At 43.0% G+C, this 144,179-nt stretch overlaps 4 long non-coding RNA genes and 1 pseudogene across 5 annotated transcripts; all 5 read right to left on the bottom strand.

The window, feature by feature from the left end:
- Window positions 1-24,291: 24,291 nt before the first annotated feature.
- LOC135321195 (uncharacterized) lies at window positions 24,292-26,956 on the bottom strand. Its single transcript, XR_010380763.1, has 3 exons — window positions 26,915-26,956; window positions 26,224-26,364; window positions 24,292-24,436 (listed from the first exon to the last, which is right to left on the bottom strand). It is a non-coding gene; the product is annotated as an uncharacterized LOC135321195 (long non-coding RNA).
- Window positions 26,957-27,023: 67 nt separating this feature from the next.
- On the bottom strand, window positions 27,024-68,464 carry LOC135321194 (uncharacterized). The gene is made up of 3 exons (XR_010380762.1): window positions 68,202-68,464; window positions 67,857-67,911; window positions 27,024-27,100 (listed from the first exon to the last, which is right to left on the bottom strand). It is a non-coding gene; the product is annotated as an uncharacterized LOC135321194 (long non-coding RNA).
- A 16,569-nt stretch (window positions 68,465-85,033) lies between these two features.
- LOC135321193 (uncharacterized) lies at window positions 85,034-114,516 on the bottom strand. The gene is made up of 3 exons (XR_010380761.1): window positions 114,419-114,516; window positions 109,796-110,009; window positions 85,034-85,278 (listed from the first exon to the last, which is right to left on the bottom strand). It is a non-coding gene; the product is annotated as an uncharacterized LOC135321193 (long non-coding RNA).
- A 600-nt stretch (window positions 114,517-115,116) lies between these two features.
- Window positions 115,117-129,412, bottom strand: LOC135321184 (melanocortin-2 receptor accessory protein 2-like; annotated as a pseudogene).
- Window positions 129,413-136,661: 7,249 nt separating this feature from the next.
- Window positions 136,662-140,518, bottom strand: LOC135321113 (uncharacterized). Of its 2 annotated transcripts, none has more exons than XR_010380514.1 (3): window positions 140,420-140,518; window positions 137,107-137,193; window positions 136,662-136,759 (listed from the first exon to the last, which is right to left on the bottom strand). It is a non-coding gene; the product is annotated as an uncharacterized LOC135321113 (long non-coding RNA). The 2 variants fall into 2 exon arrangements; XR_010380515.1 differs by lacking the exon at window positions 140,420-140,518 and adding an exon at window positions 137,343-137,544.
- Between the last annotated feature and the right edge of the window lie 3,661 nt (window positions 140,519-144,179).

Raw genomic sequence — 144,179 nt, 5'->3', positions numbered from 1 at the left:
CTATAGTACTCAAGTCATTATGGTACTGTCATAAGTTTGGATACATATATCTATGAGACACAGTAAAAATTCCAGGGGGGAATCTTACATTTACAGTCAGTTTTCAACAAGGGTGCCAAAAACACTCCATTGAAAGAATAGTCTATTCAACAAATGGTGCAGGGAAAGCTGGGTATCTGCAGGCAAAAGAATGAATTTAGAATCTGAAACCCCCTATTGTATATAACAAATAAAAGTTAATTGAAACTGGATCACAGACAGAAACGTAAAATCTAAACCTATAAATTTTCTAAAAGACGACATAGTATAAATCTTTGTGGTCCTAGCATAGGTTATGGTTTCCTAGATACAATACCAAGAGCAGAAGTGATAAAAAAAAAAAAAAACAAATAAACTGGACTTCATCAAAATTAAAACCAATTGTTACAAAAGAAATCATCAAGAACGTGAAATGAAAGGGGAAGGAGGTAGCTCAAGTGATAGAGTGCATGCCTGGCAAAAAATAAATAAATTAATAAAATAAATGAATAAATCTAATTACCTCCCCTATAAAGAAATTGTCTTAATGTTTAAAAAAAATAAAGTGGAAAGACAATCTGCAGAATAGTAGAAAAAACTTGCAAAGCATATATCTAATAAGAGACTAATATCCAGGATATAAATCAAATGCTTACAACTGACCAATACAAAGAAAATCGACCCAATTTTTAAATTTACCAAGGAATTAAATAGATACAGAAATGGCCAATAAGCATATGAAAAGATGCTCAGCATCACTAGTCAAATCAAAATCAAAATGAGATCTCATTTTACACCCACTAGGATGGTTATAATGAAAACACGGACAATAACAAGTGTCGGTCAGGAGGCAAAAGAATGGGAACCCTCAATATGCAGCCATTGGAAAGGGGCAATTGTGCAGCTTCTTTGGAAAAGCCTGGTGTTTCCTCAAAAGTTTAGTGTTATCATATGGCTCAGCAATTCTACTCCTACATATAGGGTCATCCCTCAGTATCCTCGGGGGATAGGTTTCAGGAACCCACCACCCTGGATTCCATAATCCAAGGATGTTTGAGTCCCTTTACAATCAGCCATCTGGATCCATGAAGTGGAAACTACAGATATGGCGGGCCAACTGTACAGCCAACAGAATGAAAACATATTCTCACAAAAATTTGCACATCAATATTCATAGCAGTATCATTCAGAGTAGCCAAAAGTTACAAACAATATCCATCCATCAATGAATCGGTAAAAAAATTATCAATAATAGTCCCAAAAACTTTTGGTCATTGAATCTTTGACAAAGGAGGTGAGAACATACAATGGAGTAAAGACAGCCTCTTCAGAAAATGGTGTAGGGAAAACTGGACAGCTACATGTAAATCAATGAAGTTAGACTACTCCCTCACAGCACACACAAAAATAAATTCAAAATGGCTTAAAGACTTAAACATGTAGACAAGACACTACAAACCTCTTAGAAGAAAACGTAGGCAAAACATCTGACATGCATCTCAGCAATGTTCTCCTAGAGCAGTCTACTCAAGCAATAGAAATACAAGCAAAAATATACAAGTGGGGTTTAATTAAACTTACAAGCTTTTGCGCAGCAAAGGAAACAGTAAGCAAAACAAAAAGACAACCTATGGAATGGGAGAAAATATTTACAATAAATGAGACTGTCAAGGGGTTAATTCCCAGAATATATAAACAGCTCTTACACTTGATAAGAAAGAAAAATAAACAATTCAATCCAAAAATGGGCAGAAGTGCTAAAGAAACTTTTCTCCAATGAAGACATACAAATGGCCAATAGGCACATGAAAAAATGCTCAATATCATTATCAGAGAAATGCAAATCAAAACTACAATCAAGTATCACCTCACACCAGTCAGAATAGCCATCATTCAGAAGTTCACAAACCATAAATGCTGGAGAGGCTGTGGAGAAAATGGAACACTCCTACACTGTGGTGGGAATGCAGTTTGGTGGAGCCATTGTGGAAAACAGTATGGAGATTCACCAAAAGACAAAAAATTGACTTCCCCTATGACCCAGCAATCCCACTCCTGGGCATATATCCAGAAGTAACCCTAATTCAAAAAGACACCTTCCCCCAAATGTTCACAGCAGCACTATTTACAATAGCCAATATATGGAAACAACCTAAATGTCCACTGACAGATGACTGGATAAGGAGGTTGCAGTATATTTATACCATAAACTACTACTCAGGCATAAAAAATAATAAAATAATGCCATTTGCAGTAACATGAATGGACCTGGAGAATGTCATTCTAAGAGAAGTAAGCCAGAAAGAGAAAGAAATATACCATATGAGATCGCTCACATGTGGGATCTAAAAAAAAATAAAACAACCAACAAACAAAAAGATAAACTTATCTACAGAACAGAACCACAGAGACATAGAAACCAAACTATGGTTACCAGAGGGGAGATGGTGTGGGAAGGGATAACTTGCGAGTTCAGGGTTTGCATATACTGATTATGTATAGAATAAACAGCAAGTTTATACTGTATAGTACAGGGAAATATGTTTAATATCTTATAGTAACTTATGTTGAAAAAGAATATGAAAATGAATACATGTATATTCCTATATAACTGAAGTGTTGTGCTGTAAACAAGAAACTGATGCAACATTATAAACTGACTAGACTTCAATGAAACTATTTTTAAATAGACCAAAAACAAAAAAAAAAAAAAGAAAAAAGATGTTATTAAACCAAAAGAATAAATTACTGTTTCAGGCTACAACATGGATGAACCTTAAAAAAGTATGCTGAAATAAGCCAGACACAAAAGGACAAATACTGCCCTTTTATGTGAAGTGTATCTAAGTGTTCATTGTACTACTCCTGTAAATTTTCTGGAAGTTTGAAGTCTATCAAATTAAAAATAAAGTGTATTATTCATTAAAAACATAAAACGATTCCTCACAGGAAGGCTTTAAATAATAAATGAAGAAATGCATGTAAATCTCCTGGAACAAAACTTTGCATGTCCACAGTCACTGCTGTCACTGCCACTCAGAGGTTTGTACCAGCGCTGATGAGAGCTGCCTCCACTCGCTGCCCTGCAGACAGGTGTGAGGGCCTGAGGTCTGACAGGCAAGGTGACCTGGAACCTGAGTCAGACACAGCCACACCACAGATTCTGTGTTACCCAACTTTCTTATACAAACTGCTACATGTAACGTAAACACGCTAGAGGGATGTATCTTACAACATAGGTAATACAGTCAATGTTTTACAATAAGTATAAATGGAGTAACTGTTGTACACCTGAAACATATCATATTGTAAATCAGCTATACATTTAGAAAAAATAAAAAAATAATGTAAAAATGTTATAACTTTAATATCAGTCCAGTTTTTAAGTAACTACTAAACAGCTTAGAATGTATAAAAGCATTTAAGTGTGATATTTATTTACATATTTATTTACTTTCAGCCTCCTGCTAAAAGAGAATTTAAACAATTTTTTAAACACAGCTTAACAACCATAACAACAAAAAGACAAATGTGACAGTGAAGAGAAAAAGGAGATTCAATACTTAAATGAAACCAGGGGGACGTAAAGTCATAAAAATGGATGCCATGAAGTCAGGGTAAGTGTTAAAGGCCGACTAGAAATTCAGCTGTAAGATTTTTGGCAGCTAAAGCGAAAAGAAAAAGATGAAGGGGCGGGTGGTAGAGCTCAGTGTTAGAGCGTGTGTATAGCATACACGGGGTCTGGGTTCAAGCCCCAGGGCCTCCACTAACAGATAAATACACCTAATTACATACCCCCCCAAAAGAAAAGAGCCCCAAAGAAAAGAAAAAGAGAAATTTGTTTCCTAAAAAATCCTGATATTAAATTTAGATTAAATACTTAAAAAAAAAAAAAAGAAAAATAGAAACAAATGAGTGACACAAGCGATAATGCCCATGAGATAATTCTGCGGTGGCAGCTGGCAGGTCCTCATGTCTCACGTGGCAAAATCTGAAACATCCTTCACACCACCCAGAGTCATCCTCAGCCCACCCCACCCCTCCCCCTGTTAAATGCAGGAGCACAGCCAGGGCCGGGCCTTTGTTCTCTCTGTGTCATCACAGTGAGACAGGATGGAAGGGGGCAGAGCACAGCCATTCAAGGAAGGCCACAGCAATTAACATCAAAATGGTGAAGGATTCAACCCCCAATAGGCCTTGAGGCTCAGGATGAAGAGATTTAAGTTCTAGCAGATCTTGAGCTTCATTATACACCCATTGTAATAGTAACATGGTGAATAACACGCCCCCAGGCACCATGGCAGTCCCAAGGCTAGCCAAAAAAGTCAAATGGTGGGAAATGGCCAACTCCCTGTGAATTCCAGCCCCTTGCCCTTAGGCTGGTCCTTCTACTTATTAGCATATGAAACCACCAAGCCCATGAATACAAGGAACACAGCACCACCTAGGGGTCACACCTCTCTCTCCCGCTTCAGAGAAGGCCCACACTCTGTGGAGTGTGTACCTACTTTTAATCAGAGCATCAAACCCCCACACATCGTGGAATTTCTCTTGCCTTTCAATGAATCTCTCTGAATAAGTCTACCTTTACTCAACAGTGGCTTGCGCTTGAATACTTTCCTGCATGAAGCCAAGTACCCACATCTGGCAGGGCACATCCAAGGAGCTCAACCAAAGCCTGGCACACAGCCCTTCTCATGCCCCACTTATTTTTTCTTGTATTAACAGGACTGGGTTGTGAAGGGAGCTCTAAGGCCCCAGCTAAGGGACAGAAGCAGCCCCAAGGGCTCGAATTGGCGGGCAGCCTCTCCCCCAGCAGGGGCCCTGGGGTCTGCCCGGTTCTCTGTGTTTCTTTGTCGTGCTGAATCCCCAGCCACAGAGCGTTCTCCCTAGGCCTGTCCCCACAAAATCCTTCTCTCCAAAATACAAGCACATCATGTCACAGTCCTCTTGTTCAACCAGGAAATGTTCAGCCCACTATTTCCCTCCCCAGTAAAGTACCTAACTGTCCTCCCTCCCATCCCACCACTTCTTTCTTTGTGACAACTCTGCACTCCCCACCCACCATCCTGAACGCAGGTGCCTTGCTGGCTGGGACCGAGATGTTTCAGTCTTACACAGCCTGCGTCCTTTCACTTTCCCCTTTCTACCTTAAAAAGCCTTTCCTGAGTCTCCCACCCATCTGATTCTGAACTTCACAAAGTGCTGAGTTTACGGTCACTATGTGCATACATCCCAGGTTTTGACTAGGTTTCCTTCACAAGATCCTCATTAAGGAGCTGCATCAAGAAGTTTAAAGAGGCTATTCTTACATCTGAGTGGAGGAGCCAGCATAAAATTTAAATGGCTTTGAAGAGAGAGTTAACCAGGGACAGAGAGGTCGCAGGTCCTAGTCAACAGTGTCATGAGGCAAAATGTTCTTCAAAGGCTCAGAGTGGCTTCTGAACACGGAATCGGCAGGGAGGAGGTGACAGGCAGTGAGTGGAGTGTGTGACAGAGCTTACGCTCCCCCAGCTTGGGAAGAATTGAATTTTTTTCTAGTTTTCCAAACAATTTCTTACTACCTTTTTCTCCTATTGTCACATACCATTTCCTACGAATTAAGAAAATTAATATCATTCATTTGAGCCACTTGGGAGAAGCTACACGATGCCATTCACAGGGCTGGGGCATGACAGCCACACCAGTCTAGGTTGAAAGACCAGTGGGGGTATTTCCATGGTGATCACGGGCATGCAGCAAACTCCCCAGCTTCAATGACCTCATCTCAAAGGTGGGGCCAATAAAACTACCAAGCAAAGTGCGTGATGATTATGGCCAACATCTGTTTACTAGGTAAGTGCCCATGACAGCTGCCGCTTAATGTGGAATGAGTATGACCAACGAGGCCCAGTCTACCTGGTCACACGCGCCCTGCCTTCCTGCCTTTGTGCAGCAGCAGAGCTTGTTTAGCTGAGATGAACGCCCCCAGAGCAGCCCTGACGGGAAAGTTCCAAGCGCTGCACGGCGAGGCCTGTTCCTTTCCTTCTCAGAGCTGACCACAGTTTGCAGTCATCTGTTTTTATGTTTATCCTTTTTGTAACTGCCTCCACCCTGGAGTTTTGCTCAAGCAGCACAGGGCCAGGTATGTCTTGCTCCCTGCTAGATATTCTGGGCTGGGAGACAGCCGAGCACACATCTGTCTCAGGTGCTGAAAGGAGAGGGCAGATGGACCCATGCTGAACTGAGGCCCCTGCACCCAAAATTAAGGTCTGACTTTGGGCAAATTACACAGTCTTCTTTACCCTGAGATTCCTCATCTGTCCATGAAAATAACTGCCCATGGCACACAGATTTACCAAGATAAAAGGAAATCACCAAATTCACAACGTATTCAAGGGGCTACCAGGGGGCTACCAGTGCATCCTCAACAGACAAATGCTGCCTTTACGGCTCTGACACACGCGAAGAGGGACGTCCACACACAGTGAACACTGCTAAGTGCCAGTGTGTTAAGTGCTTCATGTGTGCTATAATAGTCTTTACAACTTACAACAATCCCAGGAACAAACGAATATTATCATGCCCATTTCACAGATTCACCAACAGGTTAGGAGTGGTTACATTGTAGTCCAAGGCCCCATGGTGAGGAAATGGCGATTTAAACCTGAATCTGGGCCCAGGCCTGGGCTTCATCTCTCTCCCATCCACCTGACCACTTGCCTATGAAATCCACCTGTCCAATACACAAGTTTGCAGCCGGCCAGCTCTTGAATGCAATGTTTGCCACCGTTTCTCAATGTTCATTAATTACCATAAAGTGTTCTCAGAAGCCACTACAGAAAAGAAAGGTGGGCTTACGTCCCTGCCCACAAAGAAAAGGAATTCTGCCTTCTCCTGTAATGTGCAGAACACCTTCCCTACACCACCAAATTCTTTTGTAATCTTCCTCCATGTTTATGTTTGCACACGGCTTATTAAATTAGAAGGTACCTGAAGTAATTCCATCTCGGTTGCTTTCCAAGTTTGCAGATTATCCATAATCATTCTGTGACCGAAAATACTACAGTGTGAATGAAAATACTGCAACCATGTCAGTAAACAAAGAATGCTGAAACCAAATCATCAGTGGCTGCCAACACACCCCAGCGAGAACAGGCCTGCAGCCCAGCCTCTACAGCCACTCACAACGGTGCCCTCTGAGCAGACTCAGAATAAGAAAGGACAGGATACTTGCCCTAGATAGCTAGGTGCTTGTCTAAAGAATGAATTCAGTGAGTCAAAATGTTTGCTTCCTCCCATACATGGAAAAGCACTAAATTCTTGAACTTGAGATACCTGGCTTTCTTTAGATAACAAGCAATCTATTATTCTTCCAACAACCTTGTCTTTGTTGTAAAGCTCCTATATATCCTAGCTCCTCCTCAACCACTTTGGAACAGTCCCTCCGAGTGATCTGAGAGGCTGTCATCCCGGCTCGAGTCCTCCCGCCAAATAAAACATAACTCTTAACTTTTAGGCTGCACATGTATTTCAGTCAAAAGTTTTGGACACCAGGAAGGGACCCAGAGCAGACTTCTCTCCAGCTGAACTCTCCGAATTACCGGAGCCTTGGTACCAGCATTGGCACTTTGTGCCCATCTGCCTCCTTGGGGAATCCAGATGAATTTGGGCGAGTCTCTCCTGGTTCAGGGATCTCCCATATTGGTTGATGATCCTGAGTTTTATTTTGCGGTGTATTCAGGTACCTGGCCCTCCAGTTGAAAGAGACTGGGCGGAATTACCCACCAAGTGGAGACATACTGGGTGGGGCCTGTTTGAAAGATAACAGGAAACACCCACCTTGAGGAGACGTCTGAAGTGGGGCTGGTGGAAACATACCAGGAAAATACTCACCCAGTGAAAACGTCCTGAGTGGGTCCAAGTTGAAAGACACTGGGTTCAGGACTGAGTGGTTATGTAAGAGGCTGGTCTAATGTTGTCCTTGATTTGGTTACCTCCATTGAATTTTTTGGAATAAAAGTAAAACTCCTATGAGGAACCTTTCAACTCCAAAAATGGGACCCTCCTCCTGGCTGGTAACAGCTTTCTTGGGTGATGGAGAAACTTACAGGAATGGTAGATGCAAAGACTTCATGCCATAGTGTTGTCCCTGCGGGAAATCTTACCAGCAATTTTATTCTGAATACCCGACCTTACAATGGGGAATAGAACTTTCAAAAAAAAAATAAAAAAAAAAACACAGAACAGAAAAGAAAAAGAAATGACAGATTGCCAGCCTCCAACTAATACACTAGCCTGGTTTATATACGTACAAAACTTACAACATTAATTAGGAATTAGAAAAAAAAAAAAACTCACCCTGAAAGTAACTAACCAGGCCTGATAAAATATTTTTTGGAATTCTGAACTTATAGGAACAAAATCCCATTTAGGGGGAACTTGGATTTCTCTTCCTGTGTCCTTGAAATCTAAACGTTTTATCTTTCTCTGGGTGTTTTATGTGTGTGTATGTATGTATATATGTGTTTCTTTTATTTTAAACGAAACCTTGGACTCTGTCATACAAAAGGTACAAGTATTGTGTACATATTGTGGCCAAGCAAATAAATTGGGATTCTCAAAAATCCTTTGATTGTACCAATTTTCAGATATTTTGCCATCTTAACCGTTGTTTCATCAGCCTGGACCACAAAGGCTTTTAGCTTTTGGAAAGTAAATTTTGAATTTTATTTAAGCAACACCCCCACTCTCATGTGGAAAAGCCTCTTCATCTTATTGGTTTAAAATCACTATATATATATATAATAATAATATATATATTATTATATATATATATATAAATTGATGGCCATATGATGGATCCTTTAATTTGGGAAAACTTTTAAATTGGTGAAAGTTGAAAGAGCTCTCATTATAAACAGCCGTTTTATTGGTACCTATTAAAATCAAGTTTAAAGGTAGGAAAATATATCTAATGTTTAACCTAAGAAATTAGTTAAAAAAAAAAACTGGTTTGAAAAGCTACATTTGTGTTTTTCCTTTCCGATCAATGGTTTTAGAGATGTTAATAAATACTTAGAATAATTAATGTTAATTAGGCTGAATAACTGGAAAAAGGATTGTAAAAATGTCGGAAAAAAAAAAGATAAGGGGCTTATCCCAAATGGATAAATATTTTTATATGGTTATTTTGAATGAGATAAATAAAATGGACATTTTTGGATTTAGATACAAGGTTTTGATTCTACACTATGTAAAGTAAAATAAAAGGCCAAAGAGATCACCTACTGCCCCCTAACATTAAAGTTCAAACAAGTCCGCTTTAGCACAGTTTAAAATATATGTATTTATAGAGCTAAAAAAAATACATAATTATAGACTGAAATACTTGATCAATGATTGGGACAACAGACCTATTAATCAAATTGAAAATTGAGAAGGGCCTAAGCTCTTTGGCTGAAACTTGGGAATCCCAGAGACTTTTCTATATAATTAGATACAATGCACATAAAAAAAAAAAAAAAAAAAAAAGCTTCTGACACTCCTTCTAGAAATAGGAATTACTGATTAAACCTAATATATATAAAAATTAAGGGTACAAGATTTAATAAAATTGAGATAAAATTTGTAAAATTGGTATATTAAATGGACTTTATATAAAACTTTTGCATAATTATATTGTGGGATAGATATATTTCAATGGAAAAACGCTTCCCCTTCTTGGTATTATAAGGCTGGGCACATATCTATCCCTTAGAAAATATTAATTGAACAAAGTAAAGGAAACCAATAGAGTTTCGTGAGCCTTCCAATATAACGTAAAATTAAAAACTAATATTCAGTGGCTAATAGACAATAAAATAAGAGGTTTACCCTGGGTTTAACTTATAACTCAAGGAAAAGAGACCTCACTAAATACCTTATGCAAGCTTTGGAAGACATGCTAAAGTAAATCTTAAAGTTTTAAAACATGGAATTCTTTGTTTACAGCTCTTCTCACTGATACAAAAAAGCCAAATAAGGAGATACAATTGGGCCTATATGACAGAGCAGTTCTCTGGGGAACTGGAAGCGTCTGTCTTTGTCTTGCAGATCAGAAATATAAATACAGCAAACAGTGAACTAGGACTGAGCCTAATTAGCTCAATGAGATAATACTTAAGGCCAAGAAATTTTTGGCATTTTAGAACTCAGAATTCTGACGTGTCCTTCAGCATTTGTCAAGAAATCTTAAATGTCGGTTTCATAAATAGTAAGCCTTAGTGATTTGAGCAAGCAAATTCAGCTTACTCCAACTATTATTATACCTATCTTATAAGTAAGTTTTAAAGTGAACCTATGAGATCTCTAGCTTTTGTCTGTTTATAAGCCTGCGTACACATTATAGATGTGAGATATTTCTACAGCTGAAAAAAAAAATCAAAGTCAAAGATCTCTGCTTAATTGACGTAAAAAAAAATAAGAGCTTACAAATTAAGTATTTTTAAAATAAAAACTGACCAAGTTGACTTTCAGCGTCACGTGAACTGGAAAATATTCAATATTAAGATAATATTTGATATTGTTTAGTTTAAGTATGTTCTAATTAATATAGACATCTTTAAAGTCATCAATATTAAGTACAATACATTTACTGTACCTAGTTTTAATGAAAGTCAAATAAGATCCTGTTATATCTGTTGCAGAATTGTCAAGAAAAAAAAAATAGTAATGTGGTGTAGTAAAATTTTAAGTAAATTAAATGCAAATGAGATGAGAGCTTTGGGTAAATTTTTAAAATATATTTTTAAAATGTATGGTTAAGATAATCTCTAAATGTTTGGTATCTTTAAATTCTAGAGTTGTGCTAAATTAAGTTAAATGATAGGATTTTATTAAATAGCTATGACACTTTCAGATAAAATAAGATTGAAATATGAATTATTTAACATTTAACTTACCCTTACAGAGAAACTAAAGGTGTTTAGAAATATTAATAAATGGTTGGTGCTACCCTGAAATAATCTCTATTATTAAGGGTATAATCTCAGTATCCTAGGAAAGTAAGATAAATGTGTAAAGGAAGATATATGAATGTAATTATATTTTGTTAATAAAAAATAGTGACTTTCTTCTGAAGCTGGTTACTTCTGAATGGAAGAGAAAATAAAGGACACACTAATGTGAGTATAGAAAGCTGTGGAACGCTTGAGGTAGAGGAACCCTGAGGAAAGAGTTTTGTACGTTGTCGGAATTGTCTAAGTTTAGAATCAAGTTGGGCAAAGTAAATGAATCTTAGAAGTAATCTGGTACAAGACTAGATTTGGTTTTCTCTCTGTTAAGATGACAAAATTTTCTAAAAATGTTTATCCACTTTCAGTAACAAATTGTAAAGCTTCTTATACCACATAACTGACCTGTTCTGCTTTTACTTTAACGTATTTTCTTGTTAATGAAAAAGAACTACTTTACAGTGATCTATATGTTTATCTGACCAAGTGTTCTGAAAACCTTTAACAAGCTCCCCAAATATCAATTTCTAATTAAAGTTCTTTTAATCTCCAGTTAAGTTTGGGATGCTACAGAGGGCCCCTGAAACATCCCAAAGAGAGATTTTAAACTAGTAAGTTTCATTTGGCATGCTAAATAACATGGTATTGTCAAATGAATAATAGATCTTCCTAGGTTATATTGTATGAGAAAATATTATTAATATAGATATTCTATAAATTATATGGATTCCCTAAAATTCTGGTATATCTGAAATGTTACCAGTCATAATTCTAGTTATAGTGACCAGCTTTTATATCGATTATAGTGTGACGTTGTTTAACCATGCTTTTAAATCACTTGTCACTTATATACAGTTAATTGTTTCCTTCTGATGATTTTGCAAATTGCTTTCTCTTCAAGGAGATTTATTGATTTCAAATAAATTTCGAACTATAGCACTGAACTAAACTGGGTAAGAAATTTTAAAGGTCTAATGAAAACTCTGAGTAAAAGAATTAGTTACATGGGACTGAGTAAACTGGTGAATATGGTTATAATTTTTGATTTTGTCTGACATACTACTGGCTTTTAACCTGTTTCCCAGACATAAAGAAACTCTTCTCCTTAAGCTAGTTATGATTCACAGAAATTTGATAAGTTATACCTATGTAAGCAGACTTGGAACAGTTATCTTTTCTCTCTATCTGATCCCTTAAGAGACTAAAAACTCTAAGGTCCCCAGTGGGTCTATCAGACAAATGAGGAAGATCATCTCCTAACAGATATAGCAATCTCAAAGTATTTTAAGTATTATAAAGAGAAAAGAATTTACCTAAATCTGTAAGGCAGAAATCCATGACAAGCCCTTGACGAGGCATTCCGGGCCTAAGAAAACCTTATTAACATTCTACCCTGAGACTCCTAATTAAAAGTTCCAACACAGCCAATTTAAAAAAAGCCTATATAATCAAATAATCAGACTTAGCTTGTAAATAAATTAATCTTGATTTGACTATATTTGAGAAAACTGAGGGTAACTTTAGAGAGAAAAAAGATTATATTTTAGTGGATATTAATTTCTAGTTTTGTTGATTGAGGTCTATATTTACTTAGACATTTCCCAGATCATTCCTTGCTGTTATGTCACATTGCTGTAAAGGTTAATTGAATTATGAAAAGAATACTCTAGGTTTGTTTCTGAGGCTCAGTAATCTATCCTTGGTAAAGTTCCAATGACCCATGACCAGCAGCCAGGGAATTATAAATACTGGAACAGGCATGACTTAACTCTCTCCTACCTGAATGGAAGGACCCTTTATCAGGTACTCTTAACAAGACCATACAAACCAAAGCTGAAGGAAATGGACTTTCAGATTCATATCCTATCAGAAACAGCCCCTGCAGTGCACTGGCCTATAGAGCACTGCTCACCTTAAAACAATGCCCAAATGGAGAAAAATCTACCAGGTCAGGATGAGAAGAAGACAACATCTGAAGAAGACTGCAGACCCAAGACACCGAACCAGGCCTGTATGCCAATTACTTTGATAATTTCTCCTACCTTTGATTATGAACTACTCCAACTGTTAAGTTTATGGTAAATTACCTATGTCTAGTACTTCTGTGTTACCTTGGTGGGTTTCCCTACTCCAAGGCTCTAACTAGATAGCCCTCAGAAACGTTACTCTAAAAAGAAATAATAGTTCTGTTTAGGCAACTGTTGATCTTACAAGGTGGGAGACTTCACCTGGCCAATTAATACCTGCTCTGACCCTGACCATAAATATGAAATTTCTCATAAGATCACTCAAACTCAATCAGGAACACAAGGAAAATTTTAACCCAAAAATATAACTTCTCGACTATTAAATTCTTACTCATGACTTTATAAACGTTACTATCTGAATTACTTATATCCTGTCTATATAATAAAATTGTTGTCTGTTACATTTCCCAATGTGTAACTAGGCCTACAAGATTGATGATGGCTAAACATCTTGAAGGAATAGATAAAATTTATAACCCTGTATAAAATAATTGTAATAGTGTGATTCTAGTTATGTTAATGAACAAGGAAGGGTAAACAATTCCTGGATCATAATAGACTAGTAAGACAGGCGATCCAGAGAACTTTTAGTATCAATAGGGTCTGATAAAAAACTAACACCTTGAATGGCAGCTCAGAAGATACTTCACCAGAAGTAGGAATGAGCCATCCTAGCACTGTGGGACAAAATTGGTCATGAAACCTCTCTCAAAATATTGGTCGAATTTAGGACCAAGGGGGAGCACTGTGAATGAAAGTACTACAATGTGAAAGAAAATACTGCAACCACGTCAGTAAACAAAGAATCCTGAAGCCAAGCCATCAGCAGCCGCTGCCACACCCCAGCGAGGACATGCCTGAAACCCAGCCTCTCAGCCACTCATATTGGTGCCCTCTGAGCAGACTCAGAATAAGAAAGGACAGGATACTTGCCCTAGATAGCTAGGTGCTTGTTAAAGTATGAATTCAGTGAGTCCAAATGTTTGCTTCCCCCCATACATAGAAAACCACTAAATTCTTGAACTTGAGATACCTGGCTTTCTTTAGATAACAAGCAATCTTTTATTGTTCCAACTACCTGGTCTTTGTTGTAAAGCTCCTGTATATCCTAGCTCTTCCCATACCTCTTGGGAGCAGTTCCTCAGAGTGATCTGAGAGGCTGTCATCCCGGCTCGAGTCCTCCCGCCAAATGAAACACAACTCTTAATTTTAGGCTGAACGTTTATTTCAATCAAGTCCCAGAATAGACACAACTCATCACTTCTGTAATAGAATACACTGGATCAGGAACCAAAAGCGTGTTCTAGTCCTGAAAAACTACTGGTTCCTCTTTCTTCCTGTCATTATACAGTCCCACCAGAACTCATTACTTTGCTGTCTGCTCATCTGGTAACCAAACTCAGAGAAGAGTCAACTCAGCAGACTGCCCTACTGGGGAGAACAGCCGGCAAAAGCACTGTGGGTTGCCTGCCCTCCCGCACGCTCTGCTGACACCTAGTGTCCTCTGTGGAGACCAGGGCAACAGAGATGTTCCCAACAGCTGCAAAGTCCCACACGTTAAGAAAATCATTTTATTTTATATGATATGTTACGTATATACCCATCTCTGAAAACAGCTTTGCCAGAAGCCCAAATATTCAACATTAATCTGCAAAGGCATATCTGGTCCCTAAGTGAAAACAAGTCTTAAGACGACACTAAGGACTCCAAAGTTCTCTCCACGACCATCAACCAAGCTCCCTGCAGGTCTGCAGCTGCAGGCGGCAACATGTCTGCTTTTAAAGCAAACCCATCCTGCCCTCGGGTGCTACAATGTCCCTCTACGCCCTCCCATCTCAGGGTAAGAGCAGCCGCTACAGAACCTCACAGGGCAGCACTGACAGGACTGGACACAGAGGATCAGAGCTAAACTAAGCCTTCTGATGACACTAGCTTATCACTGTGTCACTTTACAGATGAAGATATATATACAGAGAACTGGGGTGATCTTGCTCAAAGTCACACAGCTAATAAGTGGCAAAGTCTATAACTCTGCTCCTCCCTCCGGCGTGACGCCCCAGCTGGGATGCCCACAGGGTTCTCTCATGCCTGCCTGACCAGTCCTTTCCTGTCACTCATAAAACACCACAGGGTCTGAACCTAGCCTGCCTTTTCAGCATCTTTTACCTCCAGTCTCTCAGGAACAAGGCTGCTCGGGCCACTGTATGACTTCTGGCTTCCCAAACCCTCCGTGCTCAGGCTGGTCTTGCCTGTGCATCCTTCCCCCTGCTCAGAGGCTCTTCCTCACCTGCAGGAGGACGTTTCCACTCTCTGCAGGGACACCCCCTCAGGGAAGCCCTCTTTTCGCCCTCAGCATTGCAGGTGTCCCAGGCCACATCCCGGGCTGTCCCATTAGGACTGCATGTGCCCAGGGGACTAATCAGACTAGCAGCCTCAGAGGCAGGGATTATACCCGGGTCTCCCTGCAAACCTACTGCCCGCCTAACAGTCCCCAGCCAGCAGGTCACCTGGAAGTCACAGCAAGTGCCCCACCCAATCCAGAAATCTCTTCATTTGCCAGCACCGCTGAAGACTGTTTTCCAAACTTTGGTCAGTTTTGCACAAAAAGGCACCTTCCACTGTGAACCGGGAGGGGTTTTGCTTATGCTACTCACCCTTACTGGAAACGTCAAGGGAAACCAAAAGGCCTTTTCTTGACACTTTTTTGATGACACCCTCCAACCCACAATACTCAAATGTTCAAGAGAATTGGGTCCACGTGATTTTGTTTTCCTTACGCTAAGTGGCTCCAAACACTGCAAGGTTCTTTCTCTTTTGAGGGTATTTGTACTAAGTTTATAGGCTTTAATCTGCTTTTGTCTCACTCTTCAGTATCCCTAGCAGTTGCCACTTCTTAATCCCTTCAGCAGCCTCCCTCCCAACATCAAGTCTAGGAAATCAGCTGTGATGAGGGGCCCAGGGGCAGTCACAGAAGATGCAACTAAGGCCCAGAGAGGCGACATAATTTGCCCAAGGTGATCAGCTTCAACCCCTAACAGTGTGTGTCACGTCCCTCTATTTAACTCTTATGCTAAGCAAGTTAACTTTTTGTAGATTATAGTTATAAACAGATGAGGTATCAAAATATACACAAGGACACACATCAAATCTAAGATGTTGATTAACTCCACTATTTTGTTTCTATATATTTTATTTCTCTTAAAAAAATTAAGAACCTCTGCAGTCAATAATGCAAAATGTTACTGGGTTTTAAATCCAGAATATAGAGGTGTTAAGTGTGTCATTGCTCATCCTTATTTGTATGTTCACAAGACAAAATGATTTGAAAGACTCTCTCCCATCCCCCTACTCACTACTGGCTCTCACCAGAGCTCCCAGTCCACACATCTAACAGCCTTTCATTTACCCACAGCTGAACTCATCAGATTTTCCCCAGAACTTCCTCTGCAGGTTTCCCTCATCACAGCACAGCAGGACTATCATTTACCTCATTAATCCACCCAGAAACCTGGGTCTTACTCCATTCTAACTTCACAGACAGCATTCATCCTTTCCTTTTTACCATCGAAACATGTCTTCAATCTGTTCGCTTTAACACACTGACAGTCCCACCGCTCAAGTGGAAGCCACCAACACTGCACTCCTGGACTCACGAGTCTCCCAATTGGCCCTACAGCCGCTCTCCCCTACTTGAGACAAATGGGATTGTGTCACTCCCGCGCTTTTAGGACTCTTTTCAAACCCACTTTTCTTAGAAGAAACTCCCAGTTCTTCACCTGGTGAAGGTCTTTGCCATCAAACTGTCAGCTCAGGGAGGGCAGGACACGCCCTCTCCCCTTGGCCCCACCCTCTGGCACAGCATCAGCATGGGAGGACCTGCTGAGCTACACCAGCCTGTATTCTAAACCTGGTCTTGATTTCTTAGCAAACTGCTTCACTTATCCATACAAATCCAAGGTAGATTAGAAAGATTTTAGATGTTGATCTAGACTATTGATTTGGGGATTTTGCACTAGCAACCTACAAGTACATGTCCTAATGATTCTGTCTTCTAAAAACCACACCCAGATTTAAGTATTACTTGTGGAATGTCTTCGGAGTAAAAGGGACTGTAGTTTTACAGAATTTATATTTTATAACATGAACAACCCGCACAGGGTCACAAATGGAACTGCCTCACAAGTGACAGAAGACAGGTGAGAGGCATATAGCAACAGGTCACAAAGTTGGTAAGAGAAACGTTGATTCTCCAACCCCCGAAAAAATTCCTCAGTGAACTGAAAACTCTGAATTTTGAAAGTAAAATACTATCATATAAAGAAATAAAATAAATAATCCTCTTCATCAGGGTTTCAAGATCTGACTCCAGAATTTTTAGCAGGCTATACTGAATCCTAGCAAAGGAAAATCAGATACACTAGTGGTGAGTAAGTTCCAGGGAAACGGCAGCAATTCCTCCACTTGTAAAAGGACATAACTCACTTGTCAAGGTGAATGTAAACTGCATTCTGGAGAAATTCGGTAGCTCCCAGGCTCTGCTTCTGGGTGGCAAGTACACGGACAGCTTCGAAGCATGCTTCTAACTGATTCACCGGCATTCTTACACTGCAGGGGGAAACGGAGGCCCTCAGTCATGAGCTGAGATATTCCTGTCTTGTCTCATTGCCCGTGCCTCGGGGACTCAGTGCCCTGCAGCAACCCGGCCCCAGGCCAGGACCCGTAGCGTGGCCCAATCAAGCATGGGGTGCACTGTGCTTGAGAAAGCCCATCCCCGATGGGGGCAAGAGGTGCTGGTGGGGTTGTGTGAAGCTATAAATGCTCACAGAATTACACCTACATACAATGAAGTGATACAATTAAGAGTAGCAGGCTATTTAACAAAATTTCAATTGTCAGTGGAAATTTTACCATTCCTTTCCACTTGTCCCCTGCACTCTGATACAGGCTTAGGCTCTCTCACACCTGCAGCTCTGATACAATCGTTGTGAATTAATTTTGCTTTGCTGCAAGTGTCTTCGCTCCCCGTGTCGCTGTGAATGTCGTCTCTTAACAGAGCCAGATGTCTTCCTGGATCTCTCCCTGAATTCCTTGCTCCTGCTTCTCAGATCCTAAGATAAATGGCAAGTGAAGACACATGAGTATAAAAGGCACTGTGGACTTGACTAAAGCCTTCAGTGTCCCCTAGGTGAGTGCTGCCCACCCCTTACCTTCGATTCTCAAGGTTCTGCCCAGGGTGACATCCAGACAGGATAGCGTCCTGGGCCAATTAAATGCTGTGTGGCTTGGGCGCACGGACAGGTGCAGGAGCTGGTTCCGGAGCCGGGCACCTCCCCACCTCTGCTCGTCTCTCTCCCGAAGCCCCGCTTCCAAGCCCCCAGGCTCCCTAATCTTCTGTCCTTCTCTTCTAGTTTACTCCAAGCCCTTTTCCTCTTCCTTTATTCCCTACTTATCCCCAGCTGGAGAGATTTTTCAATCACAGTATCTGAAAAAAATTTCTGCAGCTTAAAAAGAGGTCTCCAGAGGTCAATGCCCATATGCTGGTTCTTGAAGAGAGCCCCAGGTTAGGGAGACCCTCACCAACACTCACAGGGCATCAGACATGTTGCAGGGTCGACCACCCCCAACAAGAGTTTGCTGTGACCCCAAGGCACGCACAGCATCGCTGCTCACAAAAATGTAGTTGGCTCATTTATCCATTATTGAGAAGAAAAATTAAAAATTGTTCATGTTCCTTACTAAAATTATTTATGAGGTGGAAAAAGGAATTGTAATAGAAAAGAAAAAAATTTGACTTAATGTTAGATGTTTTCCTTTGGCTTTAAACCTGTGCCCTGTTTTCTAGGCTTAGACATGCTAGCTCTGCACCTTTTGTAAAAGAAAGTTGCCTTTAGCCTGAAATATCCAGGAGGGCCTATTCTGCGGGCTCTGATCTTTAAGGATGTTAGCTCTTCTACACTTATGTAGAGATGGCAATTTGCAAAATAGAGAATAACCTGTTTTTTGTTTTTTTGGAAGTTTTAAAGGGTCAACGTGATTTGACCCACACGGACAGCTGCAAGAACAAAGGATTCCATGGAAATCAATTCGTACAGCAAGAAATTTGCAACAACCAACCACATCCCCACCCCTGTTTAGTAAAAAAGGAGACTGAATTCTGACTTGGGGAAGAGGGTTCTCCAGGATATCAGTATGCCATCTTCTGGGTCTGCCAGCTTTTCAAATAAAGTCACTATTCCTTGCTCTAACACCTCATCTCCCGATTTACTGGCCTGTCATTCAGGAGGCAGAACTAACTTTGACGTGGTAACTAAATGACTTCATTGGAAGTAGTATGTCTCCACTGTTTCCCCATTTCCAATATGTCACAACCTATAAATTTTATATGCTGTTTAGCAACACAACCAAAAAACCTAACATAGGGAATTGATTCCATGGAAATAAAATTATTTCTACTCCTTCAAATCTTTTTTCTTTTCTATTTTATTTTGTTTTGCTTATTATAAAGAAAATAAAAGTCAAATCTATTTATTTCATGTATTTTTGTTATAGCTGCATATTTTAAATACTAAAAAGATATTTAAATTGCAATAAAAAATTGTTCATATATTAGTGTAAAGATATATAAACAATCAATGTGGATTAGGAAAGGTATGGATATTTACTAAAAATCCACTGCACATCCAGTCTTTTACAAGCATATCATGGAATATAAGCTCTATGATCCAGGGGTCCACCACCCACATTCTCACTGCCGAGTTCCTTAGTAATCAACTACCAAAGCACCAACATAGAACCACGTGATCAGTATTTTAGGTATAAATGAGGGAATTAGCTCATTCAATTCTATAAAAAAAAACCTTAAAATATTTACTGAACTTACAGACAAAGAAAATTGGACACAAAGAAGTACAGTTTCTTCCCCAAGGTCACAAAGCTAATAACTGGTAAACGCAAGATTTGAACTCATCTGCCTGATTCTAAAAACCAGGTGGAAATCCCATTTGACTGTGGAGGGTCCAGCAGCACAGCCTATCACCATATCTTTGTTCAGATCTAGCCTTAGACAGCCTGAGACAGCACCCCATTCCTTTGGAACTCGAGGGCAAGTGATATCAATAAGGATTTTGTATTCAGTAGTTTCTTAGGCCTCATTTATATAAAGTGTCAGCAGGTCAGCAGAAAAACTCTGGGAAATATGAGTGGATCCAGAGCTTTTTGCTGATTAGAAACTCAGTCTACCAGGACATAGTGGCCTTCCCATGAGAGGCCACATGGACATAAACTAAAGGCAGGTGAGCAATGAAAACTAGCAAGACCCTGGAACTCAAGCAAGAAGGACCCCTGCCATCCCCTGCCCAGTTGCCTCTTCGCCCGCATGGAAACGATGGCAGAAGACCCATGTTCTTGTCCAAGTTACAACATCATGGATTCTCAACCATAAAAATTTACGGCTCTATGATCTTAAGTACTTTCCAACTCAAATATGGTTAAACCAATATCTCAGCAGAATGTCTATATCTCCACTTCCTCTCTTCTATTAGGAGAATATTTCTATGGCAACAAAGCAGAAATCCAATTAAAAACACCATGCAAGAAGCCGGGAGAAATTCTGCATAAGAGACTTTGTTCTCACGCTCAGTGAATGGAAACACAGAAAAAGTGTTCCTTCTCCCTCAGCAAGTGGGAGGTAGCCTGATTGTGTGTGTGTGTGTGCGTGTGTGTGTGCGTGTGTGTATAAATGAAATACAATGAATTCTGGGATATTTACAGATATTTTTATCTTACAGTCATTTCATGAGGATGAGACAACCTTTAAAGTAATTTGAATCTAGTGTTTTGAGAGAGTCTCAGGCTCTTATGGTGAAAGAGGGGAAAGGGGAAAGGAAAGGAGGAAAGAGGTAAATGAAGCAAAGGAGTACGAATACTGCTAGGGAAAGGCAAGACATTAATTTTGTTCCTAATTACATCACACACAAATTATGGACTGGCTTCCCTCAAGTCTTGTCAAGCACTTAGTTGCAGAAGAAAGGTGACAGCCCATTTCTTACTGAGCTTGTGATTGTACGTGGCATCTCATAGACACAAATCATTTACCCTGATCAAGCACTCTAGCAGCAGGCCGTAATTCTCCTGTTTTGAGAGACAAGAAAACAGGAGTTCAAAGCGGATATATAACTTGACAAAAGTCAGAGGACCAGTAAACAAGAGAGGATGAATTCAAACTCAGATCTGAATGCAGAGTCTGCTCTTCCCACTCCCAGGACTGGAAAATCCTTAACACACAGGCTGCCTAGCTCCCCTGCAGTGTTCCTGGCCCCAAGCATTTCCCATGTTAATGGTTGCCAGTTCTCACAGTCACAGCGCTCTGTGCAGCCAATGGCCTCCATCGGACCTTGATCATCTACCTGTCACGCCCAACAGGCTTCTCCACAAAGGCAGGAAAGCTGGCTTTCCAGTGCATACAAAGCCATCCCTGGTCTAACCTGGGCTCTTCTGCGGCTTCTCCAGCCTAAAGGCAGCCATGAAACTGCTCAGAGTTTGTACATAAGCCACACTACCTCTCTCCATCTGTCTCCCCAAATATACTACTTAGCTATGACCATTTTGATAATCTTGGAAACAAATTTTTAAAAACAGAAAAGAAAGGATTCTGGAACAAGTAGTTAATACTTACAATTTTAAATGACAATTTACAAAGTGAGTATTTACAAACCGATTCTGCCTTCCTAGGTGTCAGTTTTAACAGTTACAAAATATAATAGCAAAAAAATTCTCACTTACAAAATTAACAAAGACATCAACAATAATCTGGAATAAACTCAAAATTAAAGCCCATGTTCTACATGGAGAAAACTACTGGACTCTACTGAGGAGTAAAGTAAGAGGTGTGAATGTAGAGACATCAACATATTGCATGGAGGAAAGCAGTTTTGTAAAGATGTACGTTCTCCTAAAGATAATTCAAAACTTACTAAAAAATCCCATTAAAACCCTTATCTGTCTTTTTTAACTTGAACAAAGTATTTTAGAATTCTTCAGGAATAATAAATTCATACTAGCCAAGAAAATTTGTGATGGAAGAAAAGAATCAAAAAAAATCACACTTTCAGTTATTAAATAAATTTTTACAATATGTAAGATATAGCGCTGGAGTAAGAAAGTAAAATTGACAGAAATAAACCATGAGCTCAAAAAGAGACTCTAGTGTACATAAGTATATTGTACAGTTGGGATTTCAAATCAAAGAGCAAAGTATGAATTCAATAATTTTCCTGGGACAATCAGAGAATCACTTGGAAAGAACAAATTCTATTCCTGTGCTAATAACCACAAGAAAAATTACAGATAGTGATGTAAATATTAAAATACTAATGCAACTCTTTGCTCAAATTAATTCAACTTCTCCTCACTATAACAAGTACTATTATCATCTCCATCTTAGAGATTAAAAAAACTTACAGAAGAGATTTATATCATTATAAGAAAGTGTTTCTAAGAATAATACCAAAGATAAAACCCAAAAGGAAGACATTTACAATCTTAAAAATATTTTGGGCCACAAAGAAAATAAAAAAAACTACTGAACAAAATGAAAGGCAAGAAATGACAAGAAAAAGCTCTGTGATACATGTTGATGAAGACAAGGGGTTAATGTTCATAACATACAAAGAGCTGTCACAAAGCAACAAGAAGCTCCCTCACTTAAATGTGTACAAAGGACAAAAGGGATCATTCACTTTTAAAAAGTCAGATGGCTAATGAGTGAAAAATGCTCAATACCTCACTGGTCATCAAATACAAACTAAAACAATGAAAAAGCACTTTTGTTCATCATATTGGCAAATATTTATAAACGATATTCTAGCTAGTGTCCATCTGTGAGAGAACAAACTGTGAGTGACATTTTGGAGGACGACATGTCAATGGATATTTAAACTCTGAAAAACGTGTGTACACACAGACTCAACTCAACTTCTAGGAATCATTTCATTTAGAAAAAAAATCAGTTCAAAAGATGTACTCATCAGAGCATTTACACAGCACTGTTTACAATGGTGGGATGAAAAGCTGAAGTGAAATCACATCCAGTGATTGAGAATTGGTTACATAAGTTATTCTACAGCTTTTCATTCCCCACTGGAGAAGCAATTTCTAGAGTCACTTGAAAGGAGCCTGTGATGAATGTAAATGTCACATCCAGGGACTAAATTTCCAGAAGCCTTAACTAAAGGAATACTCATACAAGATCACAGGTATGTTTGTACAAGAGGGATGCCAGTCAAACATCCTTTCTGAAAGTGGAAAATGGAGAAAACTTAAGGGTCCAACATCAAGAAAATGATGCGGTAAATCACGGCAAGATGTGGGCTCTGAAGGGGCCGGTGATTTGGCATTGTCCAGGGCCTTGTCCACATCACTCTCCCACCAAAGGTGTCCTTCCACAAGAGACCACACCTGCACATCAGGAGACCCCTCCTCTCTATCTGAAAGGACCGGGTGAGTCTGGAGTGGGAGGACGTCTATGATATACCCGTGAGTGAATAAAGCGAGCTGCAGAACACATATAGTACGGTCTTATTTTTCAATAAAGCATATATACACACACATATACATAGATTTCTCATATAAGTGTATGTATGTAGGTATGTATGTATTTATGGGTATATATATATGTCATAGGCATAAAGGTCATGAAATATATACACCACATTGTCAACAGCTTTTACACTCAGGAAATAAGGGGAAGGGATTTAGGGGCCTTTCGGTACCACCACAATTCTCTTTTCAGTATTTCAGTTAAGTATAGTTGAATTTAAAGTTTATTTAAGTCCGAAGTAAAATGGACGATGCCTCCACAAGACATAATGCTATACTGGTCATTAAAAATCATGCCAGCGGAGATAGAATATTGCAGAAAAACATGTAATAAGCCGAATGGAAAATGGAGGTCTCCACACAGTAAACAGGCACAGAGTGCTCACTGGTTTTTATGACAGAGGTGATACACACTGACGAAAAGGACAGAAAATAGATGTTAAAGTGTTAATTACTGTCTCTGAGTAGTGGGACAAGGATAACCTCTTTTGCCCCTTTTTTCAGACTTATTATATTAAATACACATTACTTTTCATCTGAAAAAAGCATTTTTAGATGTCTAGTACCATGCATTGGAGAAAATACATGAGTACTTACAGAGACAAATAACTAGGAGACACCGCAGCAGCTTCAAACAATGTAGAATGGGCGATCCTGAATAACAATGCGCAGTAACATAAGGACCCACAAAGTGAGAGCACCTGCTGTAACAGGGCATGGCCCCCTTCTATTTGTCAGTTGTGTCTTCAGGGCTGAGGCAGATCTGAGCACGGCCAGTGTCAGTGCTGGTGTCTGGATGGATGCCACTGGAGGTGAGGGCACCTGCAAGCCGAGAGGAAGAACAGAAATCATCCTCTGCTTTTTCTGTCTTGTTTCTTTGTTACTGTAAAAGAGAGGCATAAATAAGATAAACTAAATCTTCCCTGCTGAAATTTAAGTAATGAAACCGTTTTTAAAGTCTTCACAGCTTATATTCTGCCTATAACTGTCGTTACAACAAAGCATCATATTTATTAAATGTTAATTAACTCAATTAACTCCCTGTTGAAACCTATTAAAGAACATGAAATGCACTACGTGAAAGCACCATGCCTGCAGTGACTACCTCAGCTGTCTTGACGGCAGTGCAGTCAGCCCCCACCATCCCGTGGCCCTGAGCTCCTGATGCTGCAAAGAGAGCACGCTGCCTCCTCAGATGGAGAGGAACTGTGAAAGCATTTTCTGAAGTCAACAGAACTGACAAAACATAACTGACAAATCCCAGGCTTCTTGGAGGATGTCATTTTCTGTTTCTGGCCAACACCCGTCAATGAGCAGAACCACCCCATTCCGAGCCATGAGACTCACGTGGGAAGCAGTTTTGGAGAAATTTCCAGGTATAGAATATAACCAACTATACATAGAACTCTGACAAAGGAAAAGATGAAATACTGTGATTTTGGAAGACACTCAAAATATTCTCCTAAGCCTTAGTAGCTGGAAAGGCTGGGCTTCTCCTCATCCACTTATTTATTTCACATCCAGTGAGAATCTCCCACAAACCCTGTTTCCCTGTGTCTGCTGGGAGCCTCAGGCACACTGTTGCTGTCGATCTTATAAGTCACAGCAATCTTATAAGTCTTATATGTCTCACGCCTGCAACCCTCACACAAGCTCGCCTCCTAGCCTCACTGTCTGAACTTGGCCCCATTTTCTCACCTGTTTTTTGGTATCTGTTCTTCTGTAAGCTGCCTGAAATGCTTTTTGGAACAAGTCAGAAGAATGTGTGGGTAGAGAACTGGACAGATGGACAGGTGAGAGGTGGGCAGACAGACAGAGAGACTCCAAGAAAAGGGGAACAAAGAAAATTTCCTATGCAGAACCCTCTTCTAGTCAGGGAAGAAAACCGCCACGGAGACGTGTGAAGAGGCAGGTGGCTTAGGGCTGTTTCCCTGGATTCCATGAAAAGTCACAACAAGAGATGAGAGGGTAGAACTATAAATAATAAAAGAAAAAAAGCATGCATGCTTGAAAAATATATCTACAATATGTACTTTCTAAAGAATAGATTCAAATCAGCAAGGCCCAATAACACAATTTTTGGGTATTTAGAGAAGTGAGAATCCCACATCCAAACCAGAAGACATCCCTTTGGCGCACTGAGAGTCTACACGGGGTGGTCATAAAGCTGTCTCCTCAAATCCATTCTACCCTGCACTTACGAGGAATGAACAGCTGTGCTCGGGCTGCCCACGTGCGTCATTTACACCCCACAGCACCTCTAAGGTGGAGGGACGCCTAGCGAGACCCGTCTCTGCAGGACAGGAAACAAGTATGGGAGAGGCTAAGCCGACCTACCAGTTCTCCATCTCACAGGACTGGTCACTACAGAGCAGGACTCGATCTCAGACCCATGTTTGTAACCACAGTACTACCGTGCTTTATGTGCTTTTTGTGTGTATAATACATTTGTTTCTGGCATGAAAGGATATTTAATAAATTTTCGGTTGTCTTGTCTATCTCATTAGCTCACAATCAATCTTTATACAGTTGAACTGTACTATTTCAAAAAGAGTACAACGGAAAGAGCAGGGGTCAGAATAAGAGGGGCTGCATTCTTTATCTGGTACCTCATCTCATCCAAGTCCCCAACCAGGGAGAAGGAGCAAATGTTTTCATCTTTTAAAGAGAGGGCTCCAGTGATGGTGACTTACTCAACTCCAAAACCAAGGCTGGGGGTAGGGCACAGGCAGCAACCAGAGCAGTATCACCTGTAGGAAGGAGAAAAGAGCTCACGGGAGGGCTCAGGGGGTCAGCCTTATTTAATTTCAATTGATAAAAAATACCACAGTCTGAAAATACTACCATGCCATGGATTTGCACTTTCTTGACATCTAGCAAGTTTCCACAGCCCACATGTAACATTATCATGTACCAGTGAAAGGAAGAGTGTACAGAGAGGGAAAATCAATGCCACAGGCATGCTGAAAACCAGACTAGATGAAAGGAAGACAAAGGGCATAGTTAAGAGGAGGGGAAAGGCTGGGAAAAAGACATCATCAGAAGGACTCTCAAGAATCATCCAACAATCATATAATTATTCATTCAAGAGAGGGTTACTGAGGTCCTATTTTGTGCAAGATTTTTCACAGGGCAAAGAAAGCGCAGCCTACATGGTGGCAGCAATTGGCAGGGCTCAAATACACTTCTGATCCCGGTAACTTGCACACTTTTACTCAGTATAAAGGCAAAGAAAAAAAGTAAAATAATACTCTATAAACAAAATGCATTGCTGAAAAAAATTAAAGAAGTCCTAAATACCTGGACAGACACACCACGCACATTCCTGGATCAGAAGACAGTGCTCTTGGAGTGGCAGTGCTCCCCAGAGCGATCCATACATACAACGTGGTTTCGATTACAATCCCAGCAGGCTCCTCTGCAAAAACTGACTAGCTGCTACTACAATTCATATGGGAATTCGAGGGTCTCAGTAACCAAAACGTACTTGTAAAAGAAGAACAACATGAGAGGACTTGTAATTCTCAATTTCAAACCTTACAACTGTATCTCCAAGTGATATTTGAGGCCATTTTTAAGTTATTATTGTGTTTATCCTTATTTTCCAAATTCTCTAAAATGAATATATCTTTTACAATAAGAAAAATAAAAAGTAAGGTATCTTTTAAAACATGCACACAGATTCATTCATTGGGAAAAAATATATTTTAATTATAAAGAGGTAAACAAATATCTAGTGAAAAAGGACTACTTAAAAACAAGAGTGCATTTTCATTTTTCATAAATTGAAATCTGAAAGCACAAACACATCAAGATTCTAAGGAGACCGATGCAACATATTAATATTTATTTCCAAAATTCTAATTTAACAATGAAAACTCAAGAAAGGTAAAATCATGTTTGACAGCCAACTGCAAACACATGGAGAGCAAAGTCCTAGAAATCACAGTTCCTTTAACTCTGCTACTACCTCAGTAGGAGAGGAAATTCCTCACTGAGAGGACAGTGGAATCCCATGCATAAGACAGGATACGCAGTACAAACTGCACTAGAATCAGGGGTAATTTTCTTAGACGAACTCTAAGGCTACAACATTGCTGAAAAACTATAAAAACATTGACAGACATATTAAAACACAGTTATATATATTATACAGAAACATATGAAGTCTGCTCCCATGTTGCATAGAAATACAAACATATTTGTTCATTTATGGGCACTGATTACTTTTTCCCAGGTAGAATATTTCAACTAAAACAAATAATCAATAATACAATCCTCTTGTCAAATCTAGTTGATAAGTTACTCTGCTATGTAACCATAATGTGTCTAATATAGTTCTAAAATTAGTGAAAAAATCTTTTTATGGTTCCCTGAACTCTTCTCAAAATTCCAAGCTAAATTTTAAAATAGATCAGAGCAGTATTTCTATATGATCTTTTCCCTCGTGAAATGAACACAGTCTGTTGTCAAAATTCTGTCCTTAAAATGGTTCACGAGCACTGTATCCTAAAAAAAAACTGCTGGACAGCAAGGCACTATCCAGACAATGTGACCAAACCAATGAAACACAAGGAAGACAGTGACCCTATTCTGGAGGGCTTATATATGTGTCAACACAAGGGGTTTTTATTTGATTGGTTTGATTTGTTAGAAAAATAAAATCACTCAAGTACTTTCTTCTTTGAGCATTCTGTAAGTCATGACTGTGTTTTTAGTGTCATGAGCAGGAAAGACTTAAGCATGACTTGATTAGGTCAACTAGCAACAATCATCACTGGAGAGTGAGTAATAAAGAAGTTAACTGATAGCAATGCTTCTGCCTACATGAGACCTAAAATAAACATACACTGACCTCTGCAAGGAAAATGAGGTGATGAGGTCCCCAAAGAGAATACAAACTAAGAAGAAATCAAAAACGGAAACACTTTTTCATTAACGATTCCAGGAAGGAGTGGAGCATGTTGATGAAAAGCACAGATGTTGGGGACAAACATGAGGGTCTGAACTCCCACAGCACTGGGTAGCTGTGACACTGATATGACAGTGAAATTTTCTGTATCTCAGTCTCCTGTCCATACAGTGGGGAAAACAACAGCACCCGTCTCCTAGAACACTCCTAAATTAAGTTATTTTATATATAAAAGTTTAAATAAAATACCTCAGATTTTAAATATTACCCCAAAAGCACAAGGAACAAAGAAAACAGAGATAAATTGGAGTTCATCAAAAGTGAAAACTTTGCTTCAAATGACACAATCCAGAAAGTGATAAAACAACACAGGAGAAAATTTTTTCATATCATTTATCTGATTAGGAATTTGTATCTCCAAAAAAAAAAAAAATCTCCTACAACTAAACAATACAAAGGCAACTCAATTAAAAATTGAATAATGGATCTGAAAAGGTATTTTTCAAGGAAAATATACAAATGGCCAATAAGCACAAAGAAACGATGTTCAATATCATTAGCTATAATTGAAAGCAAGTCAAAACCACTAGGAGAAACTGCTTCACACTCACTACAGCAGTATATACTCAAAAAGAGAATAACAAACAGTAATGAGGCCACAGAGGAAGCGGAGATCCCAGCCCTTGCTGGTGAGGACTTAACACAGCGAGGCCACTTTGGAAAACAGCCTGGAAGGTCCTCAGAGAGTTAAACATTTGGTTTATGAATGACCCAGCCTTTCTGCTCTCTGGGCACACACGTAAGAGAACTGAAAACAAGTGTCCACATAAAAACTCCTACAGGAATGTTCACGGCGCCATTATTCATCACAGACAAAAAGCAGAAACAAACAAAATGCCTATCACCTGATGAATGGGTAAACAGTGGGGCCCAGTTATACAGTGGAATATTATTCAGCAATTGCAAAGCATAGAGTACTGACTCAGGCCACAAGTTTGACAAACATTGAAAACATTACTCAGTGTGAAAGAAGTCAGTCATAATAGACGGTTTCATTTACTTGAAATGACTCGATTTACATGAAAATGTCCAGCACAGGCAAATCCTCATAGAGAGAACAGTGGCTCCTTGGGGCTGGGGGAGGATGGGGAAGATGTGAATAACTGCTTATGTATATGGGGCTTCCTTTTGGGGGATGAAAATGTTCTAAGATTGACTGGAATGCACAATTCTGGGCATAGAGTAAAAACCGCTGTACATTTTAATGAGTGAATTGTATTAAAACTGTTAAGAACAAAAGCACCTAGGGCCAGTAACTTCCCATAGTAAACGCAAATTGCTAATTTTATTACAGGAAGAAGAAACTGCCCTCAGCATGAAAGCAGGAGATCTTCAAATGTGGGTAAACTGAAATTGGATAAGAGCATTTCACTTGAAACACTTGCTGAGTTTACACGAAATATTCAGAAATAGGAAAATCAGTTTGACATCACGAGGAAGCATTCTGCTTCAAATGAAGATCAAGGATTCGGCAAGCCCAGCTGCTAAAAATGACCAGAGAAGAAACCTGGTTCTTAAAACAAGCACCAGAGCCAACAAGGAAATGGTGGTGAGGAAAGCAGGAGGCCGAAAATCTGGAACAGTTAGCTACAAATAATTTCTCCACTGAAAATTCAAATATAAAATGAAAGCGACGCAATGCTGTGTTGACCTCACGTGAATGGGCTTCCTACGGTGCTCGTAACCCCGAATGAGAGACTCAGGAGAATCAGCATGGTTCCTGGGAGCCCCAAGTGACTGCCCACCAGCATGCAGACCACCATCACATCTGCCAGGTTTCAATTGCAGACAAGAGACCAAGTACTGAAAGGCACAGGAAATGTTGACCGGGGGAGAAAAGGCTGCAGTCAGTCCTGGGACAGAGGCCCTGTGAGCAGAGGCCAGAAGGCTGCAGGTGAACTGGAGTTGCCCTGGGGCAGGAAGGGACCACAAGGAAGCAGATCTCAATCCTCTACTCTCTCTCCCTCGGGTAGGAGAGATAAACCTGCATCTTTCTCACCTGGAACTGTGGGTTCTGGCTGGCAGAAATCTTACAGACACGGAATGATTATTCAAGACTGGAAAAAGTCCAGCAATCGATAGGGAGTAGGGAGCCAACTCCACGAGCCTATCAAATGCTCCCATATTTATTGTGTATAATCAAAGGAAATAGTCATTAACAGTTGTGTGATAGTAAGCAGAAACTTGGGAAAAATGGATGAGACAGAGATTACAGAATCCACCATGAGTACAAAGTCTTAGTGTGTCTTTAGGGAAGTCATGGGGTGAGGGGAACAAAATACATTCTTTAGATATGTGAATTTCAAAACAGACCACCAAACCTGCCAGTTCCTTGTTTTGCGGATAACAGACTATCTAACAGCACACAAGCCCAGCTTTTATAGCTGAGGTCCTGGGTCCTTGCTTTGCAATGAGCAGAGTGCTATCTAAAACCTCAACTACGCAAGCAAAGCATTGTCTCTGTTTTTTAAGGCAAGGAGACAGGAGTGAGGATGCACAGGCGCTTGCTTGCAAAGCAGTTACTAAGCATAGTTTTTCTTCTTAAAGTTGACAGGCGGCCTGGGTCTGCTACAATTTGTTAACCCAATCAAGGGCTCCCACATTGAACCATTATGGAGAATATCCTGGGATGACAAATCCTGGTTTTGGGTCTTTTCCTGCCAGCTTCAGCCACTCTAGAAGGGTCTATGCACATCCCTGAATAACGATCCCACAGAACCACCCACACTCATAACTCCTGGTGCTTGAAACTTAATTTTAGCTCTACACAACTTAACTTAGAAAAGTTTCAAAAATAAAAGATATTATATACTTTTTATAGCTCATCATAGGATTGATTTTTCTGATTGCTCTAAGCTGCTTCTACTTGGTAAATCACCTAAATCTGCCGGTGAATTCAATACTTTCCATTGGGCATAACTAGCCAGTTTGAGCACGTTAACTTCAATTGGTCAAATATCGATACACTTAATTGATTTTATTGTTCATCAATTTCAGCCGGGAGGAGAGGGAGTGTCACTCTGTTCCTCAGCCCACCCTCAACTGTTTTCTCATCAGCAACTCAGGCCTCCTGAAAACAAAAAAAAAGCATTTGTTTCCCTTCTTCTACACATTCCACAAACCAAACAGGAAACATCAGCCTGAAGAAAGAATTCAACACAAATGTTAAAACAAAAATCTATAAACCTGAAGTATCTCCATCTCCGAATCATGATACACAATGACATGAGAGTAAGTATGTCAGGCACAAAGCATGCGTCAGCCTAACCACCTGATATATATTCTTCAAAGGAAGGAAGGTTTTCGTATTTTTTATTATCACTCTTTCTTATTGCTTCTGATTAAGCCAAAAAATAGTTTATGAAATTATTTAGCACTGCAATAACAGAATTTTGTTGTATCAATTACAGAAGGCATTCAGAGGGGATAGGAAAACCCACCTCTGTAAAATTCAAAATATCTTCCCCTGTTAAGAACACGTATACAAAATGCAACAGGGAATACAAATTCTTGTGGACAGGAGCAAAAGCCACAGAAAAAAAACAAAGTAATACTATGAGTCAATTCAAAATTCACTGGACAAACATGCTCAATGCATTCAATGAATTTTAAAGGCACACGGCAAGCCATTCACTTAATGATATGCAGGCTAGACGAAGAATTTCCCTCTTTAACACACAGCAGAAATCAATAGGGTGCTCCACCAAACAACGACCAAAGAACAATCAAGTTTTTAACAGTTCTGATAAATCAGCATGTTCTAAAGATTAAAATCCAAAAATTTTAAACATTCATTCACACCACAATGAAACAAGCACTTAAAAAAACCGAAAAACCCCAAAGAAACTAAGCACCTAGATCATGTACATAGATCAATGAGAATTTCTTTTGACGCTGGAAGAAAGAACAGGCTATAGCCTTTTCCTTGAAAAATAAAACTACTTTTAAAGATAAATGTTAAAACACATTTCATCATTCATGTTGCCTTGAAAAATCTGAGGCACTTATATCTGATTAGAAAAGCAATTCTGAGTAATAGTAAGTTACAATTCAGTGCCAGTTTGCTTTAGAATAAAAGAGAAAAGAAAAGCTACTGTTCCTCAAATCCTGCACAGAGTGTGAAGTGCCTCCCGGCCTCTCTCTCCTCCCGTTTTCTAAGCTCATGCTCCCCAACCCTTCTGAAACAAGTATGAGAACCTCTTATTCCCAATATGCCAAATGACAAAAGAACATCAATTTATTTGTGTAAATATATGCCTACACCTTGAACTGGAGGAGAAAGGTATCAGAAGTCTATATGGAACTTATTTCTACCTTCCTGAAATCACACACACAATCGTTCACAGAGACACAAACATATTCCCCCTGGATTACTGGGCACTTCACAAGCTTAGGACTTCCAACTTCTAGAAGATAAATTTGTAGTTAGTTTAACATACAAAACTGTCAGCTTTTGAAAGCCTTGATCATCTGCTAAACCATCCAATTATCAAAGAGACCCAATTAGCCTTCTCTGTAGAATGTAATTTCCCATGATGACAAAACAGACCCTAAGAAGTACTGGATCCAAGTCTCGTGTTTATCACTAGCTATGATCGTTTTTAAGCACATTAACAGATTCAGAAAGGTTTGTCCCAACAACATTTATTCTTCTTGATATAGTATACGTGTTCAAATGCCTATACAGAGACTATGTCCCATGATGGTGTTTAAGAGCTCTTTTGTGTATTACAATATTTATTTTTAAGTGCAGACCAGGAGGGTGGGTGTTACTCAGTTGTAGGCCACCTGCTTAGCATGCAAAATATCCTGGCTTCAGTCCCCAGTACCTCAAAAAAATAAATAAAAATAAGTGCATATTTAAAAATGAGTAAAGATATAAAAAAATGCAGACTAAAAACCACTGCAATCTAGGAGCCACAATTGGAATAAAAAAACAAGTGTTTCTATCAAATATTGACTATATGCCAATCACAGAGACAACCACAAATCACACCTGATAACCATCACGTGTGATTCTCAGCAACACTACTAAGTAGACATGGATGAGAAACCCGGCACTGCGGATGAGGAGACGGGGCTTGGAGGAACCGGGGACGCTGACCGTCCTGCTCCCCGTGACACCGCGTCTGCCCAGGGCAACCGCTGACGGAGCTGCACTGAGGGGACACCCAGCTGTATGGAACGTTGGGGCACTGGGGAGTCCCAGAAAACACAAAAATTGTTCAGTGAAAAACCAGCTCAAATATATTACACTGTGCCACATCCTTTAAACAGGGAACATGACTGAGAATTTTTGATGCCTCTGTGTCCTTTCTGCCATCATTAATATTTGCCCTCTCAGCGTGACCAGTGATGAACTGGACCCCATATGAAGTGCACTCAGATGGAAGATCATTTGAAGCTGTTTTATGAAGTTTGTAGGACTCTGTCTATGCCTCACACAGGCGGTCATCCATCACTTCTCCCCGGTGTGGATGTACCACCTGAAATCGCTCCTTTCTGCTTTTTAAAGTCCCTTCATCTACTCCAGACTTTTCAACAGCAAAGAATCAGCTCAACCACAGACAGTGGACAGCTTCTCACCAAAGGGATTTGAACAGCCCATCGGATTACCTGGAAGCCCTTTTCTTCTATTAAACCCACTTTGAGGTAGTTCATCATTTTCTGATTGGTGGACTTGGCCTCTGACTGGCCTTCTCAGAAAGCTTCCAGCCTCACATCCGGGGATGGGATAGGACCCTGATATTGGGGTAAAAAAGTGCTGAAGGCGGACATCATCCAGTCAGGTCTGCACTGGTAGAAGTGCCACAACGTGCTCAAAAATTATGCAGTCAGCACCCCTGGGCTCCCATGGACTGATTTCACATTAACCAAACGCATGAGACACTGATGCAAGAAAACCAGAAACTTAACTTATTAATGTAACAGAAGACGTGAAACTATGAACCAGACTGAAATATCAGAGTTCAACCATGAGTACATTTTCTCCTCAATGTACCAATCACGGGCAGGCAGTCACATGGCAAGCATGGACAGAAGTAGAGCAGGAAGGGTTTTTAGATTAACTCAATGGACTAAATTTCTGTTATACCAACAGATCTACTGCCTGGAAAATAACCCTAATCACGGTGCACTCTTCATGGACAGTGGCCGAGACACGACTGTGAGCAACTGTGTGACTCTCCTTTCCCTGTCCTTTCTGGGCTAACGGATGCACAGACGTAGAGTGATCAAGGCATGCAGATAGATCTAAACACCCAAAGCCCGTCTCTGTGAGCCGCAAAACCAGACAGCCAGGGTTTAAATACAAGCTCTGCCACTTACTAGCTCTGTGACCTTGGCCAACATACCCTCTGTGTGCCTCAATTTCCACACTGTAAAGCTGGGATAAAAATCAAACCTTCCTTACTCGTTTGTTGAGAAGATTGAAGGATACACTTCTGTAAAACGCTCAGAAAAGAATGTAGCACTTTTATGGTGCTCAACAAATGTCAACTTAATATTACAGTGGTTTACAAGTCTCCCTTCTAATCATCTTCTGTGTTTCCTGGCACGTCAAAGTTCCAAAGAAAATCCTTATTTCTCCTTTTATAAACTCTTGGGGTGCACCCTTCTGTTGATCCCACCACGTCTTTAAACTGAGGGAGGGGATGCCTCCTCCCCACTCCTCTGGGCCATGGAGAGTGCTTCCCCCTTCACACCCCTGACAGCTTGCCCACAGCTAGCCCTCCTCACACTAACAGAGTGAGGTGTGATTCCAGGGAGACAAGCAGGGCATGTGAAACCCTTCCTTTCCCTCCAGGTTTGGCCACCCTTGGGAAGCACCCGGGATGCTCCGCTCCATGGCAGGACAGCCCTGTGCATGATGGGGCAGATCCTCTCAAGGGAAGGCTCGCTGTGGCACAGAGATACCTGGGACAGGGTAAGTCTCTACTTCTGGGACACAGTATCACGACACTCATTTACCCACAGCCCTGAAGTTCATGGAGAACGTGGCTTCATCAGTAACAAAGAAGACATTTAACGCCTGCCTACTCTTTTGTGTCATCTCTCAGTTGGCTGCTGGAGACAACATGTGTATAAGTATTGGATCCCCTTAAGCCCCAACATATATGAAGTAACAAAAAATTCTGTGGCTTAACATTGTTTCAGGGCCACTGTGTAACAGTTCTGACTCTGCTGATGCTAAATTATGGGTATAGGATCTATGGAACCTCCTCAAATATCTTTCATCACAAAACCAGCTTTTCTTATTTTCGTGCTTCTTAGTAGTTGCCAAAGACCGTCAAATGATGGCTTCACACAAAACAGCAGCAAAAGTTTAAGAGCCCTCTTGACATACCCACTGTGGTAAACATTTTACATAACTTCTAATTCTCAGAATTCTACAAAGCAGATACGAGCGTCCCCATCTCACAGACGAGGGGAAGACTCAGAACGAACTGACTCAGGCTCAAGTGGCTCAGTGGCAGCACGTGCAGACAAACCCAAGTCAAAACACTACACCCCTTCTTATATGTACCAAATCATCTCCCACCAATAAGCACACAGCGGCGGGGTCAATACTCAGGGAACTCAATACACTTTTCACCTTTAAGGTGTTCCAGAGGCCGCTTAGAGCTGTTTTATAAAATTCACGCTCACTGGTTTCTAACACTGGAAGAAAAGTCCGATTTTGCCATTGTTTGCGCAGCAAGTCTGAAAAGTTCACAGCGAGATGACAGAATAAAACTAAGATATAAGCAGAATAATTTTTCCAGGCAGACAGACACAATGGACATTGTGGTATTCTGAATCATTAAGCAAAGTAATCAAAATAAAATCACGTTGTTTAAGCCTTCTTTTAAAAACAGGAAAATTAAGACTGTAAGAAGGTGCAACAGTGCCACCTATGGCTAAAAAGACCTTCCAGGTTGCCGGGAAACATCCAACACAAAAATTGCCTGTAGGATGAGAAAAGAGAATCAGGTAACTAAAAGCTTGTGTACCACATACTGCACTTTGCTTCAGGGGAAGGGAGGGGTAGTCAGTATTTAATCTGATATTGCTAATACTCCTGAATATAAACAAAAGACACAGGCTCATGGAAACTCATCTTATAAGAGGAAAGAATCCAGTCCAGCCACTTCATTTTACAGGAGGGGAGACTGAGACCTGGGATCTGTCCTCCTGTCAATCCGGAGCAAAGTTCCCCTAGGCCTCATGTCTTGAACTGTAGCAAAAACCAACAGATCTGTACTAGGCCTATATTCATAAAAGTCACGTCTGTATTTATCCAAAAGCAGATAATCTAAGTATCTTGCAAAATACTTCTCAAAGAGCCAGAAATCATATAAGTTTGTTGAAATACAAAAACATTTATTTACATAGTAAAACAGCATGAGCTTTATTCTCTATTAAAAAGTGACACGTCAAATCAATGTTTTGATATTTTAAACCTGTTAAGAGTGCAGGAAAAAAAATCAAAATTTTCTTTAATCACAAAATTGAGAAGCTTACTCCCTGAAAATGATCAATGTGGATTTTTCTAAATTTAATGGATCTGTTCAGAATCAGACGAATTTAAATGTCTGAGGGGATGGTTACACGGCAACATGAATTCTGAGATGTAACAATACATATTCTGAGTAAATAATCTTCAAGGTCGTCTGCTTAAGGCAATTTAACTAGTCCCTGTCTCATTAGAATGATACAGATTTCATTAAAACTTCATACTGCACACAAAAATAAAGAGAATCCTTGTTACCTTAAACCATATTCATATATATCATATATAAACATATTGAATATGCATCAGAAATAAGCCACATTCTTTAGTATTCAGAGTTGATCCTTCTAAACTATCTGGCGTTGTGACAGCATATTTTTATTAAGCACACCTTGGGTGCTTTGTATACAAGGCATCTAACTCTCACAGTCAGACAACTTAAACCATATTACTCAAATTTCACAAATGAGGAAATGTACTTAAGTCATGAAAACAAATTACATATTCATCATCAGGAAAGAAAAGAGTAAAGATTTTAGTTACAATATTCACTGACAATCTTTTCTTCAATACTAAGACTACATAAAACCAATTCAGTCTTTGTAAGTATATGTTTCAATAAGGGCCACTAGAGAAAAACATGTAACATCATAAGCAATGGTTGGACTTTCAAAGCCCAATTCTCTTTTGCACAATAATTATTTTAAATGTTTTGTTTTAATGCTTACAGGGCACTAAAATAAAAAAATACTAAACTTTTAAGTCATTACCTGAGAATAAATCATTTCTCAAAATGTGCAATTTTAATTTGTGCCACTCTGTCTCACATTCTCACTGGTGTCTCTCCTTTCAAGGCCTCATCAGGCTGAGATCACTAAAATCGGTCATTTATGGACTTAGAGGTGTTCGGGAAAGCACTCAATGGGAGGCTGATTAGAGGAGCAATTAAAAATGCATCCTGTGCAGCCAGGGTTCCAGAACAGAGGTAGCCACCACCAGCTGCGTATGATTTGGGACAAGCTGCTCCATCTGAAAATCCTCAGCTGCAAAAAAGGAGACAATGATACTTACGCTCAAACACCTGCTATGAAATAAAACATGAAGAAAGCATTTTAGCCTTAGGCAGGTGTCCACTAACAGCGAGTTTGGTCATTATGATGATGAGGATGGCTGTTAATAAATTAAGCTAGACCAAAAAGTAGAAATCACCATAAAGGAGAAATATTTTAAGTCAATGAACATTTCCTTTTGGATGGATTGCAGAATAATCTATTGATTTTTTTAATACACCAAGTATTGTCCATTAATTATAGATTTACAGATTCACGGATAAGTCTCCAGAAAAAGAATTAGAGGCCTCTAAACTCTGAATATTAAGAAAGTAAAGTTTAAAAAAAACAGGGGGGAGATTATACCTCATTTGGGAGAGTATGTGCTTAGCATGCATGAGGCCCTCAGTTCAGTCCCCAGTAACTCCATTTAAAAAAATTTTTTAAGAAATGGAGAATTAAAGCAAAATGATGGAGAAATACAGAATTTTTTTAGAGACTCAACTCAGATTTAAGATGTGGAAAAAAACATCCATTTCTCAGAGGAATTCTTGAGAACTATGTAAACTGGGTCTGAGATGTCTAGTCTTTTAACATTATTCAAGAATTCATATTACCAAGTCTTAACACTACCTGATAACCCACAGTGGTGATAGTGCTCGTAACAGCTGCCAACACGGATCGAGTTCCAGCTAGGACTGCTCTGTTCTGACATCTCTGCCCCTGAGGCCTCACCAGGCTGAGAGCACTAAATTCGGTCATTCATGAGCATCACGTGTAAGTCCTACATTTGTGCTTCTCACTCCCCCCTCCCCAGCCCCTCTGAGGGAACCATTGTTATCATGTTCTCCACCCGCAGACAAGGCCACTGAGGCACTGAGACTAAACCCGTTCCAGGTCACATCGGCATTAAAGGACGTCTGTATTTCTGCTGTTTTGCTTTTGACAAAGGAATCTGAGATATCAATTCAAGAGAGACTGTTAAATAATCAAGTCTGTCTGGTCTTCACCTCAAAGAGCAGATACTATAAATTCCTGATGTTGGATGAGGCTGCCGCCACAAACTGACTCAGCTTGAAATTAATATCCAAGATGAAGCAGCGGATACACGTAAATATTCACGAGTGTCAACTCTGCTTACGGGTCTGGGCCCTTCACTGCCTGAACGGGGGTGAATTCCCCACCCGTGTCTGGGAGGGAAGCGTGGCTCTTCCAGGTCGCACCCAGGCTTCAGGGGCTCTTTCCCCCCACAGACTGTCCTCAATGATTTAAAAGCTCTCAATATTTTTACACCATGCAAAACTGAAAGACATTTCTGCAGATGGAGTAATTTCTCAGGCTTAAACCTTTTTTGCCTACACTTAGCAAAGGGGAAAAATGAAACATGACTCTGCAAAGTGTCTGAGCCTCACCACTCACAGGAGTAGAAAGGCCACAGCAGAATATGACTCTTCACATTGCAGGATGAGGCCAAAATAAAGCAGCCCCAACCACAGGCACTCCCAGAGACAGCGCTCAGCAGTCTTCTGCACACTCACGGTTGTGCAGCCCTCACCACCATCTATCTCCAGAACACTCCATCATCCAAAAAGAAACCCCCTGTCCACTAGTAGTCACACCCCATCCCTCCTCCACCCAGCCCCTTGCAACCATCACCTGCTCTCTGCCTCTGCATGTGCCTATTCTGGGCATTTCAGATCACTGAAATCAACAATATGTGGCCGTTTGTGTCTGGTTCCTTTCACTTAACATGCTGTTATCAAGGCTCGTAGATGTTGAAGTGGTATCAGCATCTCGCTCTTTTTTTTTTTTTGAAAACGTTAAAGTTTATTAGAAGGTGGTAAGTACTATCAAAAAGAGTAGATTGGAGCATAAGGTATTGTGTTTCAAAGGGAAAAAGTCGGGTTGAGCAGTCAGGGTGGACTTCCCAGAACAGGTGGACTTTTTCATCTTCCCCTTTATTTTTTTTCTTTTTTATTCACTCTTACTTCTGAATAATGTTCCAATACATGGAGATACTACATTCTGTTCATCCATTCAGCAGCTATGTATGGACGAGGTCCAGAAGAATGAGTGTAAGTGGTGACTTGCAGGGATGACATTAAACAAAGGGCAAGATGTGCTTTAAAAAAAAAAAGCCAACCAATGGAGGCACAAGGAAATTCACTGCGTTTCTGAGCAAAGTGCATGCTTGCTTTGGCAGCATTACCGTGCAGGGCTGGGGAGGATATTGTCAGGAATCACGGGGAGGGAATCACCTGAGAAGACGCCCCACTGCAAGTAGCTCAGCCAGTTCTCCTCCCTCATCCTGTATTGTTAGAGCCATGTTTCTTGGTTTCTCTTATTTCAAGTAATAGCACTTTAACTACACATCTGATCATCTGCATCAGACCACCTTACCTCCAAGCCACAGAAAATCATTCACTGACCGGAGCAGCTCCAGGACATAACGGTGATGTATCAGGGAGTATTGCAGCATCCCTGCCTGCAAGCACAAACCACACATGTGCCCTGGTGATGTCCGGAAAATAAAATGCATGGAAATATCTCACTGCTGTTACACGACATCTAACCCTAAATTTCCCCAAAATCATGCTGTCAAAGTATTACTCAACCCTCTTACTACAAACAACAACAACAACAACAACAACAACAACAACAACAACAACAACGGCTAAGAAGGCAAATTTAGGCTCTTCCATTGAAAACCCGCAACCATCAATGTCAGTATCTGAGCTGGAATGCTCCTGACTTCAAAAACCACTGCGCAGTTACTTTTGAATCGTGAAAGGCCCATATGTATTCCGTGGATTATATTACAGTAGGATTTTTCATTTCAAAATTTCCAGTTGCAACTTTAGCACAAAAAAGTTTATGTTTCAGATTTCAAAAAAATCAATTATCTTCCACATTCTTAATGTTGATCCTATTATTATTTTATAAAGGGAGCTATGCTGCATATTATAAACCAACTGTTTGGTTTCTGCAAACAAGACCTTTATGACCTCACTATTTCAGAGCAAACTTTAATGATGCTTTGAGAGGTGGGGCCTGGGGCGCTCCCTAACAGCTCTTTAAATACTGACAAGGATGTGCTATTAAGTAATGCAAAGGCTCTAAGTCCACATTAACTAAGAAACCAAAGAAACTACACCAAAGCCTTACTTTATCATTTTTAAATATTCCTATTTTTTGAATATTAATGTTCTTAAAAGATATGATTTTTTTGAGAAAGATAACAGCTGTATTAAATTTCCTTTCACCAAGAACGCAATTTTTATCAGGAATAAAACACCTATGGAAATCCAAAAGACGGATATTTCTACCAGAGTGTATATGCAGATCTGAACACAAACCTAAATCCTATCAGATCTCACGCGAACGAGCTCAACAAAGTCCTGGGCTACCCTGGAACTTAGCTCTTCTGTTCCAAATGTTGGCTGAGCTAAGATCATCACACAAGGCAGGGAAGGAGAGAAGAGGAAAGTCCACCTGGTGGCCTCCATCTGTTTTCTTCCAGCCAAAAGGTGCCACAAGTGCGGCCCCGCTAACAAGCCCTCCCCATAAGAAAATCCGTCATCCACACTGCCCCTGCCGTCCCCAAGCAGCCCCGACGCCCCTCTCCCACGGGTCACCTCCCAGTCTGTGAATGGTTTTCTAATGACCCCCCCCAGTTGGTGGCACCCTCCCGCTCTTCCCCGCTACACACACACACACACACACACACACACACACAGAGCAACGGCAGCCTTCCCAAAGCACAAATTTGATTACATCACCCCCACTTCAAACCATTCAGAGGCTCCCTGGTGGAGTTCTAGCGCCACCCCCGACACTGCTCACCCAGCCTCACCACAGTTCCCAGGTCCCCAGTGACCTCAGGGGCCCCCTGACCTGCTCCTACTTCCCACTTGCCTCCAGGCTCATTTTGACTGTTTCTCAAGGAAGCCTTCCCTCCCCCCAACCTCCACACTTTGTTCCTCTGTTCCTAGAACATTCTAGGCTAAGTCAACTTCTGACACTGCTAAGCTCCCAAGAAGCAAATACATTTTGCTTACTAATGTGGGTCCACTCTCTCTCCCCTGGCCACTCAGAAGTGCTCGTGTAATGAATAAATGAATGACGGGGTGGGACTCCAAGTTACAGACATACCTGCTCTCGCCCATCCCGACCCTTCTTTCTGTAGAATATCAGAAGCAAAACCAGAAGTACCTTTTCTGAGGGTCACTTCCTGCTGACACTCTTCACTGCCTCCTGTGTCAGTTCTAGTAAAACCCAAACTCATCCAAAGCCCTCCACCCAAGGTCATCTCCAGTGTCCTCCCCAGCAGGGCACCCTCCACCCTGGACCACACAAGGCACACTCCCCGAGTTTCCACCCCACAAGCCTCCAGGCCTCTGCCCGGGCTGCTCCTGCCACGTGAGCCATCCTCTTGATGCCTTCTCCTGGCTGACACTTACTATGTCCTCACAACTGAATGTAGAGCCCATTTATTCCAGGAAGTCCTCTCTGATAATGTCCTTTAGGTCTTGACTGGGCTCCCTCTACATCAGCACTGCATGGAGACCAACTGGGTGTTTGCCTGCTCCTTTGAGACCACGACCTCTTGGGGGCCACGTGTGAAGGAGTGAGAGATTACAAGAGGGATGGGAGAAGCAAAAAGCAAAAATCACAGCTGAAGTCCCAAATTCAAGGATTCTTTCTCAGAAAAAAAGAATAAAATATTTCACACTTATGCAATATGGTTACTATTTTTGTGGCTTGTGGACAACAAGAGCTTGGTGTTCTAGTCCAAAATCCAGGTTACATGCAAAGAAATGTATATATTCATATCCAAAGGAAACCAGAGCTGCTCAACAACAGTTTGCAGTTAGAATTGAAAGGAATTTTGATAAGGGCAGTCTCTCTCTCTCTCTTTTTTCTTTTCTAGCATCATATAATTTTAGAAGTATTTGCGTGACTAAGAGATGGCTACAGCCCGTAATTCTGCACTGGAGTGTTTGGGGCTGAGGAAGCCCAGATTACATGCACTGTGTAAATGCAATCACACCAACACAAAGACAGCGCCCTGGTGGTGGAGGTGATGTTCCAAAGCAGGCAGCCTTATGCTGTAAGAGAACTCTAAATAGAAAGGAAGAAATGCAATGTGCTGTACTCAATTTCATTCGCTATAAGGGCCATGAACTGATAGTACATCTTGTCTAGTGAAACCCAAAAATAAATTGTCAACGTCGATTTTCTTCATCTGACCGTTTTATGCTAACTTTATATATGAAACCCTCACTCCATACGGAAAGCTCAGGCCTACACTGCAGCACATTTACATCCCGCGGAAGAAAGTCTATCAAGGGAGAACTAGAGAGTTTCCCTTCAGAAGCTGCTAAGTCTGGTTTTGCACCTGTACGTCATTTGCAACCACGTCATCGTCAAAAGAGTAAGACCTTACCTCTGTGGGGCGAAAAGCACTGCGGTGCCGAACCATCAAAGAACACTGAGATTTGTGAAACAGTCCTGAGGCAAATAAGTTGCACTTTCTCTGAAAGGCTCCAAAACTGACCCACTTCACCATTCCACGTACAACAGGGAGGTACCGGAATTAGTAGAGAAAACATGCTCTTGAAATCTGACAAGGCCCTGCTTGAATCTTGCTACAGCATTTACTAGCCACAAAACAGACCAATTCCTTAACCCCTCTGAGAAGGCTTCCCAATCTGCAAAAGGGGGCTGCCACCACCCACCTGGGAGGCATGGATGTGAATGCAACACGCAAGTAGGGCGGCCAACAGGTACCTGACACGGGGCCTGGCTCGTTTCCCTCCGCTGCCCTCCTCGCCCTTCAAACTTGCTCTGTTCCCCCCGGTAAGGGTCAAGCCCCCGGAACAGACTGCCTGATTCTTCTGTGTGTCCCCGGATACATGACTTACCCTTAGGAGGCCAGAAAAACAACTGTCTCCTCCCCAGTCACCATCAATGTTCTTAAGAGTCTGAGAATTTTTAACTCTATTTTGCAGGGAGATTATTCCAAAACTGTCCAAGCACCATTCTCCAGGTTGACTCCCCTCCCAGCCCCCATCCCTTCTCACCTCAGATCCTCTGTCTGATTGCCTTCTGTTCATGGGAAAGCGAGTCTAGTAGGGTGGGGACTTCCTAGGCCTCCCTCTCTCCCTCACAGATGGGTGTGACTACCTTCTCCCCACTCCAACTCTAGCTTCTGAGGAGACTCCCCTCCAGGACCCTGGACCCTGCAGCCACTGCATCGTCCCAAGACGCGCACACGTGGCCACAACCTTCCCTTCAGATTTCTTCCTGGGTGGCCCTCCCCATCCCCCCGCCCCTTAAGGTTAAATGGTATTGCTCTGAAAATCGCAAACGCTGCCGCTGACTGACACACCAAACCTGCATTGTCTGGGCTTTCCTCTAACCGAGGCACAGCCCTGCCCCTCCTCAGCCTCAGTCTGCACCTCTCGAGATGAGCTCATCCACCTACACGGCTGTGAACACCAGCTAAGAATGACGACTCACAACGTGTATCTCTAGACCGGCAACTTCACCTGGGCCCCAGGCTCATAGACCAGAGTGCGTCTTTGAAGTCCTAACTTGGATGACAAATGGCATCTTAAAAATGCCTCGTGTCCACCATTTACTCTGGAATTCGATTTCTGGAGGTACCTCCCACGGTCCCCATATTAGTAACAGCCCCAGCACCCACCTATGTGTTAGAGGTCACATTAAATTTCCCCTGTTCCCTCCACCTAGCCCTGCACTGGAATCTGTCTTGTCATTTCCATCACTAAGCCCATCTCAATTCTGGTTCTGCAGGGACCACGGCCGGAACCCCACAAGCTCATAGCATGGTGCAGTGAGTCACAATCTTCTGAAAGGTGCTCCCTGGATGGGGAGGCAACTCCTGGCACGGGTCACCTCAGTAGGCACTGGATTCTCACAAAGGAGGCCCTGGAGAAGGGACTCAAGGTTCTCCCGTGGTCTGAATTTGAAGGGCCCGATGTCTGTGGAAGCTCCTAATTAGCAGACACACTTGCCAGTGAGCAGATGAGGATGGAGGAACCCAGGCAAGGCTGTTCTCACTCTGAACCCTGGGCTCTCAGGAGCCATGGGAAAGGCCTGTGTCCAGGGCACAGCCCAGCCTTCACAGATCCAAGCCTGCATTTGCCAACCCGGACAGCCTAGACTCCTTCTACTTGTGACACTTACATCTGTTCTCTTCCCCCCGAGAATGTGATGGACTCTTTCAGAAAGCCTTGCCTGTCTCAAGCGAGACCAAGTCAGTGAAGGGTGAAGTGTCGACATTTGGACCAGAGCATGAAAGGAGAACAAGGCCTCATGGCCAGCATGACGGTGGTGGCCAAACACTTCCCCCAGGTGAGATGAACCAGAGTGGGGGTAAAAATCCAAGGTCCTAGGTCGGTCAAAGCTTCTTCCTACACGGCTGACTTAGGTGTTGGAGACTCACTCAGCAAACTAACGACACGGCCGTCAGTGGTGGACGTCAGCTGCAACAGACACAGAGTCAGCTACTTACTGAAAACATGTGTTAAAAGTAAAGTCCTGTGTAGGAAGGACTGCATGGCTGCTGAGCCAAACCACAGACCTGGCTCTGCATGCCAACTGGCTGAAGCAGAGAGGAAGCCACTGTCCCCTTTAGCAGACCCTGTGTCCACCAGATCCAGGTGAGCCAGCTACTTAGGAGAAGGCAATGTTGTCCTGATACTCAGAAAAAACAGCCTCGTAAAGGGAACAAAAGAGTGGCATGGATTTTAGACCCGCTTCTGCCCCTTTATGAAGGCAAATAAAGTAAATGGCACTGGGAAGTTGAATGCAAAAAAAAAATAAAAACGGTGACTGCTTCCTCCAACAGCTGCTCACCCATGAGCCGGCCACTTCCTCACCAGTGACCGCCGGCCAGGCAGCACCATCACGCACGTCACACAGCGACAGCCAGGAACCGCGTGCCGAGCACGTTTGTGGAAAAGCAGGAATTGAGCAAGATGCTGCAGACTTTGACTTTACAAGTTTAAATACTCCATGAAAATAATCCCTCAGCAGCCGCCTAAATCAATTCGTATCTCACTTCTTGAAAACAATCAAACAAATTTAATAAGGGCGCATTTGTCACCAAATATAAAGAGGACCAAACAGGTTCCTCAAAGCAAGGATTTTAACAGGTATCAAACACCAGTGGGTGATGTGATAACAAAGCAAACATTCCAAAAATAAGAAAATAAAAAGATGACTAGGATAATACATGGATCAAGGCAGCTGTTAAATTTTTGCCTTTTAAAGTGATGGAGACTGCACGGAGGGCGATCCAGCTATTTCCAATGCAGGGTGTGCACAGCCCACCTTTTCAGACGCAACAACATACTCAAAGGGCAGTACAAGAGAAAAAGGGAAAAAGAAAAAGGAAAAGAGGAACAAGCGAAAATTAGAAACACACAAGAACAAAAATGAATTTGACAGCCTGTACAAGAATTTACGTGAGTGTGTGAGGCCAGGGACGCAGGGAAAGTGAGACCCATTCTCACCTCCTGCTCCAGGGAAGGCAGGGGCCTGTGTGGAGCAGCGCTGCCAGGGGACACCAAAGTGGTCAGAGCCCCAAACCAAAACTCCACCTACATGCGTCTAGATAGATTTTGAGCTACAAATTATGGTCATATTTCAGGCTGGACAGTTTTACTCACTCCCACCAAGAGTAGCAGGAGAGGATTAGGCTCTGCTCCTGCGCCAAAGCATTGTTTTATAAATTAATGACTGTAGAATAGTAAAAGGAACAATGGAGTAAAAGTGACTGGAGAAGAACGTGCTTGACCCGAGCTCACAGGCCGCGTTATCTCACTGACGTTCTGATGCTGGCTGGGTGCTTTTTGTACCACAACAGACAGACCCACCAGGAGGGAGGTTTAATGCGCTGCTGTATTTTGATGCTGAGAACCATGCCTGGTACACGAGGTTCTGGGTAAACAATGGTGACAGTGTCAAACACTATGGGCTAAGCACACATCCAACTACTCTGTGAAATCTCAAGGAAAGACTTGAAAAGGCAAAAAACAAGCTGGCATTCTCTGGTGGGTCTACAGACTCAGAGCCAAGCAGTTGCTGAGCAAAAATGTCACCAGTGCCTCCTATGACAATAGAGGAGGCAATGGCCACGGGGCTGGGGCATGGCTCCAGGCTTCCACTGCTCACGCAGCAGTCTGTCCAGGGGGAGAAGTTGGTCCCTGTTTACGTTGCACCGATGCACCTACCTGGACTAATGCCTGGGGGCTCAGCAGGAGGTGACAGGTGAGGTGAACGGAGCCAGTCTGGGAGAAGCCTGGTGCTGGCAGCTGTGCCTTCAGCAGTGCCCAGGCTCCTAAACTTGCCACCTCATCTCCAAGGAGCAGAAGGGGAGTGCGGACATGTAGATCACAGGACCCTGTGAGGACAAGTACAGATCATGGCCACGACATTACTTGCCCCTTCCTTAAGCCATAGAAGAATCTCCGGGGAGGAACTGAAAATTCATGCAGTGTTCACCAGGCATCCACACGCAGGTGGGACTCGGGTCCCCTGTGCCTCTCACTCACAGGGCTGTTCTGGACTTTCTTTTTATCAATTCTCTGGCACCTTCTCCTCCAACTGACCAACAACCAGAAATTAGGATCTGATCTTAGGTAAGTTCAAGAATCACAGATCACCGCCTCCACAGAGGACCCAGCTGCACATTCTAGGAGCTCCGACCGTCACCTGTGAGACCGCCATGAGCGCTCTCCAGACTCAAGGCCCAAGGCCGTAGGCCGGGGAGACACAGATTCCCTCACTCTCCGCAGCAAAGGGGGACCACCTCTCTGCAAAGGCATCTCAACCTCTCCTGCCCGAGGGACAGCATGTTGGACACACGGGGAAACAGAGCAGAAGGTGGGGAGTAGGCAGCCCAGAAGAGCTCGTCTGCACTTTCGAGGCAAAGTGAGGCCTTTGACATAATCACAGGGACAAAGTGAATATGAACCTTTCCCTGCTCTGTCCCAAACTCCGTGACAAGCCTTTTCCTGCATAAGGAGTTCTTTTGGAAGTCCCTGGCGGTGTTTCTGATGTCTTAACATGGCATGGTGACTGTCAGGCATGAAGAGAGGGCCTGAGCCGTGCAGGTGCTGAGCCTAGGAGTCAGGAGACACAGGCTCCACCCCCACCTCAACCGGAGCCTCATTCTGCATCTTGGGATTCAGCATCTCATCTATAAGCAAAGGGATGAGACTATCCCAGGACACGCTGCCCATCAGTAATGAAATGAGATCCATGTAAAGAAAGTTTCCCAGTTGCCACATTTAAAAAGTAAACAAAGAACTAAACAAACAAACAAAAACAAATACTAGAAACTGATTTTAAGAACAGATCTTACTTTTCTACTGTATGTAAAATACTATCATTTTGACATGTAATCAATATAGAAAGTAACAAGATAGTTTACATTCTTTTTCCTAGACAAGTCTCAGCATCTGATGTGCATTTGACCTACAGCACCTCTCAGCTCAGACCAGCCTCCTCCCCAGAGCTCCTAGCATCAGTGGCTGTGGCTAATCTATTGGACAGCAACTCCAAGTGTCCCACCAGGGTTCCTGTCTGAAAAGTGGGAGGCAGTGTCCACACTAACCCTAAAAGGATCTCTCTGAAACAAAGGCGGATTCACTTTTAAATGTCTGTAAACCGGCGGGCTGCACCTCCCTCCACCCTTGGCTACTAGACAGCCCTCTTCCTTGTTGATCCCTTTCTGGATGTAGGGAAGCAACCTGGCACAGAACCAGGGCGGACGGGCCACCAGGTAAATTACCTTCAGTCTGTGTCCAGTCCCATGAAGTCCTCCTTCTCAAACAGGATGCAGAGGAGCGGGATCTTGTCCCCAGAGTTGTCGGGGGCCCCATCCAGCCACTTAGACTTGAGTGAGATGAAGAGTGACTCAGTGAAGCCCTCGATCCTCTTCACCACACTGCAGTCCTTGTAGATTGAACGCCACGTCGGTGCGTGTCTGCTCGGCTACCTCCCCATGCAGCACAAAGACAAAGAGCTGAGAGTCATTAAGCGTGGTGCCATACAGCTCCTCTGCATGTGGAGCTTATCGAAGGCCTTGGCCAAGAGGCAGTCCGCAATGGTGACAAGGCCCACGACCTTGCGGTTGGTCTGGAGTTCGCTCCACCCATTCTCGGGCCCATAGTGGTGCCTATAGTAGATACAGAGTGCCCACTGGGAGCCGCAGGGGATGATCCGGCTCACCAAGGAGATTTGCTTATAAATGCAAAAGAAATTCTCCTCTGAGATGATCCCAACGGCTTGGACCACCACGGGGAGAGTCTTGTAGTCCTCAGCACTCTAAACGTAGTCAGGGATGCTCGTGTTGCAGGCCCTGCAGAGAGGGGAGAGGAGATTGAAGTACATACTGTGCTGCGGGCTGCGGGCCCCTCTGGGTTGCGGTGACCTGGTGTGTACCAGCCAGAAGGCAAGGGAAGTCCAAGCAAAGCTGGGGGTACAGTTTGTCCTCAGAGTCTGCACATGGCTACCGTAGCTCGGATCACATTACCCAGCTTTTGGTCTAGGCTTCCGGGCCCTGCAGAGAAGGATCGTTTATTGTTTACTGTACCAAGCACCTAGCCAGACCCTTATGCATAGTCAGTCCTCAAAACTGCTGAATAAAGAAATGAACAAAGGAACTGCTTTCCCGAACCCACTTTAGCAGAATATAAACAAAAGAACCACAGTGGGATCAAAACATCTGGATTTCAACTCCAATTTATTTGAACTCCTAAGTTGCAGAATAATGGATAAGAAAACTTGCCTTGGGGAGGAGGGTACAGTTCAGTGGTGAGCACGTGCTTAGCAAGTACAAGGTCCTGGGTTCAATCCCCAGTACCTCATTTTAAAAAATGAAACAAATAAATAAATCTAATTACTCTCCTCAAAAAATATTTTTTAATTCAAAATTCAAAAAACACCTTGCAATTGACACAACATTGTAAACTTGAGTATACTTCAATTAAAAAAAAATCCTTGCCTTACAAGAATATATCTGGATTATGGATATGTAAAATCTAAAATGCCTAGGGTACCACCTGCATAAAAAATGGGAACTGTACAAATTTACTATCCCTCCTTTATGAACTATATTTCCTTTGGGGGATTTATAACTTCGCAGAGCTAATTTTCTCAGATTAAAAAAGAAAATATTACCTGATTATCAGTACTGCTGAAGAATCAGATAACCCTATGAAAGCATCTGACACACTGAGGTTACTCAATAAAAGTTTGTTGAATGAATGAATAAACAAGCAAAGTGAATGCTGCTGCCTGCCACAGACCATCATAATGGTACTGCCTGGAAATTCCAAGCCCACATTCCACCTGACTCTACATTAACCATGTGGGTGACCTGGGCATGCCTGTGTGCTTCTCTAAGACCCAGGTTAATCATGAATAGAAATGAGGGCAATAACACAAACCTCAAAGGGTTAGTGAGTCAGTAATGAATTGTATCCCAACTTTGCAAGGTGGAACCATTAAGGAAAATTGGGCAAAAGACCATAGGCCCTCTCCATATAATCTCTTACGACTACATGGGAATCTACATTACATCTTAAAATAAAAAGTCTAATTTTTTAAAGAGGCTATTGAGGTTAAATGAGCTCACTGTCTCAAATAAGGAACACACAGTACAAATAGAACAATGCCCAGCCCATGAGATACACTCAGTTAAATTTCAAACTGAACCCACTTGTCCCTCCAACTTAAGAGCACGAGGATGTGTCCTCGTGGCCAGAGGACATTGCACCTGAAACTAACAAAGCTAATGTTCCCCACTTCCAACAGCCCCTGTCACCACCCTAGGTCTTATTTTGTATTCGTAATTATTTTTCTTTTTATTAAATAGAAACCCCCAGTTGCATAGCCTTCAGGTCACCAAAAACTGACCACAGAGATCATGATGGCAGCCTTTCTTGGTGAAACAATAAAATGAAAAGCCATTTCCACAAGGCCTTTGTGTAAATATACTAGGGAACTTCATCCTGGACTGAGAGGAAGAGGACTGGGGAGGGGGGGCAATCTGAGACACACAGACCCATGGGCCACCTGTCCCATGATGGACTTTAGACTCAACCCTCACTCCCCAGAAACTTCAAAATACACACAGACAGATTGCTATGGACAAGATTTTTTTTTTTTTTCGAAGAAATCCCTGACTCCTTAGCAGGTCTTGTTTCTACCGAGACACAAATGGTTTATATGTATAATGTTTCACAAAAGCCTTAAAATATTATCACCCCAACTTGACACATTAGGAAACTGAGGGAGAGAGGTTTATCACATTGTGCAAGATTAGAGAGAGGCCACGTCAGTCACCGTATTTAAACCCAAGCCCCTACTCCAGTGCTCACACTAGAAAGTGTGACATACTGACCCTTTCCTGCTTTCTCCTTGCAATAAATCACTGAAGAGTCTTTTCTATGACACCTGGAATCACAATCACATCAATTTTCCACAAAGAGCTATGTCACTCCTTGGAGGACTTATCAAAATCTAAAGTGTTGGGATGGGAGGAGAGATTTGCATTTTTTGTTTCTCAAAGGAAACATGTCTTAAAAAGAAACTGAAAAGGACTTATCTAGTCTAAACCCTCATTGTGCAGAGAAGGAAATGGAGGCTCAGAAGAGATGAGGAAAGGGCCTTATTAACAGATATTGCCTCAGCATAGCACCAAACCTTCACTCAGCACTTCTGGGGGAGGATCTGGGAGGCCCAGGAGAATATGTGTTAGAAAAAGGAAAGAGAAGAAGCATACACGTCCTTGTATCTACAACACAATACCATGAAGTTCCACCAAATTACCCAGTATGGGTGCAGCCAATATTAAGGTGGGCTAAACAGATTATAGAAACCTGGAATTCTCAACCATAGTGGAAATTCCAACAGTTAATATGCTTTTTTCCCAGTTCAAGCATCAGCTCAGTGGGCGCTCCATACTAGGGACGACACTAGGCCTGGAGTTCTCCCAAATACAGATCTCTATTACCACGTGTGCAAAACACATAGAGGCCCACCAGAAGAAAAACGCCCACAGATAAGATGGAATTACTGAAACTGAAAGCAGCCAACCAACATATATTACGAGGAAAAACGGTGCTGCCAGAAATGGATTCATGGACATAGAAAACAAACTGTGTTTAGCAGGCAGGAAAGGGGGGATTAACAGATACACATTAATAAATATAAAATAAATGACAAGGACCTACTATATAGCACAGGGAACTATATTCAATTTCTTGTAATGAGTTGTACGAAGAACAATCTAAAACATATGTATATACATATGAATATGTTTATAACTGAATCTCTGTTGTACACCTGAAACTAACATTGAAAATTGACTACACTTCAATGAAAATAATTTAAAAAATAAGTAAAAATAAAAGCAACGCCATTAAGAAAAAAATAGAAGAAAATTCTAATCCCCTTAGCAGTAGGTGGTGGAGAATTCTGGTTGCAAGCACCAAGTCCACTGGATCACTCCAGCAGTGACTGAAATCTTTCTCACCATCAGAGAGTTACTTGGCTTCACTGAGGTTACTTTTCTCTCCTGTGAAAGGCAACAGTTGCAACTAACGATGTATAGAATCTCATCATTCACAAGCCCCAAAATTAGTGAGGACTTCCCATGGGCCAGGCTCTGGACAGATGAAAAGATAGGATCCCAGATTTATTCATGCGTAGAAGAAGTTTAAGCCATAAAGACATTAATTCTTCCTGTTTTGATAGACAGTTTCAATGCAATTCTGATTAGAATACCAACCAGATATTTCATGGAATGTAACAAGTTAATTTAGGGTCAGGAACAGCCAAGAAACTTCTTTAGAACCACCACTGGGGAAGGGTAGTTAGGTCATTCATTTCCACTGTTCTTTCTGAAGTGATGAAAACGTTCTGGAATAATAATGGTTGCAGCACTGTGAATATGCTAAACGCTGCTGAATTGTACCATTTAAATGGATGGACTTCACAGTGTGTGAAGAATATCACAATAAAGCTGTTATATGAAAAAATATTTCTTGACAATTATTTTTCACTCTATACAACTAGTCTGCCCCACAATTTAAGAAAAAGAAAAAACCAAAACAAACCAAACTGTGCCAGGATCTCTTTAGGACTGCAATGTCCCTAGGTCTTCAATGCCTCTGGTGGTGCTGTTCCTGTTAACACATACTAGCTGGGCTGGACTACTCAGGGACTGTAACTGTATTCCTAAAATCAGCGGTCACATGTTTCACTCTGGGAGAGGGAAGGAAGGAGGATGTCGCAGCCTCATGCCTTCAGTTCATTTCTAACTGAACAAAGCCCTGCTTTCAACACTGTAATCCCTCTCACTATAAAAACACGTGACATCAACAAGCACCACCATCATAAAAACTGAAAGTGTTCAAGGTACTTACCTGGGGCAGAAACACTGAGGGAGGAGAAGGAAGCTCGCTCAGCACTGGCGCTCCATTTTCCTGACTCCACCAGGAGAAGCTGGGCTTTACAGCTGGAGACTCTCAGCCCGGGGAGCAGCACCCACGCTGCTGAGCTTGTCCTCAGGGAGCGGGAAAGGGAGAGGAGGGGAGCCCCGGGGTCGCGGGGCAGGGAAAGTGGCGGTGTGTGGACGCGGGCTGCAGCCCCGCTCGGAGGCCAGCTCCAGCCCCAGCCGCCCGCCCCCGTTTGGGTCCACAGACCCCGCCTGCCCGGGACACAGCCCTCCCAGGGGCAGGGACGGGCCGGCGGCCGAGGAGAGGAAGCCCGGGAGGAGAGGACTCACGAGCGGGAGAGGGGAAGGGGACGCCAGCCGCGGACTGAGGGGAGCCCGGCTGGGGCGAGAGGCGGCAGGTGCACACCTGGCCCTGGGCAGCTGTGGCCGGGGCGCCGGGGCAGGTGGTGCGGTCAGAGGTGCCTGGTCCAAGGAATTCAGCTGAACACACGCTGACTCACGCCCTCGCGTGCTGTGACACGCAGACCGCCCTCCCGCAGCCTCCTGACCCCTTTCCCGGGAGACCCCAACTTGCACTTCCACAGCAAGAGGCCCAGGCTTCTGGAAGGAGCCAAAGCCTACAGGGAGACAGAGTTGAGAAGCCTTTGGGGCCGATCCCCGGCTTGGAGCTGGGGCTTCCAACCTGGCGGTCCAGCGTGCACCGACTTCGCATGTGCAGGAGGACCAGGGATCCTCTTGGTTCTGCGAGAAAAGCTGGGGCAGCAATGGAGGGATAAGATGGGAGAAGAAGGGGAGGAGGGGAAAGTGGAATGAAACAGATGGACAGGAGGTGCAGAGAGAAGGGAGGGATCTGGAGAGGGGAGGGGAGTAGCGGAGATGGGGAGAAAAATCTTTACCTCTGGGGGCACCACAAAGGAGGAGGCAGTCCTGCCTCTGTACCCTTCTCTAACACTTCAAGGCCCGCAGCTCAAGTTTTACCTCCCTGGTCCAGCCCTCCAGCCAAGGCCTCTGCAGAACCCCTACAGGGATCATACCTGTTGCCCCCACGCAGAGCTGGGTTTTCTGTTGCTCTGGGAACCAAGCGCCCGAAGGTGTTGTCGCTCAGAACTACCTTGGGAAGAGTACATATTCAGCTTTTACACGCTGGGAAACAGGCAGGCACGATCTCTGCCTTGGCTCCACTGTCCCAGTTGTTGGGCTGGTGGGGAGCGGGAGGTAGATCAGAGCCCCAGACAGAGCAGACTGCCTCAGTGTTGGTGCATAGTCCCTATCCCTCCTGGGTAAACCACACCCCACCCTAGTGGAACCATCAAGGGCTCACAGCAGTTCCCTGGGTGTGGGAAAGCTGTCCTCAGTTCCAGTGCCCAGCTTGCTAGGTAGATAGGAGTGTTACCGAGTCCAAATTCATTCTCCTCAGTTTAGGACAGGCCAATAAGTTCGGAGACCAGGTGTTGGGGCATGGAATAGCAAGTTTCTGTAGACCTAAATGGCAAACTAATGTCCTGGAAAACCATCTCCCCAAGTCAGAATTCAGGCTCCTTTCCTACGTGCTTAGTTGTAGCAAACTTCTTGGTGTAGGAATTCTTTGTTTTTAGAATCCTTTGTTCTTGCAGCTATCTGCCTGGATCAAATCTCTGTAAACTTCCAGCAAAACAAACGTTATTTTCTATTCTGCAACTTGTAATCTTTTTATGAATGAAAACGTGTTAAATATCCTTAAAGGGCAGAGCCTTCAGAATACGCTCTCCTGTATATTTCAGGCTCTAGGCAACATTTTTATACAAGCAAGATGAAGCCTAGGAGGCAGAGCACAGGGTTAAAATCAAAGGAATAGATCTAATATGGAGACAGATTTGTTCTTTTCTGTTACCGGGGAAGAAGTCACTTCAGTATTTACATCACTTTAAGTTAAATATAACTAAAACTTTAAAGGAATTTACATACATAGGTGGGAATGTGCATAGCATATCTGGAAAATCACACAAAGATTAGTAAACAGTGGCATCTCCAGGGAGGGCTGAAAGAACAGAGGATGAGGGAAAACTTCTTTCACTTGTGTATTTTGTGCTCTGTTTGAATTTTTTTAACCACATGCATGTATTTCTTTTTCAGTAAAAAAAATTGTAATGGAGCAAAGGAGTAACTAACACAGCAAATACAGCTGCCATGGAATCACTGAACCATCACTTTTGATTTAAGCCAGGAACGATTTATTGACTCTCTTCTATGTGCCCAGTGCTGTTTTAAGTATTCCATTATTATTATTATTATTATTATTATTATTATTATTATTATTATTATTATTATTATTAATTTTATAAAATTATAACATGCTATCCCTCACCCCTGCACTTGGTTTGTGTAAAACCCACTGAGTTTTTATTGAGTTTTTTCCAAGGGGTAGGGATGAGTTATAAACAGAACACATTTTCAGGGCAAAAGAGTCGGAGTGATTTCCAGCAAGCCAGATATCTATGAAGAGTTTGTTATAGAGGCGCCCAGAGGCTGAGAGAGAAAGCCTCCAGGACCCTATAAAAAGCTGCCCAAAGTGCCTTCTCCATGGTACTACTGAAGTAGGAAAGAACAAATCTGACTCCATATTAGATCTGTTCCTTTGACTTTAACAAAGCCAAGTTAATATGCTCCAGTCTTTTCATGGGTTATGATGTCACAGAGGAGACGGACAGGTCAACAAGGAACCACTCTGCCGTGATCACGGAGCCAGGGAACGGGAAGGGCGGCAAGACGTATGATGCATCCTCAGCTGTGCCCGCGCTTCTAGGCAGGTACCCAAAGTCACCTCAAAAAGGTGTCAAATGCTTGTGACCACGTCCTCATCACCTGACATGAATTAAAGAGAAATGGAAACCTATAAAATTCCAATACACTTGGTGGGTACACCGTCCAAAGAACAAAGTCACAGTTTGACAACTGGCCATCAGAGTTCCCTGGGATTCATTCTTGGAGAACCTTAAAAACCACTCCTCTGTCCTCAAGGAGTGCTGAATATTTGTCCTATTTTTGGCTCAGGGATGGAGCTCATTCAAGTGAACTTCAATGTCTGCACAGATTTGACTGTCTTTGTCCAGGTTCACTTGTCCATTCTAAAGAGGCTTGAGCTAAGTCTATCCTCCATAAGATCTGTTCCCTCCAGTGAAAACTCATCGAGCCTGCAATTAAAAGACAACTGAACAAGACTCTCCTCAGCTAAAAAGTTCACCCACTCTTCACTGATTTCTTAATCTCCTTTCCTAGCTAATTGCAACAGACTAACACCTCCCTCCACCAAGCTCCCCAACTATGTCAGTTTGTCTCCCCAAACAGAAAGTGAGGTCCATAAAAGAGGTGACTCCATAGTCACCTCTGAATTCCTAGCATACAGTAATGTCAATAAATAGAACTATGATTATGGCTTCTTTCCTTTAAAACCTTTCTGGTTATTTGAATGAGACCTTGGAAGAGAGGTGTTTGCGGTCCAGTATCTTGATCCACAAGACTCTGGAGGCCTTTTTCGGAATGGCTGTTCACTGATCCATTCAAAACACAATTTCTCATTCCAGGAGTAGCTGTGTTTTTCTGCCAGGAGTTTGTGGTCACTCTCATGCCAGAACAGCTTTAAATTATATCCCTACTTTGGATTTGTTATTTTTCCCCTCTCCCAACAAAATTGACTTTCCTTACTTTCTTGCCTTGAGGAATTATTTTTTCTTAGTTCACCCTTTAGTAAACCAGGCTTCTCAGGATCTGCTTGGCCTTACATAAGATCAGCCACTCAACTCCCATTGTGAGAGGCTTGGGGCTCAACTCCTGCCCTCCTGTCAGGGCATTTGAAACCTAGCTCAGGAGCCAAACGGCCCCCCAAGTGCTTCTAATGGTCGCTTACTTCCCAGAATCCCTTTCTTGTTTGTCTTGGATTCTGAGTATTTCCCCTCACTTTCTTGGCAATTAGCTGTGCAGCTGGAAAGATGAGGAAGGAAGGTTTTATTTCTTAATCAGCATTTTAAGGAACTTATGTAATGAAGGTTTTAACGAGTTTCTATATCACTCCATTGCCGAGACAGGAAACACACTAGATATTTTCTAAATTTAGGTATCATGTGCATTTTTTCTTTGCTTTTCTGTTCTTAACTAACAGATACTGTTTAATTAAAAAAAATAAGGCCCCAAATAGGATAGAACCTTGAAATGGCATACAAAATTAAAGGGCAAAGACAGAAAAATGAGAAATACTCAACAAAGTTAATAAAATACATACATAATGGATCAGAGCAGCAATTCTCAGTAACAGCTAATTGAAACATGACCATGAGGTAGAACTTCTCTCCTGTCAGGAGATGGCCAACAGAAAATAGAATTAAAACAACAAACTGAAATTCTACGTCTGGCAAGGTACAGAAGGCTACCAGCTAAATGTGTCTTCTTCTGGAAAAGAGGGAGGCCAACCAGCTCTTTAATGTGGAGCCAGAGCCCAGGGGAGGGCGGTGAAGAACCGCCCTGTAAGTACCCAATTAGGAAAGTGGGTGATGAATAAAGAGACGTGAGCTTTCATGACAGAGATGATACTACTATTCACTTGTCCTGTAAAGTATGTCTTCACGTTCAGTGATCAATACCTAGGCGTCCTCAGGGATTGAGATTATAGGAAAATGCACAGCCTGAGCCCAGACCTCCTCTTTGAGCTCGTGACATTGCACTTAGATGTCTCATGGGCACCTCCAACTCCACCTGCAAAGAGCTGACTTCACGGATCTCCTCCCATAGCCGTCCTGCCCAGGGCCACTGGTTGGGGGGCAAGGTCTCTCTGCCTCTCCCAGCTCAGGCCCATCACTCACAGATGTGACTGGACCCATCCTTCAGGGTCCAGATTTCCTCAATCACCGAGCCCCACCACCCACACCTGACCTACCAGGTACTCACTGGAACTCACTCAGCACTGACTTTGTGCTGGGGTCCATGCTGCACACTGTGAACACGTTATCTCACTGGATCTCCACAGCAGTCCTGGGAAGTCGGTACGTCACTGCTTTAATTGATTAGATAAATTGTTTCACTTCCTTGAGTGCGTCATCCAAAGTGAAACGGCTACTAAGCCACAAACATGGGACTGAAAACCACTTGAAAATTGAACACTGCTACACCTCGCAGCCACCCTACTCTGACTCATCACATCACCTCCTGCCGAGCATTCTAAATGTTTCCCAGCATTCTACAATACAAAAGTGATCTATGAGAGCACCCTACTCCCCTATTTAAAATCTGTCAATGACGGTCCACTGCCCTTAAGAGAAAGCCCCACTGGGCCTGAGAACAGCCCAATGGCCCGGCATCCTCATTCCCTGCACGGCCACACCACCTCACCCACAACGCAGCTCTACACTGGCTGTGTCCAAGACAAGGATGCTGACTCCATACAACCTGGGGCTCATCTCACTCGAACAATGATCACCTTCTTCAGTGGTCACCCTCTTCATTGCTGACTCTCAAAAAAATGTTTTTTCAGGATGAATCAATATCTTTTTCCTCACAACTTCCAGTCATTGATAATGAGCTCCCCCCAAAAGAGAGAAGACCTAATTCTCAGTCTCCTTATCTGTAAAGTGAGAATAACAAGGAAATATGTGAGGTTTTAAGAGAAATAATATTCATGTGAGGCTGAGGGACAATTCCACCATACAGTAAGCGCTCAATATGTGCTTACTTAATATTAATAAGAATATATTCCATTCCAGCAAACTTAAATCAATGTTTTATGGCTTTGTCCAACAGACTACAGACAAACTGTTGGATGAAACCCTTTGAGCAGATCAGCACAAGCGTACAGGGAGAGGTAAGCGCTGACTCCATTTACAGCTGCAGCCAACCAGCACTATGGGGCGGGGGCAGTTTGCTCAAATTCTTACATGTTGCTTGAGCATTTAGTTGTCATTATTGAATAAACATGTGTAGTTTAGTCAAAGCTCCTGAAACATAAATCTTCAAAGATTGATGCAAATTGGGTTTCAAGTACAACACTCTCACTAGAAATTATTTGAAAATGATAATCTTAGCTCCTCTGCACATCAAAAGGGCATGTTCTTAATGTATCTGACTAAATATCTGACGAAAGATTTGTTTAAAAGAAATTAAGATAAAGCCATCCTGAATAAGCTGTCAGTATCATCTACACAAAGCCCCACCCAAGGGTCTCATTTCTCATTTCTCACTTCCACATAGGTGTTCATGTAGCCTAACTTGGGTCTTGGTTTCTTATAACACAGGGTTGGGAAGAGATGTGGATAGATTTATGTAGCAAATTTAAACCTAGGGTATTTGTTGTGTAGGAATCCTAGAAATAAACAAATTGATATATAGTCCGCCTGAAGAAGCATAGCCTTTCCATTTACAACAGCATTAAAAATAAAATGAGAGATACATTTAACAAAAATTTACAAGATTTGTACATTGAACATTTTGAAGTATCACCGAAGAAAACTTTAAAAGATTTACATATATGGAAGGCATCCCATGTTCATGGAATAGTAGACAATATTGTTAAAAATGTTAAGACTCCCCAAAGTGATCTACAAATTCAGTGGAATTGCTATCAAAATTCCAGGTGAATGCTTTTCAAAAATTGAAAAACTGATACCAAAATTCATATGGAAGTGCAAGGAGCCCAGGACAGACAAAACAATCTTGAAAAAGAAGAACAAAGTTGGAGGACTCACTTTAAAGTTTACTAAAAAGCTATAGTACACAAGTCAGTATAGTGCTGGCATAAGTTTGGATAAATAAATCAATGAGACACAATAAAACCCAGAGGGGAAAAACTTACATTTACAGTCAGTTTTCCACAAGAGTGCCAACAACACTTCATTGAAAGAATAGTCTATTCAACAAATGGTGCAAGGACAGCTGGGAATCTGCAGGCAAAAGAATGAATATGGAATCTGGACCCCCATATTGTATATAACAAATAAAAATTAATTCAAAATGGATCACAGACAGAAACATAATAACTAAACCTATAAACTTTCTAAAAGAAGACACAGTATAAATCTTTGTGGTCCTAGGATAGGTTTTGGTTTCCTAGATACAATACCAAGAGCAGAAGTGACAGAAGATAAAGGCAGATAAACTGGACTTCATCAAAGTTAAAACCTTTTTCTTACAAAGGACATCATCAAGAAAGTGAAATTACAGGGGAAGGTTGTTTCTAAGGGATAGAGTGCGTGCTTAGCAAGAAAAATAAAATAAATCAATACATCTAATTACCTCCCCTATAAAGAAATTGTTTTAATGTTTAAGAAAACTAAAGTGAAATGACAATCTGCAGAATAGGAGAAAAATTTTGCAAAGCATATATCTAATAAGAGACTAGTATCCAGGATATATAACAAATGCTTACAACTGAACAAGACAAAGAAAATCGACCCAATTTTTAAATTTGCCAAGGATTTAAATAGATACACAAATGTCCAATAAGCATATGAAAAGATGTTCAGCATCACTAGCCAAATCAGTATCAAAATGCGATCTCATTTTACACCCAATAGGATGGTTATAATCAAACATGGACAATAACAAGTGTCGTTCAGGAGGAAGAGATACCTTATATGTGGCCATTGGAAAGGGACAATGGTGCAGCTTCTTTGAAGAAGTCTGATGTTTCCTCAAAAGATTAGAGTTATATGGCTCAGCAATTCCCCTCCTACATATTGAGCCATCCCTCAGTATCCTCGGGGGGTTGATTTCTGGAACCCCCACCCTGGATACCATAATCCAAGGATGTTCGAGTCTCTTTACAATCAGCCATCTGGATCCATGAAGTGGAAACTAAACATAAGGTGGGCCAACTCTACAGCCAAAAGAATGAAAACATATTCTCACAAAAAATTTGTACATCAATATTCATAGTAGCCAAAAGTTACAAACAATATCCATCCATCAATGAATGTATAAACAAAATTACCAAGCATAGTCCCACAAAGTTTTGGTCTTTGAATCTTTGACAAAGGAGGTGAGAACATACAATAGAATAAAGATAGCCTCTTCAGCAAATGGTGTAGGGAAAACTGGACAGCTGCATGTAAATCAATGAAGTTAGACTACTCCCTCACAGCATACACAAAAATAAATTCAAAATGGCTTAAAGACTTAAATATGTAGACAAGACGCTATAAACATCTTAGACGAAAAGATAGGCAAATCATCTGACATACATCTCAGCAATGTTCTCCTAGAGCAGTCTACTCAAGCAATAGAAATACAAGCAAATATATATAAGTGGGATCTAATTAAACTTACAAGCTTTTGAACAGCAAAGGAAACAGTAAGCAAAACAAAAAAACAACCTATGGAATGGAAGAAAATATTTGCAATGAATTAAACTGACAAGGGCCTAATTCCCAGAATATGTAAACACCTTTTACACTTGATAAGAAAGAAAAACAAACAATTCAATCCAGAAATGGGCAGAAGACCTAAACAAACATTTCTCCAATGAAAACATACAAATGGCCAATGGGCACATGAAAAAATGCTCAATATCATTATCAGAGAAATGCAAATCAAAACTGCAATCAAGTATCACCTCTCACCAGTCAGAATAGCCATCATTGAGAAGTTCACAAACAATAAATCCTGGAGAGGCTGTGGAGAATAGGGAACGCTCCTACAGTGTGGTGAGAATGCAGTTTGGTGGAGCCATTGTGGAAAACACTATAGATGTTCCTCAAAAGACAAAAAATTGACCTCTCATATGACCCAGAAATCCCACTCCTAGGCACATATCCAGAAGGAACCCTAATTCAAAAAGACACCTACACCCCAATTTTCAGAGCAGCACTATTTACAATAGCAAGACATGGAAATAACCTAAATATCCACTGACAGATGACTGGATAAAGAGGTTGTAGTATATTTGTACATTAGACTACTATTCATCCATAAAAAAATAATAAATTAATGCCATTTGCAGCAGCATGAATGGACTTGAAGAATGACATTCTAAGTGAAGTAAGCCAGAAAGAGAAAGAAAAATATCATATGAGATCGCTCACATGTGGAATCTAAAAAAAAATAAAACAACCAACAAACAAAAAGATAAAGTTATCTACAGAACAGAAACAGACACAGAGACATAGAAACCAAACTATGGTTACCAGAGGGGAGAGGGTATGGGAAGGAATAAATTGGGAGTTCAAGATTTGCAGATACCGACTATGTATAGAATAAACTGCAAATTTATACTGTATAGCACAGGAAAATATATTTAGTATCTTATAGTAAATTATGTTTAAAAAGAATGTGAAAATGAATACAGGTATATTCCTATACAACTGAAGTGTTGTGTTGTACACAAGAAACTGATGCAGCATTATAAACTGACTAGACTTCAATTAAAATATGTTTAAATAGACCAAAAACGAACAAAAAGAAAAAGGATATTATCAAACCAAAGAATAAAGAACTGATTCAGGCTACAACATGGATGAACCTTCAAACTTTATGCTAAAAAAAAGCCAGACACAAAAGGGCTAATTGTGCCCTTTTAGGTGAACTGTATCTAAGCGTTTATTGTACTATTCCTGTAAATTTTCCGGAGGTTTGAATTCTATCAAAATCAAAATAAAATGTATTATTCATTAAAAACATAAAACGATTCCTCACAGGAGGGCTTTAATTATTAAATGCAGAAATGCATGTAAAGCTCCTGGAACAACAATTTGCATGTCCACAGACAGTCACTGCTGTCACTGCCACTCAGAGGGTGGTGCCAGCGCTGATGAGACCTGCCTCCACTCGCTGCCCTGCAGGCAGGAGTGAGGGCCTGGGCTCTGACAGGCAGGGTGAGCGTGAACCTGGGTCAGACACAGCCACGCCCCAGACTCTGCGATAACCAGCTTTCTTATACAAACTGCTCCATGTAACATAAACACACTACAGGGATGTATCTTACAACACAGGGAATATAGCCAATGTTTTACAAAAACTATAAAAGGAGCATAACATTAAAAACTGTGCATCTATTTAACACCCTGAAACTTATATCATATTGTAAATCAGCTATACCTTTATAAAAAATTCAAAAAGTGATTTTAAAATGTTTTCCCTTTAATATTCCATTCGGTTTTTAAGTAACTACTAAACAGCTTAGAATGTATAAAAGCATTTAAGTGTGATAAATTTGTTTACATATATATTTACTTTCAACTTCCTGCTAAAAGAGAATTTAAACAATTTTTTAAACACAGCTTAACAACCATAACAACAAAAAGACAAAAGTGACAGTGAAGAGAAAAAGGAGATTCAATACTTAAATGAAACCAGGGGGAGGTAAAGTCATAAAAATGGATGCCATGAAGTCAGGGTAAGTGTTAAAGGCCGACTAGAAATTCAGCTGTAAGATTCTTGGCAGCTAAAGCAAAAAGAAAAAGATGATGAGGTGGTGGTAGAGCTCAGTGGTAGAGCGAGTGCTTAGCATGCACGGGGTTCTGGGGTCAAGCCCCAGGGCCTCCACTAACAGATAAATACACCTAATTGCCTAACCCCCAAAAAGAGCCCCAAAGAAAAGGAAAAGAGAAATTTCTTTATGAAAGATATCTGATATTAAATTTCGATTAAATACTTAAAAAAAAATAGAAAAAGATGAGTGACACAAGCGATAATGCCCGTGAGATAAATCTGCGGTGGCTGCTGGCAAGTCCCCATGTCCCACGTGGGAAAATCTGAAACATCCTTCTCACCACTCAGAGTCATCCTCAGCCCACACCACCCCTCCCCCTGTTAAATGCAGGAGCACAAGCAGGGCCTGGCCTTTGCTCTCTCTGTGTCACCACAGTGAGACAGGATGGAAGGGGCCAGAGCACAGCCATTCAAGGAAGGCCACAGTAATTAACATCAAAATGGTGAAGCATTCAACCCCCAATAGGCCTTGAGGCTCAGGATGAAGAGATTTAACTTCTAGCAGAACTTGAGCATCATTTTACACCCACTGTAATAGTAACATGGTGAATAACACAACCCCAGGCATCATGGCAGTCCCAAGGCTAGCCAAAAAAGGTCAAATGGTGGGAAATGGCCAACTCCCTGGGAATTCCAACCCCTTGCCCCTAGGCAGGTCCTTCTACTTATTAGCATATGAAACCACCAAGCCCATGAAAACCAGCAACACAGCACCACCTCGCGGGCACCCCTCCCTCTCCCTCTTTGGAGAAGGCCCACACTCTGTCTGTGGAGTGTGTACCTACTTTTTTTTTTAGTTAGCATTAAAGATTTTTATTTCAAAATACAGACGTTTTCTAAGCATTACAGCCAACAGATGACACTTAAAATTCAGCAACGCTTTGTTTACGCTTTAGCCATAGTTCTAACAGATTTCATGCTCAAAAAAAACAAAAAAAAAGAGAAAGAAGAAATTGAAAAAAATAAAAAACCCTGCCATATTTGAAAGAATTAAGATCAACTACAGTCAAATTTCAAGTAAAAATGCATTTCACACAAAATAGAGAAAATGCTCAGAAAGGGTTTTATATCTGGAACCATTCCTTGAAAACTTCCTCACATTCTTTTTTTTTTTTTTACATTTTTTATTGATTTATAATCATTTCACAATGTTGTATCAAATTCCAGTATTCAGCAAAATTTTTCAGTCATACATGCACATATTAACACTCATTGTCACACTTTTTTCTCTGTTAGTTACCATAACACTTTGTGTAAATTTCCCTGTGCTGTACAGTATAATCTTGTTTATCTATTCTACAATTTTGATATCCCAGTACCTACTTTTAATCTGAGCATCAAACCCCAAAACCTCGTGGTGTTTCTCTTGCCTTTCAATGTATCTATCTGAATAAATCTACCTTTACTCAACAGTGGCTTGGTTTTGAATTCTTTCCTGCATGAAAGAAGGGACCCACATCGGACGGGGCACATTCCAGGGGCTCAACCAAAGCCTGGGGCACAGCCCTTCTCATGCCCCATGTTTTTTTTTGTATCAACAGGACTGTATTTTGCAGGGAGCTCTGAGGACCCAGCTAAGGGACAGAAGCAGCCCCCAGGGCTCGAATTGGCGGGCAGCCCCTCCCCCAGCAGGGGCCTGGGGTCTGCTCAGTTCTCTGTGGTTCTCTGTTGTGCTGACTCCCCAGCCAGAGAGAGTTCTCCCTAGGCCTATCCCCACAAAACCCTTCTCTCCAAAATACAAGCACATCATGTCACAGTCCTCTTGTTCAACCAGGAAATGTTCAGCCCACATTTTCTTTCCCCAGTAAAAACCTAACTGTCCTCCCTCCGATCCCACCACTTCTTTCTTTGTGAGAACTCTGCACTCCCCACACACCATCGTGAACGCAGGTGCCTTGCTGGTTGGGACCGAGATGTTTCAGTCTCACACAGCCTGCGTCCTTTCACTTTACCCTTGCTACCTTAAAAAAGTCTTTCCTGTGTCTCCCACCCAACTGATTCTGAACTTCACAAAGTGCTGAGTTTACGGTCACTATGTGCATACTTCCCTGCTTTTGGCTAGGTTTCCTTCTCAAGATCTTCATTAAGGAGCTGCATCAAGACGTTTTAAAGAGGCTATTCTTACATCTGAGCAGATGAGCCTGCATAAAATTTAAATGGCTTTGAAGAGAGAGTTAACCAGGGACAGAGAGGTCGCAGGTCCTAGTCAAGAGTGTCATGAGGCAAAATGTTCTTCAAAGGCTCAGAGTGGCTTCTGAACACGGAGTCAGAAGGGAGGAGGTGCCAGGCAGTGAGTGGGGTGAGTGACACAGGGTACGCTTCCCCAGCTGGGGAAGAAATGTTTTTTTTTCTATTTTTCCAAAAAATTTCTTACTATCTTTTTCTCCTATTGTCACATAATATTTCCTATGAATTAAGAAAATCAATGTCAGTCATTTGGGCCACTTGGGAGAAGCTACATGATGCCATTCACAGGGCTGGGGCATGAGAGCCACACCAGTCTAAGTTGAAAGACAAGCGGGGTTATTTCCATGGTGATCACGGGCATGCAGCAAATTTCCCAGCTTCAATGACCTCATCTCAAAGGTGGGGCCAATAAAACTACCTAGCAAAATGCATGATGATTATGGCCAACATCTGTTTACTAGGTAAGTGACCGTGACAGCTGCCACTTAATGGGGAATGAGAATGATCAACGAGGCCCAGTCTACCTGGTCACAAGCACCCTGCCTTCCTGCCTTGGTGCAGCAGCAGAGCTTGTTTAGCTGAGATGAACGCCCCCAGAGCAGCCCCGACGAGAAAGATCCCAGCGCTGCACTGCGAGGCCTGTTCCTTTCCTTCTCAGAGCTGATCATAGTTTGCAGTCATCTGTTTTTATGTTTATCACTTTTGTAACTGCCTCCCCTCCGGAGTTTTGCTCAAGGAGCACAGGGCCAGGTGTGTCTTGATACCTGCTGGATATTCTGTGCTGGGTGACAGTCGACCCCACATCTGGCTCTGGTGCTTAACGAAGAGGGTAGAAGGCCCAGGGCCCCATGCCAAATCGAGGCACCTGCACCAAAAATTATGGTCTGACTTTGGGCAAATTACACAGTCTTCTTTACCCTGAGATTCCTCATCTGTCCATGAAAATAACTGCCCATGGCACACAGAGTTACAAGGATTAATAGAAATCACCAAATTCACAACGTATTCAAGGGGCCACCAGTGAGCCCTCAACAGATACATGCTGTCTTTACGGCTCTGACACACGCGAAGCGGGGCGGCCGCACACAGTGAACACTGCTAAGTGCCAGTGTGTTAAGTGCTTCATGTGTGCTCTAATACTCTTTACAACTTACAACAATCCCAGGAACAAAAGAGTATTATCATGCGCATTTCACAGAATCACCAACAGGTTAAGAGAGGTTACATTCTATTCCAAGGCCCTATGGTGAGGAAATGGCGATTTAAACCTGAATCTGGGCCCAGACGTGGGCTCCATCTCTCTCCCATCCACCTGACCACTTGCCTATGAAATCCACCTGTCCAATACACAATTTCCAGCTGGCCAGCTCTTAAATGCATTGTGTTCCAACTTTTGTCAATGTTGGTTAATTACCATAAATTGTTCTCAGAAACCACTACAGAAAAGAAAGGTGGAATCACGTCCCTGCCCACAAAGGAGAGGAAATCTGCCTTGCCTTCTCCTGTAATGTGCAGAAAGCCTTCCCTACACCACCAAATCATTTTGTATCCTTCCTCCATGTTTATGTTTGCACGCAGCTTATTAAAGTAGAAGGTACCTGCAGTAATTCCATCTCGGTTGCTTTCCAAGGTTGCAGATTATCCATAGTCAGTCTGTGAAAGAAATTATTACAATGTGAATGAAAATACTGCAACCATGTCAGTAAACAAAGAATGCTGAAACCAAGTCATCAGCGGCTGCCAACACACCCCAGCAAGGACAGGCCTGCAGCCCAGCCTCTGCAGCCACTCACAACGGTGCCCTCTGAGCAGACTCAGAATAAGAAAGGACAGGATATTAGCCCTAGATAGCTAGGTGTTTGTCTAAAGAAGGAATTCAGTGAGTCCAAATGTTTGCTTCCTCCCATACATAGAAAAGCACTAAATTCTTGAACTTGACATACCTGGCTTTCTTTAGATAACAAGCAATCTTTTATTGTTCCAACTTCCCGGTGTTTGTTGTAAAGCTCCTATATATCCTAGTTCCTCCCGAACCTCTTCTGAGCAGTCCCTCAGAGAGATCTGAGAGGCTGTCATCCCAGGTCAAGTCCTCCTGCCAAATAAATCATAACTCTTAACTTTTAGGCTGCACATGTATTTCAGTCAAAAGTTTTGGAAACCATGAAAGGACCCAGAGCAGACTTCTCTCCAGCTGAACTCTCCGAGGAAATGGAGCCTTGGTACCGGCAGTGGTCCTTTGTGCCCGTCTGCCTCCTCGGGGAGTCCAGATGAGTTTGAGTGAGTCTCTTCTGGTTCTAGGATCTCCCACATTGGTTGATGATCCTGAGTTTTATTTGGCAGTGTATCCAGGTACCTGGCCCTCCAGTTGAAAGATACTGGGGGGAAAATTACCCACCCAGTGGAGACATGCTGGGTGGGGCCTGGTTGAAGATAACAGGAAACACCCAACTTGAGGAGACGTCCAAAGTTGGGCTGGTGGAAACATACCAGGAAAGTACTCACCCAGTGGAGACGTCCCGAGTTGGTCCAAGTTGAAAGACACTGGGTTCAGGACTGAGTGGTTAGGTAAGAGGCTGGTCTAATGTTTTCCTCAATTTGGTTACCTCTACTGAATTTTTCAGGATAAAAGTAAAACTCTTATGAGGAACCTTTCAACTCCAAAATTGGGACCCTCCTCCTGGCTGGTAACAGCTTTCTCCAGTGACAGAGAAACTTGCAGGATTGGTAGAGGCAAATACTTCATGCCATATAGTTGTCCCTGTGGGAAAACTTACTAGCAATTTTATTTTGAGAACCCGACCTTAGAATGGGGAATAGAACTTTCAAAAAAAGAAAAAAAAAAGGAAAAGAAAAGAAAAGAAAAAGAAATGACAGATTGCCAGCCTCCATCTTATACCACAGCCAGGTTTATATACGTACAAATCTTACAACATTAATTGCAAAAAAAAAAAAAAAAACCTCACCCTGAATGTAACTAACCAGGACTGTTAAAAACATTTTTAGGAATTCTGAACTTATAAAACAAAATCCCCTTTAGGGGTATCTTGGATGTTTTTTCCTATGTCCTTGAAATGAAAACTTTTTATCTTTCTCTGGGTATTTTATTTTTGTGTACGTATATATATATGTGTTTCATTTTTTTTAAAGGAAACCTTGGAATCTGCCATACAAAAGGTAGAAATATTGTGTACATATGGTGGCCACGCAAATAAATTGGGATTCTCAACAATCCTTTGATTGTACCAATTTTCAGATATTTTGCCATCTTAACCTTTGTTTCATCAGCATGTACCACAAAGGCCTTTAGCTTTTGGAGAGTAAACTTTTGAATTTTATTTAGGCAACACACCCACTCTCATGTGGAAAATCCTCTTCATCTTATTGGTTTAAAAAATGTATATATTTTTTATTTTATATAAATGAATATATATAAATTGATGGTCATATGTTGGATCCTTTAATTTGGAAAAACTTTTAAATTGGTGAAAGTTGAAAGAGCTCTCTGTATAAACATCTGTTTTATTGGTAACTAATAAAATCAAGTTTAAAGGTCGAAAAATATATCTAATGTTTAACTTAATAACTCAGTTAAAAAAAAAAAACTGGTTTCAAAAGCTACATTTGTGTTTTTACTTTCCAATCAATGGTTTTAGACATGCTAATAAAAACTTAGAATAATTAATGTTAATTAGGTTGAATAACTGGAAAAAGAATTGTAAATATGTAGGAAAAAAAAAGATAAGGGGCTTATCCCAAATGGATAAATATTTTTATATGGTTATTTTGAATGAGATAAATAAAATGGACATTTTTGCATTTACATGCAAGGTTTTGATACTACACTACGTAAAGTTAAAAAAAAAAGAGCCAAAGATATCACCTACTACCTCCAACATTAAAGTTCAAACAAGTCCGTTTTATTTACCACAGTTTTAAATATATGTATTTATAGGGCTAAAATATATATATATATATATATAAATATATATAGACTGAAATACTTGATCAATGATTGGGACAACAGACCAATTAATGAAATTAAAATTGAGAAGGGCCTAAGCTCTTTGGCTCAAACATTGGGATCCCAGAGACTTTTCTATAAAATTAGATACAATGCACGGAAAAAAAAAAAAGGCTTTTGGCACTCCTTCTAGAAATAAGAATTATTGATTAAACATAATAAATATAAAAATTAAAAGTATAAGATTTAATAAAATTGAGATAAAACTTTGTAAAATTGGTATATTACATGGGCTTTGTATAAACATCTTCCTTAATTATCTTTTGGGATAGATATGTTTCAATGGAAAAACGCTTCCTTTTCTTGGTATTACAAGGCTGGGCACGTATCTATCCCTCAGAAAATATTAATTGAACACAGTAAAGGAAACCAATAGAGTTACATGCGCTGTCCAATATAACGTAAAACTAAAAACTAATATTCAGTAGCTAATAAAAAAATATAATAAGAGGTTTACCCTGGGTTTAACTTATAACTCAAGGAAAAGAGACCTTACTAAATGCCTTATGCAAGCTTTCAAAGGCAAGATAAATAAACCTTAAAATTTTAAACATGGAATTCTTTGTTTACAGCTCTTCTCACTGATACAAAGAAGCAAATTAAGGAGATACAATTGGGCCTGCATGACACAGAAATTCTCTGGGGAACTGGAAGCGTGTGTCTTTGTCTTGCAGATCAGAAATGTAAATACAGCAAACAGTGACCTAGGACTGAGCCTAATTAGCTCAACGAGATAAAACTCAGGGCCAAAGAAATTTGTGGCATTTTACAACTCAGAACCCTGATGGGTCCTTAAGTCTTTGTCAAGAAATCTTAAATGTCTGTTTCATAAATGGTAAGACTTAGTGATTTGAGCAAGCAAATTCAGTTCACTACAACTATTATTATACTTATCTCATAAGTAAGTTTTGAAGTGAAGCTATGAAATCTCTAACTTTTGTCTGTTTATAAGCCTGCGTACACATTGTAGATGTGAGATAATTCTACAGCTGAAAAAATAAAAATCAATGTCAAAGAGCTCTGCTTAATTGGCGTAAAAAATAAGAGCTTACAAATTAAGTAGTTTTAAAATAAAAACTGACCAAATTGACCTTCAGCTTCATGTGAACTGGAAAATATTCAATATTAAGATAATATTTGATATTGTTTAGTTTAAGTATGTTCTAATTAATATAGACATCTTTAAAGTCACCAATATTAAGTATAGTACTTTTACTGAACCTAGGTTTAATGAAAGTCAAATAAGATCCTGTTATATCTGGTGCAGATTTGTTAAAAAATATAATAGTAATGTGGTGTGGTAAAATTTAAATAAATTAAATGCAAATGAGATGAGAGCTTTGGGTAAATTTTTAAAATATATTTTTAAAATGTATATTTAAGATAATCTCTAAATGTTTGATATCTTTAAATTCTAGAGTTGTGCTACATTAAGTTAAATGATAGGATTTTATTAAATAGCTATGCCATTTTCAGATAAAATAAGATTGAAATATGAATTATTTAACATTTAACTTCCTCTTACAGAGAAAATAAAGGTGTTTAGAAGTATTAATAAATGGTTGGTGCCACCTTGAAATAGTCTTTATTATTAAGGGAATGATCTCAGTATCCTAGGAAAGTAAGATAAATGTGTAAAGGAAGATATAAGAATGGAATTATATTTTGTTAATGAAAAATAGTGACTTTGTCCTGAAGCTGGTTACTTCTGAATGGAATAGAAAATAAGGAACAAACTAATATGAGTATAGAAAGCTGTGGAAGGCTTGTGGAAGAGGAACCCTGAAGAAAGGGATTTGTACGTGGTCGGAATTGGCTAAATTTAGAATCAACTTGGGCAAAGTAAATGAATCTTAGACATAAACTGGTACAAGAGTAGATTTGGTTTACTCTCTGTTAAGAGGACAAAATTGTCTTGAAATGTTAATCCACCTTCAGTAACAAATTGTAAAGCTTCTTATACCACTTACCTGATCTGTTCTGCCTTTACCTTTGACGTATTTTCTTAATGAATAAGTACTACTTCACAGTGATCTATATGTTTACTTGACCAAGTGTTTTGAAAACTTTTAACAAACTCCCCAATTATCAATTTTTAATTAAAGTTCTTTTAATCTCCAGTTAAGTTTGGGATGCTACAGAGGGCCCCTGAAACATCCCAAAGAGAGATTTTAAACTAGTAAATTTATTTGGCATGTTAAATACATGGTATTGTCAAATGAATAATAAATCTTCTAAGGTTATATTGTATGAGAAAATATTATTAATATAGATACTCTAGAAATTATATGGACTCACTAAAATCTGACATATCTAAAATGTTACCAGTCATATTTCTGGTTATAGTGACCAGGTTTCTTCATCGATTATAGTGTAACGGTGTCTAAACATGCTTTTAAATTTTTGTCATTTATAGACAGTTAATTGCTTTCTTCTGATGATTTTGCAAAATGCTTTCTCTTCAAGGAGATTTACTGGTTTCTAATAAATTTCAAACTATAACACTGAACTAAACTCGGTAAGAAATTTTAAATGTCTAATGAAAACTGATTAAAAAATTAGTTACATGGGACTGAGTAAACTGGTGAATATGGTTATAATTTTTGATTTTGTCTGACATACTACTGGCTTTTAACCTATTTCCCTGACATAAAGAAACTCTTCTCCTTAACTAGTTATGATTCACAGAAATTTGATAAATTATACCTATGTAAGCAGACTTGGAACAGTTATCTTTTCTCTCTATCTGATCCCTCAAGAGACTAAAATCTCTTAGGTCCCCAGTGGCTCTATCAGACAAATGAGGAAGATCATCTCCTAACAGATATATGAATCTCAAGGTATTTTAAGGATTTTAAAAAGAAAAGAATTTACCTAAATGTGTAAGGCAGAAAACCATGACAAGACCTTGATGTGGCTTTCCTGGCCTTAGAAAACCTTATTAACATTCTACCCTGAGACTCCGAATTAAAAGTTCCAACACAGCCAATTTAAAAAAAGCCTATATGATCAAATAATCAGACTTAACTTGTAAACAAATTACTCTTGATTTGACTATATTTGAGAAAAATGAGGGTAACTTTAGAGAGAAAAAAGATTATATTTTAGTGGATATTAAATTCTAGTTTTGTTAATTGAGGTCTATATTTACTAAGACATTTCCCAGATCATTCCTTGCTGTTATGTCACATTGCTGTAAAGGTTAATTGAATTATGAAAAGAATACTCTAGGTTTGTTTCTGAAGTTCAGTAATCTATCCTTGGGTAAAGTTCCAATGCCCCATGACTTGCAGCCAGGGGATTATACATACTGGAACAGGCATGACTTAAAGAACTGTCTACTACCTGAATGGAAGGATCCTTTATCAGGTACTCTTAACTAGACCGTACATACCAAAGCTGAAGGAAATGGACTTTTGGATTCATTTCCTATCAGAAACAGCCCCTGCAGTGCACTGGCCTATAGAGCACTGCTCACCTTAAAACAATGCCCAAATGAAGAAAAATCTACCCAGGCCAGGATGAGAAGACGACGACATCTGAGGTAAGACAGCTGACCCAAAACACCGAACCAGGCCTGTATGCCAATTACTTTGATAATTTCTCCTACCTTTGATTATGAACTACTCCAACTGTTAAGTTTATGGTAAATTACCTATGTCTAGTACTTCTGTGTTACCTTGGTGGGTTTCCCTACTCCAAGGCTCTAACTAGATAGCCCTCAGAAACGTTATTCTAAAAAGGAAATTATAGTTCTGTTTAGGCCACTGTTGATCTTACAAGGTGGGAGACCTCACCAGGCTAATTAATACCTGCTCTGACCCTGACCATAAATATGAAATTTCTCATAAGATGACTCAAACTCAATCAGGAACACAAGCAAAATTTTAACCCAAAAATATAACTTCTCGACTATTAAATTCTCATTCGTGACTTTATTAACTTTACTAGATTTATTATTTGTATCCTGTCTATATAATAAAATTGTTGTCTGTTACATTTCCCAATGTGTAACTAGGCCTACAAGATTGATGATGGCTAAACATCTTGAAGAACTAGATAAAATTTATAACCCTGTATAAAATAATTGTAATAGTGTGGTTCTAGGTATGGGAATGAGCAACGAAGGGCAAACATTTCCTCGATCATAATAGACTAGTAAGACAGGAGATCCAGAGAAATTTTAGTATCAACAGGTCCTGATAAAAATCTAACACCTTGAATGGCAGCTCAGAATATTCTTCAACTTAACTAGGAATGAGCCATCCTAGCACCATGGGACAAAATTGGTCATGAAATGTCTCTCAAAATATTGGTCGAATTTAGGACCAAGGGGGAGCACTGTGAATGAAAATACTACAATGTGAATGAAAATACTGCATCCATGTCAGTAAACAAAGAATGCTGAAACCAAGTCATCAGCAGCTGCTGCCACCCCTCAGCGAGTACAAGTCTGCAGCCTAGCCTCTCAGCCACTCACAGTGGTGCCCTCTGAGCGGACTCACAGTAAGAAACAACAGGATACTGGCCCTAGATAGCCAGGTGCTCGTTAAAGAATTGAATTCAATGACCAAAATGTTCGCATCCTCCCATACATAGAAAAACACTAAATTCTTGAAATTGAGATACCTGGCTTTCTTAGATAACAATCTTTTATTGTTCCAACTACCTGGTCTTTGTTGTAAAGCTCCTATATATCCCAGCTCCTTCCCTACCTCTTGGGAGCAGTCTCTCAGAGTGATCTGAAAGGCTGTCATCCCGGCTCGAGTCCTCCCTCCAAATAATACATAACTCTCAAATTTAAGGCTGAATGTTTCTTTCAATCAAGTCCCAGAATAGACACAACTCATCAATTCTGTAATGGAACACACTGGATCAGGAACCAAAAGTGTGTTGTAGTCCCGAAAACCACGGGTTCCTCTTTCTTCCTGTCATTATACAATCCCACCAGAACTCATTACTTTGCTGTCTGCTCAGACCAAACTTAGAGAAGAGTCAACTCAACAGAGTGTCTTGCTATGGAGAACCCCCTGCAGAAGCAAGGCGGTCAGCCTGCCCTCCCGCACGCTCTGCTGACCCCTACTGTCATCCGTGGAGACCAGGCCAACTTAGCTGTTCCCAAGACCTGCAAAGTCCCACACATTAAATAAAAGCATTTTATTTTATACCATATGTTATGTATATACCCATCTCTGAAAACAGCTTTGCCAGAAGCTCAAATCTTCAACATGGATCTGCAAAGTTAAATCCAGTCCCCAAGGGAAAACAAGTTTTATGAGGATACTAAGGCCTCCAAAGTTCTCTCCACTAACTCCAACCAAACTGCCTGAAGGTCTGCAAATGCAGGCGGCTACAAGTCTGCTTTTAAAGCAACCTCTTCCTGCCCTCAGGCTCTGCAATGTCCCTCTGCGCCCTCCCATCTCAGGGTAAGAGCAGCCGCTGCAGAAACTTGCAGGGTAGCACTGACAGGACAGGACACAGAGGATCAGAGCTAAACTAAGCCTTCTGATGAAACGAGCCTGTCACTCTGTCACTTTACACATCAAGTTATATGTAGAGAGAGGTGGAGTGATATTGCTCAAAGTCACACAGCTAATAAGTGGCAAAGTCTATAACTCTGCTCCTCCCTCCGGCGTGATGCCCCAGCTGGGATGGCCACAGGGTTCTCTCGTGCCTGCCTGACCAGTCCTTTCTTGTCACTCATAACCCACCACAGGGTCGGACAATTGCCTGACTTTTCAGCATCTTTTCCCTCCAGTCTCTCAGGAACAAGGCTGCTCAGTCCACTGTATGACTTCCGGGTTCCCAAACCCTCCGTGCTCAGGCTGGTCTTGCCTGTGTTTCTGGCCCCGTGCTCAGAGGCACTTTCTCCCCTGCAGGAGGATGTTTCCACTCTCCACAGGGACACCGCCTCAGAGGAACCCTCTTCTCGCCCTCAGAATGGCAGGTGTCCCAGGCTACATCATGAGCTGCCCCATTAGGACTGCGGGTGCCCAGGTCTGCTAATCAGACCAGCAGCCTCAGAGCCAGGGATTATGCCCGGGTCACCCTGCAAACCTACTGCCCTCCTCACAGCCCCCAGTCAGCAGGTCACCTGGAAGTCACAGCAAGTGCCCCACCCAATCCTGAAGTCTCTTCATTTGCCAGCAACGCTGATGACTGGTCTCCAACCTTTGGTCAGTTTCGCACAAAACAGCAGCTTCCACTGTGAAGAGGGGGTTTTCGCTCCTCTGCCCCATCCTTACTGGAAATGTCAAGGGAAACCAAAAGGCCTCTTCTCAACACTTTCTGATGACATCCTCCCACCCACAATACTCACATGCTCAAGAGAATTGGGTCCACGTGATTTTGTTTCCCTTACGCTAAGTGGCTCAAAACACTGCGGGATTCTTTCACTTTTGAGGGTATTTGTACAAAGTTTATAGGCTTTAATCTGTTTTTTTGTCTCTCTTCAGTATCTCTAGCATTTGCCACTTCTTAATCCCTTCAGCAGCCTCCCTCCCAAAATCTAGTCTAGGAAGTCAGCTGTGATGAGGGGCCCGGGGGCAGTCACAGAAGATGCAACTAAGGCACAGAGAGACTACAAAATTTGCCCAAGGTGATCAGCCTCAACCCACAACATTGTGTGCCCCGTCCCTTTTTTTAAATCTTATGCTAAACAAGCTATTGTAGATTATGCTTATAAAGAGATGAGGTATCAAAATACATACAAGGACACCCATCAACTCTAAGATGTTGATTAACTCCACTATTTTGTTTCTATTTGTTTAATTTCTATTAAAAATTTAAGAACCTCTGCACTGAATATAACAAAATGTTATTGGGTTTTAAATCCAGAATTTAGAGGTTTTGTGTGTCATTAATCATTCTTATTTGTATGTTCACAAGACAAAATGATTTGAAAAACTCTCTCCCCTCCCTCTACTCACTACTGGCTCTCACCTGAGTTCCCAGACCACACATCGAGCAGCCTTTCACTTTACCCACAACTGAACTCATCAGTTTTCCCCCCGAACTTCCTCTGCAAGTTTCCCTCCTAAAAGCACAGCAGGACCATCATTTACCTGATTAATCCACCCAGAAAGCTGGGCCTTACTCCATCCTACCTTCACAGACAGCATTCATCCTTTCTTTTTACCATCTAAACATGTCTTCAATCTGTTCGCTTTTACCCACTGACCATCTCACCGCTCAAGTGGAAGCCACCAACACTGCACTCATGGACTCACGAGTCTCCCAAGTGGCCCCACAACCGCTCTCCCCTACTTGAGTCAAATGGGATTCTGTCAGTCCCGCGCTTATAGGACTCTTTTCAATCCCACTGTTCTTAGAAGAAACTCCCAGTTCTTCACCTGATGAAGGTCTTTGCCATGAAACTGTCAGCTCAGGGAGGGCAGGACACGCCCTCTCTCCTCGGCCCCGCCCTCTGGCAGAGCATCAGCATGGAAGGACCTGCTGAGCTACACCAGCCTGTATTCTAAACCTGGTCTTGTGTTCTTAGCAAACTGCTTCACTTATCCATATAAATCCAAGGTAGATTAGAAAGATCTTAGATGTTGAGCTAGAGTATTGATTTGGGGATTTTGCACTAGCAACCTGCAAGTACATGTTCTAATGATTCTCTCTTCTAAAAACCACACTCAGATTTAAGTAGTACTTGTGGAATGTCTTCAGAATAAAAGGGACTGTACTTTTACAGACTTTATGTTTTATAACATGAACAAACCGGACAGGGTCACAAATGGAACTGCCTCACAAGTGACAGAAGACAGGTGAGAGGCATATAGCAACAGGTCACATAGATGGTAAGAGAAAAGTTGATTCTCCAACCCCCCCAAATTTCCTCAAAAAACCAAAAACTCTGAATTTTGAAAGCAAAATACTATCATATAAAGAAATAAGATAAATAGTCCTCTTCATCAGGGTTTCAAGATCTGACTCCAGAATTTTTAGCAGGCTATACTGAATCCTAGCACAGAAAAATCAGATGGAATAGTGGTAAGTTTCAGAAAAACTGCAGTAATTCCTCCAATTGTAAGTGGACATGCACTCACCTATCGAAGGTGAATGTAAACCGCATTCTGGAGAAATTCGGAAGCTCCCAGGCTCCGCTTCTGGATGGCAAAGACACGGACAGCTTTGAAGCATGCTTCTAACTGAGTCACCGGCATTCTTACACTGCAGGGGGAAACGGATGCTCTCAGTTATGAGCAGAGATTTTCCTGTCGTGTCTCACAGCCCGTGCCTGGGGACTCAGTGCCCTGCAGCAGCCCGGCCCAAGGTGAGGACATGCAGCATGGCCCACCCAAGCAGGAGGTGCACTGTGCTTGAGAAAGCCCATCCCCGATGGGGTCAAGAGGGGCTGGTGGGGTTGTGTGAACCTATAAATGCTCACAGACATACACCTGCCTACATTCAAGTGATACAATTAAGAGTAGCAGGCTGTTTAACAAAATTTCAATTGTCAGTGGAAATTTTACCATTCCTTTCCACTTGTCCCCAGCACTCTGAAACAGGCTTAGGCTCTCTCATACCTGCAGCTCTGATGCAATAGTTGTAAAGTCATTTTACTTTGCTGCAGGTGTCCTCGCTCCCCGTTTCGCTGTGAATGTCCTCCCTAACACACTCAGATGTCTTCCTGGATCTCTCCCTGAGTTCCTTGCTCCTGTTCCTCAGATCCTAAGATAAAGGATAACTGAAGACACATGACCAGAAAAGGCACTGTGGACTTGAACAAAGTCCTCTGTGACCCCCTATGTGAGTACTGCCCACCCCTTAATTTTGTTCTCAAGGTTCTGCCTAGGGTGACGCCCAGACAGCAGAGAGTCCTGGGTCATTAAAGGCTGTGTGTCTTGGGCGCGGGGACAGGTGCAGGAGCTGGTTCTGGAACCGGGCCCATCCCCACCTCTGCTTCTCTCTCTCCGGAGGCCTCGCTGCCAAGCCCCCAGGCTCCATGATCTTCTGTCCTTCTCTTCTACTCTACTCCAAGCCCCTTTCCTCTTCCTTTATTCCCTAATTTTCCCCAACTGGAGTGATTTTTCAATCACAGAATCTGAAAAAATTTCCTGCACATGAAAAAGAGGTCTCCAGAGGTCAATGCCCATATGCTGGTTCCTGAAGATAGCCCCTGGTTAGGGGGACTCTCACCAAAGGTCACGGGGCAGCAGGCATGTTGCAGGGTCGACCACCCCCAACAAGAATTTGCTGTAACCCCAAGGCACGCACAGCATCCCTGTTCACAAAAATGTATTTGGACCACTTATCCATTATTAAGAAGCAAAAATAAAAAAAAATTGCCCATGTTTCTTAATAAAATTATTTATGAGGTGGAAAAAGAAATTGTAATAGAAAAGAACAAATTTGACTCCATATTAGATGTGTTCCTTTGGCTTTAAACCTCTGCCCTGTTTTCTAGATTCAGACTTGTTAGCTCTGGAGCTTCTGTAAAAGAAAGTTGCCTTTAGCCTGAAATATCCAGGAGAGACTATTCTCCGGGCTCTGATCTTTAAGGATGTTAGCTCTTCTGCACTTATATATAGATGGCAAGTAGTAAAACAGAATAAACTTTGTTTATTTTTGGAGGTTTTACAGGGGCACCATGATTTGACCCACATGGACAGCTGCAAGAACAAAGGATTCCAAGGAAATCAATTCGTACAGCAAGAAGTTTGCAACAACCAACCCCACCCCCGCCCCTTTTTAGTAAAAAAGGAGACTGAATTCTGACTTGGGGAAGAGGGTTCTCCAGGATATCAGTATGCCATCTTCTGTGTCTGCCAGCTTTTCAAATAAAGTCACCATTCCTTGCTCTAACACCTCATCTCCCGATTTACTGGCCTGTCATTCAGGAAGCAGAACTAGTTTTGACGTGGTAACTAAATGACTTCATTGGAGGTAGTATGTCTCCACTGTTTCCTCATTTCCAGTATGTCACAACCTATCAATTTTATATGCTGTTTAACAACACAACCAAAAAACCTTTGTTAGGGAATTGATTCTACGGAAAGAAAGTTATTTCTACTCCTTCAAACCTTTTTTTTTCTTTTCTATTTTATTTTGTTTTGCTTATTGAAAAGAAAATAAAAGTGAAATCATTTTATTTCACGTATTTTTGTTACAACTACATATTTTAAATTCTACAGAAAGATTTAAATTGCATTATAAATTTGTTCATATATTAATATAAAGATATATACACAATCAATGCAGATTAGGAAAGGAATGGATATTTACTAAAAATCCACTGCACATCCAGTCTTTTACAAGCATATCCTGGAATATAATAAGCTCTAGAATCCAGGGGTCCCCCACCCCCTTTCTCCCTGCCGAGTGCCTTAGTAATCAACAACCAAGGCACCATCATAGAGCCACGCGATATGTATTTTAGGTATAAATGAGGAAATTAACTCATTCAACTCTAAATCAAAAACCTTAAAATAAATACTGAACTTATTTACAAACAAAGAAAATTGAACACAATTAAGTACAGTTTCTTCCCCAAGGTCACTAAGCTAATAACTGGTAAAGGCAAGATTTGAGCTCATCTGCCTGATTCTAAACACTAAGGTGGAAAACACATTTGATTGTGGAGGGTCCAGCAGCAAAGCCTATCACCCTATCTTTATTCAGATCTAGCCTTAGACAGCCTGAGACAGCACCCCATTCCTATGGAACTCGAGGATAACACAAAGGATTTTATATCCAGTAGTTTCTTAGGTCTCATTTATATAAAGTGTCAGCAGGTCAGCAGAAAAAACTCTGGGAAATATGAGTGGGTCCAGAGCTTTTTGCTGATTAGTAACTTTATTTATCAGAACAGCGTGACCTTCCCATGAGAGGCCACATGGACATAAACTAAAGGCAGGTGAGCAATGAAAACTAGCAAGACCCTGGAACTCAAGCAAGAAGGATCACTGCCATCCCCCACCAAGTTGCCTCTTCACCCGCGTGGGCACGATGGCAGAAGATCCAGGTTATTGTCCAAGTTACACTATCATGGATACTCACCCATAAACAGATACGACTCTATGCTGTCTTAAGTCCTTCCCAACTCAAATATGATGACACCAATATCTGAGCAGAATGTCTATGTCTCCACTTCCTCTCTTCTGTTAGGAGAATAATTCTATGGCCACAAAGCAGAAATCCAACTAAAAACACCATGCATGAAGCCAGGTGAAAGTCTGCGTAAGACACTTTGCTCTCACGGACAGTGAATGAAAACTCAGAATAAGTGGTTCTTCTTCCTCTGTAAGTGGGAGGTAGCCTGATTGTGTGTGTGTGTGTGTGTGTGTGTGTGTGTGTGCGCGCGTGTGTGCGTAAATCAAATACAATGAATTCTGGGATGTGTACAGATTTTTTTATGTTACTGTCATTTCATGAGGATGAGACAACCTTTAAAGTAATTTGAATCTAGTGTTCTGAGACATTCTCAGGTTCTTTTGGTGGAGGAGGGGAAAGGGGAAATGAAAGGAGGAAAGAAGTAAATGAAGCAAAGGAGTAAGAATACTGCTAGCGAAAGGCAAGACATTAATTTTGTTCCTACTTGCATCACACACAAATTAGGGACTGGCTTTCCCCAGGTGTCTTGTCGAACACTGAGTTGCAGAAGAGGCAACAGCCCATTTCTCACTGAACTTGTGACAGTACGTGGCATCTTATAGACACAAATCATTTACCCTGATCAAACACTCTAGCAGCAGGCCGTAATTCTCCTATTTTGACACACAAGAAAACAGGAGTTCAAAGCGGATATATAACTTGACAAAAGTCAGAGGACCATTAAACAAGAGAGGATGAATTCAAACTCAGATCTGAATGCAGAGTCTGCTCTTCTCACTCCCAGGACTGGAAAATCCTTAACACACAGGCTCCCCAGCTCCCCTGCAGTGTTCCTGGCGCCAAGCATTTCCCATGTTAATGGTCGCCAGTTCTCACAGTCACAGCGCTCTGTGCAGCCAATGGCCTCCATCGGACCTTGATCATCTACCTGTCACGCCCAACAGGCTTCTCCACAAAGGCAGGAATGCTGGCTTTCAAGTGCATAAAAAGCCATCCCTGGTCTAACCTGGGCTCTTCGGAGGCCTCTCCAGCCTAAAGGCAGCCATGAAAATGCTCACAGTTTGTACATGAGCCACACTACCTCTCTCCATCAGTCTCCCCAAATATACTACTTAGCTACGACCACTTTGATAATCTTGGAAACAAATTTTGAAAAACAGAAAAGAAAGGATTCTGGAACAAGTATTTAATACTTACAATTTTAAATGACAAGTTACAAAGTGAGTATTGACAATCCGAATCTGCCTTCCTAGGTGTCAGTTTGAAGAGTTAAAAAATATAATTGCAAAAAATTCTCACTTACAAAATTAAGTAAAATATAAACAATAATCTGGGCTAAACTCAAAAATAATGCCCATGTTGTACATGGAGAAAAATACAGGACTATACTGAGGGGTAAAGTAAGAGATGTGAATGTAGAGACATCAACATATTGCATGGAGGAAAGCAGCTTTGTAAAATGAATGCTCTGTTAAAGATAATTCAAAACTTACTAAAAAATCCTATGAAAACCCTTGTCTGTTTTTATTCTTTAACTTGAACAAAGTATTTTAGAATTCTTCAGGAATAATAAAGTCATAATACTAGCCAAGAAAAATTGGGATGGAAGAAAAGAATCAAAAAAAAATCACACTGTCAGATATTAAATAAATTTTTACAATATGTAAGTTATGGTGCTGGAGTAATAAAGTAAGATTGACAGAAATAAACCATGAGCTCAAAAAGAGACTCTAGTGTACATAAGTATTTTGTGCATGTGGGATTTCAAATCAAAGAGCAAAGTATGAATTCAATAATTGTCCTGGGACAATCAGAGAATCACCTGGAAAGAACAAATTCTATTCCTGTCATAATGACCACAAGAAAAATTACAGATAGTGATGTAAGTATTAAAAACTACTAATAACAGCAAATACAACTCTTTGCTCATATTAATTCAACTTCTCCTCACTATAACAAGTACTATTATCATCTCCATCTTAGAGATTAAAAAACCTACAGAAGAGATTTGTACCATTATAAGAAAGTATTTCTAAAATAATACCAAAAATAAAACCCAAAAAGAAGACATTTACTATCTTAAGTATATTTTGGGCCACAACAAAAGTAAACCTACTGAATAAAATGAAAGGCAAGAAATGACAAGTAAAAACTGCGTGATACATATTGATGAAGTCAAGGGGTTAATGTTCATAACATACAAAGAGCTGTCACAAAGCAACAAGAAGCTCCCTCACTTAACTGTGTGTGAAGGACAAAAGGGATCATTCACTTTTTAAAAGTCAGATGGCTAATAAGTGAAAAATGCTGAATACCTCATTGGTCATCAAATGCAAACTAAAACAATGAAAAAGCACTTTTGCTCATCATATTGGCAAATATTTTTAAAAGTTGTTCTAGCTAGTGTCCATCTGTGAGAGAACAAACTGTGAGCGACATTTTGGAGGACGACATGTCAATGGATATGTAAACTCTGAAAAACGTGTGTACACACAGACTGAACTCCCCTTCTAGGAATCGTTTCGTTTAGAAAAAAATCAGTTCAAAAAGATGTACTCATCAGGATATTTTCACAGCACTGTTTACAATGGTGGGATGAAAAGCTGAAGTGAAATCAAATCCTGCTATAGAGAAATGGTTACATAAGTAATTCTACATCTTTTCATTCCCCACTGGAGATGGAATTTCTAGAGTCACTTGAAAAGAGCCTGTGATGAATGTAAATGTCACATCCAGGGACTAAATTTCCAGAAGCCTTAACTAAAGGAATACTCATACGAGATCACAGGAATATTTACAGAAGAAGGATGCCAGTCAAACATCTTTTCTGACAGTGGAAAATGGAGAAAACTTAAGTGTCCACCATCAATACAATGAAGCGGTAAATCACGGCGAGCTGTGGGCTCTGATGGGGCCGGCGTTTCGGCATGGTTCAGGGCCTTGTCCACAGCACTCTCCCACCAAAGGTGTCCTTGCACAAGAGAACACACCTGCACATCAGGGGACCCCTCCACTCTATCTAAAAGGACCGGGTGAGTATGGAGTGGGAGGACGTCTATGTTATACCCCTGAGTGAATAAAGCGAGCTGCATAAAACATGTATTATGGCCTTATTTTCAATAAAGCATATATACACACACATATATATAGATTTCTCAGATTCGTGTATGTATCTATGTATGTATGTGTATATACATAGGCATAAATGTCATGAAATATATACACCACATTGTCAACAGTTTTGCCCTCAGGAAAAAAGGGGAAGGGATATAGGGGCCTTTCAGTACCACCACAGTTCTCTTTTCAGTATTTCAGTTAAATATACTTGGAATTTAAAAGTTTATTTAAGTCCGAAGTAAAATGGACGATGCCTTCACAAGACAGAATGCTATACTGGTCATTAAAAATCATGCCAGGGGAATTAGAATATTGTAGAAAAACATATAAAAAGCCAAATGGAAAATGGAGGTCTCCACACAGTAAACAGGCACAGAGTGCTCACTGGTTTTTATGAGAGAGTTGATACACACTGATGAAAAGAACAGAAAATAGATGTTAAAGTGTTAATTATTATCTCTGAGTAGTGGGATAAGGATAGCCTCTTTTGCCCCTTTTTTCAGACTTATTATATTAAATACACATTATTTTTCATCTGAAAAAAGCATTTTAAGATGTGTAGTACCACACATTGGAGAAAATACACGAGTACATACAGAAACAAGTAACTAGGAGACACCGCAGCAGAGTCATGTAATGTAGAACGGGCGATCCTGATTAACACCGCACAGTTACATAAGGACCCACTAAGTGAGAGCACCTGCTGTAACAGGGCGTGGCCCCCTTCTATTTGTCAGTTGTGTCTTCAGGGCTGAGGCAGTTCTGAGCACGGCCAGTGTCAGTGCTGGTGTCTGGATGGATGTCACTGGAGGTGAGGGCACCTGCAAGCCGAGAGGAAGAACAGAAATCATCCTCTGCTTTTTCTGTCTTGTTTCTTTGTTACTTTAAAAGAGAGGCATAAATAAGGTAAACTGAATCTTCCCTACTGAAATTTCAGTAATGAAACCGTTCTTAAAATCTTCACAGCTTATATTCTGCTTATAACTGTCTTTTCAAAAAATTATCATATTTATTAAATGTTAATTAACTCAATTAACTCCCTGTTGAAACCTTCTATTAAAGAACATGAAATGCCGTATGTAAAAGCACCACGCCTGCAGTGACTACCTTAGATGCCTTGACGGCAGTGCAGTCAGCACTCACCATCCCGTGGCCCTGAGCTCCTGATGCTGCTAAGAGAGCACACTGCCGCCTCAGATGGAGAGAAACTGTGAAAACATTCTCTGAAATCTACAGCACTGACAAAACATAACTGACAAATCCCAGGCTCCTTTGAGGCTGTCATTTTCTGTTTCTGTCCAAACACCGTCAATGAGCAGGACCACCCCATTTCTGAGCCATGGGACTCATGTAGGAAGGAGTTTTGGAGAAATTTCCAGGTATAGAATGTAACCAACAATATGTAGAACTCTGACAATATAAAAGATGAAATACTCTGATTTTGGAAGACACTCAAAATATCCTCCTAAGCCTTAGTAGCTGGAAAGGCTGGGCTTCTTCACATCCACTTATTTATTTCACAGCCAGTGAGCATCTCCCACAAACCCTATTTCCCTGTGTCTGCTGGGAGCCTCAGGCACACTCTTGTTGTCGATCTGATAAGTCACAGGGCAGAGGCGTGTGTCTCACGCCTGCAAACATCACACAAGCTCGCTTCCTAGCCTCACTGTCTGAACTTGGCCCCATTTTCTCACCTGTTTATTTGGTATCTATTCTTCTGTAAGCTGCCTGAAGTGCTTCTTGGAACATGTCAGAAGAATGAGTGGGTAGATAAATGGACAGATGGACAGGTGAGAGATGGGCAGACAGAGAGAGAGACTGCAAGAAAAGGGGAACAAAGAAAATTTCCTATGCAAAGCCCTCTTCTAGTCAGGGAAGAAAACCACCACGGAGAAGTGTGAAGAGGCAGGTGGCTTAGGGCTGTTTCCTGGATTCCATGAAAAGTCACACCAAGAGATGAGAGAGTAGAACTGTAAATAGTAAAAGAAAAAAAGCACGCATGCTTGAAAAAATATATCTACAATATGTACTTTCCAAAGAATAGATTCAAATCAGAAGAGCCCAATAACACAATCATTGGGTATTTACCGAAGTGAGAATCCCATCTCCAAACCACAAGTCTTCCCTTTGGAGCACTGAGAGTCTACACGGTGCTGCCATAACGCCGTCTCCACAAATCCATTCTATCCTGCACTTACGAGGAACGAGAAGCTGTGCTTGGTCTGCCCATGCACGTCATTTACACCCCACAGCACCTCTATGGGGGTGGGACGCCTAGCGAGTCCGTCTTTGCAGGACAGGAAACAAGTCCGGGAGAGGCTAAGCTGACCTAACATTTCTCCATCTCACAGGACTGGTCACTCCAGAGCAGGACTCGAACTCGGACCCACATTTGTAAGCACGGTACTAACGTGCTCTGTGTGTTTTTTGTGTGTATAATACATTTTTTTCTGGCATGAAAGTATATTTAATAAATGTTCGGTTGTCTTGTCTATCTCATTAGCTCACAATCAATCTTTATACTGTTGAATTGTACTCTTTTCCCCTGGAGAAAGGAACGGAAAGAGCAGGGGTCAGAATGAGGTGGGGCTCCATTCTTTATCTGGTACCTCATCTCATCCAAGTCCCCAACAAGGGAGAAGGAGCAAATGTTGTCTTCAAATTTTAAAGAGAGTACTCCACTGATGGTGACTTACTCAACTCCAAAACCAAGGCTGGGGGCAAGGACATGCAGCAACCAGAGCAGTATCACCTGTAGGAAGGCAGAAAAAGCTCATGGGAGGGCTCAGGGGGTAAGCCTGATTTAATTTCAATCGATAAAAGAATAACACACTCTAAAAATACTAGCATGCAATGGATTTGCTCTTTCTTGTCATTTAGCAAGTTTCCAAAGGGCACATGTAAGATTATCGTGAACCAGTGAAAAGAAGAGTCTACAGACAGGGAAAATCAATGCCACAGGCAGGCTGAAAACCAGGCTGGAGGAAAGGAAGGGAAAGGGCTTCATTATGAATAGGGGAAAGGCTGGGAAAAATACATCATTATAAGGACTCTCAAGCATCATTCAACAATCATATTATCATTCATTCAAAAGAGAGTTACTGAGGTCCTATTTTGTGCAAGATTGTACACAGGGCAAAGCAAGAGTGCAGCGTCCATGGTGGCAGCAATTGGCGGGGCTCAAATACACTTCTGATCCCGGAACTGGCACACTTGTCCTCAGTATAAAGGCAAAGAAAAAAAAGTAAAATAATTCTCTGTAAACTCAAAGCATTTTTGAAAAAAATTAAAGAAGACCTAAATTCCTGGACAGACACAGCACGCACATTCCTGGATCAGAAGACAGCGCTCTTGGAATGGCAGTGCTCCCCAGAGCGATCCATACATGCAACGTGGTTTTGATCACAATCCCAGCGGGTTCCACTGCAGAAACTGACTAGCTGCTGCTATAATTCATATGGGAATTCGAGGGTCTCAGTAACCAAAATGTTCTTGAAAAAGAACAACGTGAGAGGACTTGTAATTCTCAATTTCAAACCTTACAACTGTATCTCTAGGTGAGGCTAGAGGCCATTTTTAAGTTATTATTGTGTTTATCCTTATTTTCTAAATTCTCTACAATGAATATAACTGTTACAATAAGAAAAATAAAAAGTAAGGTATCTTTTAAAACATGCACACAGATTCATTCATTGGGAAAGTAATATTTTAACTATAAAGAGGTAAACAAATATCTAGTGAAAAAGGACTACTTAAAACAAGAGTGCATTTATATTTTTCATAAATTGAAAACTGAAAAGTACAAACACATCAAGTTTCTAGGGAGACTGATGCAACATATTAATAGTTATTTTCAAAAATTCTAATTGAAGAATGAAAACTCAAGAAAGGGAAAATCGTGATTGACAGCCAACTGCAAACACATGGAGAGCAAAGTCCTAGAAATCACAGTTCCTTTAACTCTGCTACTACCTCAGTAGGAGAGGAAATTCCTCACTGAGGGAAGAGTGGAATCCCATGCATAAGACAGGATACACAGTACAAACTGCACTAGAATAGGGGGTGATTTTCTTAGAAGAATTCTAAGGCTACAACATTGCTGAAAAACTATAAAAACACTGACAGACAGATTAAAACACACAGTCATATATATTATACAGAAACATATGAAGTCTGCTCCCATGTTGCATAGAAATACATATATATATGTTCATTTATGGGCACTGATTACTTTATCCCAGGTAGAATATTTCAACTAAAACAAATAATCAATAATACACTACTCTTGTCAAATCTTGTTGATAAGTTACTCTGCTATGTAAACATAATGTGTGTAAGATAGATCTAAAATTAGTGAAAAAGATCTTTATATGCTTTCTTGAACTCTTCTCAAAATTCCAAGCTTAATTTTAAAATAGATCTGAGCAGTATTTCTATATGATCTTTTCCCTCGTGAAATGAACAACACAGTCTGTTGTCAAAATTCTGTCCTTACAATGATTCACGAGCACCGTATCCTAACAAAACTGCTGGACAACAAGGCACTATCCAGACACTGTGACTAAACAAATGAAACACAAGGATGACAGTGACCCTATTCTGGAGGGCTTATAATCTATACCAACATAGGGGTTTTTATTTGATTGGTTTGATTTGTTAGAAAAATAAAATCACTCAAGTACTTTCTTCTTTGAGCATTCTGTAAGTAATGACTCTCTTTTTAGTGTCATGAGCAGGAAAGAGTTAAGCATGACTTGATTAGTTCAACTAGCAACAATCATCACTGGAAAGTGAGTAATAAAGAAGTAAACTGATAGCAATGCTTCTGCCTACATGAGACCTAAAATAAACCTACACTGATCTCTGCAAGGAAAATGAGGAGTTGAGGTCCCCAATGAGAAAACAAACTAACAAGAAATCAAAAGAGGAAAGACTTTTTCCATAACGATTCCAGGAAGGAGTGGAGCATGGTGGTGAAGAGCACAGATGCTTGGGACAAACATGAGTGTCTGAACTCCCTCAGCACTTGGTAGCTTTGACACTGATATGTCAGTGAAATTTTCTGCATCTCAGTCTCCTATCCATAGACTGGGGACAACAACAGAACCCGTCTCCTAGAACGGTCCTAAGAATTAAGTTATTTTATATATAAATGTTTAAATAAAATACCTCAGATTATAAATATTACCCCAAAACACAAGGAACAAAGGAAAAAATGATAAATTTGAATTCATCAAAATGTAAATATTTTCTTCAAAGGACACCATCCAGAAAGTGAAAAAGCAACAGGAGAAAATTTTTTCAAATCATTTATCTGATTAGGAATTTTTATCTTCAAATTAAAAAAAAAAAACTCCTATAACTCAACAATAAAAAGGGAACTCAATTAAAAAGTGAATAAAGGAACTGGAAATGTATTTTTCAAAGAAAATATACAAATGGCCAATAAGCACAATCAAACGATGTTCAATATTATTAGCTGTAATGGAAATCAAGTCAAAACCACTAGGAGAAACGGCTTCACACTCACTACAATAGGTTATAATAACAAAAAGTGTAACAAGCTCTAATGAGGACACAGAGGAAGCGGAACTCGCAGCCCTTGCTGGTGAGGATGTAACGCTGTGTGGCCACTTTGGAAAACAGCCTGGCAGGTCCTCAGAGATTTGAACATTTGGTTTATGAATGACCCAGCCTTTCTGCTCTCTGGGCACACACGTAAGAGAACTGAAAACCAATGTCCACATAAAAACTCCTACAGGAATATTCACGGCGTCATTACTCATCACAGCCAAAAAGCAGAAACAACACAAATGACTATCACCTAATGAATGGGTAAACAGTGGGGCCCAGCCATGCAGTGGAATATTATTCAGCAATAGCAAAGCATAGAGTACTGACCCAGGCAACAACATGGACAAACATTTAAAAGATTACTCAGTGTGAAAGAAGTCAGTCATAATAGACGGTTCCTTTTACATTAAATGACTCGTTTTACATGAAATGTCCAACACAGGCAAATCCACAGAGAGAGAACAATGGCTGCCTGGGGCTGGGGTAGGATGGGGAAGATGGGAATGACTGCTTGTGCGTACGGGGCTTCCTGTTGTGGGATGAAAATGTTCTAAGATTGACTGCAATGCACAATTATGGCATAGAGTAAAAACCGCTGTACATTTTAATGGGTGAATTGTATTAAAACTGTTAAGGACAAAAGCACCTAGGGCCAGTACTTTCAAATAGTAGATGCAAATTGCTAACTTTTATCACAGGAAGAAGAAACTGCCCTCAGCATGAAAGCAGGAGATCTTCAAATGTGGGTAAACTGAAATTGGACAAGAGCATTTCATTTGAAACACTTGCTGAGTGTACACGAAATATTCAGAAATAGGAAAATCAGTCTGACATCACGAAGAAGCATACTGCTTCAAATGAAGATCAAGGATTCGGCAAGCCCAGCTGCTAAAAATGACCAGAGAAGAAACCTGGTTCTTAAAACAAGCACCAGAGCCAACAAGGAAATGGTGGTGAGGAAAGCAGGTGGCCGAAATTCTGGAACAGTTAGCTACAAATAATTTCTCCACTGAAATTTCAAAAATAAAATGAAAGTGACGCAATGCTGTGCTAGCCTCACGTGAATGGGCTTTCTCTGGTGCTCGACAGTTCTGTAACCCCGAATGAGAGACTCAGGAGAATCAGCATGTTTCCTGGCAGTCCCCAAGTGACTGCCCACCAGCACACTGACCACCATCACATCTGCCAGGGTTGTATTGCAGAGAAGAGACCAACTTCTAAAAGGCACAGGAAATGTTGACCAGGGAAGAAAAGGCTGCAGTCAGTCCTGGGACAGAGGCCCTGTGAGCAGAGGCCAGAAGGCTGCAGGTGAACTGGAGTTGCCCTGGGGCAGGAAGGGACCATGAAGGAGCAGATCTCAATTCTCTACTCTCTCTCCCTCGGGTAGGAGAGATAAATCTGCATCCTTCTCACCTGGAACTGTGGTTTCTTGCTTGCAGAAGTCTTAGCTACAGTAAATGATTACTCAAGACTCTGTGGAAAAAACCCAGAAATCGATAGGGAGTAGGGAGCCAACTCCACGAGCCTATCAAATGCTCCCATATTTATTGTGTATAATCAAAGGAAAAAGTCATTAACAGTTGTGTGATACTAAGCAGGAACTTGGGGAAAGAAGGGATGAGAAAGAGATTGTAGAATCCACCATGAGTACAAAGTCTTACTGTATCTTTAGGGAAGTCATGGGTTGAGGGGAATAAGATACATTCTTCGATATGTGAATTACAAAGCAGACCACCAGAACAGCTAAGTCCTTGTTTTGGGGATAATAGACTATCTAACTGCACACAAGCCCAGCGTTTATAGCTGAGGGCCTGGGTCCTTGGTTTGCAATGAGCAGAGTGCTATCTAAAATCTCAACTATGCAAGCAAAACATTGTCTCTGCATTTTAAGGCAAGAAGACAGGAGTGAGGATGCACAGGCGCTTGCTTGCAAAGCAGTTACTAAGCTTTTTTTTTTTCTCCTTAAAGTTGACAGGCGGCTGGGGTCTGTTTCAATTTGTTAATCCAATCATGGGCTCCCACATGGAACCATTATGGAGGACACCCTTGGGTGACAAATCCTGGCTCTGGGCCTTTTCCTGCCAGCTTCAGCCTCTCTAGCAGGGTCTAGGCAGATCCCTGAATAACGATCCTACAGAACCACCCACACTCTTAACTCCTGGTGCTTGAAACTTAATTTTAGCTCTACACAACTTAACGTAGAAAAGTTTCAGAAATAAAAGGTATTATATTCATTTTATATCTCATCATAGGACTGATTTTTCTGATTGCTCTAAGCTGCTTCTTCTTGGAAAAGCAACTAATTCTGCAGGTGAATTCAGTACTTTCTTTGGGCATAACTAGCCAGTTTGGTCTCGCTGAATTCTATTGGTCAAATACCGATACACTTAATTGATTTCATTGTTCATCAGTTTCAGCTGGGAGTATAGGGAGTGTCAATTTTTTCCTCAGCTCACACTCAACTCTTTATCATCAGCAACTCAGGCCTCCGGAAACCAAAAAAAAAAAAGGCATTTGTTTCCCTTCTACACTTTCAACATACCCAACAGGATACATCAGCCTGGAGAAAGAATTCAACAAAAATGTTTAAACAAAAATCTATAAACCTGAAGTAACTCCATCTCCGAATCATGATACACAATGGCATGAGAGTAAAGCATGGGTGGGCCTGACCACCTGATTTCTATTATTCAAAGGAAGGAAGGTTTTCCTATTTTTATTATCACTCTGTCATTGTTTCTGATTGAGCCAAAAACTAGTGTATGAAATAATGAAGCAGTGCAATAACAGATTTTTGTTGTATCAATTACAGAAGGCATTCAGAGGGGTTAGGAAAACCCACCTCTGTAAAATATTCAAAATTTCTTCCACTGTTAAGAACACGTATACAAAATGCAACAGAGAATTCAAACTCTTGTGGAGAGGAGCAAAAGCCACAGAAACAAAGCAAAGTCATTATTATGAGTCAATTCAAAATTCACTGGACAATCATGTTCAATGCATTCAAGGAAATTTAAAGGCACACTGAAAACCATTCACTTAATGATCTGCAGGCTAGAGGAAGAATTTTTCTCTTTATCAGACAACAGTAATCAATAGGGTGCCCCACCAAACAAGGACCAAAGAACAATCAGTTTTTTAACAGTTCTGATAAATCAGCATGTTGTAAAGATTAAAATCCAGAAATTTTAAACATTCATTCACACCACAATGAAACAAGCACTTAAAAAAAAAAAACAAAAAACCCAAAGAAACTAAGCACATAGATCATGTACCTGGATCAATGAGAACTTCATGTACCGCTGGAAGAAAGAACAAACTATACCCTTTTCCTTGAAAAATAAAACTACTTTTAAAGATAAATGCTAAAACACATTTCATCATTCATGTTGCCTTGAAAAATCTGAGGCACTTGTATCTGATTAGAAAAGAAATTCTGAGTAATAGTATGTTACGATTCAGTGCCAGTTTGCTTTAGAATAAAAGAGAAAACAAAAGCTACTGTTTCTCACATCCTGCAGTGTGTGAAGTGCCTCCCTGCCTCTTTCTCCTCCCGTTTTCTAAGCTCATGCTCCCCAACCCTTCTGAAACAAGTATGAGAACAACTTATTCCCACCAATATGCCAAATGACAAAAGAATATCAATTTATTTGTGTAAATACATGCCTACAGCTTAAACTAGAGGAGAAATATATCAGAAGTCTATATGGAACTTCTTTCTACATTCCTGAAATAACACACACAATCGTTCACAGGGACACAGACATATTCCCCCTGGATTACTGGGCACTTCACAAGCTTAGGACTTCCAACTTCTAGAAGATAAATTTGTAGTTAGTTTAAAATACAAAACTGTCAGCTTTTGAAAGCCTTGATCATCTGCTAAACCATCCAATTATCAAAGAGACCCAATTAGCCTTCTCTGTAGAATGTAATTTCCCATGATGGCAAAGCAGACCCTAAGAAGTACTGGATCCAAGTCTCGTGTTTATCACTAGCTGTGATCGTTTTTAAGCACATTAACAGATTCAGAAAGGTTTGTCCCAACAACATTTATTCTTCTTGATATAGTATACATGTTCAAATGCCTATACAGAGACTATGTCCCATGATGGTGTTAAGAGTTCTTTTGTGTATTGCAATATTTATTTTTAAGTGCAGACAAGGAGGGTGGGTGTTACTCAGTTGTAGGCCACCTGCTTAGCATGCAAAATATCCTGGCTTCAGTCACCAGTACCTCCAAAAAAATAAATAAAAATAAGTGCTTATTTAAAAATGAGTAAAGTTATAAAAAAATTCAAATAAAAACCACTTCAATCTAGGAGCCACAATTGGAATAAAAAAAACAAGTGTTTCTATCAAATATTGACTTTATGCCAATCACAGAGACAACCACAAATCACCCTTGACAACCATCACGTGTGATTCTCAGCAACCCTACTAAGTAGACACAGATGAGAAACCCGGCACTGAGGATGAGGAGACGAAGCTCGGAGGAGCCGGGGACGCTGACCGTCCTGCTCCCCGTGACACCACGTCAGCCCAGGGCAAGAGCTGACAGCTGTACTGAGGGGAAACCCAGCTGCATGGAACCTTGGGGAACTGGGGAGTCCCAGAAAACACTAAAAATTTTTCAGTGGAATACCAGCTCAAATATATTACACTGTGCCACATTCTTTAAAAAGGGAACGTGACTGAGACCTTTTAGATGCCTCCGTGTCCTTTCTGCCATCATCAGTTACTTGCCCTCTCAGCAAGACCAGTGATGATCTGGACCCCTTATGAAGTGCACTCAGATGGCAGAGCTTTTAAAGCTGTTTTATTAAGTTTGTAATACTCTGTCTATGCCTCACACAGGCGGTCATCCATCAATTCTCCCCGGTGTGGATATACCACCTGAAATCATTCCTTTCTGCTTTTTAAAATCCCTTCATCTAATCCAGACTTTTCAACAGCAAAGAAGCAGCTCAACCACAGACAGTGGACAGCTTTTCACTAAATTACTCGAACAGCCCTTCGGACTACCTGGAAGCCCTTTTCTTCTATTAAACCCACTTCCAGGTACTTCATCATTTTCTGATTGGTGGACATGGCCTCTGACTGGCCTACTCAGAGAGCTCCCAGCGTCACATCCAAGGATGGGAGAGGACCCTGCAGTTGGGAGAAATCATTGAGGAACGCGAACATCCTCCAGTCAGGTGTGCACTGCTAGAAGTGCCACAACGTGCTAAGAAATTATACTGTCTTTACCCCTGGGCTCCCATGGACTGGTTTCATATTAACCAAACACATGATACACTGATGCAAGAAAACCAGAAATTTAACTTATTAATGTAACAGAAGACGTGAAAATATGAACCAGACTGCAATATCAGAGTTCAACCATGAGTACATGTTCTCCTCCATGGCCCAATCACGGGCAGGCAGTCACATGGCAAGCGTGGACAGAAGCAGAGCAGTAAGGATTTCTAGATTAATTCAATGGACTGAATTTCTGTTATACCAACAGATCTACTGCCTGGAAAACAATGCTAATCACGGTGCACTCTTCGTGGACAGTGGCCAAGACACGAATGTGAGCAACTGTGTGACTCCTTTCTCTGTCCTTTCTGGGCTAACTGATGCACAGATGTACAGAAATCCAGGGATGCAGATACATCTAAACACCCAAAGCCCGTCTCTGTGAGCCTCAAAACCAGACAGCCAGGGTTTAAATACCAGCTCTACCACTTACTAGCTCTGTGACCTTGGCCAACTTACCCTCTGTGTGCCTCAATTTCCACACTGTAAAGCTGGGATAAAAATCAAACTTTTCTTACTCGCTTGTTGAGAAGATTGAAGGATACATTTCTGTAAAACGCTCAGAAAAGAATGTAGCAATTTTTTGGTGCTCAACAAATGTCAAATTAATATTACAGTGGTTTACAAGTCTCCCTTCTAATCATCATCTGTGTTTCCTGGCTAGTCTAAGTCCCAAAGAAAACCCTTATTTCTCCTTTTATAAAATCTTGGGGTGCACCGTTCTGTTCCATCCCACCACGTCTTTAAACTGAGGGAGGTGGTACCTCCTCCCCACTCCTCTGGGCCATGGAGAGTGCATCTCCCTTCACACCCCTGACCCCTTTCCACACAGCTAGCCCTCCTCACACTAACAGAGTGAGGTGTGATTCCAGGGAGACAAGCAGGGCATGTGAAACCCTTCCTTTCCCTCCAGGGTTGGCCACCCTTGGGAAGCACCTTGGATGCTCCGCTCCATGGCAGGACATCCCTGTGCATGATGGGGCAGATCCTCTCAAGGGAAGGCTCGCTGTGGCCCAGAGATACCTGGGACAGGGTAAGTCTCTACTTCTGGGACACTGTATCACGACACTCATTTACCCACAGCCCTGAAGTTCATGGAGAACTTGGCTTCATCAGTAAAAACTAAGACATTTATCGCCTGTCTACTCTTTTGTGTCATCTCTCAGTTGGTGCTGGAGACAACATATGTATATTATTGGATCCCCTTAGGCCCCAACATATATGAAGTAACAAAAAATTCTGAGGCTTAACATTGTTTCAGGGCGACTGTGTAACAGTTCTGACTCTGCTGATGCTAAATTATGGGTATAGGAACTATGGAACCTCCTCAAATATCTTTCGTCATAAAACCAGCTTTTCTTATTTTCCTGTTTCTTAGTAATTGCCAAAGACCATCAAATGAATGCTTCACACAAAACAGCAGCTAAAGTTTATGAGCCCTCCTGACATACCCACTGTGGTAAACACTTCACATAACTTCTAATTCACACAATTCTACAAAGCAGATATGAGCGTCCCCATCTCACAGACGAGGGAAAAACTCAGAACGAACTGACTCAGGCTCACGTGGTTCAGTGGCAGCACGTACACACAAATCCAAGTCAAAAAACTACACCCCTTTGTATATGTACCAAGTCATCTCCCACCAATTAACACAAATCGGCGGGGTCAATTCTCAGGGAACTCAACACACTTTTTAGCTTTAAGTTGCTCCAGAGGCCGCTTCTTGCTCTTTTATAAAATCCCGGCCCACTGATTTCTAACACTGGAAGAAAAGTCCGATTTTGCCATTGTTTGCACAGCAAGTCTGAAATGTTCACAGCGAGATGACAGAATAAAACTAAGATATAAGCAGAATAATTTTTCCAGGTAGACAGACACAATGGACATTGTGCTATTCTGAAGCATTAAGCGAAGAAATCAAAATAAAATCATGTTTTTTAAACCTTCTTTTATAAACAGGAAAATTAAGACTCTAAGAAGGTGCAACAGCGCCACCTACGGCTAAAAATACCTTCCAGGTTCCCTGGAAACATGCAACACAAAAATTGCCTGTAAGATCAGAAAAGAGAATCAGGTAACTAAAAGCTTGTGTACCACATACTGCACTTGGCTTTGGGGGAAGGGAGGGGTAGTCAGTATTTAATCTGATATTGCTAATACTCCTGAATATAAACAAAAGACACAGGCTCATGGAAACTCATCTTAGAAGAGGAAAGAATCCAGTCCAGCCACTTCATTTTACAGGAGGGGAGACTGAGACCTTGGATATGTCCTCCTGGCAATCCTCAGCAAAGCTCTCCTAGGCCTCATGTCTTGCACTGTAGCAAAAACCAACAGATCTGTACTAGGCCTATATTCATAAAAGTCACGTCTGTAATTTTCCAACAGCAGGTAATCAAAGTATCTTGCAAAATACTTCTCAAAAGGCCAGGAAATCATACAAGTTTGTTGAAATAAAAAAACATTTATTTACATATTAAAACAGCCTGAGCTTTATTCTCTCTATTAAAAATGTGACATGTCTAATCAAAATGTTGATATTTTAAAACCTGTTAAGAATGCAGAAAAAATATCAAAAGTTTCTTTAATCACAAATGAGAGAAGCTTATTCCCTGAAATTGATCAATGCGGATTTTTCTAAACTTAATGTTTCTGGTCACAATCCCACGAATTTAAAAGTCTGAGTGGATGTTTACACGGCAACATTAATTTTGAGCTTTAACACTACACATTCTGTGTAAATAATCTTCTAGGTCTTCTACTTAAGGCAATTTAAGTATTCCCTGTCTCACAAGAATGATACAGATTTCATTAAAACTTCATACTGCACTAAGAAAAAAAATAAATCCTCATTATTTTAAGCCATATTCATATATATCATATATATACATACTGAATATGCATCGGAAATAAGCTACACTTTTTAGTATTCAGAGTTGATACTTCTAAAGTATCAGTCATTGTGACAGCACGTTTTTATTAAGCACCTCTACGGTGCTTTGTATACAAGGAGTCTAACTCTCACAGTCAGACAAGGTAAACGATATTACTCAAATTTCACAAATAACGAAATGTATTTCAGCCATGAAAACAACTAACATATTCATCATCAGGAAAGAAAAGAGTAAGGATTTTACTTACAATACTCACTGACAATCTTTTCTTCCATACTAAGGCTACATAAAAACAATTCAGTCTGTGTAAATTTTTCAGTCAATAAGCTCCCCTAGAGAAAAACTGTAACATCATTAGCACCGGTTGGATTTTCAAAGCCCACTTCTCTTTTGCACAATAATTATTTTAAATGTTTTGTTTTTAGTGCTTACAAAGCACTAAAATAAAAAATAATTACCTTTTTAAGTCATTACCTGAGAATAAAACATTTGTGAAAATGTACAATTTTAATTTATGCCAGTCTGTCTCACATTCTCACTGGTGTCTCTCCTTTGAAGACCTCATCAGGCTGAGATCGCTAAAATCGGTCATTTATGGACTCAGAGGAGTTCGGGAAACCACTCAATGGGAGGCTGATTAGAGGAGCAATTGAGATTGCATCCTGTGCAGCCTGGATTCCAGCACCGAGCTAGACACCACCAGCTGCGTGTGATTTGGGACAAGCTGGCCCATCTCTCAATCACTCAGCTGCAAAAAAGGAGACACTGATACCTACCCTCAAACACCTGCTATGAAGTAAAACATGAGGAAAGCATTTTAGCCTTAGGTAAGTGTCCAATCACAGAGAGTTTGGTCATTATGATGATGAGGATGGCTGTTAATAAATTAAGCTAGACCAAAAAGGAGAAATCACCATAAAGGAGAAACATTTTATGTCAATGAGCATTTCCTTTTGGATGGATTGCAGAATATTCTATTGATTTTTTTAATAAAACAAGTTTTGTCCATTAATTATAGATTTACAGGTTCATGGACAAGTCTCCAGAAAAAGAATTAGAGGCCTCTAAACTCTGAATATTAAGAAACTAAAGTTTAAAAAAAAAAGGGAGGAGATTATACCTCATTTGGGAGAGTATGTGCTTAGCATGCATGAGGCCCTCAGTTCAGTCCCCAGTAACTTCATTTAAAAAAATTTTTTAAGAAATGGAGAATTAAAGCAAAATGATGGAGGAATACAGAATTTTTTTAGAGACTCAACTCAGATTTAAGGTGGGGAAAAAAACATCCATTTCTCAGAGGAATTCTTGAGAACTATGTAAACTGGGTCTGAGATGTCTAGTCTTTTAACATTATTCAAGAATTCATATTACCAAGTCTTAAAACTACCTGATAACCCACAGTGGTGATAGTGATCGTAACAGCTGCCAACACGGATCGAGTTCCGGCTAGGACTGCTCTGTTCTGACATCTCTGCCCCTGAGGCCTCACCAGGCTGAGAGCACTAAATTCGGTCATTCATGAGCATCACGTGTAAGTACTACATTTGTGCTTCTCACTCCCCCCTCCCCAGCCCCTCTGAGGGAAGCATTGTTATCATATTCTCCACCCGCAGACAAGGCTACTGAGGCACTGAGACTAAACCCGTTCCAGGTCACATCGGCATTAAAGGACGTCTGTATTTCTGCTGTTTTGCTTTTGACAAAGGAATCTGAGATATCAATTCAAGAGAGACTGTTAAATAATCAAGTCTGTCTGGTCTTCACCTCAAAGAGCAGATACTATAAATTCCTGATGTAGGATGAGGCTGCCGCCACAAACTGACTCAGCTTGAAATTAATATCCAAGATGAAGCAGCGGATACACGTAAATATTCACGAGTGTCAACTCCGCTCACGGGTCTGGGCCCTTCACTGCCTGAACGGGGGTGAAGTCCCCACCCGTGTCTGGAAGGGAAGCACGGCTCTTCCAGGTCTCACCCAGGCTTCACGGGCTCTTTCCCCCCACAGACTGTCCTCAACGATTAAATGCTCTCAAGATTTTTACACCATGCAAAACTAAAAGACATTTCTGCAGATGGAGCACTTTCTCAGGCTTAAACCTTTTTTGCCTACACTTAGCAAGGGTGAAAAAAGAAACATGACTCTGCAAAGTGTCTGACCCTCACCACTCACAGGAGTAGAAAGGCCACAGCAGAAGATGACTCTTCACATTGTAGGATGAGGTCAAAATAAAGCCGCCCCAACAACAGGCACTCCCAGAGACAGCGCTCAGCAGTCTTCTGCACACTCACGGTTGTGCAGCCCTCACCACCATCTATCTCCAGAACACTTCATCACCCGATAAGAGCACCGGTGTCACTAGCAGACACTCCCTAACACCCCTCCACCCAGCCCCTTTCAACCATCACCTGCTCTCTGCCTCTGCATGTGCCTTTTCTGGGCATTTCAGATCACTGAAATCAACAATATGTGGCCGTTTGTGTCTGGTTCCTTTCACTTAACATGCTGTTATCAAGGCTCGTAGATGTTGAAGTGGTATCAGCATCTCCCTCTTTTTTTTTTTTGAAAATGTTAAAGTTTATTAGAAGGTGGTAAGTACTGTCAAAAAGAGTATAGTGGAATATAATGGATTGGGTTTCAAAGATAAAAGGTCGGGTTGAGCAGACAGGGTGGACTTCCCAGAACAGGAGCCCTTTTTCATCTGCCCTTTTATTTTTATTTTTTCTTTTTTTGTCACGCTTACGTCTGAATAATATTCCACTACATGGAGATACTACATTGTTTTCATCCATTCAGCAGCTATGTATGGATGAGGTCCAGAACAATGAGTGAAAAATGTGAATAACAGGGATGGCATTTAAACAAAGGGCAAGATGTACCTTAAAAAAAAAAGCCAACCAATGGAGGCAGAAGGAAATTCACTGCGTTTCTGAGCAAAGTGCATGCTTGCTTCGGCAGGATTACCGTGCATGGCTGGGGCTGATATTGGCAGGAATCACGGTGAGGGTGTCATCTGAGAAGACTCTCTACTGCAAGCAGCTCAGGTAATTCTCATCCCTCATCCTGTATTTTTAGAGCCATGTTACTTGGTTTCTCTTATTTCAAGTAATAGCACTTTAACTACACATCTGATCATCTGCATCAGACCACCTTACATCCAAGCCACAGAAAATCATTCACTGACCGGAGCAGCTCCAGGACATAACGGTGATGGATCAGGGAGTACTTCAGCATCCCAGCCTGCAGGTATAAACCCAACATGTACCCTGTTGATGTCAAGAAAGTAAAATGCATGGAAATATCTCACTGCTGGTGCATGACATCTGCCCCCAAATTGCCCCAAAATCATGCTGGCAAAGAACTACTCAACCCGCTCACTACAAAAAAAAAAAGAAAAAAAGCTAAGAAGGCAAATTTGGGCTCTTCCATTGAAAACCAGCAACCATCACTGCCAGTATCTGATGTGGAATTCTCCTGACTTCAAAAACCACTGCGCAGTTACTTTTCAAACGTGAAAGGTATATATGTATTCCAAGTAGATGATATTACAGAAGGGTTTTTCTTTTCAAAATTTCCAGTTGCAACATTAGAACAAGAAAGTTTTTGTTTCAGCTTTAAAAAAAATCAATTATCTTCCACTTTCTTAATGTTGATCCTATGTTTATTTTATAAAGGGAGCTATGCTGCATATTATAAACCAACTGTTTGGCTTCTGCAAACAAGAACTGTATGACTTCACTATTTCAGAGCAAACTTTAATGATGCTTTGAGAGGTGGGGCCTGTGGCGCTCACTAACTGCTCTTTAAATACTGACAAGGATGTGCTATTAAGTAATGCAAAGGCTCTAACTCCACATTAACTCAGAAACCAAAGAAACTACACCAAAACATTACTTTATCATTTTTAAATATTCTGATTCTTTTGAATGCTAAATTTCTTAAAAGATATGATTTCTTTTTGAGAAAAACAACAGCTGTATTAAATTTCCTCTCACCAAGAAAGCAATCTTTATCAAGAATAAAAACCCCTATGGAAATCCAAAAGACGGGACGTTTCTAGCTAAGTGAACATGCAGATCTGAACACAAACTTATGTCCTATCAGATCTCACTCGAACGAGCGGAACAAAGTACTGGGCTACCCTAGAACTTACCTCTTCTGTTCCAAATGTTGGCTGAGCTAAGATCATCAGGCAAGGCAGGGAAGGAGAGAAGTGGAAAGTCCACCTGGCGACCTCCATCTGTTTCCTTCCAGCCACAAGGTGCCGCTAGGGCGGCCCCGCTAACAAGCCCTCCCCAAAAGGAAATCCGGCATTCATACTGCCCCTGACTTCCCCAAGCAACCCTGACGTCCCTCTCCCACTGGTCGCCTCCCAGCCTGAGAATGGTCTTCTAAGGCCCCCCCCAGTTGGTGGCACCCTCCCCCTCTTCCCCGCTACACACACACACACACACACATAGCCAGGGCAGCCTTCCCAAAGCACAAATTTGATTACATCAACCCCCACTTCAAACACTTCAGAGGCTCCCTGGTAGAGTTCTAGCCCCACCCCTGACCCTGACCCTGACCCTGCTCGCCAAGCCTCACCTCAGCACCATGGTCCCCAGTGACCTCAGGGGACCCCTGAATTGCTCCTACTTTCCACTTGCCTCCAGGCTCATCTTGACTATTTCTCAAGGAAGCCTTCCCTCCCTCCAACCTCGGCAGTTTGTTCCTCTGTTCCTAGAACATTCTAGGCTAAGTCAACTTCTGACACTTCTAAGCTCCCAAGAAGCTAATAAATTTTGCTTATTAATGTGGGCTCACTCTCCCCTAGACACTCAGAACTGCGCATGTTATGAATAAATGAATGACGGGATGGGTCTCAAAGGGAGAGACTTACCTGCTCTCGCCCATCCCTGCCCTTCTTTCTGTAGAATATCAGAAGCAAAACCAGAAGTACCTTTCCTGAGAGTCACTTACTGCTGACACCCTTCACTGCCTCCTGGGTCAGTTTTAGTAAAACCCAAGCTCCTCCAAAGCCCTCCTCCCAGGTCCTCTCCATTGTCCTCCCCAGTAAGGGCACCATTCACCCTGGACCACAGAGGGCACTTTCCCCGGGTCCCCACCCCACAAGCCTCCATGTCTCTGCCCGGGCTTCACCTGCCACCTGAGCCACCTTCTTGACTCCTTCTCCTGGCTGACTCTTAGTCTGTCCTCAGAACTGTATGTAGAGCCCATTTCTTCCAGGAAGTCCTCTCTGATAATGTCCTTTAGTTCTTGGCTGGGCTTCATCTAGAGCAGCAGTGCATGGCGACCAAATGGTGTTTGTCCACCCACTCCTTTGAGACCATGACATCTTGGAGGCCACGTGGGAAATAGGAGTGAGATGACAAGAGGTTAGGGAAGAGCTAAAACCAAAATCAGAGACTAAGTTCAAAATTTAAGTATCCTTTCTCAGAAAAAAGGAATAAAATGTTTCATACGTGTGTCATTTGGCTACGATTTTTGTGGCTCATGGAAAACAAGAGCTTGGTGTTCTAGTCCAAAAACCAAGTTACATGCAAAGAAATGTATATATTCATATATAAAGCAAGCCAGAACTGCTCAACAACAGTTTGCAGTTTAATTCCAAAGGAACTATGATAAAGGCAATCTCTCTCTCCTTTTTTTTTTTTTTTTTTTTTGGAATCATAGTTTCAGAAGTATTTGTATAACTAAGTGATTGCTACAGCCCATGATTCTGCACTGGAGTGTTTGGGGTTGAGGAAGCCCAGATTACATGCACTGTGTAAATGCAATCACACCAACACACTGACAGGCGCCCTAGTGGCTGAGCTGAATTTTCAAAGCAGACAACCTTACAATGGAACACAGTTCTAAGTAGAAAGTAAGAAATGCAATGTTCTGTACTCAATTTCATACGTTATATGGGTCATTAACCGATAGTGCATCTTGTCTAATGATACCCAAAAATAAATTGCCAACGTCGATTTTCTCCATCTGATCGTTTTATGTTAACATTGGTTATCAAACCCTCAATCCATACGGAAAACTCAGGCTTACGCTGCAGCAGAGTTACATCCCGCAGAAGACAGCGGATCAAGGAAGAACTGGAGAGTTTCCCTTCAGAAGCTGCTAAGTCTGGTTTTGCACCTGTATGTCATTTGCAACCACGTCATCGTCAAAGGAGTAAGACCTTACATCGGTGGGGCGTAAAGCACTGCTTTGTTTCCGAACAATCAAAGAACACTGAGCTTTGTGAAACAGTCCTGAGGCACTTAAATTGCACTTTTTCTGAAAGGCTCCAAAACTGACCCACTTCACCATTCCAGGTACAACAGGGAGGTACCGGAATTAGTAGATAAAACATGCCCTTTAAGTCTGACAAGGCCCAGCTTGAATCCTGCTACAGCATTTACTAGCCGCTAAATGGACCGATACCTTAACCACTCTGAGAAGTCTTGCCAATCCGCAAAAGGGGGCTGCCACCGCCCACATGGGAGGGATGGATGTGAATGGAACACGCAATTAGGGCGGCCAACTGGTACCTGACACAAGGCCTGGCTAGTTTACCTCCGCTGCCCTTCTCCCCCTTTAAACTTGCACTGTTGCCTCTGGTAAGGATCAAGCCCCCGCAAGAGACTGCCCGATTCTTCTGTGTATCCCCGTATACATGACTTACCCTTAGGAGGCCAGAAAAACTGCCTCCTCCTCAGTTACTGTCAATATTCTTTAGAGTCTGTGTTTTTTTAACTCTATTTTGCAGGAAGACTATTCCAGAACTGTCCAAGCACCATTCTCCAAGTTGGCTCCCCTCACAGCACCCATCCCTTTTCATCTCAGATCCTCTGTCTAATTGCCTTCTGTTCATGGGAAAGAGAGTCCGGTAGGGTCGGGACTCCCTAGGACTCTTTCCCACCGTCACAGGTAAGTGTGACTACATTCTCCCCACTCCCCAATCCAACTCCAGCTTCTGAGGAGTCTCCCCTCCCGGACCCTGAAGCCTCTGCATCTTCCCAAGACGCACACATGGCCACGACCCTCCCTTTATATTTCATCCTGGCTGGCCCTGCCCACCACCCGGCCCTTTAAGGATAAATGGCATTGCTCTGAAAATCCCAAATGCCACTGACTGACACACCAAAGCTGCATTATCTGGGCTTTCCTCCAACCGAGGCACAGCCCTGCCCTCCCTCAGCCTCAGTCTGCACCTCTTGAGAAGAGCTAACCCACATGTAAGGCTGTGAACTCCAGCTAAGAAGGACAATCCCAACGTGTGTCTCTAGTCCGGCACCTTCACCTGAGCCCCAGGCTCATAGACCCGAGTGCCTCTTTGAAGTCCTAACTTGGATGACAAATGGCATCTTAAAAATGCCTCATGTCCACCATTTACTCTGGAATTCAATTCCTGGCAGGTACCTCCCAGGCTCCCCATTTAACTAACAGAACCATCACCCACCTAGGTGTTTGAGGTCACATTCAATATCCCCTGTTCCCTCCCACCAGCCCTGCCCTGGAATCAGTCCTGTTATTTCCATTGCTAAGCCCATCTCAAGTCTGGTTCTGCAGGGACCATGGCCGTCACCCCATAAGCTCACAGCATGGTGCAGTGAGTCACAGTCCTCCAAATGGTGCTCCCTGGAGGAGGAGGCATCTCCTGCCGCTGGTCACCTCAGAAGGCACTGTATTCTCACACAGGAGGCCCAGGAGAAAGGACTCAAGTTTCGTCCATGGTCTGAGCTTTGAAGGACCCGAGGTCTGGGGGAGCTCCTAATTAGCAGACACACCTGCCAGTGAGCAGAAGAGAATGGAGGAACCCAGGCAAGGCTGTTCTCACTCCGACCCCTGGGCTCTCAGGAGCCACGGGAAAGGCCTGTGTCCAGGGCACAGCCCAGCCATCACAGATCCCAGCCTGCATTTGCCAACCCGGACAGCCTAGACTCCTTCTATTTGTGACATTTATTTCTGTTCTGTTCCCCACCCAGAATGTGGTGGACTCTTTCATAAATTCTGGCCTGTCTCAAGCAAGACCAAGTCAGTGAAAAACGCAGTGTCGACATTTGGACCAGAGCATGAAAGGAGAAACAAAGCCTCAAGGTCAGCATTATGGTGGTGGCCAAACCCTTCCCCTGGGTGAGATGAACCATGGTAGGGGTGAGAATGCAAGGTTTGGTCGGCCAAAGCATCTTCCTTCAAGGCTGACTAGGGTATTGGGGTCTCACTACCGAAAAGTAACGACATGGCCGTCAGTGGTGGACGTCAGCTGCAAGAGACACTGAATCAGCCATTTACTGCCAACGTGGGTTAAAAGTAAAGGCCAGTGCAGGGAGGCCTCCAAGGCTGCTGAGGCAAACCACAGACCCAGTTCTGAATGCCCACTGGATGAAGCAGAGTGGAACATACTGTCCCCTTTAGAGGTCACTGTGTCCACCAGATCCAGGTAAGCCAGCCTCTTCGGAGAAGGCCATGTTGTCCTGATACTCAGAAAAACCAGCCTCGTACAGGGAACAAAAGAGTGGCATGGATTTTGGACCCGATACTGCCCCTTTATGAAGGCAAAGTAAAGTAAATGACATAGGGGAATTTGAATGCAAAAAAAAAAAAGTGACTGCTTCCTCCAACAGCGTACCCTGCAGCTGCTCACCCCCGAGCATGCCACTTCCTCACCAGTGACCACCGGCCAAGAAGGGCTATCACGCACGTCACACAGCGACAGCCAGGAACCGCGTGCTGAGCACTTTTGTGTAAAAGCACATATCGAGCAAGGTGCTGCAGACTTTGACTTTAGAAGTTTAAATATTCCATGAAAAGAATCCTTCAGCAGCCGCCTAAATCAATTCCCAACTCACTTCTTCAAAACAAACGAACAAATTTAATAAGTGCGCATTCGTCACCAAATATGAGGAGGACTAAAAAGGTTCCTCAAAGCAAGGATTTTAACAGGTATCAAACACCAGTGGGTGATGTGTTAACAAAGCAAATATTCCAAAAAATTAGAAAATTAAAAGCTGTCTAGGATAATACATGGATCAAGGCAGCTGTTAAGTTTTTGGTTTTTAAAGCGATGGAGACAGCATGGAGGGCGATCCAGCTATTTCCAATGCAGGGTGTGCACAGCCCACCTTTTCAGATGCAACAACATACTCAAAGGGCAGTACAAGAGAAAAAGGAATAAAGAAAAAGGAAAAGAGGAACAAGCGAAAATTAGAAACACACAAGAACAAAAATGAATTTGACAGCCTGTACAAGAATTTACATGAGTGTGTGAGGCCAGGGACGCAGGGACAGTGAGACCCATCCTTACCTCCTGCTCCCGGGAAGGCAGGGGCCTTAGTGGAGCAGCGCTGCCAGGGGACACCAACGTGGTCAGAGCCCCAAACCAAAACTCCACCTACATGCGTCTAGACAGCTTTTGAGCTACAAATTGTGGTCACATTTCAGGCTGGACAGTTTTACTCACTCCCACCAAGAGTAGCATTAGAGGATTAGGCTCTGCTCCTGCACTAAAGCGTTGTTTTATAAATTAATGACTGTAGAATAGTAAAAGGAACAATGGAGTAAAAGTGACTGGAGAAGAACGTGCTTGACCCGAGCTCACAGGCCGCGTTATCTCACTGACGTTCTGATGCTGGCTGGGTGCTTTTTGTACCACAACAGACAGACCCACCAGGAGGGAGGTTTAATGCGCTGCTGTATTTTGATGCCGAGAACCATGCCTGGTACACGAGATTCTGGGTAAACAATGGTGACAGTGTCAAACACTATGGGCTAAGCACACATCCATCTACTCTGCCAAATCCCAAGGACAGACTTGAAAAGGCAAAAACAAGCTGGCATTCTCTGGTGGGTCTACAGACTCAGAACAAAGCAGTTGCTGAGCAAAAATGTCACCAGTGCCTCCTATGACAAAAGAGGAAGCACTGGCCATGGGGCTGGGGCATGGCTCCAGGCTTCCACTGCTCACCGAACAGTCTGTCCAGGGGGAGAAGTTGGTCCCTTCTTACGTTGCACTGATGCACCTACCTGGACTAATGCCTGGGGGCTCAGCAGGAGGTGACAGGTGAGGTGAACGGAGCCAGTCTGGGAGAAGCCCGGTGCTAGCAGCTGTGCCTTCAGCAGTGCCCAGGCTCCTAAACTTGCCACCTCATCTCCAAGGAGCAGAAGGGGAGTGCGGACATGTAGATCGCAGGGCCGTGTGAGGACAAGTACAGATCATTGCCACGACATGCCTTGCCCCTTCCTTAAGCCATAGAGGAATATCCGGGGAGGAACTGAAAATTCATGCAGAGTTCTCCAGGCATCCACACGCAGGTGGGACTCAGGTCCCCTGTGCCTCTCACTCACAGGGCTGGTCTGGACAGTCTTTTTTTCAATTCTCTGGCACCTTCTCCTCCAACTGACCAACAACCAGAAAGTAGGATCTGATCTTGGGCAAGTTCAAGAATCTCAGATCACCGCCTCCACAGCGGACCCGGCTGCACGTGCTAGGTTCTCCGACCGTCACCTGTGAGACCGCCATAAGTGCTCTCCAGACTCAAGGCCCAAGGCCGTAGGCCGGGGGTACACAACTTCCCTCACTTTCCCCAGCAAAGTGGGACCACCTCTCGGCAAAGGCATCTCAACCTCTTCTGCCCGAGGGACGGCACAATGGACACACGGGGAAACAGAGCAGAAAGTGGGGGTGGTGGGTAGGCAGCCCATAAGAGCTCATCTGCACTTTCGAGGCAAAGTGAGGCCTTTGACCTAATCACAGGGACAAAGTGAGGATGAACCTTTCCCTGCTCTGTCCCATACTCCGTGACACGCCTTTTCCTGTGTAAGGAGTTCATTCGTAAATCCCTGGCGGTGTTTCTGATGACCTAACCTGGCATGGTGGCTGTCGGGCATGAAGAGAGGACCTGAGCCGTGCAGGTACTGGGCCTAGGAGTCAGGAGACACCGGGTCCACCCCCAGCTCAACCAGAGCCTCGTTCTGCATCTCGGGATTCAGAATCTCTTATCTAAGCAAAGGGATGAGACTGTCGCAGGACAGGCTGCCCAACAGAAATGAAATGAGATCCATGTGAAGAAAGTTTCCCAGTTGCCACATTTAAAAAGTAAACAAAGAAACAAACAAAAAACAAATACTAGAAAGTGATTTTAAGAACAGATCTTACTTATTCTACTGTACGTAGAATACTATCAATTTGACATGTAATCAATATAGAAAGGAACAAGGTAGATTACATTCCTTTTATTAGATGTCTCAGCATCTGATGTTCATTTGACCTACAGCACATATCAGCTCAGACCAGCCTCCTCCCCAGCTCTCCTAGCATCAGAGGCTGTGGCTACTCTATGGGACAGCAACTCCAGGGGTCCCAACAGGGGTCCTGGCTGAAAAGCTGGAGTAAGTGTCCACAATATCCCTAAAAGGATCTCTCTGAAACAAAGGCGGATTCACTTTTAAATGTCTGTAAACCAGCGGGCTGCACCTCCATCCACTCTTGGCTACAAGACAGCCCTCTTCCTTGATTATCCCTTCCTGGATATAGGGAAGCAATCTGGCACACCTCGAGGGTGGCCGGGCCTCCAAGTAGACTTACCTGCTGTCTGTGTCCAATCCCATGAAGTCCTCCTTCTCAAACAAGGTGCAGAGGAGGGGGATCTTATCCCCAGACTTGTTGGGGGCCCTATCCAGCCACTTGGACTTGAGCATGATGAAGAGAGAGACAGTGAAGTCCTCGATCCTCTTCTCCACCAGCCTGCAGTCCTCGTAGATTGAAGGCCACGTCGGTGCGCTTCTGCTCGGCTACCTACCTATGCAGCACAAAGAACTGAGAGTCATTAACGATGTGCCATACAGCTCCTCTGCACGTGGAGCTTCTCGAAGGCCTTGGCCGAGAGGCAGTCGGCAATGGTGACAAGGCCCACTACCTTGCTGTGGGTCTGGGAGATTCCCCACCCATTCTCGGGTGCATAGTGGTGCCTGTAGTGGATACAGAGTGCCCAATGGAAGCCACAGGGGCTGATCTGGCTCATCAAGGTGATTCGCTTATAGATGCAAAAGAAATTCTCCTCTGAGATGATCCCAATGGCTTGGACCACCACGGGGAGAATCTGGTCGTTCTCAGCACACTGCACGTAGTCAGGGGTGCTCATGTTGCAGCCCCTGCCGAGAGGGGAGAGGAGATCGATATACTTACTCTGCTGTGGGCTGTGGGCCCCTCTGGATTGCGGTGAGCTGGTGTGTATCAGCCAGAAGGCAAGGGAAGCCCAAGCAAAGACGGGGGTACAGTTTGTCCTCAGTGCCTGCACATGGCTACTGTAGGTCGGATCACATTACCCAGCTTTTGGTCTAGGCTTCCTGCCCCTGCAGAGCAGGGTCATTTCTTGTTTTCTGTTCCAAGCACCTAGCCAAACCCTAATGCAAAGACAGTGCTCAAAACTGCTGAATAAAGAAATGAACAAAGGAACTGCTTTCCACACCCCTTTAAGCAGAATATAAAGAAAAGAACCACAGTGGGATCAAAATATCTGGTTTTCTATCCAATTTATTTGAACTCCTAAGCTGCAGAATAATGAATAAGAAAACTTGCCTTGGGGAGGAGGGTACAGTTCAGTGGTAGAGCACGTGCTTATCAAGTATGAGGTCCTGTGTTTAATCCCCAGTACCTCATTTTAAAAAATGAAACAAATAAAAAAACCTAATTACCCTCCTCAAAAAATATTTTTTAATTCAAAATTCAAAAAACAGCTTGAAATTGACACAACATTGTAAACTTGACTATACTTCAATTAAAAAAAAATCATTGCCTTAGAAGAAATTATCTGGATTACTGAAGTTTGCAAATGTTAAATGCCTAGGTTACAACCTGCATAAAAAGGGGGGACTGTAGAAATTTACTATCCCTCCTTTATCAGCTATATTACCTTTCAGGGGGTTATAACCTCTCAGAGCTAATTATCTCAGATTAAAAAACAGAAAACATTACCTGATTTTCAGTACTGCTGAAGAATCTGATAACCCTATTAAAGCATCTGACACACAGAGTTTATTCAATAAATGTTTGTTGAATGAATAAACAAGCAAAGTGAATGCTGCTCCCTGCCACAGACCATCATAATGGTACTGCCTGGAAATCCCAAGCCCACTTTCACCCGACTCTACACTAACCATGTGTGTGACCTGGGCAGGCCTGTGTGATTCTCTAAGCCCCAGTTTATTCATGAATATAAATGAGGGCAATAACATAAACCTCAAAGGGTTAGTGAGTCAGTAATGAATTGTACCCGAAATTTGCAAGATTGAACCGTTAAGGAAAATTGGGCAAATTGTCCATAGGCCCTCTCCATATTATCTCTTACAACTACATGGGAATCTAAGTTACATCACAAAATTAAAAGTCTAATTTTTAAAGAGGCTATTGAGGTTAAATGAGCTCACTGTCTCAAATAAGGAACACACAGCACAAATAGGACAATCCCTAGACCATGAGATACACTCAAATTTCCCACTGAACCCACTGGTCCCTCCAATTTCAGAGCACGAGGATGGGTCCTCGTGGCCAAAGGCCACTGCACCTGAAGCTAACAAAGCTAATGGCCCCCACTTCCAAGAGCCCCTGTCACCACCCTAGGTCTAAGTTTGTATTTGTAATTTTTTTTCTTTTTATTAAATAGAAACCCCCAATTGCATAGCCTTCAGGTCAGCACAACCTGACCACAGAGATCATGATGGCAGCCCTTCTTGGTGAAACAATAAAATGAAAAGCTATTTCCACAAGAACTCTGTATAAATCTACTAGGGAACGTCATTCTGGACTGAGAGGAAGAGGACTGGGGAGGAGGGGGCAATCTGGGGCACAGAGGACTATGGGCCACCTGTCCCATGATGGACTTTAGTTTCAACACTCACCTTCCAGGAACTTCAAAATACACACAGACAGAGTGCTATGGACAAGATTTTTTTTTTTTTTTAAAGAAATCACTGACTCCCTAGCAGCTCTTGTTTCTACCGAGAAACAAATGGATTATGTGTATAATGTTTCACAAAAACCCTAAAATACTATCACCCCAACTTCATACATGAAAAAACTGAGGGAGAGAGGTTTATCACATTGTGCAAGATTAGAGAGAGGCCACATCAGACACCGTATTTAAACCCAATCCCCTTCTCCATTGCTCACATCAGAAAGTGTGACATACTGCTCCTTTCCTGCCCTTTCCCTGCAATAAATCTCTGAAGAGTCTTTCCTGTGCCACCTGGAATCACAATCACATCAGCTTTCCACAAAGAACTATGTCACTCTTTGGAGGACATATCAAAATCTAAAGGGTTGGAATGAGAGGAGAGATTTGCATTTTCTGTTTCTCAAAGGAAACATGGCTTTAAAAGAAACTGAAAAGGACTTATCTAGTCTACGGTCTCATTGTGCAGAGAAGGAAACGGAGGCTCAGAAGAGATGAGGAAAGGGCCTTATTAACAAATATTGCCTGAGTGCAGCACCAAGCCAGCCCTGGGCACTGTTGTGGGAGGATCTGGGAGGCCCAGGAGAATGAGTGTTAGAAAAAGGATAGAGAAGGAGCATACAAAACCCTGTCTCTACATCACCATAACATGGAGTACCACCAAATTACCCAGTATGGGTGCAGCCAACATTAAGGTTGGCTAGAGAGGTTATAGAAACCTGGAAGTCTCAACTATAGTGGAAATACCAACATTTACTATGCTTTTTTCCCAGTTCAAGCATCAGCTCAGTGGGCGCTCTCTACCAGGGACTACATGAGGCCTGGAGTTCTCCAAAATACAGATCTCTATTACCACGTGTGCAAACCACATACAGGTCCACCAGAAGAAAAACGCCCACAGATAAGATGGAATTACTGAAACTGAAAGAAGCCAAGCAGCATATATTAACTAGGAAAAATGGTGCTGCTAGAAATGGACTCATGGGCATAGAAAGCCAACTGTGGTTAGCAGGCAGGAAAAGGGGGATTAACAGATACACATTAATAAATATAAAATAAATGACAAGGACCTGCTATATAGCACAGGGAACTATATTCAAGTTCTTGTAATGAGTTGTACTAAAAACAAACTAAAACGTATGTATATACATATGAATATGTTTATAACTGAATCTCTGCTGTACACCTGAAACTAACATTGTAAGTTAACTACACTTCAATAAAAAATTATTAGAAAAATAAAAGCAAGTCTTTAAAAAAATAAAAGAACACTGTAATCCCCGTAGCTGTAGGTGGTGGAAAATTCTGGCTGCAAGCAGCAAGTCCACTGTATCACTCCAGCACTGACTGTCACCCTTTCTGACTATCAGAGAGTCACTTGGCTTCACTGAGGTTACTTTTCTCTTCTGTGAAAGGCTACATTTGCAACTAACAATGTATAGAATCTCATCATTCACAAGCCCCAAAATTAGTGAGGACTTCCCATGGGCCAGGCTCTGGACAGATGAAAATGTAGGGTCTCAGATATATTCATGGTTAGAAGAAGTTTATGCCGTAAAGACATTAATTCTTCCTGTTTTGATAGACAGATTCAATGCAATTCTGATTAGAATTACTACCAGATATTTCATGGAATATAGCAAGTTAATTTATGGTCAGGAACAGCCAAGAAACTTCTTTAGAACCACCACTGGGTAAGGGTGAATAGGTCATTGATTTCCACTGTTCTTTCTGAAGTGACGAAAACGTTCTGGAATAATAATGGTTGCAGCACTGTGAATATGCTAAAAGCTGCTGAATTGTACCATTTAAATGGATGGACTTCACGGTGTGTGAACAATATCACAATAAAGCTGTTATATGAAAAATAATCTCTTGACAATTATTTTCCCCTCTATACAACTAGTCTGCCGCACAATTTAAGAAAAAGAAAAAACCAAAACAAACCAAACTGTGTGCCAGGAGCTCTTTAGGACTGCAATGTCCCTAGGTCTCCAACGCCTCTGGTGGTGCTGTTCCTGTTAACACACCCAAGCTGGGCTTGGCTAGTTAGGGACTGTAACTATCTTTCTAAAATCAACGGTCACACGTTTCAGCCTGGGAGAGGGAAGCCTGGAGGATGTCACATACTCATGCCTTCAGCTCATTTTTAACTGAACCAAGTCCTGCTTTCAACACTGTAATCCCTCTCAGTATAAAACCACGTGACATCATCAAGCACCGCCATCATGACACCTGAAAGTGTTCAAGGAACTTACCTGGGGCAGAAACACTGAGGGAGGTGACGGAAGCTCCCTCAGCACTGACGCTCCCTTTTGCAGACTTCACCAGGACAAGCTGGGCTTTACGGCCGGCCGGAGGCTCTCAGCCTGGGGACCAGCGCCCACGCCACCGAGCTGGTCCTGAGGGAGCGGGAAAGGGAGAGGAGGGCAGCCCAGGGGTCACGGGGCAGGGAAAGCGGGGGATTGGGGACGCGGGCTGCAGCTCCGCTCGGAGGCCAGCCCCAGTCCCAGCTGCCCCGTCCGGGTCCGCAGACCCCGCCGTCCCGGGACACAGCCCGCCCTGGGAAGGGGACGGGCCGGCGGCTGAGGAGAGGAAGCCCGGGAAGAGAGGACTCGCGGGCGGGAGAGGGGAAGAGGACTCCAGCCGCAGACTGAGGGGAGACCAGCTGGGGCGAGAGGCGGCAGGTGCACACCTGGCCCTGAGCAGCTGTGGCCGGGGCGCCGGGGCAGGTGGCGCGGGCAGAGGGGCCTGGCCCGAGCAATATAGCTGAACACACGCTGAATCATGCCCTCGCGGGCTGTGACACGTGGACCGCCCTCCCGCAGCCGCCTGAACCTTTCCCGTGAGCCCCCCACCTTGCACTTCCACAGCCGGAGGCCCCGGCCCCGGGGCAGGAGCTAAAGGCTTACCGGGCGACATAGCTGAGAAGATTTTGGGGCAGATCCCCGGCTCGGAGATGGAGCTTCCAAACCGCGGTCCACCTGGCACTGACTGCGCATGCCCAGGAGGGCCAGCGATCCTCAGGTTTCTGTGAGAGAAGCTGCGGAAGTGAGGGAGGGAGAAGATGGGAGGAGGAGGGGAGGAGGAGAAAAGTGGAGGGAGACAGATGGACAGGAAGTGCAGAGAGAAGGGAGGGATCTGGAGAGGGGAGGGTAGTAGCAGAGATGTAGAGAAAAAGGTTTACCTCTGGTGGCATCCTGAAACAGAATTCAGTCCTGCCTCTGTACCCTTCACTAACACTTCAAGGCCCGCAGCTCAAATTTTCCCTCCCTGGTCCAGCCCTCCAGCCGAGGCCTCTGCAGAACCCCTACGGGATCACACCCCTTGATCCCACGCGGAGCTGGGTTCCCTGTTGCTCTGGGAACCAAGCACCCGAAGGTGTTGTCGCTCAGAACTACCTTGGGAAGAGTTCATATTCCCCTTTTACACGCTGGGAATCAGGCAGGCACGATCTCTGTCTTAGCTCCACTGTTCCAGGTGTTGGGCTGGTGGGGAGCGGGAGGTACAAGATCAGAGCCCCAGACAGAGCAGACTGCCTGAGTGTTGGTGCATAGTGCCCATCCCTCCTGAATAAACCACACCCCACCCTAGTGGAACCATCAAGGGCTCACAGTAGGTCCCTGGGTGTGGGAGAGCTGTCCTCAGATCCAGTGCCCAGCTTGCTAGGTAGATAGGAGTGTTACCGAGTCCAAATTCATTCTCCTCAGTGCAGGACAGGCCAGTAATTTCAGAGACCAGGTGTTGGGGCATGGAATAGCAAGTTTCTGTAGACCTTGATGGCAAACAAATGTCCTGGAAAACCATCTCCCCAAGTCAGAATTCAGGCTCCTTTCCTACGTGCTTTGTTGTAGCAAACTTCTTGGTGTAGGAATTCTTTTTTGTTAGAATCCTTTGTTCTTGCAGCTATCTGCCTGAGTCAAATCTCTGTAAACCTCCAGCAAAACAAACGTTATTTTCTTTTCTGCAACTTGTTATCTTTATATGGATGGAAAAGTGTTAAATATCCTTAAAGGTCAGAGCCTTCAGATTAGGCTCTTCTGTATATTTCAGGCTCTAGGCAACACTGTTTCACAAGCAAGATGAAGCCTAGGAGACAGAGCACAGGGTTAAATTCAAAGGAAAAGATCTAGTATGGAGTCAGATTTGTTCTGTTCTATTACCCAGGCAGAAGCCACTTGAGGATTTAAACCCCTTTAAGTTAAAAATAAGTAAAAGTTTAAAGGAATTTACATACATAGGTGGGAATGTGCATAGCCTATCTGGAAAAGCAAACAAAGGATAATAAACAGTGACATCTCCAGGGAGGGCTGAAAGAAGAGGGGATGAGGGAAAACTTCTTTCACTTGTGTATTTTTGTGCTCTGTTTGAATTTTTTTAACCACATGCATGTATTTCTTTTTCAGTTAAAAAAAATGTGTAATGGAGCAAAGGATTAGCAAGCTCAGCAAATACAGCAGCCATGGAATCACTGAGCCATCAATTTTGATTTTAGCCAGGAAGCATTTATTGACTCTCTCCTATGTGCCCAGTGCTGTTTTAAGATTTCTTTTATTTTTTTTTTATAAAATAATAAAGTGCTATTCCTCACCCCTGCCCATGGCTGGTGGAAAACCAACTGAGTTTTTATTGAGTTGTTTTCCAAGGAGTAGAGATGAGTTATAAACAGAACGCATCTTACGGGCAAAACAGTCGGAGTGGTTTTCCAGCAGGCCAAACAGCTATGAAGGGTTTGCAATAGAGGCGCCCAGAGGCTGAAAGAGAAAGCCTCCAGGACCCTACAACAAGCTGCCCAAAGTGCCTTCTCCATGGCACTACTGAAATAGGAAAGAACAAATCTGACTCCATGTTATATCTGTTCTTTTGAGTTTAACCCTGTGCCCTGTTTCCTAGGTTTAGTCTTGTTTGTTCTGCACCTTTTGTAAAACAATGTTGCCTAGATCCTGAAATATACAGGAGACCCTATTCTCAAGGCTCTGACTTTAAAGGATATTAACACTTTTCCATTCATATAAGGTAACATGTTACAGAATAGAAAATAACATTTGTTTGTTGGAGGTTTACACGGATCTGACCCAGGCTAAGAGCTGCAAGAACAAAAGGCTCTAACAGCAAAGAATTCATAAACCAAGTTTGCAGCAACCAAGCATTCCTGCTTACCCTTTTTAATATAAAAAGAGCCTGAATTCTGACTTTGGGGAATGGTTTTCCAGGACATTAGACTTCCATCTTCTCAGCTGGGTTTCCAAATTAAAGTCGCTGTTTCTTGCCCCCAAAACCTGGTCTCCCGATTTATTGGCCTGTAATGCACGAGCAGAACAAGTCTGGACTTGGAAACACAAACATTCATTGAAAGTACCCATTTGGTATATTAAATGACCTGCTTCCACTTGTCTTCCTGACGTTTTCTTCTCTTGACAACTCCTGCTATGTTTATGAAAACCCTGTCATGTGGACACATTTGCATCTCTAGCCACTACCCTTCCAGGTAAGAACTGATGCCAAGAAGTCAATGGAAGCTGCTAGAATGTATTACCTGGCCAGAAAAGAGCAGATGTTGTTACTGGCTTATGTTCAGGAGCAGGCTGGGACACCTGACAAGATGTCATAAGTACGAATAGACAGCTGGGCACCAAAGGAGAAGCTTCTAAGCCTCCATGAGGGACCTGTTGGATAGGAAGGAAAAGTCACAACCTATATCTCTGATCCCACCACTAGCTTCCTGGGCGAGGCTGGACAAGTCACTTAAATTTTCTAGGCCCATGCTGTCCACCATGGGAGCCACCAGCCACATTCAGGATTATGAAGCTATTCTGTAGGCAGACAGAATTATAAATACACATTTTATTGCAAAGGTACAGAAAGTATAATATTTAAAAACATTATTGGTTATCTTGCCCTAACGAGTTATTTTTGTATGTGTAGCTTACTGTGGTTTGCAATGCCTGCGACTAATGTTTCCCTTACAGTGAGTTATTTTGAAATTATAAGTTACTGGACACAGTACCCTCATATCACACTTGAAAAAAATTGATCCACATAAGCAAGGTGATCTGACTTAGTAGTTATGAGCAGGGGCTCTCGGGTCAGCCTGCCTGAGTATAAATTCTCACTCTGCCTCCAGGGGTTCTGTGTGAATCTTGGAAAAATTGTTGTTGTTGTTGTTGTTGTTGTTGTTGTTGTTATTTGTGCCTCTTTTTCCTTCCCTTTTAAATAGCGAGGAATATGTAGACTCTATCTCGTACCGTGTTGCCAGGATTAAATGAGTAAACGTCTGTGCTGCCCACTTCCCTGGGTTTCAGCATTCTCCAGGCAATCAGTGTCAAACTCAGAGGCATTCTCCACTGTCTTCGTCAGTCTGGGATGCTGTAACAAATTACCATGGGCCAGGTGGCTTAAACAACCAGCATGTTCCTTAAGTTTTGGAGGCTGAGGTCAATGCATCTGGGAGATGATAGCCTTCACGACTCGAAGATGGCTGTCTTCCCACTATCTTCATGGGCCAGAGAGAAGCAAGCAATCTGCGGCCCTTTATAAGGGCACTAATCCCATTCATGAGGGCTCTACTCTCATGACCTTATTTTATCCTAGTAATCACTTCCCAAAGGCCCCGCCTCCCAATACCATCACCCTGGGAGATGGGGTTTTGACATACGGATTTTGAGGGGATGCAAACATTCAGTCCACACATCGGCTAACTCTCCCCAACATGCAATCATCAAACCTGTAGCTAATTTCAAAGTAATGTTTATATCTCTCTGCCCATTTCCATTCCTGCATCCACTAACACTGAAGCACTGTTATATTTTATTCCTTATTTTTCTGGTAGAGATTTATTTGATTCCTCTACTCCAATGCTCTCCTCACACCAAACAGTCCTATTAACAGCCCTGCCAGTTAGGTCTTCCTTAAAACACCTTTCCACTGCACCTGGTTGTTTTTTAGGTGTAAATGTCAGAATCCTCTCCACACCCCAGCCTAGAACTTTAATCCCTTACACTACCGCTCACTATGTTATTTTTCTATTACCACTGTAACAAACTTCCATAAGCTTAACAGCTTAAACCAGCACAGATTTATCAGCTTATGGCTGTGGAGGTCAGAGATCCAACACAGTTCTCATTGAGCTAAATTCAAGTTGCCAGCAGAGTTCCTTCCTTCTAGAGGATCTAGAAGAGAATGTTTCCTCGTTTTTGTTTTTTTTTTCCAGTTTCCAGAGGTCACCCACCTTCCTTAGCTTGTGTCCCACGACTTCCTCCATTTTCATGGCCAGCAGCCTTTCTGAACACTGCTCCATGGCTACACCTCCCTCTGATTTTAAACTCAGCTGGGCTACGTCCTCAATTTTAAAGACCCCTGTGATTACATTGGGCCCACCTGGACAATCCAGGCTACTCACCCTATTGTCTCATCTCAGGATCCCCTTCTCCCCTCCCATTCAGGCATTATGTATGTGGCTGTGACACTCACCTTGTGTGACATTTCCTCCCATGAGCAATTTAAGGTTCAAGGCACTTATGAATGACTTTTTGTTTTTCTTCCTTAGTCTTTCTACCTTCAGTATGTGTGGTGAGATTATATGAATCCTTTTTATTTGTGGCCCTCCACTAAACTTTAATAATGTATCATGGGTTTAAAAGGCTAATAGAGAATTTAGAATACCGAAATCCTCTAAGATATTTCTCCTAATATATCTGTCATCCCTTTTGCCATGTACAGAAACATGTCACTGTTGGCTAACCTGTGGCAGGGGAGGAACATGATTCTGCCACCACACTCCCCTCATTCACACCAATTTGATGATTGGCTAACCAAGGATCTATGCTCCCCGCTTCGCTCACTTCCTCCTCCTTTCCACTGACTATCCTGTTCCCACTGCTCCTTCATTCACCACATCAGGATTTCATGACCACATTCTTCTCTAAATAAAATGGATATCTTGCATCTAATGTCTGATAACTGTTCTTATTGTATATGCACACATTGACCTACACATAACCCCACACATCTGTTTATTTTCCTAGAACTTTCCAGAGGAATCAGTTCCATGATGATGATGATGATGATACTGACAGTGATGACAGGGGCCTCTCAAGGATTCTGACAAAGAGGGAATCAACAAAGGGAGGGAATCATTGCAAAATTGCCCCAGAAGCAGGATTAAAAGTAAATAACTGCTAAAGTGTTTAATGGAATTGGCTAATATTTAACTATTTTTAAAACTTTGTAACACTGAATTTAAAATTTTAATGGGAATTTTCATTCACCCCTAACCAAGATTCAACTCTAGGACCAAAATCTAAGGATTTCTATCTTCTAACAAATTGTCCACTAGCCTTTTAAACACGTGATCCTTTAAAAAGGGTAAGTGCTGGGCTGAAAATAAGCAGGATTCATATAATCTCACCAGACACAGTAAATGTGGAAAGACCAATGAAGAAAAACAAAAAGCCATTCATAATGTCTTGAAACTTACATTGCACACAGGAGAAAATGTTAGCCATGGTGAGTGTCACACCAACATGACGCCTAAGTGGGATGGGGAAGCTGATCTTCCTCATCAGACATTTATGCTGATTTGTTAGATGCCAACACAGTTTCCTCATTGGATTTGCTTCTAATAAGTATGGAAGAGTTTAGGCTCTAACAAGAGCAGACTAAACATTTTCCCCTGCTGTCAGGTCACTGGACTGAATGTCCCCACAAGAAGGATATGTTTATGTTTCATAGGGAAGTCTTCCTGAGAAGTAATAGGCATTTCGAGGGCAGAACTGCAGGTTCGGGCATGGAGGGCTGGAGGAGGGCTAGAGGGGACACTGGAAAAACAGCAGGAGTGAGTTCAGATACTGCTGCTCAAGTCGCCAAAGTCAGCAGTGTTATCTCTAAGGATATGTCATTCTCCCAAAAGTTCCATGAGTGAAGGGGCCTGTGAACACTAAGCAGGTTTTTAAGACACAGCAGCACATAATTTGCATCACAACTCAATTACAGTATGTTTTCATATTTGGAAAATAATTAGCCAATTGTTCTTTGAAACTGCAGCAGTAGTAATAGAAATAAAAAAGACCTAGCCGTCTTGGAGACAACAATCAATAAACAATTCCAAATCTGCAGGATTCCTTGACAATATGCAAACAATGAGATAGACGTGTGCTGCAGATACCTCTTACTGCAGGGCTCACTCCTGCAAAGCATAGAACTAGTTTTCTCAGCAGACAGAGGGAACCAAGTCAAGATTCCTAATCTTGAGAGGTTTACTATATGGCAGGAAAGATCAGACAAGTGCATAAAGCCAAATATGAATAAATGTAATCAAATATTAAGAAATGTGAATGGAGCACAGATGAAAGAGAAATTACTTTCACCTAGGATCTAGAGAGACCTCTTCAGAAAATGTGGCTTTGGAGATGGCCAAAGACATGGGTGGAATTTTGGCAGAAGAGGATGTAAGGAATTTAAAAACTGATTCTAAAATTCACATGAAAATGCAAAGGATCCCAAATATCCAAAACAACTTTGAACAAGAAAAACAAATTTGGAAGACTTACACTATCTGATTTTCAGACTTTTTTTTATAAAGCTACAGTAATCAGAAAGTATGGTGTTGGTGTAAAACAGGGAAGTAGAATAATGGAGCAGAATAGAAAGTTCAGAACTAAACGAACACTTATATAGACAATTGATTCTCAAAAGGTTGCAGTGGAGAAAAGGATCTTTTCTACAAGTAGTGCTGGAATTGTTAGATAGTGATATGCAAAAAAAAAAATGAACTTTGATCCACACTTCACAAAATATACAAAAATTAACTCTAAGTGGATCATAGATCTTAATAGGAAATCTAAAACTATAAAACAGCTAGGAGAAAAAGCATAGGCTTAAGCTTTATGATCTTGGGTTTGGCAAATATTTCTTTGCTATGACACCAAAAGTATAATCTATTTTAAAAAAAGTAACTGATAGAGTGAACTTTACAAAAATGAAGACTCTTCAAAGCTCTTCTAAACACTGCAAAGCAAATGAAAAGACAAGCCATAGACAGAAGGTATTTGCAAATCATATATCTGGTAAAGGTCTTTCTTTGTGTCTGATCCAGAATAAAAAGTTTTCAAAACTCAATAATAATGCAAACACCTGAATGAATGAATGAGGCCAGAAAACACACTTCAGTGAAGATATCCAGATGGATAATAAGCATATGAAAAGATGCTGATTAAAGATGCCATTAGTCATTAGAGAAATGCTTTTAAAAACCACAGTGAGATAGTAGTACACATACCTACTAGAATGTATACGATTAGAAAGACCGACCTTACAAAGTGCTGGCAAGGAAATAGAGCAACCAGAACTGATACACACCACGAGGAATTTACAATAGCACAACCATTTTGGAAAACTGTTTAACAGTTTCTTTAAAAATGGTAAACACCAATCTGCCATATAAGCCAGATATTCCTCATCTAATGCTTTAGAAAATAAAAGCATATGTCCATACAAAGACTTGTAACTAAATATTCACTTCAATATTATTTATAATAGCTCAAGTTGTAAACAACCCATGCATCCATCAAGAAGTAAATGAAGAAACAAAGGATGTTCTATCCAAACACTGCTCACAATAAACTATTCAGGAAAAACTCAGCACTAAGCAATACTCTGCTATAAGAAAAATAAGCTATTAATACAGGAACACAGATGACTCTGAAAATAATTACACTGAATGAAAGAAGTCAGACAACATAGAGTAGATACTGCATGAATCCATTCATACAACGATCTTGAAAATGCAAACCAGTATGTTGTGATAGAAAGCAGATCAATGGTTTCCAGGGGAATAGATGGGGAGGGAGGGAGGGACAACAAAATGCAGGAGAAGAGTTTTGTGGGTGATGGGTATGTTCACTCTCTTGAATGTGGTCATGGTTTCTTGGGGATACACATGTCAAAATGTATTAAGCTGTACACTTTAAATGTGTGAAAATTATTTTGCCAAGTATACCTCAAAGCTGTCTTAAGAAAAACGGCACTTCTGTCCTGACACAACTCAGGGCCTGATTGGAGTGAGATGATCAGTCCCTCACCCTGTCTGCCTAACGGGAAGGTAGAAAACCTCTTACGGAAGATAAGATATGGATTTTTTTTTTGCAATGTCTTCCATGTAATAAAGAATTTCTAGACATGCAACATGTCAAGACTATATGATGGATAAAATGAGAATAAGAAATATTAGACAAAGGATGCAAACCCCAGGTGATGTAGGCATCAGAGTTAAAAATAAAGGCTATAAAATACTTTTAACACATTCAAGAAAATAAGGAAATGATGGGAGAATATATAACAGGGTCAAGACTTTCACCAGAGAAATATACTGGAATGTATTTTTAAGAAAAATCAAACAGATACTCTAGAACTGAAGCTTTCAGCTCTGGAAACAGGTAAACAGAGCTAATTAGGATCCCTTTTAAGTAAAACTTTCAGTAATGCCGGATAAAATACAACAAAAGTAACACAGAGCTAACTATGGAAAGAGAAGTTCCCAGGTGACAATACAAAGAGGACACTTAACGCCAAAATGGTAATCTTGTGAGCTGATGCCACCGCACCCTGGAGGGAAGGGGTTTTCATCTGCCCATAAATAGGGATACAATGTCCATTTAGGAAACAGGGTCCATACCAGATGTAGAAGAGTCTTCTTTTATAGAAACCTCTGCATAAGACGTATTGGAAGACTTGCCTCTTCACTGAAAGGGAGACTCAATGTTCTTCACATGTGCACACAGGAAAGGGGTGTAACAACCGGTTCTCTAGGGAAAAACAAAGTCTCCCTTAAAAAATCTAATCTCCACGCCCCTGCTTTATATGAATATGGAATCCAAATTGATACTCCACTGAAGATTCTGGAATTCCGAAACCAAAAATATAATAATTCAAGGTTGATCATATCACATGGAGCCTCAGGATAAGCAACACAAAATTGTTCTCTAGGGAAACTTTAAAAACCAAGATGTAAGGGACAATCATAGGAAAAAATATGTACTCACTATAGAGAAGCTCCCACAACTCTACACACACACAGACACACAACTAAAAACAGAAGGAAATCAGTGCCACTGGGAAGAAAGATCTAACCGTAAAACACAAGATGATTAATATTCCAGAGCCTAAAATTATGAAACAATCTAAGAGAGAGCATAAAAGAAGCATGACTGAATCATTAAAAGATAAAATGAATCTTATATAACATAATGAACAATCAGGACATCATGAAAAAGAAAACAGATCAATTTTTTAAAGAACCAAACAGAACTTATGGAAATAAAACACAGATATCATTTGGTATATAAAATTCAATGAATGGGTTAAGTAACATTTTAATCTTCAATATCTAGGGTGTTCATTAAAATTCAACAGTAATCTCTAAAGTAATTGTTTAAAAAGAGAATAAAAATAAAGAAGTCAAAATGAAGAACGCAAAATAGGCCGGTCACTATTCTAAGTTCTTCATCTATTTTATCACTTAATGCTCACAGTCTTTGAGGCGGATAGTACCACTTTTTTTACATGAAGAAAGTGAGTCTCAAAGGGATTACATATACTGGTTACATGGTTAGCAAGGGAGGGAACCAAGCCCGGATAGGCTGTCTCTAGACGCCATGCTCTTAACCATGACTGCAAGGTATATAACAGGCAGGAGAAAAGCAGAGCAAAGCAAATAGAAATCACAAAACAAGATGCCAGAAATAAAACATCATCACTAATCACAATGTATTTAGATGAAATATATAATGAGTTGAAAGATTTACAGATTTTATTTGTTTACCTGAGACAAAGCAGAATTAAAACTTAAAACTGGTTGAAAGCTTAGAAGAATAACAGAAAGAAGTCAAAAGTTAGAGCCAGAAAAAGAGACACCTGAGAAATACTAATCAATGGAAAGAGAATCCCTCAAGCCTCCCTCAGGTTCATAGGTACCTGAAACCCACCTTGGCCTGACACTTACCAGCTCTGTGCCTGAGCGAAACTCTCAGTCCCCCGGAATCTTCGTTCACTCACCTGTGAATGTAAGGAACGATCCCTCCTTCCATCCGGCCAATTTGTATTGACTGCTGTGCCACGGGTACAGGTCAAGCCACCTGAGGTCCGTCAGTGAACAAATAAGGATCCTTGTCCCTGTAGGACTGAGGAGGAGCAGAACATAAACTACAGTCTTGACAGTCATGTGAAATATATGGTATTCTAGAAGGTGATAGAAATAATATGATCAGGGAGAGGGGGTTTCTGGGGCAGAGACAAGGGGAAGGCAGTTTCCAGGTTAAAATGAGATGGCCAGAGCTGGGCTCACTGAGGACCTTGAGAACGCGGTGCTAGTTGCTGAGCTCCCTCTAACACAGCACCACACACTGGGTGACATGAACCACAGAGGCTCACTGTCTCACAGCCCTGGGGGCGGGGAGTCTGCAGGCAGGGTGTCAGCAGGGCAGGCTCCTCCTGAGGGCTGGGAGGGAGAGGCTGGTCCAGGCCTCTCTCCTTGGCTTGGAGACGACCGTCTTCTCTCCACATCTCATCACGTCATCTCCCATGTACACGTGTCTCTCTGTCCACATTGCCCCTATTTATCTGGACACAAGTCATACTGGATTAGGGCCCAACTTAATGACCTCTTCTTAACCAATGACATCTGCAACAACCCTATTTCCAAGTGGGGTCATGTTCTGTAGTCCTGGGGTTCAGGACTTCAGCATATGAGTTGGACAGAGACCGGCCAGGGCAACAGGCCTGTGGGTGCATGTCTGATATTCCCAAGGGACAGCAGGGAGGCCAGTGTGGCTGGAGCGGAGTGAGCCAGGGAGAAAACCGGAGATGAGCTCAGCTTCGGGAGGGGGAGGAAAGCTGTAAGGTCACCATAAGGACACTCGCTTCTTCACTGAGTGAAATGAGAAGCCATTGCAGGAATTTGAACAGAGAAGATCACACCCAGGGTCTCAATCATGCCTGACTTAGGTGTTGAGGATGAAAATACTTAGGCTTTTGAGCTGATAATAGTTAGACTACATGTTGGACTTTGAGTTGATATTGTAGTAAATGAGACTCTGGAGGGTGTTGGGATGAGGTGGATGCATTTTGCATGTGGGATGGACAAGAACCAGTGGGGCCAAAGGGAAGAACTCGGTAGAATAATGGCCCCCAATATGTCCACGGTCTGATCCCTAGAACCTAGGAATGTCACTGTGCATGGCAAAAGGGACTCTGCAGGTGTGACTGTCAAGGACCTTGGGATGGCAGATCACTGTGGGAAGCAAACGTCATCACGGAGGTCCTTAGAGGAGAGAGGCAGATTGGTCAGAGACAGAGATGTGATGTGGCAGCAGAAGTCACAGTGACACAGGGCTCTGGGCCAAGGAGTGTGAGCACCTCTGCAAGCTTGGAAAGGTAGTAAGATGAATCCCTCCCAAGAGCCTCAGTGTGGAACGTAGCCTTGGCCACACGTTGGTTTTAGCCCACTGACATTGACTTTGCATTTCTGCACCCTAGAACAGTGAGACAATGGATGTGTGTTACTTTAAGCCACTGAGTCTGTGGTCCTTAGTTACAACAGCAATAGGAAAAGAGCTCAGGAAGTAACATGAACATGAACCCCAGGCTGCCTGCTGTGCCGGCAGGAAGTCCTTTGTCTCTGATCCTGGGGGAGTGTCCTGTGTTCTGGCAGCATCCACAGACTACCTCATGCTAACCTGGCAGCTTGCAGGGGGTCAAATCTTAACCCTGCACAGTTCTTGATATTTAGTTAATAAAAAAGATGGTGTCATCATGGGTATTTTTCCATCTTTTAAATACACTTCAGTCTTCTAATTGAGAGACTGTGTAAATAGTTTTCAATCTTAATAATAAATAACTGTGGTATTATTTGGTTAATTAAATAATGAATAATAATATTCACATTAGTAAAAGTTATTAAAGTCAACATTTTTCAATGAAAATATCAAATTTCTTTTTGCATGAACATGTATTAACTACAAGAAATGTTCCATGCTTTCTTCTACGATTTAGTGTTAGAGTCTTAAAGAATAATATTTTCCTCAAAAGATATTATGGCGAGGGGATTTCTTTTGGTGGTACAGTTCCTACATAAAGTCTGCTGCATGGCTCAGGCCACTGGGAACCTAGAGATGATAGAAATAAGGAGGCATTATAAACACAACATTTTTAAAGGAATTAAAAAACTGGATGAGTGAAAACAAAGAATCAGAGAATATTCTGGTGAAATAAAAGTATTTTTCAGCTTAAGCAAGACACTGGGTGAATAAATCTAAAATGAAAAAACCACCCAGAGATTAGCAGCGAGTCATGCATGCAGTGTGACTGATCAAAACCAAGTTGTTTCCAAACCAGTGTGTAGGCTTGATGCCTTCATTAATCAAGTCTGTGTGGCACCAGGCCACCTCGAATAAATGTTGATGAGGTATTTATAAGCTCTTCACCATCCCAGCTCAAAGCCCACACATGAGCTACACGACCATCACCTACACATCTGCAAAACACCCATCATGGTGAATAGCACTTTTCTTGCTCAGTAGCCGGAGGCAGGGCACTGTGAGCAGACAGAGATACAGGGACGCAGAGAAACAGAGGCACCTCACCTCACTCAGCTGATAACCTTCCGTGCATTCCTGGGGACAGGATTGTCATAAAATGCACCATGGATTGATCCTCCTCCTAGGAAAGAAACGGTAGGGCTGTCCTCAGGTTGGAGCAAGGGTGGCCGGAGGATCTCAGAAGAGCTGTTTCAGCACAACCAATAGAAATGATGGCCACCGTGACCACGAGAGACGTCCCCTGCCATCTCGGTAGGCTCTTGGGCTCCTGACAAAAGCTGGGCTCAGTAAAGGGTTGGGTAGAAGGCACAGGCCTAAGGGATGCCCCAGCAAGAGACAGGAGGTAGGGCCTGGTTTATACTGCTCTGGGTGTATCCCAGCCTCATCCGAATACGAAATCAGAAATTTGCAAAACAGCAGAGCTGGGATGGATCACCTACTCCAGACTCCTCTTCTTACAGTTAAAAGGGTGGCAGCCCTGAGAGGCAAAGCAACTTGCTAAAGGCAGAGCATGGATGTGGCAGCGCCAGATGAAATGCACCGTGCCAATCCCCATTCAAGGCCGCTAACACTGAGTATGGGGCCAAGGTTTCCAACTAGGAGAATGAGACAATGTAAATACTTTGTTCCCACCAAAACCCCAAATGTTTTTAAAGGCACAAAACTCACCTTAACTAGCTCTCTTCTGAGGGGGTGCTCTTCTGTCTCCGTCTTTCTGTCTGTCTCCATTTCTCTCTCTCAGACACAAACACATACAATTTTGTGAAAGGGGAATTCCTGCCATACAAAGACAAACTTCACATCTTCAGAAAGACACTTGACAAAGCACGTTTCTCAATTCAAGTCTATGTGTGAGGTCTGAGCAACTGGCTTATCTTCTAGAACAATTGGTGGTTCCAAAATCAGGAGATCATCTTCCCCAAAGGAAGAGTTCTGGTCCGTATTGATGAAGTTGGGGATGTCACATTTTATGAGCCCGTTCGCCTCCTCCTCTGGCCACCTGCTGCATCTGATGGCTTCCTGGAGCTGAATATCTCTGTCAAGGGCTATGGTTGGGATAGCAAATTTGGCCTTGTCCAAGTGGCCCACATGATTGATGTAGCAGTGAAAGAGTGACCTAGATTCGTCATTGCCCTTCCAGAGAACACCTTGGGCACCAGCGGTCTTCCAAAGTCTGACACAAAGCTGTTCAGACTGAATCTCTTCTCTGGAGACTCTGCATTGCTATAAAGAAAACCAAAATAAAAGATCACTCACACTCTAGCTCGGTGACCTGAAGAATCATAGTTTTTGCCATCTACTGAGTGCAAGTCCCTGCACAGAGCATGCTGACAAGCACTGGAAATGAGAGACATCACTTCTGAACACATACAATTAAACCCAAGGCAAAAGTCTCAAGTGAGGGACCTTGGACCAACCTGAAAAGACATCGTTCCCTGAGAATCCTCAGTATTGCTGAATCGCACCCCAGTGTTTCTCATTGAGACACTCAGATCATCTTCATCAGAATTAGTTAAAGTGCTTCTTAAAATGCAGAATTCTGAGGTGCAGACCCTCAGCGTCTCCAGAGTTTGGGACCTGTAGTCTGTATTTTTAGAGCAGCCAAGATCACTGAACACGCTCAGGTTTAGCACCGCGGTCTACATCGGGTCACCTGAGCATCGACAATGCTGTCTCACATGGTGGCGTGTTGCCTTGTGTGTCACGGTTCTGTCCTACCCACGAGACTCCCCTGATTCTCAGAACTGTCAGTGCTGCCCCATTGGGCAAAAAATACCACCATTTCACAATGCATACACAGGGCGCCCGGCTGACAGATACAATCAGTGATGGGAGAGGGGACAAAATTCATGTTCCTGATCCCTTGTTTCACTTACTATGGGACAAATGATCAATTCAAGGGTAATAAATCAGTGAATGAGTGAATAACATGACTCTCGTTAGTCCCAAGAGTGCCTGGAAGAGTGAGCCTGGGCATACTGAGGACCATAACAGCCCATCTACTTAATTGCCATCCTTCCCAGATTTGTGTAAAGGTTACTTCCACCCAGGCAGTGACCCCTGAAGGGCAAGAATCATGTCTGAACACACTCTCAAATCCAGAACAGAACCTGACAACAATTAGGCTCTGGAGTCTGTGTTTAGCGAGTGTGGAATCTCAGTGATGCCAGCTCTTAGACCTTGCCTTCCCATCCCACCCCTCACGATATGGACCTTATGACCAGCTCTCCCGGGGCTGGGGCCACGGAACCCATTTACAGGACTGGAAGAATCTGATCATGTAAACCAAGCCCCAGAATATCATCAAGAGTCACCTGCATTTCAGGGATCAGTAATCCCAGAAGCTTTGCAGTTCAGGCAGCTGAGGGATTTTTATATCAGTTCTGTCTTCTACTGTGACTGCCTGGGTGACATCAGACAAGGAATTCTCAAAAGCCTGAGCTTTTCCTTTCAGGAATAATCTACTTAACAAATCTCATTGACCATTTAACAAATGTGATCTGAAGATCAATGATTTACACAGGAGTACAACATTCATTAGGTCGTGGATTTTGAATCCGAGAAAAATCATTTGAGAAAGATTGACAGAATGTAGCTTTAATGCAAATTTAAGTATTCTTACCTTTCAGCAAATCATCTTCTTCCCCTACTTATCACTTCATCCAAGTTTAAAGTTGTTTGAGAACAGGGATGATTGTGCCAGGAATCTGTGACCCAATAACCTAAAATGTCACCTAGGAAAAAAAGGGGAGTGACACATTTTTAAAAAGTATGGTGAGGACAGCAGGGCCACCCCCCAACTCCACACTAAGGAGCTCTGAGTAATAGCTTTCCTGCCTGCCTTGGGCATCAGCTGATGTGAAAACCCACCTAGAAACCACACTGTCCAGCAGCTCTTCCTTAACATAGGCTACACATTCTCAGAATTAAGAATTGGGTCCAGTAACCCCTTCGCTGAAGAATAAAGACAAATGAGAACAATAGAGTTCTGCCCCTCCCCAGGGGAGAGCCCAGACCTTGGGCTGCATGCACTTCGCCCACCTCCCAGGAGAAGGAAATACTGGAGAAGGACGTCCTGCGAAACTAGGGCAGCAAAGGTAGAGATGGGAACAAATAGGCCAGCTGGCCTGGGACAGCCCCCTCCGTCGCTGCCTTGGCAGCTGCCTCTGCCCCCTCAGCACATCCTGCCCACCTCAGGTGGCTAAGCTGTCAGGGAAACTGTAGTTTGCAACCTGGGGCAACAGAGGCTGCCCCCAGGCCAAGCTGCTGGGGAGATGGGAGCTAAACCACCAGCTCCCAAGCGGCAGGCTCCATACCTTCGACATCACCCCGCCACCCCCGCACCTTAACGCACCCCCGGGGCAATATGACCCTGAGAAGTGTGACCTGGGAACGAGGGGCGGCAGAGGCCGCCCCCATGTCAGGCCTCCAGAGAGATGGGAGGTTATCCTCCAGCTCACAATAGGCAGCACCCCTCTCCTCCCCACCCCCTGATCTCACCGCGCCCACCTCCCAGGAGCAACCTGACCTGGTGTGGTGTGTCAGACGAATCTTGGGCGGGAGAGGCCGTCCCCAGGCCAGGTCAGGGGAAAGGAGAAGAAGTGGCCCCATTAGGAAGCTGCGACGGCCGGCTGCCCCTGCCCCTCGACCTCATCGCGTCAGCCTCCCAGGAGCAAGCTGACCTGGAGACGGGCATCCTGCTTCTTGGGCAGCAGAGGACACCCCCAGGATTGGCCGCGGGGAAGAGGGGAGCAAATTGACAAGCTCCGCGCTGCAGGTCCTCTACCTCCGCCTTTGCCACCCTCGCACCTTAAAGGCACCGTCCAGGGCGACCCTTCCCAGCAGGCTGAATGGGACAGGTGTGTCTGGTGATCGAGGGCAGGAGAGACGACTCCCACACCAGGCCATCAGGGAGACGGGAGCCAATCCACCAACTCCCCAAGGCATCCCCATCCCCCACATCAGCCACCGCTCCTGCCCCCTTACCTCTCGGTGGCCGCCTCTAGGGAGCAGGCTGACCTGGAGATGGACGTCCGGTGAACTTGGGGCAACAGTGACCGCCCCCAGAGCAAACCATGAGAGGAAATGGGAGCAAATGTACCAGCTTCATGGGAAAACCCGCCGCTGCTGCCACCACCCCCAACGTACCACGCCCGCCTCCCGGGGTCAGGCCGACTAGGATACACGTGTCCCGTAACCCAGGGCAACAGAGACCGCCCCCAGGACAAGCCGCGGGGAAGATGGGAGCAAATGGGCCAGCTTCCCAGCTGCAGGCCCCCGAAACCCGCCACCCCTGCACCCTGACTACCCTGCCTCCCGCCCCCAGTTAGCTAAGTGGGACAGGGGTGTCCCGGGACCTGGGGCAGCAGAGGCCGTTTGCAGGTCATGCGGTGCAGACATGGAGCTAATACACAAGCTACCCCGGGGCAGCCTCCCTATCCCCGCAGCCACCACCTTACCAGCTCCCTGACCGCACCGCACACATCTCCCAGGAGCAAGCTTACCTGGAGTCGGACCTCAGGGAAATCTCCGGCGGCAGAAGTCGCCCCCAGGCCAGGCCGCGGAGGAGAGAAGAAATGGAGCAGCTCCCTGGAACGGACCCCCTAACCCTGGCGCCGCTGCTCCCACCTCCCAGGACCAAGCTCACCTGGAGACCGGCGTCCCGCCTCTAGGGCAGCGGAGGCCGCCCCCAGGCTCCGCCGCGGGGGAGTGCGGAGAGAATTGACCGGCTCCCCCGCGGCAGCCCCCCTACCCCCGTGGTCCCCGCACATTAACGGCACCGCCTCCACTCCCCACTCAGCAAGCTGAGTGGGACAGGTGTGTCCGGCGACCTGGGGCAGCAGAGGCCGCTCCCAGGCCCGGCAGCCGGGAGAAGGCAGCTATTCCACCAGTTCGCCAGGGGCAGCCCCGCTCCGCCCCACTACCGCTGCCGCCGCCTGCTGACCTAACCGCCCCACCTCCCAGGAGCAAGCTTACTTGGAGTCCAACATCTGGCGAATCTCCGGCGGCCAAGGCACCCCCAGGCCAGGCTGCAGGGAAGAGAAGAAATCGACCGGCTTGCCCGGGCAGCCTCCCACCCGCCGCCGCCTCCGCTTCCGCCGCCCCAAACCATTGCACTAGCCTTCGGTGGTCAGGCTGACTGCGAGGATGTGCACTTGCCTGAGCACCTCCCTGCACCCCTACACTCCCTGTACCTCTGCACCCCTGACACTCCCTGCACTGCCTTCACCATCCACAGCCCCTGCACCCCTGCCACCACTTACACCTTTGCACTGCTTACAGTCCTGCACCCCTGTATGTCCCACACACCACCTCTTGGGCCTGTGGCAGAGTCTCTGCTGTTAGACCAATGCACATGAACTCACATATTTGCCAGTATATGATGCATCAGTGGACGTCTGGGGTTGGCTGCAGGAAGGTACATGTTCCCGGTCACTAGCCTGGGCCACTAGAGTGATCTCTGTGAGGTCACCCAGGACGGGCTCAGAGATGCTGTTCTCTGGGAAGAGAGGAGTAGAAACCGGTCTTGAGGGCAGAGCTGTGCTCACCAGGCCGTTCAAGCTTCATGTTTTACACAGGGCTTCGGAGAAGTGAAATGGATCCGGCTAAGTAAGTCCTGCCTGCTATGCACCCACCTCAGTCCTGGGCTCTGAGGCAGACCAACTGGCTCCCACCGTCAAGACACCTGAATGGGCACCTGAATGGTCCCTTTGAGGCATCCCATCAGTTCTCAGGAAGAAGTCTATCTGCTTCCACCCCATGGCCCTCCCTCCCACTGTGCTGGCCTCAGGAAGGTTCCTTATTTGGGGAAGGCAGCCCACCCCTTACCCCACCCCTCACCTTTCTCTAACCCAGGCTGGTGTTTCTCTGCCCTTCAGAGTCTGGAAAGCCATTCCTCTTCAGTTATGTCCCTTCTGAAATGGACTTGCTTCCACTCAATTCTAGGTGAGGATGCACCATGGAATGCACTGGGTAAGAGAACCAAAATAAATAGTTTTTTCTGTGAGGTTTTCTGTTTATCTACTGGGATGGGCTGTGTGTAGTTTGCTACAGCCATTGGTGTGAGAGGCTAAAGCTGCCTGTGTGTCCTTGTTTTCATCCGCCCGCTGTCTTTGGGTTTTCCCTAGACACTCCTGAGACATTAACTTCTTTTAATTTTATTCCTGTTATTACACAGAGGCCCTACTGACATGGAGGTAAGTTGTTGGGGTAGTGGAACAGAGCAGGGCATCTATACTCCTGTGATTAGTTCTCATTGATCCTGTGCCCTGAGCTGTGACCTCCACAAGTGTGTCTCTTTCCCTTCACCCCAATTTGGGTGAGACAGAAGGGATTTCCCTTCCCCCAGGCTGGTTAGGCTCTGGTAAAATAATTTCTCATTTAAAAAAAAAACACAACCCCCCACAATGGAAGAGAATGTTCTGGGTGTATTTCATTAGAGTTATTTTATCCTTTCCTGGCAGGAAGCATGAGGAGTTTTCCTATGATTTTCACTCTGAGAACAGGGTACTGTCCTCGAAGTAAAATGCATGAAAAAGAGCAGGGGGCCCCTCTGACTGGCCCCCTGAAGTTGTCACACTCAGACTTCCCCACGCTGTTTCCAGCTGGCCTCAGGGACCTGTTAAATCTGCCTGCCCCCTAGTTTCTTACAATAGCGGGTTCTGCCCTGGGAGCTGTGACTCTCCAAGCCTGCCCGGCTGCCTCTCTGGGTTGGGAGCAGCTTTCCCCCTCAGTTTTCTTGTGGGTCTAAGAACAGCAGTGGGTTTTCAGCTCCCTCAGCTCTGGTGTTGTTTTCAGGACAGAAGGAGCAACTTCTGAGCTCCACACGAGCTGGACCAGAGGCTGGAAGCCTCCCCTCCTCTGCCTCCATGCAGACAATCAGTGGCTGTGGTTCTGGCAGAGTTTCTGAAGATGTGGATTTAAACACACACATCCCAGCCCCACAGGAGCACACAGTCCCATAAATCCCTACAACTTCCACTGGTAACTACGGAACTGATGAGGACACGCGTTTCGGGGCTGCAGAGGCCTGAATGCACGACTTTCTCCGTGGCCTATTAATGTGGTTGTTATGGGCCTTGTCTGAAGTGGCTTGCATACCGCACCTGGTACATGGGAAATATAAAATAAGTACTAGAACCTCCACTTTTTCTCCCTCTTGGGCCTTCCAAACTAAAAAGTAATACGTGAACTCAGACGGCCTAGTCACCACAATGAGGTCAGGCCAGCCCGGCTCTCCTGAGTGATGGGCACTGACTTGCGCATTAACTCGGAACAGTAGGGGAACCGTCTTCCTCTAACTGGGCCTCTCCCCACACCAGGCATGCCCTCAGCTGAGAAGGGGCCAACTCCCCCATTGAGGTGTGTGCTGGTGGCTTCAGTGTGACCTGGCCCTGCCGGGACATGAACCTGCAGTGAGGTGGAGTGTCAGGAGGAGGGGGGGTCCCTGCTGGGGCAGCAGGGGGCCAGGTAGCACCCTGCGCAGCCTGGTGCCTGGAGCTCCCCAACATCTCATACGGACCCCGGGTCGGCTCTGGTCTGGGCCACTCCATGCACCCTCCCAGTATCTTTTCTTTAAGTCCCTTTTTTGCTTTTATCAGCCAGAGGTGGCTTCTGTTGCTTGTTCAGTGAAACAGTGCATCAGGAAAGCAGACTATTTCTAAGATCAGTAAACTACGAACTTTGGTCAGCTCGCCGGGCAGACCGTGCAGCACAAATTCCCGCACAGGGCTGTGCAAATGCCTTACGTGAAGGGTCCTCATCATCTGTCTTCAGAGATACAGAAGCTCGTGGTTCAGGTAAAACCTCAGGGAGGGATTGAGGAATCCAAAGCTGGTTGGTTTCAAAGACTAACCGGTCACACCAGACCCCTGAGCTGTGGTCAGAAGCCTGGCTCAATGTCACGCAGACTCAGCATCCTAAGTGTCCGGTGGGGCCGGTGCTGTTTCCTTTACAGGCTCTCGTTGGGGAGTCACTGTAGCCCCTTACACTCAGCAGGGAATCCAGCCCTCTTAGCCCCCACCCTGAGTGTTCCATGACACAAATCTCGGGAGTGTTTAATTTTCATCTTTGTTTAGGAGGATGAAGGTGGGGCAAGAGGAGTGATAAATTCACACTTAGTGACACCAAGTCACAGCCAGTACCTCCTCCTCGGAGAGCTATGTGCTCCCACAGTGGTGGCTGGGGACCTGGGCAGAGCCCCTCCTCTGGTCACAGAGGGACTCACTCCTCTGACTGCAACTGATGGGTTGGACAACCAATCCAGAGGGGACAGAGCATCTTTCCCGGGAATTTGGAACTGACACACAGAAATTAATTTCACTCATCTGGGGATTGGGAGGAGGGTGGGAATCAAATGAAACCAGAGCAGGAGAGAAAGTTACAAGTGAATGAGAGAGAGACAGAGAGACTGAACTTGTGAGAGTAAATAGTGTGAAGGAAGGATTACAATCAGGGCAGAGAGGAATTCCAGCTCCTGGCAGTCTAGTGTGTCCCAGCCCATCAACAAACCTGCGGGATGGTTAACATCATTCCAGTTTTGCAGATTAGGAAACAGGCTGAAAGAGACGGGGGTTGGCTTTGGGTGCACAGTTAATTTAATTGCCACTGGACCCCTCACTTCCCACTGCCTGAAGGCACCATGATCCTCACAGGGACCCTGCAGTGCTGACAGCCTAGCACCCTGATCAAAGGGACCCTGCGGGAGTGGGAACCTCTCTGAGTTTGGAGAGTTCCCTGCACCGAGATTCCATGCATCAGCCGGCTCCCGCTCACCCCAGGTTAACGTCTCCCCAGCTGTGTAGTCCCCCGACCCGCTTCCCTCCCTGCCAGGCACCCCCGTTCTTACCACCGAGTGTACTGCAGGAATTCAGGCACAGGGATGCCCAAAGCAACACGAGCCCATCGGCTGTACAAACAGCAGACTCCCAGCCCCACCTGCGCTCCATGGGGATAGTAGGTGTCCTCACCTTTCATGTACCTAAGGCAATCTGTTTCTTCAGCTGGAGGCTATAGAGAAAAATAAAAGGTCCAAAACATTGTTCAGTGAGGAATTCCTCCAAGGACCTGACTTCAGAGTCTACAAACAGTTGTGCTGGCCGCTCTTACCCCCGGACTTTGAGTGAGGTGGATTATTGATCAGCACAATCGCCGGTGGCCCAGCTCCTGGGCTTGGCTGCCCAGAGGGGGCTGGGGGAATGGGTAAGGCCAGGGCACTCAGGAAGAGCACAGAGGACCTGACATCTCGCCTCCGCAGTTGTAAAACCTTCCCCAAATCTCAAGGCATCGGACAGAGTGCAGCCACCACAATTATGAGATGTTCCCATCTCTTCACTCACTCCTGTTGGTTCACTTACGTGCTGAGCATCCACTGGGTCACAGGACATGACACACAGGATGGCCGATGGGACAGGCTTGGTACTTCCCCCTGGATCCTGTTCAATCTGATGGGAGAATGATCACTCATAAACGGTTTCTCAAAAGGATACATAGACAGGAGACAAACTGCAGAGTGAATCAAATTTTAAAATATAAATGAAGATCCCCCAGTCTCCCCGCCTAAGGTTAACAGCATAAAGAAAATAGATCTTGCCTTTGATCACCAAGGAAGTGGTCACCCTCTCTCAGGAGGAAAGGAGAGTTAATCTTTGAGCAGGACACAGAAGTGCTCCATCGAATTGGACCAGGACCTCTGCATTCATTCAGCAAATCTGTATAAGCTCCTACTACTTATGGGAATCTAGTAACTATACCCATTCCCAAGGCTCTTGGGCTTTATTAGTCAACAAAATAGACACGACTACCCATCACTGGGGGCTCAGAGTTTTAGCAGAGAAAACAGGCAACATGATGGGGGTAGCAAGAGCTTGGGGAAATATAAGAGTGATATGAGCAAACTCAGGTGATGGTGGTGGGGTGGGAGTCAGGCAGGAGGGAATAAGGCAATCCTGGCAGATCTCAAGGAGTAATGAACTTGAAGCAGAATAGATCCGGAGGAAGAAGGAAGAGCCGGAGCCAGAGGCCCCCAGAGTGATGGGGAGAGTGTGGGCGGAGAGGCAGAGCAGGCCGTGTCCTCGAAGACTTTGGGACGACTTTGGCTCCTAATGGAATGGTGACCCTTTTAGTGAGTTTTGATGGGATGGGTGATGTCCAATTTATGCTTTTGTTTTGGGTTTTCTTGGGAGGAGGTTAATTTATTTATTTTAGTGAAGGTGCTGTAGTTTGAACCCAGGATCTCATGCATGCTAAGCATGCACTGTATCACTGAGCTACACCCACCCCCTCAATGTATGCTTTTATAAGCTCCCTCTGACTCTGTGTGGATGAGATTGTAGAAAAGCAAAGATGGAAGAAGTAGGCTAATTGGTGTCCAACAAGGGGTTGAAGGTGGCTCCTAGGAGGGTGGGGAACAGGGAGTACGTGGTTAATGAATTCAGAGTAGCCAGAATTTTCTAACAAGCTGTATTTGCTGTGTGTGTGTGTGTGTGTGTGTAAGTGAAAGAGAGAGAAAGAACATGGTTCCAATATCTGGACCTGGAAAATGGGATGGATGTCCTCTCCATCCACAGGGGATGGGACAAGATGGGGCTGAGCAGGTGGAAAGGGGTAGGAATCAGCTCAGTTCTTCAATGTCATGGTTAAGGAGTCTATTAGATATTGCCACAGAAATGCCTAATAGGTAGAGGAGTTTGGGTTTCTTTTTCTTTCTTATTAACATTAAAAAATATAATTTAAATGTATTGATTTTATTATGTGAATGATTTTGGAATTTTATTTCATGCCAATGTATATGTTATAATAGCCAAATGGAAAATATATCAGAAAAGAGGAGAAATGAGGGCTTTCACATAAACTGACTGTCCATAACGTAGGTAAAATTTCAATAAAACCAGTCTTCATGCAAAAACCTCATCTTGGTGTTACATAAAATTAAATGAAAAAGGACTATGTTGATGTATCATTATTTCATGTTACATAATAGCCCCAAACAAACACACTGTTTAACTATGAGGCTTGTAGAAATACTATTCACTTTATTGACATAAATACAGAAATGCAGAAAGGTTCTAAGGTAGAATAAGCATCTTAGTGGAAATAATAGAGATCTGAGCATTTTACATGATATGTATGGACTGATTCAAAATTTGGAAAAGTAATTTTCACAGTAGAACATATGTATGAATGTGAAAGCAAGATGAGTGAAAGAAAAAGAATATGAGTATCAGGGAGAGAGTTCCAAATGGAAAGGGCAAATCAGGGAGTTTGGACAAATCGAGAAATTGATGGCATGTCAATTTCCAAGTCTGGTTGCTTCCACCAAAGTTATAGCAGAGAGATTGAGGAGAGACCCAGGACCCAACTCCGGGGCACATTCGCAGTAAATGTTTGGAAAAAAGAGGAGACGTTGGCAAAAGACCAGCCAGAAGATCGAAAGCAGAGCGATAGGCTGGAGGTCAAGTAAAGCAGGAACACGGGGTTGGAGGGATGGAAGAGCTGGGTCAAATGCTGCCAAAGGGCCAAGCATGACGAAGACTAAAATCTGACCACTATATTTAGCAACGTGGGGTCACTGATGGCCTTGACAGAGAAGTTTCCATACAGCGAGGGTTCAGGGGAAAAGCCAGAGTGGGTGCAAAAGCGGATGGCTCAAGAAAATATTTAGACAGTGAGTTTAAACTACTCATTAAAGATTTGCTGCAAAGACATGGGGTGGCAATTGGTGGGGGCGAATTAGGGTCAAGGAGTGCTGTTTGTTTCTTTTAAGAGGATGGACTTTTATATACTGATGGGAGCCAACTAGCAGGAGAACAAAATAGATGAGGTAGTGACAGAGAGGATGGATGTGGGAGAGACAGCCCGGAGCAGATTGTATGGATGGGCCCCCTGGCGACTTTTGGATGATATGGCTTTTGATGTCACCTGTAATAAGAGGTGGGGAAGCGAGAGTGAGGTCACAGACATCAGAAGGTGAGCGGATGTGCTAGGAGTTGCTGGTGAATGTTCTCTTCTGTTGGCTTCAGTTTGCTTGGTTAAAGTAGAAAAGTAAACTTACCAGCTGAGGAAAGAGGAGGAAGAGTTACTGGAGTCATGAGCAGAAGATACGAAAGAGCCTTCAGGGACAATGGGACAGTGAAAAGAACAGAGGGAGACGGGGGGAGTGTGCTCTCAGAAAGTTACATTTTATCTTTGAGGTCCCCAATTGTTGAATGTGTGATTGTCCTTCCTGCTGTCTACGAAATAAAAATTGAGTATGGTTCAGGGAAAATGCTATTTCATTCTAAGAGGCTGCCTGTTTCTCAGGAATGGTCATCTTAAACTGCAAACATTACAAAAATGTTGAAAAGAAGAACTTGTGTACCCAATGACCCACTATTTTCTATAAAATTGGTTGCTATTTAGTTCCCCTATCAATACCACAGAACCGATACTGCCTAGGATGGAGATACATCAATGCTTAAATGGAAATGAAATCTGTATCTTTTTCCTAAACTCCATGGCTTCCTTAACATCCCATTCCCCTTGGAATTTAGGGGTGTCTGGTATAAGAAATGAGAAACAGTTTGAGAAAATCCTGGCTCAGAATTACACAGCACAACCACAGTTAAGTATACAGCCGTAAAAATGTTTAGAAGAAAAACTCCATAACTACTCTTAAAGAATTTTGCAAACCTGGGCCTGCCCAGATGTTTCCAAACTGGAAAGGTACTCCTATCACTTGACCGGTACGGGAACCAGAGGCTGGTCAGCCTTTTCTGTAAAAGCCAGAGAGTAAATATTTTCAGTTTTGCAGATCATTTTGTTGTAACCATGCAGGTCTGCAATAAGAAAGCGAAGAGCACTGGGAGACAGGAAACAAATGGGCATGCCCACACCCATCCTTCCACTCAGGGCAGCTTCTCTGTGGTGGGGAGATTTGCCACAATGATTTGTTTCTTTGTTTCCATTGGTTTCTTTGGTTCCACCTTACTGCTCAAGCTCAGAACTTCAAGTGAGCCTGGTCCTTCATCATCCATGCAGAGAGAAGGCTGAGTGGGGGTGGGGACCCCACCTGACAGAGGAGAGATGGCTTGTCACCATGACATGAGACAATCACACCTTCCGGGATGAAAGGGAACAAAGATAAAAGAGGGGAACAGCAGTGGGACCCCTGGGTCACCTGCCAGGCTTGCTCTCCCTCCACGGCCACCCTGGGGGCCTGGGTGGTGTTGGAACTGAGCTACAGTGATTAGGCTGAAGGGACTCAGGATAAACGACCCTACGTCTCCACACCGGGTTCCAAACGCAGCCTCTCTAAGTCTACCCTCTGAATTTCTGGAACTCAGCTGGAAGAATAATGATCAGGCCAGACCCAGAGCCCAAGCCAAACACGACAGGGGTCATGTGGGGTTGTAACCCCGTGCTCAGTGGTCGGGGTCTCCTTGCAAATCTGCAGAAATCCCTGTTCTGCCTCATTCCTAGGAGAAACCCCATATCTCCTCCTGCTCTGTTCTTCTCTTGAGGCTATTGTCCTGGAGGGATGCAGAGTCCTTGAACCTGGCCCTCCAAACGTACATAAGCAGCCTGTTCAATAAAACAAAGTATGCACTTCTTCACATTTGCCAGTTTTTTGATTCCAGAAAGGCTGCGGGACTCTTTCCCACTGTCTCCTGTGCCCCCACCACTTGGTGGCCCTCTCCTCATGGAAACACGATTTCCCACAACTGCACCCTGCCTCCCAGCTTGTCAGAGGGGAGTGACCCACAAAGACACAGGTGTTTGTGAGGATCCTGTCGCCCAACAGAAAGCCTACTCCTGGAGCCACGGACAGAGATCTGGCCTCCTGAGCAGCTCAGCTCTAGTTGAAAACGTAAACTGGGGACCCCAAACATTGCTGAATGACTTTCTGAGTCACCTGGACTGGAGGGGCCTGATTTTTCTTTCCAGGAATGGATGTAGCTCAGCCTCCATTTTCAGGGCTGACATTCATGATGGATCTATTTCCCCCAACTGCACCCCAGGAAGGAAAGGCCCTTCCATCTCACTGGTTAGAAACCCAGCCCAGGGGAGTTCCGAAGCACCACATCGCTGTCAGGTCCAGCATCCCTGCAGAGTGGCCCCTGCCCCTGAATGAGCCCCTTGCCTGGGCCTTCCCTGCCCCGACATGACCACACCCCAGATGGTGCTGGGGAAGGCAGGGAGTGCAGTGAGGGGTGGGGGGAGCAGAGCCCCTTGCTCTGGGGTGAGGGTTCTTGGGGAGAACACAGAGCAAGGCACACACCACCCCCACCCTATACCCCAAACTCTTAGCCCCGCCTACACAGGGGCCGCTCTGAGTCCTCTCACCATGGCTCTCCTGTCAGACTGCACCTAACCCGGCATCTGGCACCCCAGCCCTACCTCCCCTCTTATGACAGATCCCGTCTTCTTGGAAACTGCCTAGCAGCGAGTATTCAAGGCCGGCAGCGGGCCTGGCGGATCTGCACTTCAGGTGCCCTACCTGGCCAGCCGTGCGTGCGTGGGCTCAGTCCTATATCTTGCCCACTGGTAGCCTGGGTCCACGTCCGGTGCAAGCGGAGGCCACGGAGCCCAGGCTGATCCCCACACAGGGACAGGTGAGGGTGTCCCCGTCTCGCTGCCCCGCTGCCCCACTGCCCCGCCCACTGGTGGCAGCACCGCCCGAGCCTCCGCCCGGCGCCACCTGCAGGTCAGGACTTCCAAGCGGCCCCGCCCGGCTGCCCCATAAGCCTCCCCCACCTCCGTCCTGGCCGCGCCCTGGCTCCCATTGGCTCCGCAAGTTCTGCCCTAGCACATCTAGACTCGGGAAGACACTCGTCGCAAGCGCTAGAGGATGGCCCTGCGGCGTTGCAATGGTTACAGGCGCCGCGCTCCGCGCGGGCCGGCCTGAGCTTCTGGGGCGGGCAGCGGGCTCCGGAAGTGTGCAGCTGCCCGGGACCATGGCGGTGCTTGCTGCTGGGGATGGCGGCTTGCTCGGCCAGCCGACTAGTTCTGGCCTGGTCAGTAGGCGGCCGACATCTTGTCTGGGGCGGCGTCTCACAGATGGTAAACGTACATCCGCGCCGTCGGCGGGGCCGGTGGACATGAACCAGGGTGGGATCGGTGTTGGGGTGGTGGCCGGGGAGGGCTGTGGTGCCGGGGAGTGTGTTGGGGCGGGGCGGGACAGGGCTTAGGCACAGACTCAAGCTTTCCTCCCCCTCAGGCCCTGGGGCTGGGGCCGCGAGTCTGGGTAGCACTTGGTGGCCGCGGCCTCCCAGAACCCACCGGGACGGGCAGGCGGAGGACCCCTCTTATATGAAGCGGGTCCTTACCCGGGTTTTGAAGAGCCCCAGAGTCAGATGTTGGAATGATGTGGTTTATCAGCCTTGTTTATCTGCAGGGAAATTTCAGTTCCATCCAGATGTTGGTTCCTTCAGTCAACCTCAGGAATAAGACACAAGGGTCTGTGCCGATAAGTAGTTATCTAGGGCTTGACTCAAAATAAACTATGCGGGGTGTAGGGATGGTAGATGGGACCCTCTCTCTTGAAGTTAGCAGCCTTCTGGGATTAGAGGCCCCAGCTGAGGATTACATCATCATCTGCAGTAATGGAGGTTGTGAGAAACACACAGAAAAGGGAGGGGTGTGGAGGCGGTAACTCATTACAGAATCCAGGACCCTTGCCTGGCTCTTGTGTAGAAGAGTCTCGCCTTGGATAGGGCAGCAGTTATCAAAGTGTATCCAAGGCCCCTGAGGTGCAAAACCATTTTCATAGAAACACCGGGATGTCACCTGCCTTTTGCACACTCTTGCTCTCCCGAGTTCCTGTGGGGTTTTCCAGGGAAAACCTGGCCTGTGATATCACAAAACAGGGAACGCAGAGGCAGATAGGAGAATTCAGCTCTCACCAGTCCAAAAGAGATTTGCAGAAATTAAAATCACTGCTATTCTTCTCACTAATGATTTTTCTTTTGAAAAATAGAATTATATTTTGTTTAAGAGTATTAATGGTAACATACAGTAGATTGTTAATATTTTTAAGTGAATTCATACACTTTTTCTAACTTCTTATTTAACTTCTAACACAGGAAATATTGATAGATTTAACTCACATAAAAAGCAGCCTTTTGGAGTTCTCAGTAATTGTTAAGAGTGTATAGGGTTCTGTAGAACAAGATGTTTGAGAGCCCCTGGAGAACGGGTGCTCAGGTGCTAGTCAGGTGCTTGGTGTTAGACGGATGCCAAGATGTCTTCCACAACTGCTCCCGGACTTGAAGTAATTGGCCACATGGAGATGGGTGGGCAGTGCCTCCACTTTACAAACCAGAAGCTGCTGAATGTGTCTGGATTGTAGGCCATGGGCTGTGCAGGGATTCCCGTTGTATCTGTTCTATCTAAGCCGGGATTCCTGTGCAGAGGCCTGGCCCTGATGACCCGCTCTCCTTTGCTCCCAGCC

This window comes from Camelus dromedarius, chromosome 4 (assembly GCF_036321535.1).
Source record: "Camelus dromedarius isolate mCamDro1 chromosome 4, mCamDro1.pat, whole genome shotgun sequence".
Lineage (NCBI taxonomy): Eukaryota > Metazoa > Chordata > Mammalia > Artiodactyla > Camelidae > Camelus > Camelus dromedarius.
Note: the sequence above shows the minus strand (reverse complement) of the source record. Positions and strands in the feature narration are given on the sequence as shown.